Below are 142,812 nucleotides of genomic sequence, written 5' to 3' on the forward strand. Positions count from 1 at the left end.
GACCCAGCCAAGATGGCAGAGGCCTGTGGAACAGGCCCCGGACAGTCTTTGGGAGGGTGCTTCTCTCAAGGGCATTTATTAGGCAAAGTCTCCAGGATCATCTGCTCCAAGATCCTAAAACCACCTTCTGCTTTTCACTCCGTGCCCCAGCTGAGGATCCTTCTCCAGATTGGATTTGCTCTGTTAGCCTCTCCCTCTGCCACTCCCAGGATTTGCAGGCTCTGGTGGCTGAGCAGTTCTTTCTTAAATTATAGTCACTCACGCACTAAGGCCCTTTGCGCATTTGGCCTCTATCCTGAGAGATGTGGAAGCTGGAGCTGGCCCTGGGAGTGGTCTGAAGAGGTGTGCCGAGAGGATAGATCCTGGGCATTGCTGCTTCTGTATGTAAAGAGCTGAGATGCATGGAGAGCTCCCAAGGGTGCTGGGGAAAGGGGTGCTGTCCCGCCTCCAGGGTATTCCCAGGTCTGGAGGAAAGATCCAGGCATTCCCTATCCAGGCTGGGCCCCCAGATGCCCACCAGGCCTGGGGCACCAGAAGGGACCATTGCTATGGTGGGGAGTTCTGCTGAGACTGAGCTGCTGGCCATATCAGGTGACCACATTGGCAAGGATGCTGTCAGCCCCCATGGCCGCTCTTGTGAACTGGAAAAAAGCACCCTCTCTGGGCAGGACATGGCCCTACCGTGCATGGATTTCAGTCCCTCACCACTTCCGCAGGCTGCCATTGCACGGGGCAGACCTGACTTGCCGTCATCAAGGTCTGCCAAGCAGAAATTGGAGAGGCAGCAACTCTGACTGACACAGTGGAGAATCATGGGAGCTTGCTGGCACAGTGGGTGAGGGAGGCTTTGGTGCCTCTGAGCTGAGGGGGGATGCCAGGGCGGAAAGGGCATGGGTGCCTTCAACAAGTACTAATTGAGAACACCTACTCATTGCCTGGCACTGTTCTGGATGTTGGGACCACAGTGATCCTCAAGATAGACAAGGTCTCTATGGTCCTGGAGCTTACGTTTTGCAGGGGAGAGACAGTCATGAGTAACCTAAAAAAAAAAATCAGGGGGCATGCAGAGAGAGCTTACATGATGCAGAGGGATAGTGAATGAAGGGCCATGATAGACTGGGGACGGGTGGATGAGTCTGGTAGGCCCCACTGAGCCTCCAGCTGAGACCCGAGCGAGAAGGAATCAGCAGAGTGAAGGTCAAAGGGAAAAGCATGGCAAATAGGGGGAACAGCTGGGCCAAGGCCCCCCGGAGGGAAGGAATTTGGCCTGTTCAGAAAGTGCAAGGAGGCTGGGAAGACGGGAGCGTGGTGAGCGCCGAGGAGGAGAAGCATTTAGCGGACAGAGGCCAGATCTGGGGACTCTGCCAACCACGGTGAGGAGTTTGGATTTTATCCTCAGTACAGTGAGAAGCCAGGGGAGGAGTCTAAACAGAGGACACTCAAGAAGAGTGATTCTTAATGGCAGTGACCACCCCACCCCAGGATATGTGACAATTCTGACCAGGGGTAGAGGTGGGTGCTACTGGAACCCAAGTGGGGAGAGGCCAGGGATGCTGCTAAACGTCTTCCTGTCGGCGGGACAGCCCCACAACAAAGAATTATCTGGTCCAAAATGTCTGTGGTGGGTGGGATTGTGAAACCCTAGTTTTAGTGTTGGTGCTCCCCAGGACTGCTGTTCTTTTTGAACAACCCAGGGTCACACTGTACTCACATCTAGCTCTTTCTATATATACTCTGGGTTCAAATTCTGTTTCCAGCACTTGCCCAAAATGTCAGTGGTGCAGAGGTTAAGAAACTCTGCTGCAGAGGAAGAAGAGGAAGAATGGAAGCATGGAGACTGCCTAGACCTGCACTGGCCAATGCGGTGGTCCCTGGCCTCGGGGGACTTCTGGACTTTCAAATGTGACTAGTTCCCGTTGAGATGTGCTGTGAGCCTAAACTGCACACCGCATTCCAGACTCGGGGTAATACAAACGACGTAAAATATGCATATTTTATATTGACTGCATGTTAAGTTTGTTAATAGTTGTGATATGTTGGGTGAGATACAATGTTTCATTAAAATGAACTGCACTTGCTTCTTTTCATTTTTTTTTAAAATATGTGGCTACTAGGAAAATTTAAGTCACACAGAAGATCTTCATTTGTAGCTCACGTTATGTTTCTATTGGGTGGGGCTGAGGTGGGCAGCGATAATGTTGATCAGATGGCTTCCTATGTGCCAAGTACTGTTCTTCTTCTACACACATCCCTTGACTTAATTTCCACAGCTTCATGAGGGAGATATTGTTCTCTCCCCTTTAATGTGAGGAAGCTGTGGCCCAGAGAGGTTAAGTCACTTGCCCAAGGCCACACAGGGAGTAAGGGTAGAGCTGGCTCTGGAACCTGGGGGCTTGACCAGGCCCCATGAAGATGATGGCTGGGTTATTGTGGGAAAGATGGAGTTGGACAGAAGTGGGATGATTCCGGACCCCCACGGGCTCCACAGGACTCACTGGTGGGTGGGCTCGGGGAAGTGGTAAGGGAAGGAATCAGGAATGCTCACCAGGCTTTGCTTTGGACAGCAGGTGGGGGGGGGGGGTGATGCCATTCATGGAGATGAGGAAGCCAGAGGAGGAAGCCCAAGTATACCATGCTGGTCCTGCCAAGTTCAAGATGATGGTGGACATCCAACTAGAGGCGTCAAGAAGGTAGTGGGGTTTGCAGGGAGGCCTTTGGGGGTGGAGATAGACACTTGGGGGCCAGTAGCAGGTCGAATTTAAGGACAGAGGGGTGATTTTACCATCCAGAGAGAATACAGATGTGGAAGAGAAGGTTGCTCAGGATGGAGTCCTGGAGCACACCGACATTTAGAGGGGGAGCCACGGAGAAGGAAGCTGAATGAGTGGCTGAGAGAGAGGCCAGTGGTGCAAGGGAGCGAAAGGAAAACAAGGCAGGAGAAAATGTCTTAGGAAGGTGGGTGGGGTCAGGTTTCGGGCTCATTGGACAGCCTGTGAGCCTCTGGCTGGTTGGAGCAAGGTAGCAGAACTCACCGGCCCAAGGAAGGACGACGTCGGGGCTGGAGCCCTGCAGGCTGCCCAGGTGCATGCTGAGTTCCTAGAACTAAGCATCTCTGGTTCCCGAAAGATGGGGGAAGGGCTTTGTCAAGAGGCCCCAGCTAAGGTGAAAGGAAGGCCCAGGGATGTGGGTGGCTTATTTCATTTGATAGTCAGGAAGTCCTTCCTCATGTCTGACCGTAATCCTGAGTGCCTCAGAGTGAGCCTACATCCTTCTTACGGCTAAAGACAAAAAATGCTACTCCCTACCCACCCCTCCCCCAAACCCATCAGCCCCATCTTCCCCAGGCTATTCCTTCTTCCTCCGCCTAGAGGAGAAGTTTCTCCTCCTTGCAACAGCCTCCAAACTCAGCTCAGGGCTTGGGCGGTTTGGAGTTCAGGACACACTGCGGAACTCTGATCTGAGCTTCTTGGGTCCTGCCTCACTCTAGCAGCTTCCAGCTGGCCCCCATCCCTAACTTCCACCGTTTCTCTCAGCTGATTAGAAAGATCTCTGTCTCCAGGAATCTGTTCTCAAGAGCATTTGTTTTTGGTTTGGCAACCTGCTCTCTGCAGCCTGGCTCCTGACTACAGCCCCACCTGGCTTCTGTTCTCAGTCTGTTCACTCTTGGCCGTCCGGGGCGGCCCCGGCCCTCGCCCAGGCCTGGCCTTGGCTCTCCTACCGCTTCCTCAGAGCTGTCATCCCGGAGCACCAGCCCCTGCAAGCCCCCATCGCTAATCTCTCCATCAGCAGCTTCTTTTCAACCGCACTGCCCACAGAACCAAGTGCTTTGTCGATGAAAAAGCCCTTTGGGGGCAAACACAGGAAATTAAAGCCTCAGAGCACAGTAGGAAAATCCATTGTTTTTCATGGAGTTCGGCAATCTGATTGTGTTAGCTTCTCCTGAGTGGCTGGGATATTGTGGGGTTGCTCACACTCACAGGGGCTGGCCAGGGGAGCCGGGGGCGGGGGGTGTTCGATGTTAACCAGGAGGGTCTCTGTCTGAGATTCCGCCGACCACAGTTCATACCACTGGGGCTGCGAGGTTGGCCGCTCGGTCACTGGGGTGTCCTTGGCAGGAGGGAGGCTTCAGGGCCTTGTCAGAAGCTAACACTTAGAGTGGATTTGTCGACGGCCAGCTGAGAAGCTCACGTCCTGCCAGAGGAGAAGTTGGCAAGACCAGCTGAGCTTTGTGACCCTGCGTGTAATGCGGGAAGAGAACAGACTAATTCAGGGACGGGGGGACCATGGTCTACTCTCCATGGCTGCACGGCTCAGTCTCAAAATGAGGGGGGTTCGACTGATGGTGTTTAAACTCCCTTCTGGGTATAATTTGTGCCACAAACGTTAGTAGAGCTCTATCCATGTGCCAGAAATTTTCCAAAGCCTCAACTGTTAGTGCCCAGAGCCCCAAATACACCAGGCAGCTATGCCCCCTTACCTCCCTTGCCCACCAATGAGACCAGGCTCTGCCTGCAGCCCCGCAAGCAAGCTCACTGGTTGGGATCTTTGGAAGCCATCTTGCCACCGAGGGCCTCTGGAATGCTGCACTATGGTGGGCCACTTCTCCTCTGAGAACCCGAGAATTCCATCAAGGGCACTTCAACACCGTGGTTGGGTTCTGCACCCTTGGGCCACTGAGAAGGCAGGCTAGGTGCTGGGGGAAGAAAGGCAGGGAGTGTCCTGGAGGGAGGTGGCAGGGTGCAGGAAGACATGGCCTCAGTCTGGGGCCCTACTTTATCATTTGAGGGAGCAGAAAGAGAAGGAATGCAGGGAGAGGTTGGGCAGAGCAGGGCTTTGGGGTGGGATACATGGAGGATTCCTTCAAGTACTCGGGTCCTGCCAACATGTCCCAATGGGGGGACTGTGGCCTGAGGTTGCAGCCAGCCCTGGGAAAAACCCTCCAACTCAGGGCTCTGGGAGGTGGCCACATGCCTGGCATTGGGAGAGCAACTCCCACATGGCAGACTGGGCCATGCTGGCTCCGGGCAGCAAGCACAGTCCCAGATGGGGGCAGGAGGATCTACTGGCCTCAGGGTAGGGGCTCAGCATCAGATTATCCAAGTCTGTCATGTCTTCTAGTCCCAGCCAGGGGCTCTAGGATTCCATACATTATCTATCCACCCATCCAAGAAATATTTTCTGGTAGGCCTTCCTTTGCCCCCCTTCCCCACCCACCCCATTGCCACTGACCTCTTGCCCCTGGGGCTCTTCCCCCACCCACAGGCTGTGGATATTATTCCCTGGCCCTGTGTCCGACCTTCCACATCTGCTCAGACAGAGAAACTGACTTCCTACTTTGTAGATGGTCACGATGGGTGCTGGTTCTCGAAGCCCTTTCCCCTGCCAGCCCGTAACACAGACAGAGACCTCACCCTTACAAAGCATTGGCAGTCCACACCCTCTACACTTGCAACACACTGAAGCTTTACTGGATTAAACTTGAAGGAAGAAAGGAAGCAGAACGCACTGAATACATCCTCCAGGTCAGGCATTTTCCGTATTAGCTCACAGCCATCTGAATTTGGTAAAATCCTGTTAACAGCAAACGTAGCTAATATTTATTATTAACTACTGCTATGTTCTAGGTTTTATGCTAAGTAATGCAGACACAGGCTCAGAAAGGATAAGTGCTTCACCACTCACCCAGGGTCACATAATCAGAGTGTGGCAGTGTGGACATTCAAGCCGGATCTGGCTGACCCTTGCACCTTCCACTTTGACCACCCAGAACAGACATTGGTCCTGTGCTGTGCGGACCCAGTGGAGGGAAGAAAATGATTGTTCTTAAGGAAATGTTGGGACTAGGGCCCGCCTCTGGGGAGCCTTCCTGTACCCTCCCATTCCCACTGACCTCTGCCCTCATAAACTGTGAGCTCCTCCTGACCCAAAAGCTATGGGCTTTCCACCTTCTGGGCTTTCACTTATGTCAGGCATGTTCTTCTGTAAGGGAGTTATGGGTCTCTTTTCTCTCTGCCTCCCTCCCTGGCTCTTCCTTGCACCTGACCCGAACAAGAGAAACTGGGCAGATAAAAGGTGCTTCGTAAATTCTTACGGTTTCATTAAAGACCGCCTACGTACTCACCAAAATCTTGGTGCGTTGGTAGCGTTGAATACAGGATAGCTGTCCTGTTCTACACATGAGCAATTTGAGGCCCAGAGAAACAAAATGGTTAGAAAGAGAGGAAGCGGCCGCTGTCCCGAGGGTTCCCTGTGTGTGCACACATGATCCCAGTGCAGGCTGGCTGGCACTTGCCGAGAGGCCCCTGGCTGCAGTGACGGCGGCTGGAGTTGTCCTGGGCAAGGGGGCTCCTTCCTCAGTAGTAGGCTCTGGCCAGCGCAGCTTCCTAAGTGACTAACGAGTGACATGCGGGGAGCCCCAGGAAGAAGGGAGGGAGGGAGGGAGAGAAGGGGGGCAAGGACCAGTTTTGTTGCTCCAAAGCCCTGGCACTCCTGAGAGGACCATCATGGTGCTTCCTATTTGACGCTCCTTACTGTGTTCCATGTGAGGGCTGTGGTGCGGGGAGCTGGGTGGCTGCACCGGGTCATCAGCTCTCTCCTCTCTCCACCAGCCCAGGAGGCATGGGAGGGCCTGCAGGTTGATTCTCCCTTCCCATCTGCACCCCTTCCTGAGGGATTCCATCCGTTCCTGTGGTTTCAGTTAGGGTCACGCAGTGCTTCCTCCACCACCACCCCCACACCGCGAGGATTACTGGGGGAGCTTTTAACCAATGCGGGTGTCGGCCCTGTCCCAGACCTACTAAATCAGAATGTCGGGGATGGGCCAGGCTATCCAAATTGGTTGCCCCCTCTTGTGCAGTCAGGATTGGGAACCACCGAGTCCCCCTCTGGTCACACTTTCTTCCAGCTAGCACCTGTCCTCAAAGCTCCCCACCTGCTCCCTTCACGTCTCTTCTTGTCTCCTCTTAGGATGCCTCCCACTCAGCTTGCCCGAGTTGAGTCGAGTTCGTCATCTGTACACCCCATCTCGCTCCACCGTGAAGCCTGTTTCTCTCTCGGGGCTCCCTGTCTTGGGGAGCTTGACCAGCTCCATCCAGCAGCACAAGTCAGAGACTTGAGGGCAGCCCTGTCTCCCTTGTCCATCCGTGTGCTTAGTGTCTAATTGCCACTCCGTGGAGATCTGCTTCAGCACCTAGGACAGAGAGACCCAAAATAGTATCCAGACAGAATAGAAGTTTCCCTCTTTCTCACATAAAAGCTTGGGTGCCCAGTTCAGGCTGGTGTGGCAGCTCCATAACCACTGGGGGCCTGGGCTCCTCCTCGATTGGGTGTATTTGCTCTCCTTTGTAAGCAGCCTTCTTTTGCTCGTCCAACATGGTGCTCTCGTTCTGACCATCTACTCCCCCTTTCAGCCGGTGAGAAAGGGCAAAGGGGAAGGGGAGGTCATGCCTCTCCCATGGGGGCACAAACTGGATGTTGTTCACATCCCTTCTGCTCACATCCCATTGAGCAGGATTTAGGCACAGGCTCACACTCGGCTGCAAGAGAATAGGGGAAATGTTGTCCTACTGAGTACGTCTCCTCAGATGGTCTCCAGTCCCCCCACTTCTCTCTACCTCTCCCACCATTCCCTTAGTCCAAACCATAATCTCCTCCCTCGTCTACTGTGACAGCCTCCTCATTGGTCTCCCCACACCCTCCAGCCTGGTTTTTCCTTTGCATCCTAGATGATATCATTTCAATGCAAAGAAGACCTGATCATCTGTTCAGCAACTTCCCACTGTTCTTCGGATAAAGCCCTACAGACTTTATTGGCCCTTGATCAACCCCCAAGACCCTCACGATGTGATCTGCCTTCTGGCCTCAAATCAAGCCTCTCTCCTGTGCTGTCCATCCTCTAGCCACACTGGCCTGAGTCCCGTGGGTTGAGCATAGGCAGCTCCATCTCTAATCACAGCCTTTGCACTTACTGCTTTCACTGCTGCAGCATTCTCCCCTTCACACCCCTTCCAACCCCCTCCTGCTCCCCTGTACTTGTCCCTCAGATCTAAGATAAACTGACAGTTGCCCTGGAAAACTCCCCTCACCCTTTGAATGAGATTAGGCCACCTGGTCCCCAGGCTTATGGTACCCTATTCTTTTAGTTCAGCATCACAGGTTGTATTATAATATTTGTGTGATCATTGCTTAGGTTGTGTGTACCATCTCACTGTAGGCTCCAGGAGGGCAGGACTATTGCATCCCCGGGACCTGGCATGGTGCCTGGCCCAGAGGACATCCCTTACTAACTGGTGATTGCCCCGGTGAACCCTGAGGATTTTAGAAGTATGAAGAGTGATTCCCAGGTTTTTGGCTCATCAAGGAGATGAATGTGGTGCCATCTGTGGAGGTAGGGCACCAGGAGGGGGTGCAGACTGGGGCAGGATCTTGCATTTAGTGTTGGAAATACTGCACTGAGATGTCAAGTAGGCTGTTGGACATATGGATATGGCCCCTGGGGAGATGAATTACTTGAGTCAATTGACATGGGATTCTCCACCTGACCAAGGTTATCATAAGTCAAGCCCACCAGAAAGGCAGCCATTTGGGATGAAGGGTGGGAGGGCATCCTGGCAATGTGTTCAACGTTAGAGAGGAAGAAACGGGAGGGAAGGACCAGGAGAACTCCCTACTGAGTTGTGTTGTCGGAATGGCTTGCTCAGAGCCCTCTAGCCTGGCAGGGAGGCTGAGGTTCTGAGTAGCACGCACCGTGAGCCCGGGAAGGCTGGAACCCGCACCTGCCCGCCTGGTGGCAGCGCACACCTCCCACCACACTCCGCACCCACAAGCAGTCTAGCTCAGCAAACACAGATGGAGCATCTATGGACTGCCAGGCCCCTGGGGATCAGCAGTGGAAGGGGCAGGGAAGTAGAAGTAGTACTAGCTACTGCTTGCAGAGGACTCACTCACACCAGACACCATCCTAGGCGCCAGCCCTTTAAGCACATTTAACCTCTGTGACATCCTTATGGCATAATAACATGCCATTCATTATTCTTCACATTTGGCATCTGGGAAAACTGAGGCAACCCAAAATTAGAAATAAGACCACAGCGACTGAGTGGCAAAAAGAAGAAAGACCCCTTTGCTTAAGCAAGCTTAGAGGTGTAGGACGATCTCCTTGTAATAGTGGCGATCGATCGCTCCTGTCACTCCCATTGAATAGAGGGGTTCACAGAGGGGTTTCTGGTGACTATGATGCTTCTTATCAGCATGCATTCACCCCCCACATATATCCTCAGTGGTTTTCGTTCAGACTTCCTGCCTTCTCTCATAAAGCCTGGAGGTGGGTGGTGGGCTGATGTTGGCAAAACAGTTTTGAGTCCATTCCCCTTGCGAGCCCTGCATAGACAATCTCCCCAAATGGTTCTCAAGGGGGTAGAGAGTGGGCAGCTGGAAATGCATAGGAATTTTTTTTAAGATCTTATTTATTTGTGTGTGTGCGAGAGAGAGAGAGAGAGAGAGAGAGAGAGAGAGAGAGAGAGAGAGCATGAGAAGAAAGGAAAGGCAGAGGGAGAAGGAGAAGGAGAAGCAGGTTCCCCATCGAGCAGGGAGCCCGATGTGGGACTTGATCCCAGGACCCTGGGATCATGACCTGAGCTGAAGGCAAACACTTAACCGACTGAGCCACCCAGGTGCTCCCTGCATAGGAATGTTTTTAAAGTCACAGTGACTGGGCAATACCACTAGCATTTAGAACTGGACTGAGGATGCCAAAGGATTTGCACTGGCAATGAAGTATCTTAACCAAAGGCCCCCGAGACTACCCTCCTTGAGAAATGAATGCGGGGTTAGGTGGCAGAAGCATTGGTGAGAAGCAGTGCTGTGACCCAGATTAGCAGGCAGGCCTCTCCCCACCAGACAACAGTGCCCTGCGCCGCACTTTCCCACTGGTCACCAAAGACCATTAAGGAAAAACAATGACCTCTTGCAAGACGCTAAAACCAGCCATGCTGAGGCCAAGACAGGAGGTGTCGGAAAGGAGGAGAGAGTGTAGTTGAGGAAGGGAAGCTGGGAGACCCATATGGGTAGGTGGCCACTGCCGGGCTTACAGACATTCGCTTAGATTGCCATCGTCAAGGTCAGCATCCCCATGGCCACTTCACCTCCACCACCAGCAGGACCACCCCCTTGGTTACTCCCGCCAACCCTCTCGCCACAGTCAGCATCTCCATCTCCACCCTCTTGGTCAGGTTAAACCCTGGTCTGTCAACCTTCCAGATTCTCTTTCTTATGTTGGAAAGAGCCCGGGGTGGAGCAGAGCTACGTCCGGACGGAAGACCCTTCCACACAGCGAGGGTGAGAGTCAGCTTGCTCTGGACCTTGAGCAGGAGTTCAGCTTTGTAGTTGTGTTTCTAAAAGCCAACGTATCTTAGGGGGCTTGATTTTACTGTTTTAAAGAATTGTACTCATCTTCTGGGTTCTTTGAGGTGAAGCCTATTTTCAGAGATCTGTGTGCTTATGAAGGAGGAATCCATAGCTGGAATCAGGGATTGGTCTTGGATTAGGGCAAGGGGTTACAAATCAGTCTGTGGCCAGGGCAGGGGCTTCCTCTGAGACTGGGATTAGAGACTAATTTGAGACAAGGTTAAGGTTCAGTGTCCAGATGGGTCAAAGTGCTGGCTGGAGCTGAACCAGTTCCCAGGGTAGAAGTAGTATTAGGTGTCAAAGTACCACCGTTTTATTCTGGGTCAATCCGTTTCCTTGAGGGATTCCTCCACCCTCTAGTCCCCTTGCCAACATCTCCCTTTTAGCTCTTATTCCCCTGGGGTTTAAGATGCAGCCACACTCCTGCTCTGGGGTATGGACTTCAGGATAAGATGGAGACCATTCTGAATCCAAAGCCCTCTGCAGCCTGAGCCTGTAATTGGAGGAGAGGGCAGAGCCAGGCCTGGTGCCTAGCCAGCCCTGGCAGCTGGATGGCCAGTTGTAATGGGATTAGGGCTGGCCGTGCCCGCCCCCCTGTACTGTGCCCCAAACCTCTCCCTCCCACCCTCCCCCTGCATCCTGATTAGGATGCAGCCCTCGGCTCTACCTACCCTGTCAGCCTCATTGTCTCAGCCAGGGCCAGTGCCTAGCAACCCTCACAGGGGAGCCCTTTCCCACCACCGTCCTGGCCCCCAGCCCTGCCCCTCTGCTCTGAGCACCGGCACCACTTGTGTTTTCATTGCTGCAAAGAAGCCAGCAAAGCAGAGCCAGCGGGTCTCACCAGATTCTCCCAATGACCCGATTCCAAGAGTCTCTTCTGAAAGTCTGAGCCTCCTTTCCAAGATTCCTAGGTCCTATCTGCAATTCTCAGATGACATTCACAGATTCCAGAGCTCCGTTCTGGAATTCTCCAAATCCTAGAGTCCATTCTAGGAATCCACGAATTCTAGAATTCCAGAATTTTATGACATGGGTCTCAGACCATTCAATTGTATTCTAGAATTTGGCTTTTGTATTACGGAGGGGTCTGCAGCCCCAGACTGGACTCATAAGCCAAGGTGACAGAGGTTAGAAGATGATGAGGGCCTGGGAACCGCATTTTTTATTCTTTTTAAGTAGGAACTTGCAAGAGCACAGAGAACAATGAAACTGCCCCCTGGGAAGTTGGCGGGGGCGGGGGGGGGGAGGCGGGGGGGATGGGGGACTCACTGGGGGATTCGACACTGTCCAAGCCCTCTAGGTGCTGAAACAGAGCAATGAGCAAAGGGAGACCCTGCCCTTGAGCAGCTTTCACTCTCTTAGGGGAGACAAGTATTGAACAAATGGACAAATGATATGCACCATGTCAGTTAGCGCTAAGTGTTACAAGGGAAGAGAGCAAACAAGGGAATAATTAATACTTTATTGTACCTACCCTGTGCTAGACACTGTTCTAATGTTTTACATAGCTTATTTAAATTTTATAATACTGTGAAAAAGTAGATGCTATTGTTTAGTCCCACTTTAGAGATGAGAGAATCGAGGCACAGAAGGTTACATAGTTTGTCCAAGTGGCAGAGCCGGGATTTGAACCCAGCAGTCTGGCTCCAAAATCTGTTTATCCACTGTGTGGTAATGCAGGGTGAGAGAGTGGAGGGTGATGGAGAGAGGGTGCTGTGACACTGGGAGGGCGGGGACATTTGACCAGAAACTTACCAGAAGGTGAGGTGCCTGTCTGGGGAGTAAGCCGGGTCTCTTCTTGCAACATGGAGGACCTGTGTTCTCTGTGCTCCGGGGCTCGAAAAAGGCTTCTCATGGGGATCTGGTGGGAGGGGCCAGGCTCAGATAGGTGCTTGTCTTTGCGGCCAGAAAAGGCCCCTTTGCTCACCTTGGTCAGATGCCCTTGTGTCCTTTCTTCCCTAGTCATGCAGCTGAGTCCCTTCCTTTCCAGAGAAGTGTCCTCAGAACACAAAAGAAAGAACTAAAAGAGACAATCCCCTCATGACAGGGCTAATCAGCTTGGCGAATTATGAGTAATTAGAAACCTTTCCCCACCACCTTGTCTGGCCCTGGGTGGCCCAGAGTGAAACCGAGTGACACCGTGAGGACTAACCACCCCCCACCCCAAGAAGGAAGGGGAGAAGGGGGAGTGGTGGTGAGAAGCAGGGAGTGGGGGAAGGTGGCCAAGCATCCTTGACCTTTCCCGAACACCCGGCCTCCTGATGCTGTTCTCAGTCTGTCCTGCCTTCAGACGCAGGCAAGGCGGCGTAGAAAGGAGGGGCGGGCGGACAGTGGGATCAAGCCAAGTGAGCTTGAGTTCTGGTTTTATGATTGTGCTAAGAGCATCTTTGGACAAGTTACTTTGCTTCCCTGAGGCTCGTGCTTCTCATCCGTAATCCTGGGGTAATCTTAATCCCTAATCATACAGCTTTAGGATGATTCAAAGAGCTAAGGAAATAAGTGACATGATGCCTGGCATATAGGAGATGCTCAGCAAGTGGTAGTGCTCATGATTGGTTCACCTTCATCATCTGTCATCCTGGATGACTTGGAAGAGTTCTTTGTTTTCTCTGGGCCTTGGCTTCCACACCTGTACAATGGAGTTAGGAGTTGATGACTTGCTTATCCAACTAAAAAAATATTTCCTGAGCACTGACTTCATGCCAGGCGCTGGAGATGGAACAGGACTGACACAGTCCCCGAGCTCAGGGAGCTTTGGCCAACGGCTTGTCCCTACCCCATTCCTCACACTCCAGGCTCTAGGTGATGGGGATTGTGGTAGACAGAGTTGTGAGGTCCCCCAAGATCACTGCTCCCAGTGTACAAGCCCGTACAAGCCCATACAAGCCCCTCCTCTCGAATGTGAGCAGGACCTATAGATAGAGTGGAATTTTACTTCTCTGGTTAGGCTAGTTATTTGGCAAAGGGGAAGGGATTTTGCTGATGTTGTTAAAGTTCCTAATAAGTTGTCTTTGCCAAAAGAGAGATTACCATGAGGCGGCCTGAGCTAATCAGGTGAGACTTTTCCAAGAGGGTCTAGAAGTCGGAGAGGCAGAGTCTCTCTCCCATTAGCCTGGAAGAAGCAAACTGCCATGTTGTAGAGAGGGCTACATGGCAGGGATGGTGGGAACCTTCTAGAAGCTGAGGGCCCTAGCCCCACAACCATGAGGAATAGACTGCCTACAACCTTGGGAGAAGACCCCCAGCCTCAGACGAGACCCAGGCCTGGCTGACACTTTGACTGTAGTCTTGCGGTACCCTAAGCAGGAGATCCTGCCTGCACTCTTGCCCCCCGAGGAAACTGAGATAATGAATGTGATTAGTTTGAAACCCCTAAGTTTATGGTAACTTGTTACACAGCAATAGAAGCCTGATATACAAACCCTGCACTTGAACGTACGCGAAGCCTCGGGTCAACCCCATCCTGCCGGCTGCCACCAGCTTTCCTGCCCCTGCTCAGGGCCTAGGGCCCCCAGTGCCCCAGTGCGGTCCTTGCAGACAATGCTTCCCTCTGCTATGGCAAAGGGTTGTTTCATCAGCTGCCAACCTGCTTCCAAAGTTGGTCGTCAAAGAACGTTCTATTTGCCCTACTTTTAATATAATTATCAGCATCGCTCGCATGGCATCAAGTCAGGGCTCAGCCTGTCACAGGCCCCTATTATCCTGAGCTGCTTTTCTGGGAACGGCTGTATACAAGCCTCATGCTTGCTGCTGCCTCCCACACGAATTATCTGTAATTTCCACACCTCCGTGCTTGCCGAGGCCCCATGTTAAAGCCAGGACTTGTGGCGGGCTGGGTGCACTGTTATTTTCAAGGCAGCCAAGCCAGGCTCCGAGGAAACTGGAGCAAGAACAAGTGGGACCTGGCTTGGACTGTGGGAGCTACAACGGGGCGGGGAGAGCAGGCAGAGGGGAGCGGGTGTCTGTCCCAATAGGAGCCGGAGCCAGACTGAGGGCAGTGACCGAGGCCCTAGCAATCAGAGGGCAGGCCATGCACCATATGGCTCTTGAACACACACAATATGGTGCATTTGTAGGATACCCAGGAGGGGTCCTTTCTGCAGCAGAAGAGCACTACACACCAACTCCAGAGTGTGCTAGAGAGGGAGGAGGGGATGGGGGTATGGATAAGAAAAAGAAGCCCTGAGGATAGAGAGGAGTTGGAGGTGAGGTTAGTGCGTTCTCCTTCAACCTGGTCCCCCACTGCAGGGTATTCACCTGAGTTCCCGGGGAGAGGGGGCTCCAGAAAGTGAGTGAGAGAGCGAAGAAGGTAGGCCTGCCCCGAGAGGCCCACTGCCTGCATGCACTTCTGCAGGAGAGAAAGCATGTCTCTCTATCTTGCTAGAGAAGATGTACTTTGATACCACATATCTGTGGCTAGTGCCCTGGTGTGTGCGTGTGCGCATGCTTGGACCCTATGTGAATGCCCCTCTGGGCAGAGAGATTGGATGGAAATGCACATGTGTACGTGTGCAAAGTACACTTACGTATCACAAGGATGTGTATTCAGGAGTCTGCATATCTGAGCATGAGGCTGCATTTGAGTATTTGTGCACACGGGGGAAGGAGACTGTATCACTTTTACTCTGAGCTTTAAGGGATTACTTCTTTGGCCACCCGCCTTCCAACACATGCATGTTTTCCAGCTCCCTTTCTAAGAGTTATCATGGTTCAGGGGAAGAGAGCCTGGGACTGAAAGTCCAGAGACCTTGTATGTGGCCCAACTCTGCCACCAGCTAGCTTTGTCACTTTGAGCCAGTCGTTTCTGCTCCCTGAAACTCATTTGCTCTGTCTGTGAAATGGGGTGCTAACTGGTCACATCTGCACATAGAATTCAGGACTCCACATCCCTGGTCTCCTGGTCCCCCCACCCCAACTCCAGACAGTCCTCCCCTTGCTCATCCTTATCCACTGCCATGCGCTGTGGGGGGCAGGACAGAGAGGACTTGGGACTCCTCAGCTCTGAAGACGAGTCTCCTTTCCTCCTGTGCTCCAGGCTTGTGGTGAGACAGGATTTCCACAGCTCCTGCTGTGGAAGGAGTTTCAAACTAGGGTTTGAAACTAGTTTGAAAACCATGGATCTAAGCAGCCTTACGATCATTGCCTTGGTTTTTCAGAGCATCTCTAGGATCCTGAGGACCCGAGTCCACAGGGTAACTGAAAGGGTGCCTGATGGCATTGGTTCATTGAATGAGGATGCTGGCCTCAGATGGGAGGGCAGAGGATCAGAGCATACCTGACCTGCGGGGTCTGCTCGGGGAATGGCTACTGTCTCAGGGGAGCCCAGGCCCTCACACCTGCAGCATCCCCAGAGCCTGTGTATCTGTGAGAGAGGGGACCTTTATGGGGCAATGGGCATGGCTTCCACCCCTGCGTGGGGCTGAACATGCCAGAGCCTCCCTGCTCCTCTGCCCTACTGTGCTTCCAGGCCTTCCAGTGGGCATTCCTGGGGCCCCTGGGGCTGTCGAGGTCCCGCACAGACGCAGAAGGTGTTAAAAGGCCTTCGGAATCAAGCTTTCCCCTGAAGCTGTATAATCCAGGCTTCTGGCTCCCCATGGCCTGAGTGAGGACTGACCCAGGATCAGTATTTTCTACTCCACAGAAAGAAACACATACTCCAAAGCCTGGCATTCAAGGCCCATTCCATTCCCCAGATATGAGTTAAATGGGTTAATGCACGTAAGGCAGTTGCTTCCCATCCTTCTCATGTCTTGGAGCACAGAGAAAACAAAAATATTTATATAGCTCCTGGCTGCCTAGCAGGCTGAGGGACAGCATCGCAGTACACGTATGACCAGAGCCGGACATACGAGCATGCCACCTGGGGACGATCACATGTAAAGCATTTAGCAGAGGGCCTGTGACGGTGGTTCTGAACCTTAGCTGCACGTTAGGGTGAGCTTTAAAGAAAATACTTTTGCCCGGGCCTTACCACAGACCAGCCATCTAGTGATTTTGGGTGGTGAGGCTGGGGCATGGGTATATTTTTAAAGTTCCCCAGTGACTCTGGAGCACCAGGAGAGTTGAGAACCACTGGCCCTAGGCAAGGTGAACATTCGGCACATGTCAGCCACCTGTAGTGAAAATGCTTCCTTGTCCTCCAATGTGCTGCCCTCCTTGGCTGAGCAGCAGAAAGGCTGGGCTGGGCTGGGCTGGGGGGCCAGGAGTCATGGAGGGCACTGCTGTTCAGGAGAGATGGATGCTGGGTAGGGCAGCCTGGCATCCATCTCCCTCAGTCCTGTCTCAGAAAATTGAATTAAAAGCCGTATTTTTCAGCCGCTGCCCGCCTGGCTGGCTGGCATGTGGACGGGAGCTGAGGCAGTGAGCACCTCAGGGTAGGGAAAAGGCTGTTGAGAAGGCCTCTAGCCTCCCTCCCTAAAAGAGTGAAGGCAACTCAAGGGGTCCTTTGGGAGGAGAACATTCCCACGGGTGGGCTCTCAGCCTCCAATCTTCCCAAAGCCAGGCATATAGGGTGAGAATGGGCTGACTGGCTCGGAAGAAGGGGGAGACTCTGGCTCTGTCCTTGGGGAGGTGCCATCTGGGGAAACAGAATTGGTGTAGCTGCTGCTCAAGGAGAACCACGTTTGTTTGGAGAGACCAGAGCCTCTGCCTGGAAGAGCAGAGAAGAGTCCAGGATGTGAGACCCCAGCCTGGGCCTCCAGCATGATGGAGGCAGCCCACCAGGTAGAACACCACTAAGTTGAACACCGGGACCCAGGCTCTGGTCCCCAATCTCATGAGAGAGTTGCCTGTGTGTCCTCAGCCCGGTCCTCTCGTCCCTCTGGTTGCAGGCACTTCATTCACAGGGAAGGGGACTGGACAGCCCTCCTGGATCCGAGCTCTGATGGTCCCCTCCATGCCTCAGCCAGGCTGGTGCTCCCTAGGTAGGGCTGGGATTAGAGTCCACCTACAAGGCTGGCTGGCCCATACAGCACTTTGGAGAGAATTGGAGAGGTGCCCCCTCTAGGACCAATTAAAAGTGCTCACTGCCCACACCAAGGCATACATGTGGGGACACAGAACAGACAGAAGGGGATACAGAACCCTGAGTGGGACCTGGAGCACTAGGTATAAAAAAGGGAATAAACCTGGAACAGAATGTAGACGCTCAGAGCCAAAGGGACCTCTTCCGGGGCCTTGGCCATTGACATTTCCAGGTTGAGCTGGTCTGCCGTAGGTGACTCTTGATTTCCACCCTTCCTCGTGCTCCCAGGCCCCTAGCATCCTGAACATCCTGCTTCCCTCCTGACTCTGAGACAGCCTTTCCTTCCCTCTCCTGGCATTTCACAGTTTATGGAGCACCTTCATACACAGCATCTCATTTGATCTTCACAGCAGAGGAAGGGAGCAGGCTCCCAGGGGTTAAGGCAATGAGCTAGGCACAGGAGTAGCCAGGTCCAGGGGGAGGTCCTGTCTGTCCGTCTGTCTAACTCTAGCACAGCACCTGGCCCTCTTCTCTCCAGAGAGTTCCCACTCTTTATTGACACAGAGAAGGACTGGCATTCTCTTCCTCCGGGAAGTTTTCCTGGACTGAAAGGAATGAGATTCATGCAGACCAACAGTGTGGAGTACCAGCAGGGGCCAATGTTCGCTGTGCAGTGAAGAGACACCACCAAGTCGCTGTGTGGGCCTAGGAGTTCCTTGCCTCTTTCTGGGGCCTCAGATACCTCTTCTAAGTCTCCGTTATGGATTCCTTTTCTCAGTTGGACTGGAATCCTCAAGGAAAGACTCATCTCTTCCTCCTGCCCCCTCCTTCTGAGGCTTCCTTAGTAAGGCGGCCACCCCCAAGGCTTGGCCCACGGGAGGCTGGACAGTAACTTACTGGGATGGGGAGGACAGCCTGGCTGCGGGACTGTGGTTGGGGTATGGAGGAAGCTCTTGGGATGCTCAAGCCTGGGGTGTGACCAGAAGCGGAGAGCAGTGGCAGATAGCAGCGGGGGCTGTAGGTAGGCAGGGGTTAAGTACTTTGCCTGGGAGTGGGTAACGATTCTCAGTTAGGCTTTGGCTCCACTACTGACAGGCCACAGGACCTTGACCAGTTCAGTTCCCCTCATTAAGCCTCATTTATCCAGCTGTACTAGAAAGAGGCTGAGTAGGACTACAGTAACAGTAACAATTGTAATTTATTCATTAATGAGTAAATAAAATCAGTGAAAACCTAGTATGGGGTATATGTACCATTCTTACTTAATGCTGCTGTCAAGATGGGGGGCCGGGTAGGTATTCCCCTGTACAGGTGAAGAAGCTGAGGCTCAGAGAGGTCAGGTCGCCAGCCCAAGCTCGCCGAACCAGCCCTGGGGACTGGAGCACAAGCCGACTCCTGGGCTTTTAAGTTGTTGTAAGCCCCCTGCCCCTTTCTAGCCATAGAGATGTTCTCTAGGGGGTCACATTTCAGGACATCCAGGCAGGCCAAAGCTAGCTGCCCTTCCCAGACCCCGGCTGTGGGGGCAAAGAGTAACCCAAGCAGAGTCTGGGACTTGCGCGGTAAGGAAGGCTTCCCGGAGGAGGAAACACAGGCTCAGACAGATGGACAGACAGGGACTCGTGAGGACGCGGAAGGGAGAAGGAAGAGGGCTTTCTCACTCTAGGTATCCTGGGGAGGGTGGAAAGGAGGGCAGTGAGTCCCAGAGAAGACCGGACTCTGAGCTGCGGAAGCCCAGCGACAGTGGGGGTCTTCGCCTCCGCACCGCCGGCCCAGGGTTCTCCACCGCAGCTCCTGCTGGTGTCTGCCGAGAGGCCGGGCGAAGGCGCCGGGCGGGGTCCTGCTCCCCGGCACAACCCCGGCCTAACCCCTCCCCCGGGCGCCCATTGGTCTACACCCGCCCCCAACCCTGCCAAGTGCGCGGCAGAGGCGGTGGTCGGTCGCCTCCCTCCGGCCCCCGGCCGGGCTTCGCGGCGGAGGCGGTGCCTCTCCCGCAGGGCAGAGCCGACTGGGCGGCGCGCGGCGCGGGGCGGGCGAGGCCAGGCGGGGGGCGCCGCGCTCGGGCCCCGGGCGGGGACTGACGGCGGCGGCGGCGGTGGCGGTGGCGGCTCTAGGCGAGCGCGGTCCCCGCGTGCGCACACGCACACGCCGCCGCGCAGGGACCGCGGACACCGGCCGCCGGCGGACACACGGACGCGGAGACCCGGGCTCGGCGCGTGCTTCTCGGCGCACCCGCTCCCCATCCCCAGGCGGCGCCGGGCGCGGACTCCCGGCTGTGCGCCCTCCCCCCGCGGAGTCTGCCCCGGGCCGCCCCGCAGCCCACAGTCCCGCGGCGAGGCCCGGCTGTGAGCAGGTAAGGGCCGCCCAGCCGCCCCTGCCCTTCCACGGCCCGCCCGCCCCCTCCCGATCCAGAACCCTCGCCCCCCCGCTCCCCCCTTTCCCGGGGGACAGCGGACCCCTTCCTCCAGCTCGGTGATCTCCGCAAGCCGCGTCCTCCACCGACTGATAGCGGGGCCGGGGCCAGCGCGGGCCAACCTGCCGAATCCGAAATGAAGCCCCCTCCCGGTGCTGCTCCCTTCCTGCGCGACAGTCTGACAACGCCCCCCCTTCCCCCCACCCCCCAGTATCTGGGATAGTACTTGGGGCAGCCGATCCCTGCAGCTCCCAGGGGCTTCCTCTCGCCCCTCCCCGTGCCAGAGCGAGGACCAGGGGCAGGAAAGGCACTGCGGCCAGAGGGACCCAGAGGGACCTGTCTCCTTACTCCCAAGGCAGAGGGACGCGCCTACGCGGATCGGGAAGGCAACGCTGGAGGGTCTCTGGGTGCTGGCTACCGCGGTCCTCACGGGGTTTGAGGGGTGGGCAAGTGATGTGCTGGGTGGGTGGGTGGGGGGGGGGTAGGGGCCAGCCTAGAATGTCCACCTATAGTGCCACATTCGGGGTTATTCAAAAGAGCATCGTCTCTCGGTTTCCCGCGGCGCAGAGGGGATGGGGTCTTGATGCCTGGGCTTAGGTGGTCTCTCAGGGAACGCCCTAAGGGGGCCTATGGGAGAAAAGCTCCGGCTTCCCTGGGCCCAAGTGGGCCAGCCCGAGACCCCTGCCGGCCGCCTTAAAGGCACAGGCTCCTGCTGCAGCAGCGGGAGGCGGGGGCCACATCCTGGGCGGGACGTTGGCGCTTTGAGCGGGTCAGAAGGGGCCCGGGCTCCAGTGGATGAAGCTAGCTGCTCAGGAGGGAGGCCGGCCAGAAGCTGATTGCATTTCACACGGAGCTGGGGAGTGGAACCTCACTACTGGAAGGAGTTCAGGCCCCCTTAGGAAGCTGCCTGGGGGGAGGGGTGGTGGTGGACCCCTGTGACTTTTCCAGACCATTTCTATGCTTTTAGTGCAGTCTCCCTGACTTTACCCCCCGCGTTACAGTGTCCCACAAGCATCCCCCCTCCCCCTTAAAAAAAGAAAAGACACAGCATTTAGCTTTTCTGGTGAACAGCCCTGTGTGTGTGTGAGGGGGGGTGGTTGGGGGATGGGATAGGGCTACACAGGGTCTCTGGAGGGCCACTTGCCTTGGGATTGCTGCTGGGCAGAGAGAGACAAGCATCAGGTCAGGCTAGAGGCTTTTGAGTGTATGTGAACTAATGAAGGGGATGAAAACCTATTTATGAGCCTGGGGGATGGGCAGCAGCAGCACCCAGATTTTCTCAGGAGGCTCCAATCTCAGTTTGGTGCTGGCTGCAGGTGGGGTTGGCAGAGCCCCCAGTGCCCAGCTGACTCTGGGGCTCCTGCTCCCTGCTGACCTTGGGGAGGGCAAGCAGAGGTACCAATCTGGATGCAAACCAAAATTGGAAGATACAGATTAGAGACATTGGGGTGGGCCCGTGGCCAAATCTTCCAGCCAATCCATCAACAGGTGTGTGAGGTGACCAGGGAGGTAGACCTGGTCCCTTCCTCTATGGATGATTAATTGGTGGGTCTGTACCTGGGCAGGCTCCCTCTGGTCTGTTTGCCCCTATGTGCTGTGAGGACAGGTCTCTGTGGGGAGCCTCTCGAGGGACCCTTCCTTGCATTCTGAGGACTAATCAGGCTAGAGCTTCCATTAAAGTCCCCTTCTGTGTAAAGTTCGGTCTGTCGGGTGGTTGATTGGAGAAACACTTTGGGACCCCCCCTTTTTTTTTCATGAGGCCACCCCTCCCTGTCATGCCCGTACTTTGGGACACTCCCTCAATTCATGTTGACTAAACAAACACATAAAATGGGTATTTAGAGATCAGTATGTGCAGCTGAGAGGCTAGGAAGAACAGGAGCTCAGGCCACAGGGTGGCTTTCTTCCTGGGGATGTGGCCTCAGATTGAGGGTCCCAGGCCTCTGGCGTCGCAGGGACGAAGTCTTCCGTGACCGAGGGCTGGCACCGATTAAGTGGGGGACACTTTTTGCGGTCTTCCAGAGGACAGAAACAAGGTGTGCCAAGCGCAGAGCAAGAGCTCCGCTCAGTGCCATGAAGGCCTCGCTTACCTGAGAGCCGCCCAGTGTGGAGCCCACCCCTGGGGTGACAGTGGGTTTCCTGTCTTAGGAGGTATGTGAGCAGAGGTCTGATACCCCAAACAGGGCTGCCTGGGGGCTTTCTACACTGGTAGGGCCTGAAACCTTGGCTGCCCCTGGACAGAGGAATCTGAGTCCAGAGACTGAACGTGCTGGGCCTAGTGGTCCAGCTGCCTGGCAACATAAAGGCTTGGAAACTCCTCAGCGGCGACATTTGTACTGAGCCCTGGATGCTGTCAGCGGCACATGGTGACAGCCACCCCCACAGTGACACACAAAGAGGGAGTGACACACTGCCGGGAAGGCATGTAGGTGTCCAGTGACACCTGCCAGAGAGCTGGGGTGGGACGTGCAACAGCAGAAAGACGTATGGACGTTGGGACACACTGTCTCATCCAGATCTGGGCGTACCTGGGGACTCAGACACTTGCCCTAGGAAGATCACTAAAGTCTTCCGTAATGAAAGTCCAGATGCACGCGGCATCGGACGGAGAAAGCGTATGTGTGGCATGAGATTCGATGGAGGGCTGACACACTTTTTCTGTAAAGGGCTAGATAGTAAATACTTTGGCTTTGCTGGCCATTCACCCTGTGGTACCTACTTGGTTCTGCTGTCGTAGTGGGAAAGCAACCATAGGTGATACATAAGTAAATGAGCGTGTCTGGGTTCTGATAAACTCTGCTTAGGGACGCTGACGTTTGAATTTCATAACAATTTTTATGTGTCATGAAATATGAGTCTTTAATTTTTTCTGATCCTTTAAAAATGTAAAAACCTTTCTTAGCTCCCTGGCTGTCCAAAAGTAAGTGACAGGCTGGGTCTGACCTGCTGGAAGTGCTTGCCAACCTCTGGGCTGGAGGAACGTTAGAGAAAAGTAGTTTAAAAGGTTAAAGGAGGGAGGGCTTGGTCCTTGGGAGCCCGAGCTGCCCTAGGGGCTCTTGGATGCTTCCCTCCACTCTGCCTGGAGCTCGGGGTACCCATCTGCTTAATGGGTCAGTGCCAGGAGAGCCTCCCTGCCTGGTCTCAGCACCCCACCCCAGACAGACCTTTGCTGTGTCCGTGTGATAAATCTACTCTAAGGACACCTGGAGACAGCATTCATGGACATGAAATGACATTGTATCACTTCAGCTCACCAAATAGGTCCCGAGTTCCCCTTTCCCATTCACCCTCTGTGTCCAGGTCCATGCCCACTTCCACCAGGAGGGAGATGCAGGGACACCTGAACATGCGCCATGTTTCCAACAAGATTTGAAACTCAGTGAGCAGGACGGGACCTGAAACAGCCCAGGCAGGAGGGAGGGTCTCCTTAGCTAGGGGTGGTGGTTCTCAGACAAGGGTGAGATCGGTGGAGGCAGATGCAGCCAGGGTGGGCTTTCTAGAGATGGTGGCGGGAGGTGGCTTTGACCTTGAGAAATACCTGGATGCTCTCATCCCAGTGCTATGCATTGCCTTCGCTGTCCTCAACCTTCCGCCCTGACAAGTAGGCACTGCAGAGGCTTGGCTGAGAAAAAACAAAACAAAACAAAACAAAACAAAAAAAACCGTAGCTCCTTTGTAGGCTCCCGCACATTTCCCAGCTTCTGATTTAAGGCTGTGTAGTGAACCAGGTCTTGCCTTTGGTTTCTTCCCTTCCCTCCTGTTCCCTTCTGACATTTCCTTCCTGCCATTTTCCCCAAGGTGGGCCAGGGAGACTTTCCTCTCCCATTTTCCCTGTGTCTCTGGATTCTGTTCCCTGCTTTCCGTTCCAGCTGCCCTTCCCCGCCCAGGCCACACGCACCTCTACCCTGAATCCAGAAAATGGCCTCAGTGTAGGTTTTTCGCCTTCTGCTGGGCTTGCCAGCCTTCTGAGGAGTATTGCCTCAGTGGAAAGCTTATCACTTCACTCCCCAGCTTAGGGCTCTTCAGTGCTCCTGTTCTACCCCGGGACCAAGGCTGCAGTGTCCCTGGCACCTGCCAACTGGCACCAACCTCCCATCCTCTCGTCCACCCCTACCTCCTGACATCTTGCTGAGCCCCTCAGCACCCCCAAGTCACCTTCCCAAGCCCATCCACCAGGCACTCGGCTGAGATCTCTGGGCGCCCACTGTATGTTGGGGGCCCATGCGAATCAGAGCTGGCCCTCCCTTTTAGGGGCTCACATCCACTCAGGAGGGACTGCTGGTTGACAAGGGTCAGCAGATAGAGAGGCACTCTCAGTCCCTCCCTGCCTGTGAGGTGCTCAGGAGACTGTCAACAAACAAGAGTCTCCTCCTGGCTTCCGGGCCCTCCTTTCCACCCTCTCCCTCCGTGCCTCCCACCACCTTCCACCAGGCCTCTCCCTGCTATATGGACTCTTTCCCCTCTTCTGTTATCTTCTGCTAAATCCTTCCCTTCTTCTTCCCTCTCCCTCTGGATGGGTGGAGGGGGGTGGGTCTCTCTGTGGCATTGAACTCCCAGCAACCCTTCCAGGACAGCAGAGGGGCCTGGACTAGTCAGCTGGAAAGGCTTTGCAGCATGACCTTGGGAAAGTCTCCTGGTTTCTCGGGGCCTCAGACCCTCACAAGAGTGATGGGGTAACACTGCCAACATGCACACGTGCGTTCCAGCCCAGCCCTTCCCTGCCCTGAGCCCCAGTTTCCCACATGTCCCAGTGGAGGGTGCGGGTGGAATCATGAGGGACCCTTCCAGGGACCTGGGTTCTGTTATCTATTGTGCACAGGACCCCAGTAGCCAGGCTTTGGAAGGGGAAGGTTTGAACACCTGGAGGAGCATCGGCATTAATGATTGATCCTGCGATTGACAGGATGCCCTTTACCCAGCATTGGGCTCTGTCCTTTATCAGCTCTGACTCTGTCGAGGAGGAACGAGGTTCTAGAGGTTTCCCTGTTCCTTCCCAGAAGCAAGTGTAGTTCCCTACTTTTGAGGGGTGAACTTGGCGGGGGTGGGGTGGGTAACATTTTATCTTTCAGTCTTCCCTCCCTGCTTTCCTGCCCTGGGAGGGAGAGGAGGAAGTGTGGGACAGGTCCTGCTCAGGTACATTAAAAGGAGTATGTGGTGAGCAAGGGAGGCCAGTGAGCCACTTCTCATGGGTCATCTGTCCCGTGTCAGGCTTGGCGCTGCCTGGTGACAGGGAGGGATGCTGAGCAGCCAGAAGAGTTCATGGGGCCCCGGCCCCATAAGGGCAGAAGAAGGACCTAGATCTATGTGGCCCAAGGGAGAGGGAGGGTGGAATGCTGCCCTCCCACTCTGGGGGTGTCCAGAAGGCAAAGATTGGCCCAGAAGGACATGGAGCATGAAGGAAAGACATCAGAGCTTTCCTATGAGGGCCTTGGACCAGCCGCTGGAGGAGGGTGAGCACCCTGTCCCAGGAGCTGGGCCATCCTCAGCTGGGGTGCAGCAGAAAGGGTCCTCCTGCAGGGTGCAGGGCAGAGGGGAGTGGCTGGAGGGTGTCGGAGCCCCCTCCCACTCCGAGGGGAAAGTGGGAGCCCCATGAGTCACCACTATAGCTCTGGTGTGCTGACTGATGATGCTGTCTTCCTGTGTGCTGGGCGCAGAGGCTCCCCGGACAACACGGCTGCTCTCATCTCTTCCCGCTGCCATCAGTCACTGGGCTGGTGGGGCCTGAAGAGGGCCCCTGAGTGTGGACAGGGGAGCAGACTCCCCTCTAGACCATGTATCTGTCACACATCCATTCCTGCCAGGTAGGGCTCCAGTACTTTCTGCTGTGGGACCTTGGGAAGTATCTCCTCTTCTCTGGGCTCAGTTTCCCCACAGGGGAACTCAACAGTGATAGTGGAAGGTGGCCTTTAAAGTTCGTCTCAGGTGTGAAATGGTGTGTCTATAATGAACTCTTCCAAAGGAAGGTATTACAGATGTAGAAATATGGGCAGGGCGTAGCAGAAGTTCTGACCAATCCCCAAAGGTGTGAGAAGGATCACTAATAACATACAATGAGTTCTGAGTTGAGCTTCCTTTTACCAGAGACAGAGAATGACAGGAGCGTAAGGATGGAGTGTACAAGCTTTGGAGCTAGCCTGCTTGGGTTCCCTTCCCAGCTCTACCACCTATTTGCTGTGTGACCTTGGAGAAGTTACTTAAATCTCTCTGTGCCTTAGTCACCTTAGCTATAGAATGAGGATAATGCTAGTAACTACTTCAAGGTTTGGGGCAGGCGAAAGGAGTTAATGCAAACTGATGGCTTGGAAGGGTGCCTGGCACATACTGAGTATTTAATAAATGTTAGTCATTAGCAAATAAAGGTGCAGCGGTCCTGCCACTCCCATTTTGAAAGTGACACAGGGCTATGGGGACAGAGGTGACAGCAAAAGGTGCAGAAACCTGAACACAATAGTAAGAAATTAGTAACGGTTAATGCCCTACTGGGAACCAGGCTATTCTGTATACTCTGTAGTTTACTTACATGAATTTGTTGGTGTCTCACAGTAGTATCTATGAGATAGGCATTACTATTATTTCCATTTTACAGACAGTCAAATTGAGGCACAGGAAAAACTGGCGTGCCTGAAGTCCTAAGGCTTAAAACGCTGGCAAAATTGTCCCCACGTCCACCACCATAAATGCCAGGGAGTAGAGTTTAATTGTTCTCAGATCAGTTGCAAAAGCCAATTGCCCCAGCAGAGCCTGGACCCAAGAGAGCGAGCCTAGGAATACTGGTCACCAGGTCGTCCTGAGCCAGCTGCATGGCTGGGCCGAAAGAGCCCGGTGTTCATCCTCAGGGAGGGGAGAGTCCAACCCCAGACTGCAGTGGCCGGGCCTAGCCTTGTCCTGGGAGAGGGTCACTGGCAGGCTGGGGGAGTGCAGAGGGGGGAGGCAGCCAGGACGAGGGGGAGGAGGAGCAACTGACAGGGCTGCAGGTGACAGGCCCCGGGGACGCATTCAGGGGCACCATGCCTGTGGCCCACAAGAGGAGCAGGTTTGGGGCAGGTGGCCTCCAGCTGTAAACTCTGAGCGCTGTCCAACAAGGATGGGGCAGGGAGACGTCAGAGCGTGGACGGCGGGGCGGGCAGAAGTGCCAGAAGGGGCTGAGGAGACTGTCGTCTCGGAGAAGCTGGAGAAGGTAATCCCTGAGGTCCCCAGCCAGCGTGGGGGCGTGGGAAGATATAGGTCCGGGAGCTCCCACGCTCTCTCTCGCGGGTGAGTCTAGTGGGCAGGGGAGTAGTGGGGAGAGTGAACAAGAGACAATAGTGGGCTAAGGGAGTAGATCTTAAGAGTTCTCATCGTGAGAAAAATGTAACCGTGTGGTGACGACATTGACTTGGCTTACTGTGGTGACAATATATACAAATATCAAATCGTTACATCGTGTACCTGGAACTAATATAACCTTATATGTCAATTATATCTCAATTAAAAAAAAAGAGAGGGCAACAGTGGGAATGGGGAACCCGGGTCTAGTTCCAGATAAGGCCCTGTGTTGAGCATACCCCAGCCCCTCCACCCTGCGTCACTGGGCTGCTTCCCATCCTTGCCGAAGCAGCCTAGTGACAAAGCAGAGCTGGGGGATGGTTGGGCTGGGGCCTCCGCTTGGGCTTGTTTTGAATCAGTGCAGCTGTGGCCGAGGAACGGGGCCTGCCGAGAGCGGGCAGGAGCATCCTGCGAGCCCGGCGTCCCCGTGTGAGTGCGTGAGCGTGTGCGTGCTCGCGTGGGCATGTGTGCATGTTTGTGTGTGCGCCTGTGCCTGAATCCAGATAGAGCTGATTGCCTCTGTGTATCTGAATGCCTTTGCAGAATCGGGGTGTGTGTCACTACACAGATCGAGGATCTGATAAACAGGAGTCTCTGCGCTGCCGTCTGATTGCATCTGTACGTATCTTTATTGTGTTCTGCATGTGCTTCTGCGTTTCTGTGAAAGCGAGTGTGCGAGAGTGTGTGTGGAGTTGTCTGCCAGCCCTTGAAGGAATCTCCCCCTCTGCGTATTCCATGCATGGCTGTGTACTGATGCCTCAAGTGGGTGCCCTGGGGATAAATGTCTCTCTTTGTCTCTGTGGGGTTGACGTGTGTTTATGCTCTTCTCTGTGGACCTGTTTCTGTGTATTTGTGTGTGTGTGTGTGTGTGTGTGTGTGTGTGTGTGAGAGAGAGAGAGAGAGAGAGAGAGAGGGAGGGAGGGAGGGAGAGAGAGAGAGAGAGAGAGGGAGGAGATAATCAGAGATCAGCCAGCTCTCAAACACAGATTCATTCTCTGCCTGCTTGCTGCCCCCCACTTGCCCTTAGAGCAACCAGAGTCGTGGAAGCTGCTTGCTCTTCCGGACCAGCTCTCTGAGTTCTAATAAAGGTCAAAACAGGGACTTTAAAATCCTACTCTCCATGAGAGTTACCTGGAGAGCCAAAACCTGCATCGATGTCCGGGCCCCCACCCCAGAGAGACTGACTCAGTTGGGCAGGGGTGTTTTTAAATGCTCCTCACTCCTCGGTGGTCCTGATGGGTGGTCCGGGCTGAGTGTGGGCTAAGAGGTCAGAGCACGTCTTCAGACTGGGGTTGGGGCTCAGGGAGGGGGCAGCCAGTCTCCATTTGCGGGATCCCCGTCCTGAAGGAGGCAGGAGAGCTGTTGCCATCTCAGGATATTGCTGAGAGCAGGAAGCCCTGATTTCACATCTGAGTGCTCTTGCCAGATGTCCTTCTCGAGGAACTTTGCTCTGTGCCCCAGGGCAGAGGTCTCCCCCAAGGAACAGAAACAGCCGCTCGCCCCTGTTTCTGGTGGCACCTTGCTGGGAGTACGAGGGAGGTGGCCCCTGAGGAAGGAACGCTGTGTCCGCTTGGTGACACGGGCTGTGCACCCATTTCCCTTCTATGGCTCTTGTCTGGGCCCTGCTGGCCAGGAGGGAGCTGAGATGAGGAGTCACCTTCCTCCTGGCTAAGACAGCTGAGATCCACAGAAGCCAAGGGTCTAGATGGTGGCTGGGTGTGGGGCCAGAGCCCAGGTGCAGGCTGTAGGCTGGGGCTGCTGACACCCACCCCCTCCAGATGGGCTGATGGAGGTGCCAGGGCCACCTGGCATGGTCCTGGGTGGGGGCCCACCTGACTTCACATCTCACTGGCCTTTGGCCTGACATTGTCCTAGGTGTGGAAGAGTCAGCTGCAGATCGCAGACGTTTGCTGCCTTGTGGTGGCTTCTCTAAGCCCTTCCCTGGCCGAGAGAGACAGCCTGTGTGCTGAGCCAGTCGGGTCAGAGTGTCAGCTCCTGCCTCAGCACACAGGGCTTTAGGCTCCTCAGGGAGAGCGGAGGTGACCGAGCCCACTGGGGACCAGCACTGCCGGGTCATGCCAGAAGCAGCCCATGCCCAGTAGAGGTGTGTCGGGGGGGGGGGGGCGCTGGGAGTGAATATAGAAACCCAGGCCTGAAAGTCCAGCATAGCTGGTGCCTTGAGGTGCCCAGGGATGCTGGGGCCGGCGCTCCCCCCAGCCTGCCCAGTCCTTCCTGACCTGCAAGGGAGAGCCTACATCAGCATCCTCAGGGCCCCCTGGGCTTCTCAGAGCATTTCTTGGGGACACCCGAGGCCTCCCTCAACATCTCTGAGTGGGCCCTGAGTGGGTAGAGCAACAGGTGGGTAAGACAGGGCTCCCTTTTGTTGAGCTATCCTAGGCTCGTTTTCTTTCTCCTTTTTGGGTACTTGCTGGTCCCCAGAGTGAGCTTGGAGAAGCTAGGAGAGAGGGAGAGCACATGGGTTGGCAGCAAGCCAGGGGCACAAAGGGAACCAGGGTCATGGCAGCTCTGCCTGGTAACGGGCGTTATGCGGAGACTAATGACTGGGATGCAGCCCCCCCATGGGTCTCTGAACCAGGCACCTATGGTGGGGGCCCTGACACCGGCCGACTGAATCGTTTTAATAATAATTTAATAGGAATACAAAGAATAATTTTTAAATTACTGTGTAGTATTCCCTTGCATGGCTGCCGAGGCCTATTAACGGGGCCTGGTTGATGGATGCTGTGTTGCTTCATTTTCTGCTGTGGATGCTATTTTAGGTGATGCTGCAGTAACTATCGTTGCACATGCTTTTTTTTTTTCGGGCGAGTGCAAATATTTCTCAATAAAAACCCAGATGTGGAATTGCTGGGTTGAAGGGCATGCGTGCTAATGATCAATTTTAGAAGCAGACCAAGCTCTCCCTCCTGGGAATGTGGCAGAGCTCCCACATTCTCCCCGCTGGACTCCCGGTCCCCTGTCCAGTCCCCACCAGCAGCCCCAGTCCTCGGGGACCTCCCCCCTTGGAGAATGCTCTTCAGCAGTCGCCCTCTGGCATGTCACGATGGTAGAGGCTTTCTCCTGGAGGCCTAGTGGGCTGAGGCAGGGGGAAAGGAGGTTACATCTATTAGCAGGTCGGCTCGGCAGCTGGAACGAAGCGATGCTCTGTGGTGAGCACATGAGTTGAAGTGCAGTTCTTTCTCACGTAGCAGTCTGGAGCTAGGGAGGCCTTCCGGGCTGGTGGGGTGCTCGCGGCGATCCGGTTCCTTTCGGTGCATGGCTCCCCATGCCCCAGGGGTTGGCTCTGGCGTTTGGGCAGGGCGAAAGAGCAGAAGCCAAGAGCAGGTACTGCCTCATGGACAAGGGGTCCAGAGGTGGCACCTGTCACTCCCACCCGTATTCCATAGGTGGGACCTTCATCACAGGACCACATCTGTGAGCAGGAAGGACTAAGGAATGTCTTCTTTAGGTTGGCACACACGTGCCAGCTAAAACTCTGTCACAGTGGAGGGAGAGATGGGGAGACAGTTGTCTGCTCCCGAGGGGAAAGCCATGCAGACCCTTCTGGTGGCCTGAGCCCATGTGCTCTGCACTGTATCCCCAGTGCCTAGCACTGCGTAGGTGCTCAGCAGATGTTTGTTTGGAAGAAGAACAAAGGCAGGGAGGGGCTTACCCTTGGAGGCTGAGAGCCTTGCTGCAGGTAAGGGGGTGTCAGGAGGAAAGGTTCTCCCTGCCAGGGGACCCACGGCACTCATGTCTTCCTTTCTCTCTAGCCCGTAGACACCGTGGGGCTGACCAGCGGCTGCTCTGAGTGGGAGGCTGGCAGTGCTGGCCTGAGTCTCCTTCCGGATTGAGAAGCGTCATGGCCAACATCTTGCAGGCCTCCCTGGCTGCTTTCCTCCTGCTGCCTATGGTAAGGGCCCAGGACCCTCCCCTCCGTGACCCACTGGAGCCCCAGGCTCACCAGAGCCCACACCGCAGAAAACCTGTGTCTTTTTTCTGTCCTCAGCCAAGCTCAGTTCTGCTAGCTGCTATTTCTGCCTGAACCCCTACTGGGTCATTCAGTGCCTTTGGGTGAATTACAAAGGGTGCCCCTTCCTCAAAACCCTGTACTGATTTGATTAGAAATTTTGACACAATTTACAAATCTATTATGATGGTGCATGTGTAGCAATCTTTAGAGTTGTGCAGTGTACAACCTGTTCAACTATATGCAGGGGCCCTAGTCACAGCTGCAGAAAGCTTTTTGACCCCAGGCCCTAGCCATAAGTCTCTGCCAGGTTAGAGCTCAGAAGCCTGCTCTTTACTTATGCCTTAAGGGAAGGGTAGGGGAGGAGTGCTCCTCGGCATTGACTTCTGCCCCTCAACTTGAGAATTTAGGCCAGCAGTCGATGCAGCTGTCGTCAGAGACCTGGATGCCAGTCCTGTCTCTGTTCTGCCTTACTGTGTGACCACAGAGAACCTCGCCCCTCTCCCTGGAAGCCTGCACAGCTGTGAATAGTCAGAACTCAACCGGATCCCTCAGCACCGTCCTTGGCGGCTCAGATGTCTGAGCCTGCCTCCGCACTTGCAGACATCCCCTTGAGGAGCCATCCCTGCCCCAGAGTTTTACCTTAAAGTGACAGCATAAGAACACAGCTGTCATGGACTTTGAAGTTACTTGGTCCTATGCTTAAATCCAGTGCCTGCCACTAACTAGCTGTGTGACCTTGGGCAGGAACATTTATTTTTTCTGAGTCTTGGTTTCTGCTTTTGTAAAATGGGGGCAGGAGTGAATGAGAGCAGCTTGTGGGTCCCACTGAATGCAACCAGTGCTCCTTTGCCCACAAGCCCCTGGGGGTGCACCTCCTCCTGAGCCCCCAGAGGAGAGAGAAGCTGAGCCCCCTCAGCCTCGTATTTCTCCCACCCTCTGCTTGCTTCCCTGAAGTACAGTAATAGCCTCGTGGTCTCTGGAGCCAGACTGCCTAGGTTCGGATCCTGGCTGTACGGCCTACTAAGCTATGTGACTTTGAGAAAGTCACTTGATGTCTCTGTGCTTAGGTTCACATCTGCCGAATGGAGAATGATGAAAATAGTACCTCCTTTGTAGTGCTCTTGAGCGATGTGTGTATAAGACAGAATAATGCACGCACACAGTACAGTGCTGTGTATGTGTTTGCTAATATTATCACAACACATGGAAACTGAGACCCAAGGAGGAGTGGAATCCACTGAAGGCCACATGCTGAACTGGTGAAGGAGAAGAGCCCTCATGGTATCTGTGGCCCCTGCTGGCCCCGAAATCTCTCTGGGACTGTGCTCTTCCTGCTTCTGCCCCCCATCCTCCACACTGCCCTGGGGCTTAGGTAGCAGGGCTTGTAGGGGAGCCTCCTGCTCTCGCCTCCCATCCATCCTCTGTGTCCCTCGCAGGCCACCGCCATGCATTCTGACTGCATCTTCAAGAAGGAGCAAGTCATGTGCCTGGAGAAGATCCAGAGGGCGAGTGACCTGATGGGCTTGAACGACTCCTCCCCAGGTGAGTAGGGTGGTGAGGAGGTCACGGTGTCCCCAGCACAGCCAGGCCAGCCTTTAGAAACTGGTGTCCCAGCCTCTGGCCATTTTGTAGAGGGTGGTGGAAGGTACAGTTCCCTGGGTCCTTCTGAAAACCCTCCGGGGTGATGGAGTCCTGGATCTGCTCTGGGCAGTGACCCTGGCGTTGCCCTCCTCGGGGACAGCCTGCCCTGGATGCCTCATTCTGGAAGAGGCTGTTCTGGGTGGCTGGATGTGGCTGCGTCTGATCCCATGGGGGCTGAGATCGGGCTTGGTGTCTGGGCTGTGGAGCGGCCGTTAGAAAGCTTATTAGCAAGCAGCCTGAGCCTGGTGGCAGCAGGGACACAGCTGTTGCCAGTGGCCGAGCTGGAGAGCACCTGGTCAACCCAGGGCAGGCAGTGCGGGGTCATTTCCCTTTCTGTGCTCACTCCACCAGAAACCAGAGAACAAGCCTGCAGCACGAACCCCACTCCTAAGCCTGCTGGGTGCAAAATGTTTCTCTTGGGGCTGCTGTTAGCATTGGGGGGGTGGGGGGGTACTGCTTCCTGGTGCTGGATGGGGCCATGCACTGCAAGACACTTAGCAATCATAGCTCTCCCCGTTAGATGCCCAGAACACCCCAATCCCAGTGACAACCCCAAGTCCTTTGCACCTTGTCCAAGTGTCCCTCATGGCGGGGCCCCTGGCTGAGAACCACAGGTCTGTGTAAGGCCGTTCCTGCTGACTGACTCCCCACTGTGCAGATGGGACGCTGAGGCCCACGGGGCAGAAGAGGGGGTGTGTGGGAGCTTGGGGATTTGGGGCTGGGGGCATCCCTGGAGGCCTTGCCAACCTCACCCGTTCCTAAGTTGCTAGAGGGTGGGGCTCTCTGCCCCGACTAGAGGGCTCTACTTTTCCCTCTGGATCCTCCCCATTTCTGAGGAGCTCTTCTGAGCACCATCTGTTTAAATACTTGATTAATCGGCAGCCCAGTTAAATGTAATGGTCCCTGCGGGCTGAGCTCCCTGTACAGTCAGTGAACATTAACTGGTAATGAAGCTGCTCCTGGCCATGCTGGCCTTTCCCTCCGGGCCGAGCTCTGGCTCAGCCCTAATCAAGGCCGAAAGTGGATTCTAGGCCCCACCACCCAGGGAAGCTAAGCAGGGGGCCCAGATGGGCATAGTTGCAGGAGACCAAAAGAATATCTGGTCCAAGCCTCTAGTCGAAGGGGTGGGAAGAGGGGAGCCCTGGGGCCAGTGACTCGTTAGACCACACCCCACAGGGGTGGGAGTGGGCGGCAGGCTGAGGTGTCCTGCCTCCCAGCTTAGGGCCGTGGCTCCTGCATCGCAGGTCTCAGATACACTGGGGGTTGAGTAATGAGAAGCATCCAGAAGGGAAGAGTAGAGGTGGGGTGGGAACCAGGCCTGGGGAGCTGTGTACAGATTAATTGCACAGCGGTTTGGGGAGCCCTGGGTTGGGAGAGGACGTGAGGGCCTGGCCACAGGGGTGTCCTCGCAGAAAAGCATGAGTGAGACAGATATAAGGGTGGACACCCTCCCAGGAAGGGGCAGGCCAGGGCTGGGTGTGTGTGGGGGTGTCTCACCCCCAAGTGATGCTCGGGAGAGGAAGAAAGGAGTTCTCTGTGGGGAAGGTGGGCAAGGATTCACGGAAAAGGTGATATTTAAACCAGATCTTTGGTTCTCAAACCTGGCTGCACATCAGAATCACCAGGAGCTTTTAGAAAAATGTACCCAAGCTACAATCCAAACCCATTAAATCAGCACTGCGGTCCATCAGGATGTTTAAAGGCTCCCCAGGAGATTCCAATGAGAAGCTAGGCTGAAACCCCTGAGCGAGGCTTAGGGACAAGCAGGCACTTGGTGGCAGGTGAGAACTGAGGGCTGGATGAGTGGGGAGAACATTCTAGGCTGAGGGAACCCCAGCAGGAAGAGGTGGGGGAGGGGAATGGGTACCTCCCTGTATGTGGAACCCTGAATTAGGGTGGGTGCAAGTGGGCTATAGAGAGGGTCTGGCTGAGGGTCCCAGGGGCCCTGTGAGTCATGGCTGACCACAGGTCACCCTCAAACCTCGACGTGGGTGAGGGACCCCAGGCCTGTGGAACAAGTTCACTCATCCACTGACCTACTCATTCATTCACTCACTCGTTCATTCACTCATTCATTCACTTACTCGTTCATTTCACTCACTCGTTCATTCACTCATTCACTCACTCCCTCATTCATTCACGCACTCATTCGTTCATTCACTCACGCATTCATTTACTCACTCATTCACTCATTCATTCAGGTGTTTAAATGAGAGCTGTTACGGTCCCGCCCACCGTACTCACCGTGCCCTTCCTCCCTCTATTGGGTCATCCCCCACCTGGAGCTCTGTCTCCCTTGCCCAAAAGGTCCTTGGAGCATCCTTGTCATTGCAGTTGAGCCAGGCCTCTTGGCTCCGTATTAAACCTGCTTGTGAAATCCAGGCAGCTGTTGATCTCCTTGCACTGTGCAACGCCTTAGAACCCCCAGGAGCACTTAAAGGTGCCGATGGCCAGGCCCTTCCCAGACCAACGTCATCAGCATTTGGTGGTGGAGTTTGTTGAAGGCACGTGTTAAAAGCCTTCAGATGATTCTAAACATATCCAAGTTTGAGAGCCATTGTTGTGGCCAGAGGACAGCATCCACTGGATGCTCATGCCATCTTGGACCAGAGAGCAGCCCCCAGGGTGCAGGTAAGCCAGGCTGGGAGCTCATTCCTAGCCAAGAGTCAAATGTGAACGCCAAGGAGAATTGGCAGTTAGCATGGTGTTGCCAGGCTGTGCTGGGGTGACCTGAGAGGCCAGCCCTCCCCCTGTATCCCTTCCTTGCCCCTCCCCTGCCCCTTCTGTCCCTAAGCACATGCACCATGCACAGAACTCTGGCCAGAGGCTGGCTGATGTCCCTGAAGTGCACCTGAAAGTGGAAAAAGAAAATCTCTCCGCTTGTTCTAGTAACTGAGTTACGAACTCACCATCATGGTTTGCTGTAATTGAAAAATGTATTCCTATGTATTTTGTATATTTCCCCATACTCTTTTAAATTGAATACAGTGAGTGCATTGGAATGAGGACACTGATCTGCTGGAGGTGAGGTGTGTCCATGCCACAGTGTGTGTGGCTGGGGTGGGGGGAGTGCTCCCAGGAAGTCACCTGCTTCCTCTTAAACCCTGTCCCTGGGACACCCCAAAGAGAACATGGGATGGTAATGCACAGAGTGGCCTTTGGGGTGGAAGCCAAGGGACAGAGAGATGCGGGGGTGGGGGGTGGGGTGGGACCAGAGCTCCGCAGTCAGCTGAAGAGGGTAGAAAAGCCAGGTGAGGCTGGCAGAATGAAAGCAAGCTTGCTGACTGCGTGGCTTAGTTCATCCTTGGTGTGTTTTAGATGTTTATTGGAACCATTATTGAGGCGATCCGTGTAGTGGTTTTGTATCTCATCTCAAACTCCTGAATCCTAAATGGGACTCAAGACAACACCGAGTCCAGCTCTGTCATGTGACCCAGAGAGAGGTTGAGACTAGAGGTGGCAGTCACTGGCTCAGTCACACGGAGCGCTGGAGCCAGCTCTGGGACAGGACCCAGGTCTGCCATCCCAGCCGGGGGGGTGCCCTTTGTGTGGCGGCGCTCTTGTGCCCAGAGAGAAGGAGAAAGGAGTCCTGTGCGTGGGAACAGGGTCTCCACTCTTAAGAGTCGCCGGTCCCACACAGGTCACAGGCATGGGCTGCCTTGTTCTCTCTGCTCAGCCCGAGTGGCCAGCCTGCGTGGGGTGGGCCCGGCCAGCGACTCTTCTTTGCAGGACCGTGGGCTTCCGTCAGCCTGGAGGCTTTCCCTGCATTTAAGCGGAGCTGCTTGGGTGTGGTCCTACTAGGGGTGCCCCTACTCCGGAGAAGATGAGAGAGGCCTGCGGTGGCTTTGGCGGGGGCAGGAGGGAGGAGATTTGGAGGGAAGATGAGGAAGCCTGCTTATTGCTATTCTGCCCCAGCCTCTGAGCCCTGTCCGGGGTGCAGAGTGCTTCACCCCAGCCCCCACCTCCACTCTCACCACGAGAGGAGAGGCCTGGAGGAGGGGGCCACCTCAGGGCTGGGCCCAGGCTCCCCAGCCCTGGAGCAAGATCGGCTTCTTGACCGCACCTGCCAGCCACTCTGCCATGGAACAGGCACTCAGCATGGGAAGGGGTGGGGTCCGCGGGCTCCCTCACTTCTGACAAAGGGTTCCATTTCTGTCCAAACTGGTTTTCCTTTAGTCCCGTAGTTCTCAGACTCAAGCCTGTATCAGAACTTCCTGGAAGGCTGTTAAAACACAGAATTCTTGGACCCAGCCCCAGAGTTTCTGACTCAGTGGGTCTGAGTGGGGTGCATCTCAGGGGTACAGATGAACATCTGCATCTCTGGCAAGTTCCCTGTGGTATTCCTGGGCTGGGGACCCCACTCTGAGGACCACTGACTTCCAGAGGCGAGGACTGCATCTTCATTCCTGCCCCACCGCCCCCCCTCCCCACCGCCAGCACTGAGCTCACAGCTGGTCCCCATTTTATGGATCGGAAATATTGGCTGGAAAGTAAATTTCAGTAAATAGAATCATATTTTTTTACCCTTGAATTGTGATGCTAAAATGAGGGGCTTGTTCTAACAATACCCGAGCATCCTCAAAGGGAGGACTGCGTCTTTGAGTCCCTTTGGTGTCCCTGGTCTCATGGGTCTTGAACACTGTGTGGAACTGGACAAAATCATCACCATGACAACCTGCGATTAGCTCCTTATTTTGTTCCAGTCGAGTCTAATGGTCCTTGTGTTCTCTCTCTGTTCAGTGTGCCCAAGTGGTCTTTTCCCCTCCTGCTGTCGCAAGGCACTGCGTCTCCTTGGCTGCTTTGTGTCTAGTGTCTTAGTGTGAGCAGCACCCTCCCCCGCCCCCCAGAGTGTGCACAGCACTCTCCCCTGAGCAAGATCCCTGCTGCGCCTGGGTTCCTTGGCCCAGGTTCCGTAGAGGCTTTCAGGCTTGCGGGGGGCGGGGAACAGACTGAGCCAGGAGGGCACAGGTGGACTTCGTGTAGAATTGGGGAACCAGAGGAGAGGTGAATAGGGGGACTTGGGGGTGTAAAAGCAGAGAGCTCTCCCAGGGGAGAGGAGCCATTCTGATTTTCAACCTCTTTTGCGGGGAAGGAGAGGAGGGGAACAGGGACTGATGCACTTGACCATGTCCTCCTGGAAGCAGGCTTTCCCGGCTGCTGTGTCGCTGAACTGTCCTGGTTTTCCCTGGGTTTCTGGCCGCCCCTCCTCAGTCTTCTTTGCTAGCCCCTCTTCCGAATGCTGCATTCCTTCTTCTGTTGCGACCAAGCCTTATATTCTTCTCTTCTCTAGTGCACACCCTCTCACTAGATCCATCGTCCCGGTCCGCGATGGGTCCTACCTAGCATCCCTGTGCCGACCACCCCTGGCTCTCTTCCCCCCCGTTCTGACTCCCTGTCTGCACTCCGGACTTGTATCTAACCGCCTGTTGGAAATCCACCTCCACTTGGCTCCTGGCACCATCTCAGACTGAACACACTCCAGACGAAGCCCTTGAGCTCCAGCCTGCCTCATGCCCTCCACCATTTGCTTCTCATCCGGTTTCTCTCCACTGTGGGGAAAGGCTGACCCCTGCAGCCACACAGACACTCAAGCCAGAAGCCCAGGTGCCACCTTTGGTACCTCTCTCCCTTTCACCGCATCAGTCAGGGTAGCCTAGATGTTGCTGCAGTAACCAAAAAATAAAAAAATAATAAAAAATAATACAAATAAAGACCTTAGAATTTTAGGGACACAGCACAGCAGCCTTTATTGCTTGCACACACGGGTAACAGGCTGGTGTGGTTGGCAGAGGTGGGAGGTGGAGCTTGACTCTGCACCGTCATTCAGAGCCGCGGGCTCCTACCGTCTTAGAACACTGCCACCCTCAACCGGTGGCCCCCCAAGGATGCTGCAGAGAGGGGAGAGGGAGAGAACGGGCATGGAGCCTGTGAGAGGCGCCTCTGAGAGCAGTCCATCACCTCCACTTACTTACCATTGGTGAGAACTCAGTCACGGGATACGGGTGAGCACCAACGGTCGCTGGCAGGCTGGCTGGCCGCAGCTGGTCTGTCACCGGGCCCTCCACTTCTGCCTCCAGGCTCCCCTACACACAGCATGCCTTTCTGTCTTGGCTGTCCTGGCTCCAAATCAAGCCCCTCTGCCCTCCCCTGGACTTCTGCCATATCCTAACGGATACGTCTCCGTGTTTGATTTGCTGCTCTTGAAATGTATTACCTTCCCACACAGCTGAATCAGATCATGGGACGCCTTGTCTTAAAACGCATCTGTGGGAGGCAAAACAGTGGTGTCCACATCCTAATCCCCAAAGCCTGAGAATGTGTTACCTTACATGGCAAAAGGTACTTGGTGGGTGTAATTAGGTTAAGGATCTGGATTATTCAGGTGGATCCAGTATAATCGCAAGGGTCCTTTTAAAGGAAGGAAGGTGGCAGGAGGGTCAGAGAAGGGGAGACTTGAGGATGCTTATGCTATAGGCTTTGAAGACGGTGAAAGGGGCCCCTGGGCAAGGAATGTCTTGAATCTGGAAGAGATAAGGAAATGGATTCACGCTAGAGCCTTCAGAAGAAATGCAGCCCTGTAAACATCTTGATTTTAGCCCAGGGAGGTCAGTTTTGGACTTTCGGACCTCCAGAACTGCAAGATAAGAAATTGTGGCGTTTAAGCCCCTGAGTCGGCCTTGTTGCAGTAGCGCTAGGAAGGTGATTCATCATCTAAGGGCTTCTCTTAGCATTTGGCCTGAAGTGCAAGATCTTTCACTTGGACCACCAGACTGTAAGCTCTATGTAGGCGGAGACCCGGGCTGTTTTATTCACTCCTGTATTGCTCTGCATTGTCAGACTCATAACTGACACAGAATAAGAGGGAGGGGAAGGGAGAGTGAGAAGAAAAATAGGGTGAAAGGAGGGGGGGGGAGGAGAAGGAGAAAAGGCGTCTTGAAATCCTTCAGTCCCAACAGCACTAAGCTTTGTTGGGACTAGAGTCTGGAACAGATGGGGATAGAGAAGCTGGATGTATTCTGTGGGGGTGGAAGGAAAATGAGTTGCTGTCCTCAGTTCGAGAAACCCCAGGCTCTTTCCCGTCCTCCTCATCTCCCCGGAAGGGGTTTCTGGGGGGATTCAGAGCAGGCTGCAAGAAGGAGGGGAGATGAGATAGAGCCCCCACCACCTCTGAGAGGTGGGAACTGTGGAAGCGTGCGTGGGGCAATCTGCGAAGCCCTGAGGTGGCGACCTGAGTCTCCTGTGACCCCAGTGATGCGGGCCAGAGGGGTGGTCAGAGGGCTTTGCGCTCCCGATGGGGTCAGGGACATTGTCCCCTAAAGGAAAACTGTTTTTCTGCTCACAGCATTTCTGACATTGAATGTGTGGGTTTTCCAGGTTTCTGTGGACATCGACTGGTGTCCCTACAATTTAATTCACTTCTGACACTAACTACCTGGAGTTAGCACAGACCCTACTGGCTAAGAGCTTGAAGACTGTCTCCTCCCCCACTTCAGACGCCAAATGTAAATCATGGGTCCCCATGTCATCCACATTTCTGTCTGAATTGACTACAAATTGGGGGTTCCCATGACCTACCTCCTCCTCAGTTTCAATAATTTGCGGTAATGGCTCACAGAACTCAGGGAAACACGTTTACTATAAAGGATATACAAGAACAGCCAGATGAAGGGGTTCATAGAGTGAGGTCCAGAAGGATCCCAAGTGCAGGAGCTTCTGTCCCTGTGCAGTTTGGGATGCACCAACCCATTAGCTCTTTGAACCCCATCGTTTAGGGTTTTTATGGAAGTTCTGTTATGTAGGTATGATTGACTAAACCCTAAGCCATTGGTGATTAGCCCAATTTCTAGCTCCTCCCCCCTCTCCTGAGGGTGGTGGGTGAGGCTGAAAATTCCCCCGGCAACCGACCACCATGACCCCAGAGTCACCTCATTAGCATAAATTCAGGTGTGGTTGAAAGAGGCTTATGAATAACTAAAGACACTCCCCTCACCCTTATCAGGAAATTCCACCGGTTTAGGAGCTTTGCCTGGAAGCTGGGACTAAGACCAAATACATAATTCTTATTATGTCATGGTATTGCAGTTCCCTAAACCCAGGCACTGGGATTGGGCCCTCGAGTTATGGATTTCAGTTCTAGTCTTTCTACCTGCCCTGGTGCTGTAGGAATTGCCCCTAGGAACCTTAGTCCCTGGAGGGGAACCAGGCTGGGAACCTAAGGAGGGCACCAGGAGGGCTCTGATAGTGTGGCAGGCCATGGGGTAGGGTGGGGCACCTTGGCAGGTACCCCTTGGGAGATGTTTGTCTTGGCAGTGGGGCCAGAGAGGGCAGCCCCGGACTCCCCAGCCACCCTTCTGGGCACGAGCAGGTCGTGAGTGAATCTCTGTTCCAAATTTGAGCTCTGGTCACCCAGAGTTGGGCATATGCTCAGAGACACCCCGCCCTTGCAGTGCACACAGGGAAAATGAGTCAGAGTCATGAAGTGAGCCCTTGGCAGAAGTCAACCCAAATTCAAGTCTTTAGGCTGCCTTGCAGGTGCTGAAGGGACATGCAGGTGCCCTTCTGCTTCCTCTGCCCTCACAGGCAAACTTCCCAAATTTGTTTCCTGCCCCACTGTGGCCCCGGGCCTGATGGGTGTTGGAGGTGGGGCAGGTGTTGAGTAAGTAGTTGTTAAGAGCATGGATTCCCCACCATGCCTCTATGCCTCTGCCCTCCAACCTGGGAGCCCCCACCTCCCCTCATGGCATCTCTGCCTGGGGCCTGCATCTTTCCTTGCACCTCAACCCTCGGGACCATGCTCCCTCTATCTGAAGTGCCCTGAGACCTCAGGAACGTCAGCTGGCTGCAGCAGCTGGTTGTGCCAGGGCCTAATGTTCCATATTACAGGAGCATCTGTTGGCTGGGGCTTCTAGGACATAGGCCAGACACAGCCCTGCTCCATGACCGTTCCATGGTCTATGTGGACCACGGCAGCCGAAGATGTGCCACTGGGTCTCTTTCAAGGACATGATGTCATAACCAGCCATGTGCCGGCTGGTTTCCTGCTGCGAAGGGTGGGCAGGAATCAGCAATAACTGGCTACTGCTGTGAGACCTGGGACCCTGCTCCCCTCACGTGGCCCCGGTGTCCTTGGCTTCTTGGTTTGTTATCCTCTGAGTTTTCTATGGTGCTTCCAGCTCCCAAACTTGGTCATCCCAGGAGCCAGGAGAACATAGGTCAATGGGACTGGGTGTGAATTCCAAAATAGCCAGGTCTGAATTCTGAGAGACCAGGTTTTCTGCATTTGGAAGCTTGGGGTGCCTTCTTGTCCAAAGGCTACCTGAAGTCCATCATGGACCCCAACAGAGAGGCTGGGAGCCCATGAGGCCTGCCCTAGGCCCCCTCGCCCTGCCTAGCACCTGCCCAGGCATCCTCTGTGACCGATTGGTGGCACGCCACTGGAATTTCTCCTCACCTTGCAGGGCTCTGCTTCATCTCCTTGTCTGGGCCTCTCTCAGGGGAATGATTCTCAGGGACACCTAATTGAAATAATGAAATTAATGCCAATAACAGCAGTGAACATGCATCGAGTGAGCCTGGAGTTCCAAGAGCTTTACATGTATGAATTCATTAATCCTCATGACAGCTCTGGGAGGTGGGACACTCTCTCAGGCACCCGCTGACTGTCCTTTACCTGGTAAAGAAGCCTCTCCAAAGCCCATATTTATAGACCCCTCAGCAGGATGTGTGTGTCCCTTCCTGAAACTGTACTCTGCCGTCAGACCCTCCACGTGGCCGCCTCCCTCCTCCACCTTTGCCCCCCCCCCTTAGGAATTATATCACTGCATGCACTTCCTCTGCCCACCTGGTAGATGTGGGGTTCCCTGGGGCTCCCTTCTCCATGCCCTTCTCACTTCATGCCCTTTCCCAGGGCCTCACCCCCTCCCCATGTGCCAGAGAGGGAGACAAGGGCTGGGCCTTGGGAGCCATGTTGAGGACTTGAGGTGGTAGGTTTTCTGAAAGGTGTGCACTGCTAGGGGTGGGCTGGATGTCCCGACCAGATCTTCCTTTTGAAAAGATCACTGTCACAGCCTTGCGGGGTCGAGTGAGGAGACCATGGTGCTAGTAAAAGGTAGCTTACCCCTTAACTTGGTGGGGGTGTGGGGATGGAGAATAAGGCATGGATTTCACAAATACCTGGCGGTCAGACCGGTGGGACATGGTGGCCAGTTGGATATGGGAAAAGGAGGAGGAGACATAGCAAGGGCGGTCTGTTACCGAAACCCGACTTTGGCTGCCCTTTGTTCGAAAAGCCAATACTCAAGAGATGAGTTTTGATTGGAAAGGAATATGAGCTTTATTCAGGACGCCGGCCACTTGGGAAGAAGGCAGTCTTGTCCAAAGGCCAACTCTGAGGTTTGTGCCGGCCCAGAGATTTTTTTAAAGGGTTTAGGGCAGTTAATCAGTTAAGGGAGTGCAGTGGTCTGTAACATTTCTTGATTGCGTGCGCACTACTGACGCCAGCTACAGATGTTATCGGGGTGCTCAGAGGTCATACAGGAGGGTCTGGTGACTGCTGCAGAAGGACTGAAAGAATGCGCCATCTATAGGTATACAAAGAAAGGTTTAGTTTATCACGTGGGTTAAGGGTGCTTGCTAAAGCCTGAAGACTGCTAGGTTTGCCAGAGGGGCCGAAGTGGCTTCAAGTCTGTCTAGCTGGGGCTGAGACAGGAAATGGGGCTCTAGTGGGAGATGCTGAGTTGAGTCTTGGACAGGCTGGGTTTGGATTACCTCGGGCCTTTCATGGTGGGGATACGCAGCCACAGGAGGCTGTTTTCAGGGAGTGCAGGTGTCAGGATCGGGGGTTGTCTGTGTGTAGCTCTGTCCCTAAGTCCACGAGCCAGTGATCTTGTCCAAGGTGGGAGGGGTGAGGCGCCGGGGCAGGGCAGCCGCCAGTGTCTGTGGTCAGGCCCCGTTAGGGAAGGTGGAGAGGTGGCCAGCTGGTGGCCAGAGGCATTTCAGCGGAGAGAAGAGGAGGGATAGAGCCAGAGAAAGGGGTGGAGCACGAAGGGAGGTGAGGAAGTGGCCATAGGGGGTGCAGAGAGAGCACTCAGGCGAGGCTGGCCGAGGCTGGAAGGAGAGGGAAAGATTGCATGGTAGGCAGAGGGGCAGGAGGGTCTGCTGAGCCCCCAAATTAATACCTGGTCGTCAAGCTTGTCATCCTTGTCTTGCTCCCAGCAGCGCATGTCCAGCGAGGCACCAAGTCTTGATGATTCCTAAACACCCCTCGGTCTGTCCCTGCTCCCCCTCCAGCCCTCTGCCTCCCCCAGGCTGGGCCTGCACCACCACGGCACTGGCCTCTTCTGTCTCCGGGCTCTGCATCCCTTCACAGTCCTGGGCCTTGGCCACGCAGGCCTCTGCCGGGACGGCTTTCCCCTCCTCCCTGTCGGGCTGGTTGCTGCTCCCCCTCCAAGCCTCAGAGCCTCACCATCTGGAAGGCAGGTGCGGGCCGGGAGCAGCACCCTTAGGCCAGCCAGCTCCTGGCCCTCCCCTAGGGGCAGGGAGGGCCCACCGAGGAGGCCGAGCTGAAGCTGGACCCCATAGTGATGGCGGAGGCTGGGAGGACTAGGGGGAGCCGGTGTGGGGTGATGGTGGGGTGCTCCAAAGACCCCCAGCATCTCATGCTTAGTGATCCCGCCTTGGCCTGGTATTGGCCTGCTTCTCCCTTCCCCACAATCCTCCCAGCACCGTGGGGCTGTGGGAGATGTAAGGTCAGGTGAGAGCTCCCTCTCCACCCCAGGAGCTCCTGAAATGTTCAGCTCCTCCTTGACGGGTCTTTCAGGGATGAGGCTGAGCCCTGCGTCACACAGTGAGCCTCACCTTCTCTCCCTGAAACCGTTCCCTCCCCCTGCAAGGGTCTGGCTCACCAGGGTGTGTGTGCGCCCGCCCGCATGTGTGTGGTGTGTGCAGTGTCCGTGCATGCATGGGGCAGGGCCCCCTCTCACCAGGGTTCTCTTCTGCACAGGCTGCCCTGGGATGTGGGACAACCTCACGTGTTGGAAGCCTGCCCGCGTGGGTGAGATGGTCCTGGTCAGCTGCCCTGAACTCTTCCGAATCTTCAACCCAGACCAAGGTGAGTTTCCCCCTGGGGCTTTCCTAGGCCATGATTGGTCTAATCTGCTCCCCACACTTGGGCCCCAGGCCTTCCTGGGATGCAAGTACCAAGGACCTGGGGCCCCCTACAGGCCAATATTCCCTGTTCCAGAGCTCCCATGCTAGTGGGAGCATGAAACTACAGACCCTGGTCCGCACAGGGACATGGAAGCACCTGCAGACATGGCTCCTAGGGTGATATCGAGATGCACCCTTGGGTGTGAGGCCAGGCTGTGCTCTTGGATGTGGGCTCTGTCACTTACCCAATTTGGACCTTGAGTGAGGCAATTCACCCCTCTGTCCCCTGCCCCCCATTCCCTGATCTGTCAAATGGCAATGTGGCATAGTGACTGGAGAATCGTGTGGAGGAATGCACATGGTAGCCCAGGTCTTGGCATATTTTAATGGTCAGTAGTGTTAGTTGGTGTTACTATCAGTATCACACATACAGGGATGCTCAGAGGCCCAGAGAGATACCCAAAGATGGACACACAATGAGACGCCTTCAGGCAGCTGGGCATAAGACACTCACCCATGTACACACCCGCGTACCCACTTAGATACTAGGTATGGTATCACAAAGAGCTCAGCTTGGGACATGTCTGTGTTTGAGATCTCGGGGGGGGTGGGCACTGATGTGCTGTGGAGATATTCAGGGGCCCCAGACCCATTTGAGAGTCCTAGGGGTGGGCAGTGTCTGAGCTGTGTGACTCAGGATATTGGGACAGGGGGCAGAAGTGAGGGGGGCAGTGCTCTGAGAAAAGGCACAAGGCCTTAATGACCACATCTCCAAGGGGAAGGGTCTGACAAAGAGGGGTTCGTGCAGATCTCTTCTTTGGGTGTGAGCTGGCCTCTCTAGGCCAGTTCCCACCTTTCAGCTGGGACCTTGTAGACTCCTAAGAAGGGCTGCTCTCCAGCCAGTCTGCCCTAACTCTGGGAAGGGCCTAGAGCTGGACCCTGGTCTTCCACCCCACTCCTTGTGGCTGTGGAAGGAACAGGACACCAAGTTAGGCGGGGCTGGGCTTCAGGCAGGTGATGTGCTGAGAACTGCCCCACTGACTGCTGAGCCCTGGGTTGGGGCCTTGTTTAGGGGAGGATGGACGGCAGGGACTCTGGAGGGGATTGGGGGCATCTGAGTCACTTGGGTGCTCATGCACAGGACCTTGTGGCCTGGTCCTCAGCTTCCTCCTTCACCTACCTAAGGCTTAGGCCGGTGTCCTTCTAGACCTGGAGAGCGTTCGAGCTCCACTCCACTACGGAGTCCTGCCTCCCTCCAGCCTCTGACCTGTCTAGGAGAGGCAGAAGGCATATTCTCTTTCACTTCTGGAACTCCAGCAACCGGGACGCTGCCTGGAGGGGCAGGTGCTTGTGGGAGGTGGCAGAGGGGAGAGTGGCAGTATGTTGGGGTGCAGGGACCCATCCGAAGACCAGGGGAAGCAAGGTTTGGATAAGATGCCTCCCTTCCCCTCTTCCCACTTCCCCTTCTGGATGTTTAGCCACACCTCCTACCTCCAGACCTGCCAGCCCAGAAGGAAGATGGCTTTAGGCTCTTCCATCCTGACAGCTGGGGGGCTGGGTGTGGCCCCAGAGCCAGACAGGAAGTGAATTTGGAATCAGAGACAAACTCGGGGTACAGTGTGCATGGGGGCCCTTGGTGCGGTGGCAGCTGGTGACTCAGCCACATCCTGCAGCATTTCTATGGAAACCGCCTTCCTCACTTCCTCCGTTCATGTAGCCCTCTCATTCATCATTTACCTGAGGCTTCTTGAACATCTGCTTTGGGTCAGGTACCATGGCGAGACTGCTTCTTTTCAACAACAAAAAGGCAAAATGAATCAGCGGTGAACTAAGATTTTAAGGAAAATTTTCCTTCACACTCTGTCCCTGCCTTTGGCAACGGCACCATGAATGTGTTATTTACACCTGATCCTTAATGGCTCATTAAGGCAGGGCCCTTTAGCGTCTCTGTTGGCAAAGCTGGGTTAGTGAGACTTGCCTTACATGCTGAGAAAGTTGAGAATGGCATTTCTCATTCTATTTCATGGCTTCCGGGGCCGAATCTCTTTGCTGTAGTAGCTGTTGCTTTGCAGGCTGCTGAAGACACAGGGGCACCGAGCTCCCCTCCTCCTCTCGAATGCCTCTACTCATCTCTCCATAGCTGGGTCGCATTCTGGAGGGAGAGGTAGAAGTCTCCCGTGTCTGGCCCACCCCCAGCCCACAGTCCTCATGCTCCTGGGTCCCTGGCAAAGTCTGGGCATGGGGAGTGGGGGAGAGAGGAATTCAGCAGGACCCAATGAGAGCAGACCCAACTCTAGCTCCCTCGTTCACCTCTGGGTTCTCTCTCTTTCTCTGTTTCAGTGTGGAAGCTAGAAACCATTGGTAAGAGGAACCTTGGAGAGGACAGGCTGCTGATCATCTGTCCATCTGTCCATCCAGCGGGAACCCAGTTCTGACTGCTGGGAATGGGTGGGGGTGGCATGAGATGCTCCTCAGGGACCAGATTCCCCGCCTCTACCGCCTGCCCTTAGCCATCTGGGGAGGTGGGGGACACAGGCAGATGGAAGACACAGCGCTTGGCCTCGGGGTGCTCATGGGCTGATTTGGGAGGCCGAGACACACTTGTGGACGGGATAGAAAATGAGCATTGTACAGGCCGGAATGTGTGTGTGAGCCCATGTAGATACTGACATCCTCAGTGGCCTTGACACTGGAATGGAGGGCAAGCTTGAGAGACCTAACTATGCAGCATGCAGGCAGGGTAATGAAAAGGTCAGGAGAGGCATCTTGGAGGGGGTGGCATGTCAGCTATGTGTTGGAAACGGGGTTTTGAGAAGTGGAAAGGAAACGAGGGTTCATTGCTAGCAGGGGGTTCGTCATAAGAAAAGGATGGAGGTGGTATAAAGAGTCAGGAGAGAGAGAGAAAAAATGTCCATGGATGAAGTCCTAGGCTCCCTTGGATGAGATAGTTGGGGGCTGAGATGGAGGCTTGTAGACCCAAGAAGAAACCCAAGTCCAGGACCTGTGTTGCTGTTCCTGCCTTTTTCTGGAAAAGGCCCCGTCATCCTTTTCCATTGCTCTCCCAGTCCGGAGGCCCTCCCACCTTCCTGATGATATCCCATCTCCACTTCCTGTGGCCCGGTGGGGAGAACTGAGTCATGGGCCATCATCAGCATCACAGAAGTACAGAGCAAATGGGACTGATGCCAGAAGGCACGGTGTGTGTGTGTGTGTGTGTGTGTGTGTGTGTGTGTCTGTGTGCGCGTGTCAGAAAGGTGTGTGGCTACTGTGTGTGCTGCAGCCTTTTGGCTGAGACCCTGCCTCTGTCCTTCAGACCAGGGATGGCCTTGACCTTCCAGGGTAGAGGGTACACCACGCACAGCCCTGGCACGCTGATGGCTATGTGTGCTGACTCATGCCCACTTCTGTGCTTTGCAGGGGAGTTCGATTTCCCTGACAGTAACTCCTTGGATCTCTCAGGTGAGGGGATAAACTGGGGCCCACCATGGGCTGGCTGGAGGGAGGGTATGTGCTGACACGGAGCTTGGCGGCCCGGTTCTGGGGCAAGCAGGGCCTTTCTGTGGCTGTGTGATCTCTGGAAAAGCTGTGGATTTTGTCCACAGAAACTTGCACTCATGTGCTCAGACAGAACGTTGTGCATACAATTTCTGGGAGCACAGATCTCCCGAAGCCACACTGTGGACTCCAGGTACAAATCCCCTAGATTCGATGACTCCTGATAGTTTGGAACTCCCAGGTGCAACGGTGGTTCTCCGACTTTCAGTGTGACCTCAGTCACCTAGGGGGCTCATTAAAACTCAGATTCCCTGCCCCCAGAGTCGCTGATAGAGCGGGCCTGGGGTGGGGCCTGAGAATGTGCATATCTAGCCAGTCTTCCCAGTGATGCTGATGGTCTAGTCTGGGTAGGGTGCCCACTTTGAGAACCAGTGCCCTAAAATCCTGTGCTCCTACGAATTTGCTGGGGCAAAATAGTCTAGTGAAGAGGGCGCAGTCACTGCAAGGTTTTGACAATCTAGAGAATAGTCCATCTTCTTTAGATTTCCATCAGAACAATAGAGTGGCAAATTTGTGGAATAGTTCTGAACAAAAAGGTTTATATGCCTCTGTGCCCACACTGTCTTATAAAAAGAAACAGAGAAAGGAGGAAAATAAAAGAAAGGAAATGGCTTCTACCTCTGGGACACTTTTAAATAATTGTTTTTCAAAACAGCTTCCCTTTCCTCTTCCCACCACCCTGCCGTGGGCAAAGCGGAGAGGAGAGGAGGCCCAGGAATGGGAAGGGACTTGGCCAAGGCTATAACTCCCCCGGGACGTGCAGACTTTCAGAGGGACTTGGAAGGAGGTTGCTAGTAACAGACTGACGTGGATTTGCTGGAAGAAGGAGGAATTTGGCATCAAAATGGGGGACAGAATTGACTCCTCCTCTCCCTGGGCCTGTCAGGCGTCCTCCTTGTCCTATGTCACAGGACTCCAAATTCGAGAAGCGGTAGAGACCAGTAGTCTCCCCACTTTGGGCAGAGCTGTCTTCTGTGGCAGGGTCACCCACCCTCTGCTTCTTCCCAGAGTCCCAGGAAGTGTGTTTCTGACTCTCTTGGCAAGGAAAGACTTGGCCTCAGCTCTTCCAACCCAGCTGGCGAGGACGTGGGGTTGGAAAAGTAGAGGGGGTCTCTTGTCTTGGCCTCTGCCCTTGCCTCCTTCCTGACCTCCCCAGAGGTGGCCTTGGCCACAGCAGGGGGAGCTTTCCAGCAACATGGGTGCTGGAGCTCCTTTTCTGTGGAAGTGTCTTGTTTTACACAAGTTCCTGGCCCCTGAATCCTGTGAAAGAAAGAACCATTGCCACGTGCCCTAAGATGCCAGGTAAACTCCCAGGAAGCCAGTCTGGGAACAGGGGTCGGTCTGGGGCCACAGTCCAGGGCTGGAGGCAGAGGGGGCTGCTTGCCTTCTCCCCTCCACGGGATGGCCGTTGTTCACCCTTACAGACAATCAGGAGAGGGGAAGATAAAACGAGCAATCATTAAAGGCGAAAAGGCCCCAGGCGGGGCCAAAACCAATCTAGATTCCACCCTACAGACTGTAAATGACTCCTTCCCCTTTGGTGTCCTACAAAATGGCCTTTACAGTCTATCAAAAGGAAATTAAAGTACGTTAGTGACAGGAAACAGACCTCTAAACCTGGGAAGACAAAAGTTTCTTTTTTTTTTTTTTTTTAAACCTAAATACATATCTTAATAAGATCTGGCGCTAGGTTAATGGAGGTCTGGTCCTTGTTAATCAAGCAAGCCATGCATGTATCCCCTTGGTGCGGGATCTTGCAGCTGTTGCAAGGCTCAGAGCTCCTGATGTTTGAAGGGCACTCCAGCTCCAGAGTCGCCTGAGCTGACTCCTGGACCAGAATCCGGGGGTTGGAGTGCGCTGGCGGCTGGAGTCTGCAACGGTGATCGCACATCATTCATGCCTGTTCACCGACGTTTGACAAGTGCTGACCCAGGGCCTAGGGAAGAGGCTCCGGCCTTTGGTCAGTGAGCGTTTGCCAGTTCCAGAAGAGAGGGAGGCCCGGTCCCCTCAGCCCTTGTTAAGAGATCGGCTGTGCCTTGTCCTCCCCAGTGTCCTTCATGTAAAGGCTGAGCTTGAGGCCACCAGCAATTGCTATGTTCCCGCGGACGGTGGAAAATTTCATGAACCTTCAATCACCATCTTCCCAGATGCGCATATGGGTTTCTAGAAATTCTCACTTAAGAAGTAATTTTCAAGTAAGAATTGCAGGGTTTTCTTAAATCATTCCCATGCCCCACTGAGTTTTTGTTCTACTGCAGACATGAGGGTGGTGAGCCGGAACTGCACTGAGGATGGATGGTCAGAGCCGTTCCCTCATTACGTAGACGCGTGTGGGTTTGATGACTATGATGAATACGAGCCCGGGGACCAGGTGAGTGGCTGTCCCCACGGGGAAGTGGCAGGGGTGGGGCTGAGGAGGCTGGTGACCGGGTGTCCCCACCAAGGCCTTGGCTCCTGTTGGGCCTACGTGTCCCTAGGCAGCACGTGAGCCCCTGCTGTGTACCCAAGCCAGACGCACGGAGGGCAAGGCCTTCATTCACTCATTCTGGGCCAAGGAGCATCTGCTTTGCTTCCTGAGTTCCCCCAGCCCCCACTACACGGCCCCTACCTCCCTGGCTACTCTTCCAGGACACACGTCCTTCCTGTGACTGAAGGGTTGAGGCAGGGCCCAGCAGGGGGCCTCCTGGGAGCTTCTCCAGGCTAAGGTGATGCCTGTTCTGATTGGTCAGTGCTCTGGCATTCAGCAAGCATTTACTGAGCATAGGCAGAGTACAGACACTGTGGAGGGGAGCAGAAGCTCATGGGGGATGGGGTGGGGGGCAGGGTAGAAGAGGCACTCGCGGGGGGGGGGAGAGGAGGAGATGAGATCAGCAAGAGGAGAAGAGAGGAGGGAGGAGCTGGGTGGTGGACCGCTGGGGTGGGCAGGCCCTGGCCCGAGGGCGCTGGGGGCTGGGGCAAGCCCCATGTGGAGCCCTGGACGTTTTGTGCTTTGCTCCAGGATTATTACTACCTGTCAGTCAAGGCCCTGTACACAGTTGGCTACAGCACATCCCTTGTCACCCTCACCACTGCCATGGTCATCCTGTGTCGTTTCCGGTAAGGACCCCCGACACATACCAGCAGCGTTCAAGCCAGTGCAGCACCCCCTAGCTCGGAGCCCTTACTCTGTCCTGCCCACTCCTACCTTCTCCCCTGGATGTCAGCCCTGGAGGCCCCTTAGAAGGCAGTTCCCCCACCCCTCTGATAACAGATGGGAAACTCGATCTGAGAGAGGGCAGCTGACATGCCCAGGGCCATGGGCGGACCCTGGGCAGGAGACCTCCATGCCTCACGTTTATCCTCCTGGTCTAGATGGACAGAGGCCACAGGAGGGGGAGGTCTGGTCTCTCAGAGTCGTGGAGCCAGGCAACAAAGGCCTGGCAGTGAGTGAGGATTTAGAGGGGTGGGAAGGAGGTGGGAAGGTGGGGAGCCCCTGAGACAGAGCCGCGGAGTTGGCCCGGAGCAGATCTCGGAGCGGAGGAGGGGCTGCTGTGGGGTTGTTGCTTCAAGGCCTCTCCCTCCCCCGGCCTGCTGGTGTAGGAAGCTACATTGCACCCGCAATTTCATCCACATGAACCTGTTCGTGTCATTCATGCTGAGGGCCATCTCCGTCTTCATCAAGGACTGGATCCTCTACGCCGAGCAGGACAACAACCACTGCTTCATCTCCACGGTGAGTGCGCTGACCCCTGGTGGGAAGGCCCTTCCGGGGCTCCCTTCCCTGTGATTTCCCCCCCCTCCCCCCGCCATCCAGGTGTTCTCGCGCGGGCGAAGGCATTGTCCCCAGTGAATGCAGAAATCCGGGAATGACCATGAGTTGCTAGTAACCCGCGAGACCCCTGCTCCGTGTCCTTTTTTGTCCCTCAGTCTGTGTATGTACTTGGCCGAGCAGATGTGGAGGGTCGGGTGGAAACGCCAAGTCTCGCTTGCCCAAGAAGGGAACTAGGCTCAGAGAGAGGGTTTTCCGGGCCCCTGGTCATTTAACTAACCGGTGGCAGAGCCGAGGGGCTGCTTGGCTTGGGTCTCTCCAGACCATCTCCCCAGTTCTCATAACTTTGGAGGTGAGCAGAGGAGATAGGTTTTGATGGAATAAGATGGAAAGAACAGCCCAGAGCACAGGGTCTTGACCCAAGGGGGCACATGTGGAGGGGGCAGGGGGATCTGTCTGAGATTTCTGGGGACCGGGAGTCTCCCCCTTGATGTCTAAAATCTTTATTTGACTCAGGAGCCTCCTGCGGGCTCCTCTGTACTCCCCTTACCTGGAGGGGCTGGAGAAGGAGCCTAGGGAGGGGAGCGGGCCCCGTGCTCACCCTACCCCCATCCTTTTCTGACACATGTAGAGTTGCCTCCATGGGCAGCTTCGACTCAGAATCACAGGATGCTGCCATTTTTAACTCTTCGAATCCAGGAATGTGGAGTCTTTTAGATCCATGGGATGTTTGAGCCCAAGCATGCCAGAGCTGAAGGGCCCTCTGGTTTCTCCCTGCTCCTGCTGGGCAGGACTTTCAGGGCTGGGGGTGGGGGGGCAGCAGAGGGGGCTTCCGGCCTCCCTCACCCTCCCCACCCTCTCCGCAGGTGGAATGCAAGGCCATAATGGTTTTCTTCCACTACTGTGTCGTGTCAAACTACTTCTGGCTGTTCATCGAGGGTCTGTACCTCTTCACCCTGCTAGTGGAGACCTTCTTTCCTGAGAGGAGATACTTCTACTGGTACACCATTATAGGCTGGGGTAGGTCACTGGCTGTGGCCCGGACAGACTCAGGCCTCAAGGCCAGGTACATCCTCGGTGCTGCTGTCAGGGAGTGTTAGGTCAAAGGAGGGAGGCGCTGTCTTTTCCCGTAGCAGATGCCACACCTCTGGTTCTTGGACCCTTTCTTGCTCTTCCTGCCCATAGAAAGCCCACCGTCTGGAGGATGTGACATGCTCGGGAATCCTGAGAAGTAAGATAGCCAAAGGCCTGGGGACCCCCAGGAGGCACAGGTGTGAGGGACAGTTAGGGTCCCCAAGACTCCAGGTCTGAAAGGGAGACCTGCCCCATGGGCCAGAACCCCCTGTTTGACTGGGGGACAGTGGCTCCCAGGGGCCCCAAATCTGAGGGGACCCCAGGGCCTGTTGGTTTTCCTGTTATCACCAGGCTCCTTTTTTTGTTCTCCCAGGGACCCCAACTGTGTGTGTGTCTGTGTGGGCTATGCTGAGGCTCTACTTCGATGACACAGGGTGAGTACGTGCCCAAGAGCCAGGGCCAGAGCCCCGAGTAGGTTCTTACAGGTGGGTCTCAGTGGCTGCCCAGCCTGCACCCCCATCCCCAGCCCCTGCCTGCACCCTGATCGCACCACGGGTGGACCCACCCAGCCACATCTCAGCCAGAACCTAGTGAGAATGTGCAAGGTTTTCAGAGTCCCTCTGTATTTCTGGGCCCAGCTCTGAGTGTCTGTTTTCCTTTTAGGGAGGGGAAGAAGGGTGTCGAGGGTGAGGTCACACCCTCACAATCCTGAAGGAGGAACATGGCCCTTGCCCAGGAGCCCATTGGTGATTCTAACTATGGGGCTTCACTCCCTGCCTTGACAGGGAGCAGAGGGAAGGACCAAGGCACCAGAAGAACCAGAACTGGGCTTGGGTCTGCAGCATGCCTGGAAACTCTCCAGCCAGCCCCTGGTCAGAGAGCTGCAGGGGCAAAGCGCCACAGTGGGGCCGGGGGCATTGGCTTGCAGGCTCCCAGACCTGAGCTTAATCTCTCTTCTTTCTCTCCGTCTGTCTGTCTTTCAGCTGCTGGGATATGAATGACAACACAGCTCTGTGGTGGGTGATCAAAGGCCCTGTGGTTGGCTCCATAATGGTGAGTATCCTTGGGACAGGGATGAGGAAGAGACGGGGGCCTGGGCAGAAAGCAGGAGAAGGAGACAAATACAGAGGTTACTGCACAAGCCAGCCTTCTCCTTTTTCCTGGCTACATTATATATGGCAACATGGATACGCTAGTTAAATGTGTTGGACATTTATATTTTCTCATTTTTCCTCATAATGAAAAATGCTACTAGGAGCAATTCTGTGCACTGTTTTGAGCATGAGCATTCCTTTCGACTAAATCTCTAGAAATGGAATTGATGGGTTGGAAAGCGTACCTCTTATCATTGTCTGTGCTTGTAACATCAATCATTTAAATTTTTGCTCAGGCTCCTGGGGGATAATGGTAGCTCATTGTTTTAATGTGAATTTCTCCATATTGCTAGCACAGTGAGGTACTTTTTCCCAAACATTTATTGACAATTTGTTTTTATTCTGATTATTACCTGTTTATTTCTCTTGCTCATTTCTCTTTTGCTTGCTTTGCTCAATTGTCTTTCTAATTGTTTGAAAGATAGTAACGCTTTATCTGTTAAGCATGTTACAAGTATATTTCCAAGTCTGCATAATTTTATACAAACTGTCAGGCTTTGTCTTTGTAAATTCTGAAACTTATTTCTCATTATGGAAGGCTTTTCCAATCCTAAGACATAAAAGTATTCTTAGTTGTTTTATAACATGTTTATGGATTGTATTATTATAGATATGTCCTGAATCTAGCTAAATTTTTATTGCTTTGTCTGATCTGAAATGTTATCTAATCATCTTTAGTTTCTTTTTCTCCCAGTAGATAGATATTCCACCCTTTCAATTATTTTTATTAAATAGACCCTTGTTTCTCAATTATGTTGAAATGTCACTTTATCATGAACATTCAGTATAGTCTACTTGTATTCTATGCTATGTTACTAACTTGTTTGGCTGTTTCCACGGTGAATGCCCCCCTAGTGCTAGTTATTATAACCTGGTAGCGGGTTTTGATATCTGGTATGTTAATATCCGCTTCTTTATTCTTCGTTCCTTCAAAATTTTCTTGTTCAGTCACTCTTTCAGATGAGCTGTCAAATATCCTTGTCAAGTTACAAAAAGAATGTGGTTGAGATTTTTAGAGAAATTGCATTAAATTTATAAATTAATTCAGAGAAGTGATTTTCTTAAAATATGGTGTCTTCCTCTCCAAGAACATGGCCTGATTCTCCATTTATTTAGTCTTTCCCATAGAGTCATTTTGTACAGCTTTTCCATTGTCTTATTCAATTTACCTTTAAAGTGTTTTCCAGTTTGGGTGTGTGCTGTGTCTGGAACTCATTCTATCATTGTATGTGTTAGTGGGTTATGGCTGGTGCATAGGGAAGCTGTTTGTTTTTGTGCATTTTTTCTTTTCTTGGTTACTTTTCTAAACTCTTAGTCGTTCCTGTCCCTTTTCGGTTGGTTCTGATGGGTTTTCTAGGAGGAAAATGATGTAATCTGTATATGAAAATAGTTTTACTCTTTCCAGTATTTATACCATTTATTCCTTGGTTTTATTTTATTTTATTTTTTTATAAAGATTTTATTTCTTTATTTGTCAGAGAGAGAGAGAGTGCGCCCAAGAAGGGGGAGTGGCAGGCAGAGGGAGAAGCAGGCTTCCCGCAAAGCAAGAAGCCCGATGTGGGACTTGATCCCAGAACTCTGGAATCATGACCGAAGCCGAAGCCAGATGCTTAACCGACTGAGCCACCCAGGCATCCCTATTCCTTGGTTTAGGGGTCATGAGGATGGTGTTTGCTATATAGATTTGAGCAGTCATTCTTCATTGAATTAGGAAAGTTTCTAATCCTGGCTCATTTTAGTGTGTATTTTAAAAATCAGGAAATCAAATGTGTTTTGGAAACATTTATTGGAGTGGTCCCTTCCCTTAGTGATGGACTTTTACAATTTCCAATTTTTCTTCTTCTGAACAATGCTACGATGGGTATATTCATGCATATCTGAGTATGTGTGAATATGTCTTTAGAATAACTATCTAGGAGTGGAATTTCTGGGACAAGGGTATGTACATTTAATATTTTCATAGATATCAAATGAGCAGAATACAAGAGTACTCATTTCTCATGTCTTTGTTGATGTTTTGATTATTGAACTATTCACCGATCTTATGGGGGTAAAGGTAGCTTACTGTTTTAATATGTTAATGTAAGAAATATTAGTAGACTTGGGTTTTTTTGGTTTTGTTTTTGAGTTTGTTTTTTTTTTTGCATTTCTGATATAAGCCTTTATGACCATGATCTCTTTGTTCTTTTAATGCACTACTAAATTCTATTTGTTAATATTTGGTTTATAGTTTTTGCATTGCTCTTTGTAAGTTCTCTAGTTGTGTGTGTGTGTGTGTGTGTGTGTGTGTGTGTATGTATTTGTATGTTTTCTTTGTTGTAGCAGAGTTTTGTTAGCTTGATAAGCAATTTGTGAGGTTGTCTTTTTATTTGCTTTTAAACAATGAAGTAGTCTGTAAATGACATCTTCCCTAAAGGTGTTGTGAAACTGGTCTGTAAAGTAATCTGGGCCCAATGCCTTTTAATGCACGCATCTTTGATTGCTTTTTAAATTTCTCCTAAGGTCATTTCTCTACTCAGATTTTCTACATCTTCTTGATTTGATTTTGTTTCTTTCAATTTTCCCATTTTGTTTTTCTCTTATGATTTAAAATATTCTGTACATCTGTTGTCCTCATTCTCATCCTTAAATTTATTTAATGGTATTTTCTCCTTTTGGATTTGACTAACCTATGCAGTGAGCAGCAGGTACTGTGCTGAATTCCCGGGACTGTTCAGGCCCTGGGCTGGTCGTGGGGAAGAAGACTTAGAGAACTGCCTTTGTGGAGCACGTGGAAACAAACCAACAATGCCAGACCCCAAAATAAAGTTTTTATCGATCAACTCCACTTTTCTCCCTATTTTTTATAATGAATTTTTATCTTTATTAATTTCCTTCTTGTGAAAGTAAAATGTGTGGCACTTTCCCCCTAGCTTTTGATTTGAATGCTTAGTTGTTTTATCTTCAGTATTTATTATTTTTTCATAAGTTAGTATCAAGCCCTACATTTTTTTTCTCCAGCTGTAGCTGCTTTGGCTACATTCGGAGGCTGTTGCCTTGTGGTCCTCTCCTTGTGCCTTGTTTCTATTTATTTGCTCCCCGTCCTCCCCCCCTTCTCACTGTTTAGAGAGATTTTCATCCCTGATCTTTTCTGAAGGTAAATGCTGTTCCTGCCATTCCCAGGCAGTCCTTTAATTCATAATGCTTATGGTTGTCCATTCTTGTTCCCCATGTTCCATTACCCTGAACTTGGAGTTTCTCCAGAGGACAGTTTCCACCTCTGCAGGAACCTCTTCTCTGTTTGGTATTGTTTTCCGTGACCCTGATCCTATTTGCTCTTTCTCTTCTAGAAATTGCCTACTCTTCTGGCTCACTCATGATAATCTTTCCTATTCCTCAGTACTTCTACGAAATTCTTTTTCTTCTATCTTTTCTGTCATTTTAGCAATAGTAAGTGGTGAGGTAAATGAGTGTTCTCATGCCACCATCTTGGATTATAAGTCTAGAAGGGATTTTGACTGGATTGTGGAGGGTCCTGTTGGGGCAATAACAGTCCAGGCAAAGGCAGGGGTGTGGAAAGTCTTTGCCCGGAATCATTTCCATCTACTTTTTCTTTGCTCTTCAGGTTAACTTTGTGCTCTTCATTGGCATCATCATCATCCTTGTGCAGAAACTTCAGTCTCCAGACATGGGAGGCAATGAATCCAGCATCTACTTGTAAGTACCATTATGTGAACACCATCATCCCTTCCAACAGCTGTGTGGGCCCTGCACTCAGGTCACAGGAGAAGGCCTAGGTTTTGCTGGCAGGGTAGACTAGCAGGGGCATTTCTTTCTGATTTCTTTCGGATTAAAGTGCCTTTAAAATGTAGTTGCCTGCCTATCCTTTAGCCAACCCAGTTGCTAATCTGCATGGTGATTACGTGGGAGGGAAGAGAGAGAGGATGAGACGGTCAGATCCTGTGTCCCACTAGGAATCAAGATGGAAAATACCAGAATCTGGTATTATCCTTAGGGTAATTAGGGTCTTAGCTGTTTAGTAGTTGGATTTCCTTTGGGGATTTGGGGACTATGGGAAGTTCATGAATGCCACTGGATGCACTGTTGCATGATGTCCCCACCACCAGTCCAGCATGTACAAGTCGCTCAACCCCCACTAGCAAGCCGGGTGGACATTTTTGCTGGTCTGGGTATTAGAAGGGGGGAGTCCTTTCTCTTCTCCACCTTCTTTCAGGGCAGCTCTATCTCTGGGTCTGGTCTTCCTCCTGCAACTCCCTCCTCCCTGAGCAGAGGGACAGTTGATATGTGTGAGATTGATGGGGTTTGCGGGCAACCCTTAACATTGAGTGTAGCATTTTCTCCATTTCCATGACCATTTGGCTTGTTTTCTACAAGTATTTTTGTAGTCACATCCCTGACAGCATGTCCCACTTGCTCTGTCAGCCTTCCCCCAGCCCTCCACCTGTTCTGAACCAGACTAAGTACCTTCTGTTTCACACATCTTGCCTGATGATCAGGAGAATGACCAGCTGGGTGTATGGGGTATGGGTACACTTCTGATGCCGGGGAGCAAGGTTGATCCCCTGTGGTTGGCTGGAAGGGCCAGATGGGCACAGAACATCGGAGCGCAGTCTAGGGTTCTTTCCGTGGGCAAGGTAGAAACCGTATGGTTTTCTACCTTGTTGCCTCCTCAGTTTTTTAAGAAGGGGGCGGATTAGAAGGGGCCGAGGTCTTCTCGTGGCATTGGTGGGGGATTGGTCCTGCCTTCATTGGTGACCCCATCCCAGGGGCTCAGAGCCTTGGTGGCTGCCAATGGATAAGTGGAACAGCAGAGAGACCCCAGCTGACCATTGTCCTGGACAGAAGGGGATGCAGGATCCACAGACCAGTCCCAGGTCCTTCCTCTCCTTGGGGCTTCCCCAGGGAGGCAGAGCTTGCCCTTGGTCTGTAGGTACAACTTGGGCACCTCCCCTTGTGGAAGTCCTTCCTGTGGGAGTGGGGGATCTGCCCAGGGCCTGGGTTGGTCAGCCTTGTTTTCCCTGCATTTAGGATGATTACATTACATTGGAAAAGACCCTCCACCTTTTTTTTTTTTTTGCTATCCATTTACTGTCTTTTTTCTTCCACGTTTTTGCAAGTTTTTACCAACCCATGCTTATATGTATGTGTTATGTCGTCAAAAATTGTTCATGCATATAAGTCATAAAGTCTCTGAGACCTGGCACTGGGGGGTCCGTGGGGCTGGCTCCCTGCAACTAACTGCCCTCGAAGGATCATCCTTGCCTTAGTCCCCAGAACCACAAAACAGGGCCCTTGTGCTCCCTTCACGTCCCCGTCTGGCGTCAGCCCTCCTGCCCTGGTGTCTGCTCCCACGCGGTTATTTCAGACATCTGAGGCTAGCAGTAGCCAAGCCGGCCTCTTCTCTCCTTTGAGCTCTAGCCTTGGTTCCCGCCACTCTCTGCTTCCTGGTAGGAAGTGTTTCTTCTTCTTCGGTTCCTGGGATCTCTTCTCTGGCAGGCTCTCCCCGCTTCCTCTCCCCCCGCCTGTGCAGGGATGCACACAGGGGCCCAGCTGCATCCTAAATAAGGACACTCCACGGCCCCTGACACACACTTCAGCTCAGGCAGCAAGAAGCCCCAGGGGCTGGTGGAGAGAAGGGTGGGGCTGGGAGCTTGCAAGTTACCACAGACCTGGAGCTGTAGGGTCTTCCAGGCTTCCTGATGCATAGACAAACGTTTGTCAAATGGTTTATACGTTTAAGTGCCAGTGTTTAAAGAACCAGCTAGTTGGTTTGCTTCCGTTGCTCGTCTGAAGCCCCAGAGATGGAAAGCTCAGATGTGGTCTCCAAGCCAGGGGGGAGGGCTCACGCGGGATAAGGGACCAACTTGATCCTATGAAATTTAGCAACATATGTGAGCATTTGCAGGGTCAGGGAGACCCAGTGAGGGATAATCAAAGTGACGATGCTGCTGGGGATTGCAGAGCTCCTAGCAGCACTTGCCGCTCAGTCCATGCACATTTAATGCTCAGAAACACCCGGTGAATCTGGTGGGCTGAGTCACCAACTGTTCAGGATAATCCCCATTTTACAGCTGAGAGAACTAGTTGTCAGTGAAGTGAAATGAATCCAGTAGGAACAGGCGAAGTCATAGCTCTGGTATAGCAGGGCCCTTGGCTCTAAGCTTGACTGCACCGTCTTTCCTGTCGTCCAGGAAGTTACAGATGAGAGATGGTGCTAAATAAGTGTATAAACAAGGCTTCCTGGAAGAAGAAGCCCCAGTGGGATCCAGCCTTGTAGAGAACTGCCCCACCCGGAGTGCGCTGGGCCCGGGAGGTGTCTGCTGTCGGAGAGGGGAGACTATGGGGGGGATGGGAAGGGGCAGGACCTGGTGGAAGAGGAGGTTTCAGGGCAGTGCCCGAGTCCCCTTGGGCCACCAGAGGTATGCGCGGGGCTGAGAAGCCCCTTCAGATCTGCCCACAACAGCTTTCTGGTTTTTCCCTCTGTTTCCAGAACAAATATAAGCCTGGGAGTCCCCAAGAAAGCCCGAGAGGACCCCTTGCCGGTGCCCTCAGACCAGCATTCACTCCCTTTCCTGTAGGTTGGTTCTAGCTGCTCAGATGATAAGGGTTTGAGACATGGCTTCTGTTGGGGGCTTGGACCCCCGCAGGGGGCGGCGGCGCTGAGCCACCCATGCCCTCACCTGATGCTCCTGACAGAACGAGGGGCTGGCCTCAGGCCTTGGGCAGTGGCCAGGCATGGAGCGTGGGCCTGGGTCAGGGCTTGGCCTGTGCTCTGGCTCCCTTTGGTCTGGGGTGGGGGCTAGGGCTCAGCCTGAGGCTGGGGTCAGGGTTAGTCGGCCCTTTCCGGCCCTTAGCTCTGTGAGAAGCCAGCTGGCTCAGAAAGGGGAGAGTGAGCTTCCCGGGCGGGCACCGAGTGTGCTGAGACCGCCTGCCTCCAGGAGCTGGCTGTCCTCCCAGCGGTCTCCCCGATGCAGGATGGGCGTGGGAAGCCACCTCTTGGCTCTGAGGTGGGGGAGGGAAACCCCACACGTATTTCCCTTGGGGACCTCACAGAGCAGATCTGCATGGCCTCTTGGGGTAAAGGAAGGAGAAGGGAAGAGACACTGTGATGTTGATAGTCAGCAGGGCTGTTTCATACCCGGTGTCTGAAGGACGGCACCGACTCTAAAGACAGGCTCTGTCATGGCAAGAAATGCAGCCAGGAAGCTGTCAGTCCAGGAACTCAGCCCACAGCCTAAGGCCTCCAGTTCACGTGGGGCTCCATTTTCCACTTCCAAAGCACCCCTCCCCTGTCTAGGAGCACCCCATCCTCACAACTCCTGTTAAGGATCAGCAGCGGGGAATGGTTACTCCTGTTTTGCAGATGGAGAAACTGAGGCCCAGAGATGGAAAGTGGTACCACCTGAGACCACCCAGCAAGTCAGAGTCTAGACAAAGCCTTGAGCTCAGGCGCCCTGACTGCCTGGCCCCGCCAGGCTGGGGAGGGGGCACAGAGCGTGAGCTTGTCCTCAGTGGTGGGGGAGGAGGTAGCAGTGGGCAGGGAAGCTCCAAGATCTACTGAGCTGAGCTTCTGGTTTGGAGTACCAGTGTGGTGTGCAGTGCTTCCCTGGGCACTGGGCCAGGGTTCCGGGGGTATACACCATCTTAGTACCACGAGGGACCCCATGGGGAAGGTTCAGTTCAGACTGAGATGTTCTGCAGGCCTGCCAAGTGACCCAGTGCTGCACTGATCACTAGGAGCAGGGCGGAATAGACAGGGGTGCTGCCCTCCAAGAGCTCCCCCACAGGGGTCTCTGTCTAGCATTCTGTCGGGTATTCCCTGGGGCTACGTACAGCCAGCCCGGGTAGCTCTGCACACGAAAAGCACCAGAGCATCCATGGAGGTTAGCCTGTGACCAAAGCGGGGATCGAAGAAACCATGTGCTTCCTCCCTGGGTTATAGACGGGAGTGCTGAGACCCAGAAGTGGCTTTGACCTTCCTGCAGATACACAGCAAAGCCTTGGCAGAACCAGGCCTGTGAGCCAAGGCTCCCTGGTTTCCAGATGGAGGCACGGGCCCTGTACCTGCTGTGGGGATCTCCAGCCTTCCGATCCATTCCCACCCAGCATCTTTGCCTGTTTCTTATCTTCCCTTGGGTCCAAATCAGAACTGAGCTCACCAGCCAGTCTAGGGTTATGTCTTCCTCTTGATTAAATTCCTTTCCCCTTTTGCACCAGTCGTAGTAACATTTTAGAGGTTACAACATCTCTGCCTTTGTCACACCTGTCTCTGGCTTTTCTGCCACCCTTTTGTATTCTTTTCAGTGGGTCCTTTTGCACAGAGCCATTGAAGTTTTGGGAGAAGTGGAGTGTTTGGGAGGAAGGGCACTTACCTTTGTCCCTAGATCCTTCTCCTGAGAGCCCTCCCAGGCATCAGCCCCCCTCCCCTACTTTGTCCTGCCCCTCCCATCAGAGACCCACATCTTTACCGGGGGTCTGATCTCCCAGCTCACTTGCCACTAAGTGGCCTTTGGCATACTCTGAAGAAATCAGAGGAGTCTGTGTTTACTGTGGCCAGGGCCCAGGAAGGGCAGGGACAACCCTTTGGGAGCTCAAGGAGGAGCCGTCTCAGAGGAGAGCAGCTGAAGCTTTAGAATTCAGGGTGAGGGCTTAAGCCTGGCACGTAGGGGGCTGCACCTGAGGTTCGGGCTCTCAGGCTCCTGGGCGCCAACCAGGCCACGGTTGAGGAATCAGGCCACTGGCTATAGGAGAAAGTAGCCAACCTTTCGATCTGGGCCAGGCAGGGATAAATCTGGAGACAAGAATGGCTCCCATTCCTGAATGTCCAATTAAGTTCTTTTAAGTTGTGAGAAAAACACTTACACGTGTCCATCCATTTCTTCGTATGTATATGAAACAGACCTCTGACATTCACTGAGGACACATGAAGAAACTTCTCAAATACATGACTTCCTCACAACAGTGCTTCTCAAGCTTTGAGTTGTCTGTGGATCACCTCAGGACCTTGTGGAAAGGTGGATACTGAGTCTGCAGGCCTGGGGTGGCACCTAAGATTCTGCATCTCTAAGAAGCTCGCAGGTGGTGCTAATGCCGCTGGTCTGGGCGGGAGAGCATCATGCCATCCCCTCACATCCCACATCTGTAAGGTGGGCCAGTAGTGCCCACCCCACCGTGCGGTGTGAACCAAGGGGTGCCAGTTTTTAAACGAAAACCATGCACTTGACAGAGGCAAGGGTCCTGGGGGGACCTCGGCTTGCCTCATCTTTTAAGTGTGTGACTGATTCTTGCCTCAGCAAAATGACATGTCTGCACATGTCAAGGCCCTTCAGACTTACTCTCAAAGAGCCGGAATCACAAATTACGAATCGGTGAAATGCCCAAGGTCTGGTCTCTTTGTGTGTCTCTGTTCCCATGTGCGTTAGATCCCCTCAGCTCAGGTCACCTGCAGGTGCTAGGGGCTCCATGCCACATGGTGCCCGAGGAGGGTTTGTGGAGGCCGCCACTCTTCTGCCGTCTGATGAGGTGACACAGCCTTCGATCCCGGAAGAACATGCTTATGAGAGAAGGAAAAGAAGTTTCTGCAGCTTGTCCCCACCCAAGCATAAGCAGGACCCGTGAAGAGCTAGAACAGATGGAAATTCACCCTGACTTCTCTGAGGAAGTAGAAGCTCTGTGCCTCACCCAGTGGAATATAGAGCAAGCCTTTCACCCGGGGCTCCCCTGTGGACGCCTCCTTTAAGATGATTTGTTTCTGCAGGCAGTGGGCCAGTGCCCAAAACGTGCCCCTGTCAGCCTTCAGCCCCTGCCTGTTGGACTTTGATCAGGAAGTCTAGCCCAGCACCGTGCCGTAGAACTTTCAGCAGGGATCGACATGCCCTAGACCATGCTGTCCAATGTGGGAGCCACTAACTACGTGTGGCTGTTGAGCCCTTGCGATGTGGCTAGGGTTACTGAGGAAAGTGGATTTCTAATTTAATTTAATTTTAATTCAAATAGCTGCAGATGGGTCATGGCTGTCCTATTGGATAGCGCAGATTTAGGTTAATTAGCCATCTCTTCCATCCATCCCACCTCTGTTGCCCCGGTTTGCCCACGCTGAGCTGCCTGGGAACTCAGAGAGGAGGAAGTCCAGGCGGAAGAGCGAGTGATATAGAGGAGAAAGACCAGTGAACACCCAAGGCCAGAACTGGCCTGATTCAGGCTGGGTCAGCCCAGGCATGTGTTTCCAGCTGCCCATCTTGCCGAGGGACCTCCGGCAAGGCCGTGCTCTGAGCCTGGCGCTGACTCAGTGGACAGCTTCCAGGCCCCTGCTTGAGACCCAGGCCTGCCCCCACCTTCAGAACACACGTGCCCTCCAGCTCCCCTTACCTGCTGTGGACCCAGTGCGAGTGCTTGCTGTGTGCGTATGTCTCCATGCACACACCCGTCCACGTCTGGGCATGCGTTTCTAGGTCCAGAGCTGACCATGTCTTGGCCCCTGGCTTCCTCATTCTCTTCCGTGTCACCGCGCCCGCCCTGTCTCCGCACCTGGGCTCCTCTGCCCTCCCCTGAGCCGCGCGTCGCTCTAGGTCCACCTCAGTTCCTTCATTGCCCGATGCCCCCAGCTGACAGAAGTGCTGATCTTGTCACACCCAGCAGCTGCGTGCAGAAATGCTACTGCAAGCCACAGCGGGCTCAGCAGCACTCCTGCAAGATGTCAGAACTGTCCACCATAACTCTGTAAGTGTGCGTGGCGTGGCTGTGGCCGGGAGTCCTGGAGGGGAGGGGGCCGCATGCTGCCGCCACCGGGAGCTTGCACCTGCCGGCTAGCTGGATGAGGGCACAGAGCGAGCTTTCTGCGCTGTTGCATGTTGGTGTCTGTGTGTCTTGTGAGTTCTCTGCAACCTCAAGCCATCGGGGCGGGGTGGTGGGGAGGTTGTAGGGACGGAGCTGTGGGCCCGGTGGGAGCAGCGGGGCTTGCCTGGCGCGGAGGCCAGGAGGCCTCCTTGCTGCTGCCACGATATGTGGTTTTCCCTGAATCCCCCACTTCTCTGGGCTTCAGTCTTGGCAACCACCACATTCTTTCTAAGAGCCTTAGAGCTTGAGTTCCTGTAGACTGATCCCCTGCGTGGGACAGGACCCTCACCCCAAGGAACGTCCCTCACACTTCGTGTGCCAAGTGGCTTAATCCCCACAGTGACCCTGTGAGGTGGGTCCTTGCAATAACCTCATTGTACAGATGAGAGAACTGGACACAGAGAGGGGAAGTACTCACTCAAGGTCACATCCCTGGCCGGGTAAGGATCTGAACCCAGGGAGTCCTCAGCACTAAGGCCCCAGGGCATCTCAAACTGAAGACCAGTCTTTGCTTGGAAATTCCTTGAAGTGGGGGAAGCCCACCATAATTTGGGCAGCTCTGACCATCAGAAGCTCTGCCTTGTGTTTTTTAGGGCTCTTCTGCCCATCGATGCCTCCCTGGGGCAGAAGGACAGAGGCCGAGGCCTGTGTCACCGTCTCCGTGGCTTAATCAGATTGTAGGGTAATTCTGTGACTGTCTTCAAAGGGGTCCCTAGGCTCACACCACGTGTCCCCATTCCAAGGCCTCCGGTCAGCTCTGAAGTGTAGAGGTCCCAGAACTTCGGACCCTCTTGTCTGCCCCTCCCCACTTCCCTATCTACCAAAGGGGTGACTGGGATGCCCTGGGTCCCTGGCAGAAGTTCCCGACTATTCCAGCGCTGCTGCAGAGCCACCAGGGAGGGAAAGTGTGGCCCTTGCTGCCATTTGCCACCTGGCCAGGGACTGGAAGGGCCTGAGCTCATGTCTGGAAGGTCCCTGCTTCTCACACACTGAACCCATCCATCCACTCTCCCCTGAAAGCTAGAGAGGTTTGGCCTTTTGGTTTCCAAGAACTGTCAAACTGCAGGGACGAATCCCTGCAAACAGGTCCGTGGAGGGAGGGAGGGAGGGAGGGAGGGAGGGAGGAGGGCAGGGACCACAGGCACATCCCAGGGCCACCTTTCCTCCCGAGCCCCTTCACTTAAAGTTTTTTTTTTTTTTTTTAAGATTTTATTTATTTATTTGACAGAGAGAGACACAGCAAGAGAAGGAACACAAGCAGGGGGAGTGGGAGAGGGAGAAGCAGGCTTCCCGCGGAGCAGGGAGCCCAATGCGGGGCTCGATCCCAGGACCCTGGGATCATGACCTGAGCCGAAGGCAGACGCTCAACGACTGAGCCACCCAGGCGCCCCTTCACTTAAACTTTGCTTGTAAGGTAGCCGCTTCGGGCAGGGTCATAGAGGGGCCCGCAGGTACCCACGTGCCTGCGTTTCCAAGCCACCTGCCACTTCTTTCTGGGCTTTCGTTCTTCAGCCATCACCCCCTGCTGCCTCTGCTGCCGGCCGCGGGGCACACGGAGGTGAGCAGGGCCCGAGCCCCGGGTCACAGTCAGGTTTCAGAACGCTGGGGCTTTCCCATGGCCTGTGTGTTCGTTTGTCCCTTCCTGGGCAGGCGCCTTCTGAGTGTGAGCCCCCAGCCGGGCACGAGCTGGGCGGGGGAGGTAATTGGTAAAGGCAGCACCATGCCCACCTTCAAGGAGCCACAGTCTGAGAGTGGACAGACCACTTGAGGACCACACCTGGGCTCAGAGTGGGACCTGCTCGCATCCGGTTGGCACCAGCTCTGGTCCAGGGCACCCGGCCCTGCAGAACTGGCTGCCTGTGGGCAGGGGTGGAAGGGGCGGGCGCCGGCCCGCGTGGGGCTCCTTGCTTCCAGGGCTGAGCCTTGGTCCACCTGAAGGTTTTCTTAGGCCTCTCCTCCCCCTTCCTCTGTGTCTTCTCTGCTTCTCTTTCTTCCTTCCCCCTCACTCTTTCCTTCTCTCTCAGTCGAAACTGGGAAGCCAAGGCCCTCACGCAGACCCCATGGATTCACCTTCTCCTGAAATCTGGAGGCCCCGCATTCCACAGAACATTGACTCCCAGAAAGGCTGGGATGGGGAAGAGGGCAGGGTACATGTGTAACTGTCCCAAATCAAAGGACCATCCCCCCACCCCCCACTGCCCACCCCCATGGACAGGAACTGAGAGGGAGGGGAGCCGGACCTCCCACTTACCACCCCCACTCCGATGGCCCAGGGGGCACACCACACCTGTAAGGGCAGGGCTGGCTCTTCCAGAGATCCAGAGGGAGCCGGTACCCTGTGGTGGGCAAAGATGGGGTCCCACTCTTGGAGACCCTCTGGGAACACCCCTTCTAACAGAATAGGACCCACAAGTACATGCAATGTGGACCCTTTGGACTCCATACCATGGCTTCTGTGTCCCCGCCCCTCAGAGCAGAGCCCCACCTCACTGGGCCTAGTAGCCAATGGCAAGCAGAGGAATCCCAGAAGAGCAGCCTTCTGGACACAAGGAGGTCCCTTTGGCTCTATCTCTCCCTTCCCCCTCAAGTTCCAAGTGGACAGCCTCCTTTCCCTTGACTGTTTCCCAGGTGGTAGGTTCCTCTGGCTTAGTTGGTGCTTGTTTATTCCCAGAGTCGGTAAATCCTTCCTTGGATCCCTCCTGAGTCTCTCCTTCTCTGGTCCACCCCCTGTGCCCCCCACCCCCTCCCTCATCAGTACTCCCCCATCACTCTCCATGAGTGTCCCTGACAACCCGACTCAGAAAAAGCCACTGCCTCTGTGGCCCCCCAGGGGCAGCTCTTTTCAGGTACGTGGAACTTCCATCCAGAGCAGGAGACGATGTGCTTTGCTTGAGGGTCCATCATGTCACAAACCTTCTGAATTCCATATTGGTCCCAATTTCACTTTTCCCAAGGGTTTTGCACCTCCCACAAGGGGTGTCTGTAAACCACACACTCACATGTGCATTTTTAGTGGTTCTGCAGGATACTGACATGGCCGAGAGGGAGGGGATGTGGGCCCAGAACCTCCCAGGGAGTTCTGGAAGCCCTGCTGTGTTGGCCACCATCTCTCCCAGGCCCCATGCACTGGGAGAGAATCCTGAGTCTGTGGACAGGAGCCCTGGCTCTGGGCAAGAACGAGGAGCTGGGACTAGCATCTCTGCCTTCCAGGGCTCCAGTATCAAGACCTGGCAGCCCCAAGAGCACTGTCTTACTCTCTCCTGACAGACGGCTAGCCCGGTCCACCCTGCTGCTCATCCCGCTATTTGGAATCCACTACACGGTATTTGCCTTCTCCCCGGAGAATGTCAGCAAGAGGGAGAGACTTGTGTTTGAGCTGGGGCTGGGCTCCTTCCAGGTAGGTGTAGTGGGTATGACGGGGGCGGGGGGGAGCTCATGGGGAGCCAGGGCTGTGGCCCTTAACCAGCCAGTGGTTCTAAGTTCTTTAACCTAGGTTCAACCTTGCGTTTCCATCTCTGAAATAGCACTAGAAAGAAGGGAGCTGGGAGAGCCCCTTCTGCTGTCTACCCTGTGGGCTCCTATGAGAACACACACTGATATCTTCCTGTGGCTACATCTGGGTGTTTTGAGCAAGGCCTCCCTTGGGCTGCCCATCCCTCACCTTCAGCCTGGGGTGTGAGCAGAGTGCTCTCCAGTCCACATCCTGACTCCCAGCCTGTAGACCATGCCTCTTATGAGCACTGGAGCTCTGTCTTACCCATGTTGGGGTCCCCAGCACAAGACCTGGCCATAGAGAGCTGAAGATGTGGATGAGCAAACAGAAATATAAATGATCCAGGGAATAGCGTGTTGGGGCGACCATGAATCCATGCCTGAAGGCATAAGTACATGGGGTTGTGAACGTGTGAGTGAAGGAGTGAGCGAGTTGGTGTGAGGATGCCTAGTGAGTTAATGAACAGATGGCTGCACAAGTGGGTCAGTGAAGGCAGCAGTGACAACCTTGCGTGTCCCCAGATAGAGCACCTTGCCCTAACCCAGCTCTTTGATCCAGCTTCTTGATGGTCAGAAGCTTATTCAGTATATCTGACTTAATCCCTCCCTCCCCCAATTTTAATTCAAGGCCATTTTACTTGTTAGGATTCTTAGCCTGGTGAGGCTGGGAGTAGTGTGGACGCAGCCCCAGCCTGGGAGTCAGAGCCCAGGATTCCTATCTTAGCACAGGAATTCTAAATACAAAGAGTACATGTAAAGACCATATGCAGGGTAGCTAGCTGCCTACTCTGTGTCAAGCAATTACTCATGGTGTTTTTTGTATGCTGTGTATAAGAGTATCTGGCCAAGGAAGGGTGGGCTGGGGAGGGAGTGGGGATAAAGAGACAGGTCTGTTCTATCCTGGAGTGGTGCTGCCCTCAGGGTCCTGCAAGCTGGTTAAGGAGCCCAGAGAACATCCTGGGGACATCCAGGAAAGGCTTCTTGCAGAAAGTTGGATAGAGCTGGCCCTTGGGGATGGGAAGGATCTGACCTAGGGAATGTGAGATCCAAAGCCGGGGTGTAGCCAGTTGGCCTCCTGGGTGTGGCCATCTTGGTGCAGCAGAAATTTCCCATCTTACCACAGATTCCTGGGCAGGGGGCCCCCCATCCAGGTCATTGTATGTTTCTGCTTCCTGGTGTCATTCCCCATTTCCTCTGCTTCCTATGCTCCCTGTGCGCAAGGTCCCTTGCTAGCATGCTCAGGTTATTTTTGCTCTCTCTCCCTAGGGCTTTGTGGTGGCTGTTCTCTACTGTTTTCTGAATGGGGAGGTAAGATTCTGGCCCTCTGGCTTCATAGCAATGGAGGTGGGAATTGCTAGGGAGCAGAGAGGGGCATAGCCTGCTGCCCACCAGAGCTGATTCTCCTGACCAGGGCAATGCCAGGCTCCTGGGGGAGGGCAGCAGTGCTAGGGTCTCCTGTCAGCCTCCACCCTGTGCCAGAATCTCTCCCACATTGCCTGCTGTGCAAGGCATCAACTGGACCTGTAAAGGTGTCTCCTGCCTGGCAGGGCTTGCACTGTAAGACACACCTTAGTAAAGAGAAATGGAAAGAGGAAGGCCGAGGCACAGAAAATAGTACCTATAGTTTATGAGGCTGTGCCAGGCAGGGTGCTGAGTGGGGAGCTGCCCAAAGTTCAGCACTGACCCCAGCAGGCCCACCTGCCCGCCCAAACCCATCCCCTGTAGAGTGGGGATTCTGGGGACTTGGGAGAGACCCCGGGAGAGGCCTGAAACCTTCTCGCAGTTTCCATTTCCAGAGCTACGGTCTTAGGGCCTCCTGCTCCAGTCTGTTCGGGTGATGCTTTTGAATAGAGTCCAGAACAGAGGTGCTGGGACAGGAGTGGGGGCTGAATGAGGGAGACGGGTGTGGAGAGTGGGTAGGAGTCTTTGCACCTGTGCTTGGGTTGTGGCTGTGTGACCTCAGCAGGCGCTTCCCCTTTGTGCATCTGAGAAACAAGAAGTCTGGGTTCAGAGATTGCCAAGACAGCCTCCAGAAAGGTCAGATAAGGAGAGGCGATGGAGCCCGGCAGGGAGCGGCTGGGGGAGGCAGGGAGTGGGAGCATGTGGAGCTTGCCAGGAGACCTGTGGGGGAGGTGGCAGCTGGAACTGGAGGGCTGGGTGCTAGGACCACTCACTTGCAGTCGTGCAGTCCATGCTCCACGCAGAGGTGCTGGACTGTGGAGGGGGGGGTGTGGAGGCTGAAGCTGGCCATGCCCTGTGCATGCCATGCTAAGAGCAACGTGGGGGTGTGTTCACCCAGAGAGCACGTTAGTTAGCCATCCTCGAGCCTGACTGCATGTTGGAATCCCCGGGGAAGCTTTACAACATATGGATGCCTCACCCCAGAGATTTTGATGTCATTGTTCTGGGATATGGTCGGGGCATCTGGATTTGTAAAGCTCTCCAGGTAATTCTGATGCGCAGCCCACTGTTAATGGTCTGAGAAGGAAGGGGTGCTCCTTCCCTGATCTTTCTGCCCCAAGCACCTGCTTTTTAAGATTCCCTGAAAGATCCTGTGAGCTAGTCACTTCCCGAGGAGCGCCAAGGCCCGTGGAGTGAACAAGAAGCCATTCGAAGGCCTTGCTCAGGCAGTGACTTGGGAAAAGGGGCTAAGGTCAGCTCCTCAGAGGCATTCCTTTCCCATTGGTGGCCTGGAGGGCTGCGAGCTGCCATTTGGGTCGGTGGGTATTGCAGGAGGTGGCGGTGGCAGCCTGGGAGGGGCCCCGGCAGAGCAGTCAGGTAGATGAGGCTGGAGACGCTGTCTGCCCGGAAGTGACCACTGTCTGCCCGGAAGTGACCGCTGTCTGGAAGTGACTGCTGTCTGTCCGGAAGTGACTGTCCACGTTGCTCCCTGCAGGTGCAGGCGGAGATCAAGCGCAAGTGGCGGAGCTGGAAGGTGAACCGCTACTTCACCATGGACTTCAAGCACCGGCACCCGTCCCTGGCCAGCAGCGGGGTGAATGGGGGCACCCAGCTCTCCATCCTGAGCAAGAGCAGCTCCCAGATCCGCATGTCCGGCCTCCCGGCTGACAACCTGGCCACCTGAGCCCAGCCTCCCCTCCTTCTCTCCTCTATACACAGGCTGGGGCTGCGGGCAGGCGCTGGCCCACGCATGTTGAGCTTCTTTTCTCACTTCGGGCAGGCCCTGGGCTGGAGGCCGGGCTCCCCGAGGTGGGAGAAGGATGCAGGGCGCACTCGGGTATTGCCCTTCCCCGTTTGGCGCTAGCCCCATCCACCATGGGCCCCTGGGCCCTGATCCCAGACCTGTAAATACTCCACAAATTTTGGAAAGTTGTCTCATCCCTACCCCTTGACCCCACTGTCCCTGCTCATCTCAAGCAAGTCCCCAGCTTCACCCTACCCTGTTTTCCACCAGCCTTAGCGATCTCCTTGACCCTGTGAGTGAGGCCTTGCGAGCTGAGGCTGACGACCTTGCTTCGGGGGCGTTGGGGTGGGGCCTGCCCGACAGCCCCCACAGTGTCTGACTTTCAGTGTGGACTCCGAGTCTGCTTGCCACCTGAAGCCCTTCTCAGCCCTGGCCCAGTCCCTGAGGCGTGCCAGAGGTCCGGCTTGGGTACCCAGAGCATCCTTTAGTGGAGGTGAGACCTGAGCTGAGACTCCCTCATCCTCCACACCCAGCATCTTGGTGTCCAGGTGCCCAGGTGCCCAGCTCCTGGGTATCAGGGCGGTGGACAGCTCCAGGACTCTTCCAATCAGAGACTTCATTTTGGGTGTGGGGCTAAGGGTCCCAGAATATTCTGGTGCTCTTCATTTGGTGGAAGAAAAATTGCCAAGATCCAGCAATGTGGATGTGATTGGAAAGGAGATGGAAAGAGTCTGGAGGCCCGTGGAAGAAGACCTTCACTGGCTCCATTATTTTACTCCCGACTCGAGGTGGGCGGGGGTTCCTCTGGTAGCCTCCCTTCTACCCCTCCCATCCCCAGGCATCAGCTGCGGGAGTGAGAGACTCATGCCTCAGAGAGACTGCTCCTCACCCATACCTACCATAAGGAGCCCTCCCCCTCCTAAGGAGGAGCCCTAAGCCCTCCCCCTCCTCATTTCTCCTTAAGTCAAAGCCATGAATAGGATGAACCAGCCGCCTTCCTGTGATGTCAGTGAATCCTGAAGCACCTTACCTCCATGTGCCCGAGTCAGGGCCCCCAGGACCCTCAACCCTCATGGACGAGGAGCCCCAGCCACCAGCTCCTTGGGCTTGGGCTCAGCTACTGAACTGTCTCTGAGACCTTTGCCAAGACTTCCCTCCGTGTGTTCTTGACGTTGAATCTCCACAGACGCTGGAGTGGCCTAGGGCGTTGGGAGGGGAGCCACGCGCACCATGCCTGTTAGAAGAAGCTGCAGATGCAAGGCGTGGCAGCCCCCAGCTCCCCATTCTAGTGCTCCATTGCAAGTTGCTTGGCCACAGCCCCAAGAGTTCAAAACGGGGCAGAACTAAGTTGGGGGGAGGGTGGAAGAAAGTGCTAGAGTGCCATGGCCCGTGTGGGGGGCCCATTTCATTCCATGTCAACTTTCGGTGTTGTTCCTGTCCAAGTGTGTTTGCAGACCTGTTTCCTGATCGTGTTCTGGAATGCTTGGGGAACTTGGGTGGAGAGGGAATGCTGCTTAGCTTGGTTTTATAAAGAGGAAGGGGCCTGGGGGCCTGGCGGGTCCAGGTTTGGAGAGATCCTCGAGATGACTGGCGAAGGACTTAGTTGCATGGTTTAGAGATGAGCCCTGTGTCCTTGGCCAGTGAAGCACGGTGGACCCTGGGTCTTTGGCAGACCTAGAATCTGCCCCATTTGGGCTCCTACTGCTGAGACTGTGGACACAGAGCTTCCTGTTCGGGGGTCTCAGTTGCTCCATTTGTGAGATGCAGTGGCTTCTAAAGCTTTTCCAAGCTCTGCACTTCAGTAATTCTCCCGTTCAAAACTAAGCAGATAAAAGGGCATGCATCATTGTTAAGCGTATCACCTAAAGGTTTTGAAGTGTACATGTTTGTGTATATGTGGAGGGAGGGGAGAATGCCGTTTATTTGCCCTTTCTTAGAAAGGAAACATCTGTCTCTTCCATTGGGACACCACAGGGGAAGCTGGTGGGCTGGAGAGAGGGGTCATGCCAGGGACAATTGGACAGGGGCCTCGGGTGTGATGTGCAGATCCAGCTGTGTCCCTAGCCCGGGCAGGGTGCCAAGGCTACCTGGACAGTAGCCACCTCCAGATCCTAGGAGCGGTGCCCTGAGTGGACCTCATTTCTTCGTCCCCATCCCCACCAGCAGCTCTGCTTCACTGTGGAAAAAGAGACTTTGATTTTATACATACATCATCGCAAAACAGCAAAAACATCATCAGCCCAGAATCCCATGTTCTGTGCTGCCACCTGAGCCCTGGTTTGGATCCTTGTAGAGGTTCCAGGTTCCTGTTGGTTGGTTGGTTGGTTTTTCTATCTGAACGAATTATTGACCGTCGTGTGAACAGATGTACCCCATGTATTTTGAATGTTCCAGAAGGTTAGGCAGCTGGCCTGCAGGGTCATAGGCAATGGGGGGATAGCATAAGGTCTGGACAAAACCTTTCCCTCACTGAGTCTTTGTTCTCAAATCTGTAAAATGGGCAGTAGGACTAGGTGGTTTGTTTAGCCCACTGCGTCCCTGGAATTCTCTGTCTAAACGCCAGCCATCTACTTACTTGGGAATGGGCGCCAGGCAAAGACTGTTATTTGTCTGCCTGGGAAAAGGTAAGAAATGCTGGTGAGCAGGGAGGGGTTTGAGGGCTTTGGGAACGGTCAGGCTGGAGAGGAGTGGAGTTATCCTACTCCATGACTCTGGAAGATCATTACCAGGAGGGTTTATTTTTTTTTTCTTCCTTGTTTTATGCAATCCTAAAGGGCAACAGTCACCCAGGGGAGGCTGAGTTCTTCTTGGGATGAAGAGATTTTTCAACCTCTTTTATGAATGTTCCGCCAGGGGACAGAGCGTGTTAGGAGAGTCTCCAACACTGGGGGAAATGGGATTCCAAATTAGGGATGCTGAGGCTGTCAAGGAACCCTTGAGAGGAGAGAGTGTGTGATTCAGGGGTGGTGGTGGGGGGTTCAGTAACTTCTTGGTGGTCCCCAGCACTGGGGGCTTCTTAACTGCCTACCATACCTAAGGCCAGGCCACATTTTCTGTCTCAGTGGGTGGCTCTGTGACCCTCCTCAACCTATCCAGTGGTCTGCAGTGATTCCTCTTCTTACCCCCACCCCTCCCCAAACCAGTTTCTTTGGGGAACAGGGCCAGGGAGCTAGAGCTGGGCCCAGGGCTTGGAATACACATCATCACCCACCAAGTGTGCTGACTCACCTCTTCCATCTGACCCTTTCCCTTCCTGGAAGGAAAGCTAGAGAGAGGCTTTCTTTGTGATTCTGTGAGTACCCTTGACCCCCTCAAGGCCACTCCAAAGTGAAAGCAGTGAGTGCTTTGTCATCATCAATTCCTCCTTGCGCCCAGTGACCCTGGATGCCTGTCAGAAGAGCTCTGAGCAGGGAGTGGGGAACCTGGGCTTCTCCCAGCTTTGCCAGTGGCCTGCTGTTTGGCCTTGACCCCTTCCCCATATAGCTTTAGGGAGACTCACGAAGCACTAGAGCTGGGAATAACAACAGCTCTGCAGGTCAAACCTCCCCATTGGGCTGATGAGAAATCACTTACCGGCAGGTTTAGCATGGTGCCTGGACTGTGCTGGGATCCAGTATGCTTTACGAGCCCGACTGAGGCAATGGGCCCACCAGCATTTGTCCAGCCCTGTGCGTGAGCCGGAATAAAGCATCCATACAGAAAACATTCAGTCTTGCGCAAGAAAGGGGCTCTGGCTACAGAAGTTCTTAGGACTCCAAATTGCAGGAAGAGCAATGGAGTGGATGTGGCATGGGGTGAACCGTGTTCTAGCCTGGGGTTTTCTGCCTGCTCTGTGCTCCAAGACTCAGTCTCTCTGAGCCTCTGCTTCCTAATCTGAGAAATGGGAGGACATGATTTGCAATCTGCTCCCCAGCCCAGGATGAGGTTGAAGTGAGACATCCTTGTGTATAAAAGGGCTTTGGGAACTACACAGGTGTGGGCTGGTTACTAGGGTGAAGACCCCTGAAAGGGACCCCGTGCTGTTTGTCAACTGCTTTGAGCCATCCTGGGTTAACTTTTGCCCCATTTGTAAAACTACCAGCACTGGGGGCAGGGGGGAGGCCAGTGGGCTGTGATGGACACAGGAGGCCAGGCTTACCTCTGTCAACTGATTCAGTTTGCTCTTGGGGTTAGGAGGGGGAGAATTTCATGTGGGTGGTGATTTCTCTGTCACCTCCATGGGAATCCTTCAAGGATCTGGGACATTCCTCAAGTGGGCTATGTCCTCCTTTCTTCTTTCCCTAAATGTGAGGTCCTGGGATGTGTCTGTGCTTGGCCATTTTTGTCTTGTCTTATGTCCGTGTTCTGTGGTTTGCCCATTGTGAGGGCTAAAGTGGGCCAGTGCCCAGCATCCCAGAGGGGGCTCCAGGCTCACTTACAGAACCAGGCCCCCCTGTGTTTCATCTCCCACAATAAAGATAAACCCCGAAGACCTCACTGCTCCCGCTGCCGCCGTTAATGCTGTGCTCACAACCTTGCCCGGGATTTGAAGGATATCAACGTGCTGTAGATGACTCAATAAATGTCTTATCATTTTTCCTGGTGGCCGTAACTTGGCAGAAGTGGTGGGCAGGGAGGAGTGGAGGTGAAAGGGGAGGAAATCTGACCACCCCAAGTAATCCAATCCACACAGTCCTGTGGCCTTCTGGATTCCAAGGGGAAGTGTGAGAACAAGCATGAATGAGCTTAGAACTACGGGCTTGGAAGAGCAAAGCTGTGGCCTCAAAAGGACCTGCAAGGATCAGGCAAACTGAGTGGAATCAAGGCCTGTTGGATGTTTTGAGTGCCTAGAAATGGAAGTAATTCACCGCCGCCCCCCCCCCGCCCCGGTTTTTGATGCCCTGTGGCCTTATGTTGTTTTATGAGCATGGCTACCAGATACCTCAGAGCTTGCCTATATGAGCATTTCATTCCAGGTAAGCACAGGTGCAACATTGGCTGCCAGAGTCCCACCCCCTCATCTGGATATTCCGAGCCATCAGCCCATGCCAGACCAGTTAACCAATTCCAGGTAACCTCCATTTCCTCGAATGTCTACTGATTGTCATAACCTCCAGTGCCCATTTTTATATGAGTCAGAATTTACAGTTGCTAGCCACAGAAGATAATTTTGGCTGACAAATCAGAAAAGGGGCTTAGGGGAAAGATATTGGGCATCTCCTAGAGCTCTCTCGAGGCTGCAGAAACTAGCAAAACTGTCTCAAGCCTGAGCAAGCCACAGACCTGGTGACAAAGCTGCTGTCTGCTGCTGCCACCAGGCCAGTGAGGTCTCCTCTGTGCCAGGCACCCACCCTCATAGTTACCGGTTTTGAGAGCAGATGGCTTGGCTGCCATCTGAACCAGCAGATCAGATTCCACATGTAGCCTCTTTCCTCAAGGCTCTCACTTCTGAGTCAAAGCCTCACACGAGTCCATTGGGTTGGCTGTGTTCTGGTTGCAAAGGAGGCTGGAAATTTGACGTTTCTGGATTCTACCTTGGGGAAGTCAGGCTCCTAAATCTGGAAATTTTCTAAACTTAACAGTGGTATTTAAAAGCCTTAAAATAAAAATGCCCATTACAGCAGGCCTGAGGTCTACGGCTGTTGCAGAGCCAGCACCCTCCAGTGATCAGGTGGGCCACGATGAAGAAGTCAAGCCAATGAAAAGATAAATCCCAACCAGATAACATGTGAGCCCTACAACTAGAGAGGCCACTTGCCAAATGCACCAAGTGTCTAGTGGGGCTGTTCCCCAGCTGTTTCTGCTTCCTTGAGATTACCCCTGCTCTTTTCTCTCCAGGGCCACCTCTTCTTTGAACCCTAAAGGATATTACCAGGCTATATCATATGACCCACTTAGCAGATATCTTGAGCTGCTTCCAAAATGGAACCCATCCTCAATGGGTGAAAATCAATTTCTTTGCGTGTCAGACTGCTGACCACTCAGGCAGAAGATTTCTCTAGTATCTAGAAAAATATCTTCATTGGTTTGACCATGCTAAATTGAGGTTCTATAGATTTCATTCTTAGAGGGAGGTCATATTCAAGAAGCAAAGATAAGGAGCCAAAAGTAAGCTGAAAGCCTTGAATTCTATATTAGACTTGAATTTCTTGGCAACTGTAAAAACATCAAACTACTCAGTCTATGAACACTTATGAAATCCTGTCCTGTCTCTTCTGCCAAATCTGTCAACTATTCCAGCCCTCTTTCCTCCCAAGCCTCTTAAAAGAATGCCTTCAACCCTGGTTATGCCTGATGATGCTCTCTGCTACTCGTAGTGTGAGCAATTCCTCTCGGGTACCCAGTGGTTCTCAAGCGTTAGCATGCATCAGAATCACCTGAGGGGCTGTTAAAACACCGATTGCTGGACCCAAATTTCTGATCCAGGAGGGCTGAGGTAGGACCTGCCTGATAATTTGCATTTCTAAAAAGTTCCCAGGTGCTGCCACTGTAGCTGCTTTGGTCTGGAGACAGTACTTTTAAGAACCACTGTTCTGGACAGGCTACCAAGGACACTGGCTGGACATCACAGTCCCTTTTTGTGAACCTTGGACCTGGACAATGATTAGCCTCCTAAGAGGGGGAGGACAAGCACAGACATCAGCCCCATAAAATTTAATCGACTTCTCTTCCCAAGCCACTGTAATAAACATGCATCAGTTCTGGCCCACCCAGCCGTACTCTGGTCCTTTGTTGAGCATTTCTCATGTTTCCCATGGAAACTGGTTGGCTTCTAAGATTCCACTGCCTTCCAGATCACAATTCCCACAGCAGCATCCAAATGCTTAGGGGGCCCAGCCTCAGCAGGTGAAGTTGGATGAAATCCATTCAAGAAGGCTAGATACTGACCTTCTCTCCCTGTCCAAATAACCCCAGCCTTCAAAGAAACCGAGTGCCCATTCCAAAGCAGAAGCAAAGGTAAACTGAAAAAATATTCTGATAGCCATATATACTCATGGATGCCAGAAGACCCGTACAAAACCATAATTTACATCTATTCTGACTCATATAGACTTTCACATGGGGATTTGGGAGTGAGGTCCCACCAGCTCAATGGAAAGCGTCTTTGTTCTGGCCCTCTGGGCTTTCAGGGCACCCCTCTCAGTGATTCTCTCTTGTTCCCCTTTCCAGACATCCCCTACCCCCAGTTTATTCTATTCTCTTTACTTGCTTTCCTTCACCCTGAGTCCCTTCTCTTTGCCCTTGATCTAGAGACAGGCATGGCTTGGTGCTCAATGTTTTCCTTCAGATGATACCCTTTTGGTGTCCTTGTCCTTTGTCCCTGACACTTGAGAGTCATCTGTGGTTTTCTCCTTTTTAGACACTCTGTCCATGGGCAAAAGCACTCATTCATATTCATTAACCATGACATCAGTTGATAATCCCAACTCTTCATCTCCAGGTACAATCTATTGGCGTGGGGGTGGGGGTGGGGTGGTGGTTGTGCAGTAAGTACCATGGAGAGAGCTGAGTGAACTTTAAGTCCAGCACCACAGACAGTTCCAAGATACTAGACCTACTTGAGAGTCAAATCTTTGTGTGGCCAATTTATCCGACCTGAACAAAGGCAGATCTAGGATTTATAGGGTCTGAAACACATACAATTTTGGGGAGGGGGCCCCCTTTAATAAAAAAGTAAAGATTTAAATTAAAACAGGTGTAAAAATGACTTTTTTTAGAATGAGAAAAGAACTATCACAAGTATTTCAAAATCCAAAAAAATTATATAATATTTGTATTAATTACTCTATGACACTTTTGTCTGTTTTTGTGGGTTATTTGCTCTTTGATTCTGTCTTTATTGGATAATAATTTTTCTATCATTTTCTGTATAGATAATTGAAATATAATTCAGTCACATGATTCATCAAATTATGTGTTTTATTATTGATAATTTGGACTCGGTACCAATGAGAACAGAATCCCCCATTTAAAATTTTACATATCTGATGATAGGATGATTATATTCACAGACTAGTGCCTGGCTCCATATGTGTCAAATTTTGTTTCTCCACAACTAATCACAATGCCAGACACTTTCATATTATGAGGTGATCTCAAGTCCTCTGTTTTTGGATGTAATGATGAATGAAATATAAGAGCATTCTTATATGACTTAGTAATAATCCAACTATATAATGAAGCAACAGTATGCTATTTAATTATCACCCAAACTGAATGTATCTCTAACTTAACTTCTCTTTAGCTGGATCCCCAAAATCCTCGTGGTCAGTTCAACACTACCCACCATGTGAGATGGTATCAGGTTCTCAGTCTCTTGTAACATATAGTATCTTGACTGTTAGAGGCACCTGGTAATAGCTGGAGGAGGGGTTTGGTAAGCAAACTTTTCCAAGAGTATTTCTCTTGAGCCTGAGTATTAATGAACAAATGGCTATGAAGAGAGAGGGGAAAAAATGCCATTAGAAGCAGAGAAGTAGTATTAGCGAAGGCTTCTTCACTTTCTCCTGAAAAGCTTCCCATGATCCCAAATCTGGTTAAATGCCTCTCTGATGTTTTCTCATAGAATTTTGTACTGAAGTCACACTGAGTTTGAGCACTTGTGCAAGAAATATTAATGGCGTGTCTATTAAGTTCTATGTGCTTTAGATGCCTGGGATAAAACCATGAATGAAGGATAAGATTTTTTTCTTGCAGGGAATACATTCTAATCAGGAAAGCAAAAAGTATATAGGCAAACAAATAATAAGATGATTTCAGGTAGTGCTATATATAAAACAAAACAGAGTAATGGGATAGAGAAGATTTTAATAGGGTGCTCCAGACAGGTCTCTCAAGAAGGTGACACTTGAGTTGAGACCTAAAAGACAAAGATATGGTCATTCAAAGATCAAAAGAGTAATGATCTGAAAAGTTCAAAGATCCTGGGGTAGGCACAGACTTAGTGGTGTTTCTAGAAACAGAAAAAAGACCAGTGTGGCTAGAACGTCTGGTCAAAAAGGCTGGTAAGCAAACTTCAATTTCAAATACATAGAAATTCTGGATGAACTGTGAGATATATATTTAGAAATCTAGCAGAACTAATGCAAGAAAAGGAAATCTCCAGGTGATGGAAATAAGGGGAGATTTAAAGGATAAAGTGATGAGTGCAGCAAGTCAGGGGGAGGGTCATGATGTTTGAGAAGCAGGCAGTGACCAGGTCAAGTAGCATCTTATAGGCCATGATAAAAAAAATCTGGAATATTTCTCAAGTGCAATGGAAAGCCCTGGGAGAGTTTTAAGCTGGAGAGTTAGGCTGTGCAGTTCAAATCACTCTGGCCGCTTTGTAGAGAACGGGCTGTGGGCTGATCCGGAGGCTGCTGCCATTGTCCAGATGAGAAGGATGATCTTTTAGCTTGGAGTGGAGCTGTAGCAGTGGACATGGTAAGAAACGACTGGATTGGGAGCATCTGGAGCTCAAACCAGCAGGAATTGCTTTTGGGTTGGGCATGATAAGGGAAAGACGATGATCAGGTTCTTGGCTTAAGCAATGGCTGGGATGGGGGTGCCATTCATGGCGATGAGGACAGGTGGGCAGACTAGGAAGGAGACTCGAAGAGTTCTGTTACTGTAATGTCACTGACTATCAGTCAGGAGTCAGGAAAGAGAAGCTATTGTGGGTATTCTAAGTATGAGGAGTTTTAATAGGGAGCATTAAAGGCTCACAGAACCGTTGGAAAGGCTGAAGGAGTGTGACCCAGGCTGCACTGAGTCCCCCAGCAACACCAGGATCCAAGACTGGGCCATGGCCCACAAAGCAGGCAACACAGAAGCACAGAGAGTGCAGAAGGTAGGTGTCCTGGGCTCTGCTTCTCAAACATCATGACCCTCCCCCTGACTTGCTGCACTCATCACTTTATCTTTTAAGTCTCTCCTTGTTTCCAACACCTGGAGAGTTCCTTTTCTTGCATCAGTTCTGCTAGATTTCTAAATTATATATATATATATACATATATATATATATATATATATACACACATATATATATATCTCACAATTCATCCAGATTTTCTATGTATTTGAAATTGAAGTTTGCTCACTAGCCTTTTTGACCAGACATTCTAGCCACACTGGTCTTTTTTTCTGTTTCTAGAAACACCACTAAGTCTGTGCCTACCTTATTTGCAGAGGGCCTGGTGGGTGGCCCTGCCTCCTCATTCATCTGCATCTCGAGCAGAGAAATACTTAAAACAGGTCACGACCCAACCTGTCATTTAACCGGAATGAGCAGGTAAGGCAGCAAGCAGCAAATATAAAAAGCCCAGGCACTGAGAACGAATTCCTCTTCCAGCCAAAAATGGCCGGAGGAAAATCAGTGCGTGGGTCTGCACTGCCCCCTGCTGGTCACTTGGTTCTCAACAAGGCAGAGGTACTCCCTTCTGAAAATTGCAGGAGCCCTGCCCCGCGCTGGTATCTCAGCCAACCAGGCTGGTTTCCACACAATGACTCATAAATGAGATAATGAGGGGCAAGAGCAAGTTAAAATCTTTACTATAATTAACATCTGGGGGGAAAAACTTATATCTGAAATCGCCCGTGGAGAGAATGTGGCCCAGAGAGGATTTGGCAGTGGGTTTTACCCTTTGCATTTTCGGTTGTGAAGCATTAGCTTACTTTTTTTTTTTTTTTCTTGATCATACAGAAAGTTTATTTCTGAAGACCACATAAATATAAGAAACATATGTTTGGTGTCATTTAGGAAGTGAATACGGGCTTAAGGATTTTCATACTCAGTCGTAAACATGAATACACTCATTTACTCATTCATTCGTTCCTCAGATTTCCACTGAGGTGTTTGCTATGTCCTCCCTCAAGGACACGAAGGTGAAAGAGATAAGGACTCTGATCGCAAGGAGCTTGCTGTTTGTGAGGAAGTTAATGAATCTGCTGAAGGAAGGCACACGGGGGGCTGTGCCCTGGTAGGTGCTATTCTGCCCACCCAGGTCCAGCTGCTGCAGGTGTGGGCTGCTAATGGCGCCCACCTGCCCCCTTCCCCAGATGATCCCTGAGGGATGCCTGAGGGGTAGCACCACCCTCCCTCCACACTTCCCTCTGGCGTGGCCTGTGGCAGCGACCGACTGATGGAGGGGTGTGATAGCCGGGCCCCTTGCCTCTGGGTGGGACAAGCTGTGTGGTGCGGTGTACACATTAGAGCTCCCTGCAGGGGCAGGAGGGGGCTGATTCATCTGAAAAGACATCTCTGCCCAGCCCCTCCCTCTGCCCCTCCTGGCTTTCCTCATTCCCCTACAGTTTCTCCAGAGGGTACCCCCTCGATAAGTTACTTGCTCCAGGTTCTCCAGGCTCTGCTTCTATAGAATCCAAACAAAAACATGTGCCATAGAAGAGGTTCAGGAAAGATGATGTCTATTCTCAGGGTCAGGAAAATGTGCTTGGAAGGTTCGGTTAGATTTGAGCACGTTAGAGATGACCGTTCATTCCACAAACACATACTGACCGAGTGCCTTCTCTGAACTGGGCACTCTTCCAGGCATTGGGCACACAGCGGCAAATACGGCAAAGTCTTGTGATCACTAGCTCGTACACTCCAGTGGGAGGGAAAGAGACGAGAAGACAAATGATGGACAATTAGATAAGTTCAGGTAGGTTCACGCTAGCTAGTTAAAGTCACCAAGTTTCTTTCCTACAATTTTCCAAAAACTTATCCATGGGGACAGATGTTCTAATTCTTTACATCCTATTTTTTTTTTTTTTTTTTTAATAATGGTTCCCGTCTCAGTCAGTGTCAACTCCCGCTGTGGTTGGTTATTTGAAACCGTGGCATTGACCACCAAGCATTTTCAAACACTTCCAAACAAACGCTGTATTTGGGATCTTGGAATATTCTCTAGACTTTCCACATTTAAGGCACTGAAGTATTTCATTTAGTCTCTGGATTCAGAGCCCAGAGTCCCTCTAGAGGACCAGGGATGGTGTGAACCAGTAGGAGGCAAGTCTCTGCCATTGCTGGTAGTGATCACCACTGGTGGTCACCTGACAAATGGCACCAAGGCTAGTGGGCCCCTCTGGGAGCCCAGGCTCTACTCATCCTGCATGGCTATCAGCTCATTCTTCATGCCAATGCCCTGGGGCTGCACTGTCCTTTGATCTAATAAGCCTTCCCAAGACCTGTAGCCTTAGGAGCTAAAACCTCCTATTGGCCTGGAAACTCTCCCAGGCAGGAGTGTGCTTTTAATCATCTTTCTGTGCCTGATGGGCACAAAACAAATTCTACTGCACAGGAGTTAACCAGGGACATTTGTGGAGATAAGTGACTTCCAGGACACTTTTTAATCCCTACTTGCTTGCCTTACTCATGACCCCCAAAGGCCAGGCTACAGTCCTCTCTCCATTTGACAAGCCCCATGCACTTTCCAGCACAGTGCCCTTGCTCAGCCTCTTCTCTTGTTCAGTGGCTGCCTGGGGAATTTAAAGAAACCTCTGGCCTGCACTGGAATCTCGAAGTGCAAGTGACTTAGGGCAAATGGCTTCTACAGAGAAATCTCACATAGCGCGTCCCACTCCTGCCTGTACAGAGTAGGGCTCGACATATTTCTTTCTGCAGCTCCCATCTTCCACCCAGTCTGCTTTTGAAATATTCTCTTCAGTTCCCAATAATCAAAAGGCACCCGCCTTTCAAATCTCACCTCTTCCACAAAGTTCTCATGACTGCTGGGATGGCAGACTGACCTTAGAGCCGTTTTGTGTTTTTTTTTTTTTTCTTTTATAATTTGCATGGGACAGGATCTTCCTAATGCAGCAGTTACTAATCCTATGAAATCTAACATTCTTTTCTCATCACACTTTGGGTGGCTATTAGGGCTTTCCTAAATATTTTGATCCTTCTCTTTATGGGGAAGAAATTGGATGGCTTTCACCCCAGTCCTTGAAGTCAGGCATGGCCACGTGACACACACTAGCCAAGGACCCGTGAACACAAGTGAGCCAGGCCCCTTTGCTACTGAAGATTTCAAGAGCCATGTGAGATTTGTCATGTTCTTTTTTTTTTTAAGATTTTATTTATTTATTTGAGAGAGAGAGAATGAGAGATAGAGAGCACGAGAGGGAAGAGGGTCAGAGGGAGAAGCAGACTCCCCGCCGAGCAGGGAGCCCGATGTGGGACTCGATCCCGGGACTCCAGGATCACGATCTGAGCCGAAGGCAGTCGCTTAACCAACTGAGCCACCCAGGCGCCCATGAGATTTGTCATGTTCTTATTCCCTCTGTTGGAGCAAAGATCAATGTGGACGTGCCATTTGTGCCGGAAATAAACCTTAGTTGTTTTAAATCACAGAGATTAACACAGCGTTGTTGATTTCTGCAGCATAATGAGCGCATTATGATTGATGCGTGCATTTTACTTTCCTAAAATGAAATTCATAGTATGTATGTGTCTATATGTATATGCATATATATTTACTTAAATTTTTAAGAAGCAATATAATGGTCTAACTGCTTTATAAGGAGAAAGAAAGGGGCGTTATAGTGTAATGATGTATATTCAATAAGTAACTGCCCTCAGCTGACAACCCTAGCAGACATACAGAAATAGATTCTTGTCCCTGTGCATCTTATCACCACAAATACAGCCGTTGCAAGATTATTTAAGATTAGGAACACATCTCAGTAGGGTTTGTTTTGTTTTGTTTTGTTCTGTTTTAGAGAGAGAGATTGTGTGCTTGACATGCACAAGCAGGGGAAGCGGCAGAGGGAGAGAAATCCTCAAGTGGATTCCCAGCAGAGCATGGAGCCTGACTCGGGGCTCCATCCCAGGACCCTGAGATCATGACCTGAGCTGAAATCAAGGGTCAGATGCTTAACTGACTGAGCCACCCAGGCGCCCCAATCTCAGTAGAGTTTTTGACAAGGGTTTAATCCTCCCTTGATTAACAAAGCAGTTACTTTCCTGGGAAATGCAACGTATTTTAAAACTATGTCCCTAATACTTTTCATTTAAGTATAAACACGAGTTGTGTTCTCAGTCCAGGTTTAAATGTCAACCTCTTTTGGCCCAGGTTTTAAGTAAAGCCCTGCATGTTTTGCCTACACAAAGGTCTGTTAGGGTGTTGGAGAACAGTGCAGGGTGCGGGGCAGTGGTTCAGTGTATGGACCTGCCCTGTATATCGCAGGATGTCCACTGTTCTTGGCCCCTGCCCGATAGATGCCGATTGCACTCCAGCTCTCATTGTTGTGATGATCAAAAATGCCCCCTGAAACTTCCAAAGTAGACTTTGAGAGTGGGTTTATTTCCTTCCTTGAAAACTCTCCAGTCTTTCTGAAGAAGGATGCTGCTCCACACTTCTTCAGGTTACCTAATACCATCCAACACTGAGAAATATCAAGAGTAGCTTCCTGGCTCTGTTGAGTTGATTTTCTAAAGCTGATTCTGTTAAGCTGCGTTTTTCTTATTAGCACATGCTGAAGGATTGTTCTAGGGCCAGCTCCTCCGGGGCCCTGTCTCTGATGGTGGCACTAGGACCTGGACGCAGGGCAACACATTGCTGCCCAGAGGGCTGAGTACGACATACCTTCCTGGGCAGCACCATCAAGTGCCAGGGATGTTTCTGGAACATCTGGAACTTTTCCTCATTTGGTTGTTAGAGTTGATCATGTAAGTCCTTTCCCCACCTCCCAGGAAGCTCTTTGGGGTTTTCACCTCATTCCAGTGCCTTCACAGTGTTGAATGGCCCAGACCAGGTTCAGGAGATAGTGGTACTTGGGCAGGCTGGCTCAGCTGAAAATAGCTGTCCAGATCCACTGCAGGCAGCACATGTTCTCAGCTCTTCTGGAAAGGATGGTGTTCCCAGATTCTTGTGGTTCTCTCCCTGACCTCCTCTCCCGACCCGCCATTTACCATTCCCAGCTGCCCTCAGCTTCACTCTGGGATTTCCCTCATGCCTTGCCTTCCATAGCTACTTTGGAGAGCAAGCTCTGGGAGGATGCTCCTCCGCCAGGTGCTGCTGTGCGTCAGCAGCTTACTTCCTGTGGGCATCGTTTTGGGAACCAGGAGATGGTCTTGGGGATTAGTAATCCCTGACCCACATTTACCAGTTTTTGGGATTCGATAAAAGGCTGATGGACAATCTGATTCTTGGAAATGCTGTGCTCTGCTCTCCAATGCCATCAGTCATGCACGGTGGCCCCGGACTCAGCCTCCTGCCCTTACGGTTCCTGTCTCCTAGCACAGGTCTATCTTAGGTCTCAGCTTGGTGGCTCTATCTTAGGTCTCAGCTCGGTGGCTATTTTCCTGACCTCTGCCACTGAAGCTTAGGAAATATGTTTGTGTTTTGTGGGGGAGGGTAGAACCCATGTGCTCCAGCCTCCAGACCCCATTTCCAGCTGGTGCTCCCGGATGGCAACAGGCATTATCTCAGACAGACAGCAGGGGGCAGGAGGGGACCAAGAATCTCATGTCCCCCATTTCTTTGATTCTTTCATGGCCTGAATCTTATGTCCTGCCATGTTTTGACTTTCTGCCTCTGTTCAAATAGGATTTAGGATACGCGCGGCAGACATTTAGCTTTTGTGGTCCTGCAGGATGTTTGATTCTCTGATTCTTGACTTCCTAGACCTTCTTAATAAGGTTGAATCCTGTTTCCATCCTCATTTCAGAGAGGCCAGCTTGGACCATACCATATAGCTTTCAAGAAGAAACTTACCAGATAAAAAGAAACAGGAGAGGCTAAACTATAGTATCTATGGCTATACATTGGTGTAATAAAACTTTAAAGAAGTCAGGGAAACGACTACTATAGAAGTCAGGGTAGTCATTAATTTGGGGGCAGGGACAAGACTGTGATTGGAATGCCACATGGGGGGCTTCTGAAGCAGCTAAGGAAAGCTCTGGGTGCTGGCAATGTGGGTTTTTACTTTATAATTTATACATTTTTGTATCATTTCTATATCCCTATTTATCTTACAATAAAAAAGTTAGAATAAACAATTCCATCAAGAGGCAGAGATTGTCAGATTGGATTAAAAAACATGATCTAGCTCTATTCTGCCTCCAGGAGACACGCTAGATTCTAGGCAGCAACTAGATGGGAAGGAAAAGGATGAGCAAAGGGACATCATGTGAACAGCTACCACAGCAAAGCTGGCGCGGCTATACTGATATCAGGCCACATACACATAAAGATTTTATCATGATAAAGCGTCCATCAATCAGGAAGATACGCATCTAATAGTAGAGCGCTGAAGTGCAGGAAGTAATACTGACCGAAATGCAGAGAGAGAGAGTTCAATAGCAATAGTTGGAGATGTCAATACCCCTACTTTCAATAATGGACAGATCAACTAGACAGAAGATCAATAAGGAAATGGAAGCCTCGAACAACGGATAAACCAAACTAGACCAAACATGTATAGAACCCTCCACCCCACAGGAGAATATGCATTCTTGTCAAGTGCACAGGACGGACCATCTGCTTGGCCATAAAATAAGCCTCAATACATGTAAAATGATAGAAATAGTACAGTGTGCTCTCCAGCCATGGTGGAATGAAATCAGGAATCAATAGCAGGAAAACAACTGGGAAACTCACAGATTTGTAGAAAGTTGACAGAATACTCCCAAATAACCTATAGGTCAAAGAAGAAATCAAAAAAGTCAGAAACTACTTCGAGATGAATGAACACGAAGATACAACATACCAAAAACTTATATTATGCAGCTAAAGCAAGGCTTAGAGGAGAATTTATAACTATAAATTTCTATACTGAGAAAGAATAAAGATTAAAAAAGCCATATACGTGATTGTTTCTAGCAGCATTATTTACAACAGCCAAAGACGGAAACCACCCAAATGTCCATCAACTGATGAACAGGTAAACAAAATGTGGTAGAGCCATACAATGGGATCTTATTTGGCCCTATAAAGGAATGAAGTACTGATACATGCTACAACGTGGATGGACCTTGAAAACATCACGCTAACTGAAAGAAGCCAATCACAAAAGGCCCCAGATTACCTGGCTCCATTCATATGAAATATCCAGAACAGGGAAATCTATGGAGACATAAAGGAGATTATGCTTACTTAGGGCTGGGGAAGGATCGTGAACACAGAGGGATGTAACTAGCTTTGAATACATTTGATCAGACATATTTGGGAGGATCTGTAAGTTCAGGCTTAACTACTATTACTAATAATAAATGTAAATAGTAGAAGTTTAGTTTTTCTTAACTTTATCCAACTTAAGCTGTACTTGTTTTATGTAAATAAGTACTATCATAGAGTTTATCTTTTATACTTAATCTGTCTTCAGCATTTTTTTTTATATTTCACTTTAGCTTTTGTGATTAGCTATTTTAAAAGGCTGTGTACAATTTTAAGGTGCAAATATGCTGAAGGCTAGGTCATAATTCTCCCTACCCTTTGTTAAGAAATCGTCAAACTGTTTTCCAAGGGCTCTGTGCCATTTTGCATAGCCAGCAGTAACAGATGAGAGTTCCAATTGCTCTGTATCCTCACCAGGACCTGATATTGATGGTTTTTTTTTTTTTTTAAAGCCTTTCTAATAGGCTGGTAGTGCTATCCCTTGCAGTTTTAATCTGTATTCTTCTAATGAATTATGCTGATGAATGTTTTTTCATGTGTTTATTTGCCACTCATGTCATTCCTTTGGTTAAATGTCTGCTTATATAACCCATTTTTCAAAAACAATTGGGTTATTTGTTTCCTTCTTATTGGGTTCTGAGAGGTTTTGAAAAAAATCTTCATACAAATTCTTCACCATTTATGTGTTTTACAAATATTTTCTCCTAGTCTGAGGCTTGTTTTCATTTTCTTAGCATCATTAGAAGAACAGACTTTTAAAAATTTTATAAAGTCCAATTTATCATTTTTTTCAATTTAAAAAAATTTATTTTGCTACTTTTGTTTTCAGAGATCTTTTTATGCAATAGGAAACAGAAAGATTTTGAAGCATTTTGAACAGGGGAGCAACATCTAGAAAAAGACATTAAAAAGCACTTGGTCTGATTATAGACAACAATATAAATTGGAGTAGAAATAAATTTAGAGTAAGAAAAATCAGCTGTTACAACACATTAGGTGTGAAATAAATGAGGACTTAGGCAAGTGTGGTAACAACAGGAATCGCAGTTTATTAAAATTTCATCTCTGCTTAAATAGAATGTACTAATGATGGAACAGAGTTGGTTTCAGTCAGGATTAGATAGTCCAGAAGGAAATCAAGGGTCCTCTGACTGGCAACGTGAGAAGGACCAACGTCCTTAATTCCATCTGGCTTATCCCTCAAATGTACTCCCTGCACCTCTCTCTTTTTTTTTTTTTTGTATGATGTTTCCTATACAGGAAAAAAATATATTTTCTATATGCAATTTAGCTATAATGTTTATATCAGTTATCTATTGCGGTATCACAAACCACCCCAAAACTTAGATTTTATTTAGCTCATGATTCTGAAGACCAGCAATTTGGGCTGGGATCAGCTGGGTGGTTCTTGCGGTTTCTGCTGGGTCCTCTCATGCGTCTGTGGATGGCTTTGCTCATTTGGTTGGGCTCTTTTCCTTGTCTCGGTGCCTTGTTACAATGGCGTCTCTGCTCCGTATGTTCTTGCATGTTCCACCAGGCAGGTTTGGGGTGGTTTGCTTGGGGTTGTTGGCAGCTGGCAGGGTTCCAAGAGACTGCGCTGAAGTATGCAAGGCCTCTTGAGTTCCAGGCTCAGAATTGGTAAGTGTTTTCTACTACATTTTATTAGGAAAAAAAAAAAAAAACCCAAAAAACAAGTCAAATCCAGGCCAGATTAAAGAAGTAAATGCAGGGAGGGGAGTAATTGTGGCTATTTTTTGCAAGCTATTTCAGGGTCTATCTTATGACCTGATCTAAGGTCATTTTGTGAAATTTTTTTGGAAAGAAAAGCGTTTTTAGAGACCCTTTTTCCGAGAGCTGATGGTGAAGGGATTATTTCTAAGACAAACTTTCACTGGATTCATTATTGCAAAATCTGGGGCCTTTAAAAATGAGCCAGAATTACAATCTAAAGTGGAAATCCCAATTCTTGTTATTTGCCTCCCATAAGGATAAGAAACAGCCACATTATTAAGTGCTGTACTTTGCTACAAATATTAACTAACAACAATTGACCCTCTCTGGGATTTTCCATTTAGTTATTTACTGGAAGCTGTTCCTGTAATTTTCAATAGTGCTGTTATCTATGAGATCGTCTTTCTTTTAACTGTGCTGGGTTTTCAGATGAATTAATACAGCTTAATATCTCTTCCTGTTGCTTCTCTAATTAAAAGCTTGTTGGATTTCCAAATAAGAAATACTGTATCCAGGCACTAGTAATAAAGACCGCTAATAATTAGGAGGAAAACGTCAGCAAGGGATGACATCAACCAGACGTGAGGATCTTCTGGTCAGGCAAAGAAAAGGGGCCAGGGATCTGGAGAGGACTGTAGGGGAATGAGGTGGCTCTGAGAAGCCAGCCTCCCAGGAGAGGAGCTGCTGTGGATGGAGGCCCGCCAACGGGCAGCCTGAATGGTGCCCTGTTCCAAGCTGGATGTATGATTCCTGGGTCCCAGAAGAACAGCTTGTATGTGCCTTTTCAATCATCACCACTCTCCTTCCCTTGCTTTCCGAACTCCCTCTCTCCTCCCCTCTCCCTGTGCCGGCTCTGGTCCTCACAGCAGATCATAGTGCCACTCGTTATAAGTGTCAGCCACTAGATGGCGCCAGCTGTTCGGATTACAGTGCTTTCTTTAGGAGCTCCACAGGTCCTAGCTGAGGAGGCAAGGTCTGAAGGTGGCTTCTCTGCTCCGCCACTGTCCTGCTCAGTCTCGCACTTCTCTCTCCGTCTTCTCCCCTTCTCCCCACCCCATTTAAAAAAATTCTTTCTTCCGGCAGCAGCTTTTGCACGCGTGATGTCGAAGCAGAGGGAACAAGTGTGTGTGCGCGCGCGTGCGTGCGTGTTTGGTGTGAAATGGCGGTGAGTGGGGCGGCGGGAGAGGGAGTTTGCGGGCACCACCAGAACTTTGGATGGCCTCCCTGAAGGCACAGCTTTAACTCCGGGCAAGAAAGAAGGTACGGCAACTGCTTCCTCTTCTCCTCTCTCGAGCGTCCCCCCTGGGCTGCCCCACAGGCTCCTCAGCCTACCATTTCAAAGTCTGAACCCATTCCTTCCCTCCCTCCTGTGGCACCCCAATCTACTCTTCTTTTTGTAGCCACTCCTCCTTCATTATAGCCGTGTAACCCAGTCATTTCCCCGAAAAGCCGTCCAGTGTCCTATCTAACCTTCCCCCTCCCATCCAACCTGCTACCTGTTAATGCGGCCACACTTCACGGCCACCTGTGCAGTCCTTCCGTTCTCGCCCCTGTGCGCACCGAACACCGCTGCTGTTTGCTTGATCACCTGTGTGTTGGAATACAGCAGTGGTGTTGACACTGGGGACACAGCAGTGACATTTAACCAGAAATCTTAAGGGTGAGTTGAAGTTAGCCAGGTAAATGGGGGTAAAAGCATTCTCCATAGAGCAGTGGGTTCCTAACCAGGGGGCCCTAGATTTTGCCCCACAGGGGACTTTTGGCAATGTCTGTAGACATTTTTGATTGTTACAAATGCCAGGTGGTACTGGCATCCAGTGAGTAGAGCCCCAGGAATGCTGCTAAACATCTGACAACACACAGGACCACCTCCACAACAAGGAATTATTCAGCCCCCAGAATGTCAGTAGTGCTGGGTTGAGAAACTCTGGGACAGAAGCAGCAGCACAGGGGTGACGGAACATGGCTTTGTTTTGAGGAACTAGATGAGTTTTGTTATGGTGGGAAGGCGTGGTGGGCGGATGCGGCTAGTGACCCAAGTGTGCGGAGTTGCACTCAGAGGAGTGTAGACTCTGTCCTCAGGCCAACAGAGAGTACCTATAGCCACTGGAACCACACACTTTATTCTAAGGGTCATTGAGAGCCACTGGAGCCTTGGAAATAGTGAATGAAAAGGCACAGTTTCAGTCACTGGTGTCAACCAGGCATCCTTGTCCAGACATCTGTAGAATAAATACTGGTATGCCATGATCCTTCTGAAGTAAACTGGAAGTAATCATACTCATTTATTTCACTAAACAAACAGATTAATTGAATTCACATATTAAAACACTGTTCTAAGTTTCATAAAGATTTTTACCTTTTATCCTCCCAACACCTTATACAGTAGGGACCTTTTAAATTTTGTTTTTAAATCCTTGCTTTTTTTCAGATGGGAACACAGAAGCCGTGATAGGATAAATCACCTCCCAAATATCACATAGCAGGTTGGTAGTTAGGTTCATGATTTTCACCCAGAGCTGCAAGACACAGCTCAGATTCTTAACCATAAGCTATATTGTCATTATATGATTTAGCCATATTTCCAAAGAGTAATGGGGAGTCAGTAATCATCCACCTTTTGTATATTTCCAGTAGCCTTGAAAACAGAACATGGGTTTCATGTCCTTTCTTAGATAACTTTGCATATGTGTATTTATTTTTAAATGCTACAATCCAATAATATTTTAAAAGAATTTGAAGGGTTTTAAGAGGGGAGGGGGTGGGGGATGGGTTAGCCCAGTGATGGGTATTAAGGAGGGCACGTATTGCATGGAGCACTGGGTGTTATACGCAAACAATGAATCATGGAACACTACATTAAAAATTTAATTGATTAAAAAAATTCTGAAAAAAATTCATGGTCACAAAAAATAAATGATGAAAACAAATGAATTAAACATTGTTTCAAAAGTTAGGAAACAATAAAACCCAAGAAAAGCAGAAAAAAAGAGTTAAAAGCAGAAATCAATAAATTGGAAAACAAAAATCTTTGGAAACCCTAACTAAACCCATGGGTTTGTTATTTGAAAAATTAGAGAAATAGATAAACTGTTACATAATCTATTTTTTAAAAAAGGAAAACGTAAAATCACATGTTAGAAAAGATAAGGTAAAACTAATTGCAAAACCAGGGGGAATTAAAAGAATCAGAAAAACACGATTTTTGCTCAATATTATGGAACTACATTTGAGCAGTTATATGAAATTGGTTGATATTCCAGGAAAATACGAAGGAACAAAACCAATCCTAGAAGGAGTTAAAAAATATATAGCCCAAGTACAATAGAAGAAATAGAGAAATTTCCCAAAGAGGTACTGTCAGTTCCCACAAAAGGCTGCAGACCCAGATGAGTTCATGGAAATAGTTGACCGTATCTTTGATGAACTTGCAACTCCAATGTTGTTTAAACTTCTAGAGCATAGAATAGGAAATGAGAAAGTCTTCCACATTTATTTTCTGATGTGAAAAGTTTTAATATCAAGTCTGTCACAGATAAAAGTGAAAATTATATACCAATCTTTTTTTTGAATATTGGGGTACAAAGTAGTAAACAGAATTCAGTAACAGATTAATGCAAATAATATTTGACAACTAATACATATTTAGTCTAAAAATGTTAGGATTTTTTACAGTTAGGAACTGTGATGATTAATTTAATGTGTCAACATGGCTGGACCACAGTGCCCAGACCACTGGTCATAAGGTATGTATATGTTAAGCTTTAGGAGATGCTGCCAAATGCTTTTCCAGAGATCCTTATTGTATAACTTTATGCTTCCCCCAGCACTATATGAAATTTAAAATTGCTTTGTTTCCTCACCAACAGGGGGTACTATCAATCTCTTAAATTTTAGTTATTCTTGTGGATATGTAAGCGTATATTTCATTATGGTTTTAATATTTACTTCTCTGTTAAATAATGACATTGAGCATCTTATAGGTTTACTAAGACGTTACTGGATGTTCTCTTTTGTCAAGTGCCTCCTCAAATCTCTTGTCTATTTTTCTATTGAGTTGGCAGTCTTTTTTGTATTGATTTGGAAGTGTTTTAAAAATATTTTCTGTATACACATCTCTTGAGAGTTATGTAGATATTTGATAATATCTTCTTCCACTATGTGACTTCCAAATTCATTCTCGTGATGTAATCTTTTCATGAACAGAAGTCTTTAATGTCAATGTAGCCCAACTTACCAGTCTTTTCTCTTATGGTTAGTTCTATTGAGGTTCTAGTTAAGAAATCATAGTCTATCTCAAGTTCATAAATATGTTTCCTTATGTTATCTTTTTGATGTTCTTTTAAAAATCATTTACATTTAAGTTTTTTATTTGTCTCAAGTTTATGCTTGTGTATAATGTGAAGTCAAGGGCTACATTCTTTTTTTTCCCATATGGCTATTCAGTTGACCTGGCACCATTTTTGACAAGACCATCCTTTCCCCGATGTTCCATGGTACCACCATATTCATTCCCTATGGCTACCGTAACAAATTCCCACAAACTTGGTGAGTTCGGGCACCAAGAGAGAAATTTATTCTCTCACAGTTCTGGAGGCCAGAAATTCAAAATCAGTATCACTGGGCTGAGATCTAGGTGTTGGCAGGGCGGCACTCCCTCTAGAAGCTCTAAGGGAGAATGCATGCCTTGCTCCAGTATTCCTGTTTGTGGACATATCCCTGCAGTCTTTGCCTGCATCTTCACATGACCTTGTGTGTGTGTGTGTGTGTGTGTGTGTGTGTGTATGTAGTTGCCCTTTGCCTGTCTCTTATAAGGACACTGTGATGGCTTTTAGGGCCCATTTGGATGATCCAGGATCATCTCCTCATTTCAGTGTTCTTAATCACATCTGCAAAAACTTTACCATGAAAAGTAACGTTCACAGATTCTTAGGGATTAAGACTTGATATTTTGGGGGGAGGGGGGCATTTTTCAGCCTACTGCAGTCACCAACCATCATAAAGCAAGTGTTCATATTTATGTGTCTGGACATTGTGTTTCATTCCATTTGTCTCTCTTTGTGCTGTTATTACATTATTGTGATTTTACTTTGTAGTGATTTTATTATGTATCTTGATATCTGGTAGTGTCTTTTAATAATTCTTTTTATTTTTCCAGGATTGTCTTGGCTTCTTTTCCCCCTTTTACTTTTCTTTATAAATTCCTGAATCAGCTTGTCAAAAACCGGGGCTAGGATTTTTTTGACTGAAATTCCTATCAAGCCACCCAGTCAATGAACATGCTAATGTTCATCCATTTGTTTTTTAGAAAATATTTTTCAGTAATGTTTTATAGTTTTCTGTGAAGAGATAACATCTTCTAAAAAATTATTTCTGTGATTAACTTTTTGATATTTTTGAAAATGACATTATATTTAAAAATTTTATTTTCCATCTTTTGCTTGCCTAAAGAAATACAGTTAATTTTTGCATAAAATAACCTTGTTAAATTTATTTATAAAGCATTATACATTATCTGTATTTTAAAAAATTTTCTGCACACAATCATGTTGTCTGCAAATCCTGACTTATTAAAATGCAACATAAATTAGTACTTTTACCACTCTTCTGTTAATGCAAAAACCCTAGAATTACATATTTTAATTTTACATACCTATCAATCTCTATAAACAATTACTATTTTTGTACAATCAATATTTAGATTCAATCTCATATGGACCTTTTTTTTTGTTCTTTATCTTTTTCTGCATTACCATGATGAATCTGGGATTATTTTCCTTATGTCTTTGGCATTCTTTTTTTTTTTTTTTAAAGATTTTATTTATTTATTTGAGAGAGAGAGAATGAGAGATAGAGAGCACGAGAGGGAAGAGGGTCAGAGGGAGAAGCAGACTCCCCGCTGAGCAGGGAGCCTGATGCAGGACTCGATCCTGGGACTCCAGGATCATGACCTGAGCTGAAGGCAGTCGCTTAACCAACTGAGCCACCCAGGCACCCATGTCTTTGGCATTCTGTTTAGTGTAGATCCACTGATGAATTTTCTGTTTTCCATTGTCTGAACTGTCTTATTTTTTTAAGGATGTTTTTTCTGGGGAAGAATTTAAGTTCAGCAGTTACTTTCTTTCAGTACTTGAAGATGTCATTCCATTGTCTTCTGTATTCCATTATGGAAATTAAGAAGTACGCTGTCATTCTTATTTTGTTTCTTTGAAGGAAATGTCTTCTTTTTCGTCTAGTTACTTTTAACACATTTTTTTTTTGTTTATATTTTTTTTTCAGCAGTTTTACTGTGATAAATCTAGGTGTGTTTTTTCTTTGTATTTTCCTGCTTGGGGTTCATAATATTTCTCAAGCCTGTGACTTGATGTCTTTCATCTGTTGTAGAGAATTTCTATCTGCTATTACCTTACATATTGCTTCAGTCCCATTTGTTCTCTATGTCCCCTCCAGGACTGCAATCCTACATGTTTTTGCCATGCCTTACATGTCTCTTACTCCATCCTTCCTTCTTTTTCAGGTTTCACTTTTGATATTTCCTTCTTATCTACTGCCGGTTAACTAATTTTTCTCTCCCTCCCCATCTCTATCTCCATTTATTTTAGATATAGATCTAGAGCTCTCTCTCTATATATGTACCTAATATATATGCATATATTGCTGTTAGACACATCAGTTGAGTTTTTAATTTCAGTTTTGCATTTTAAGTTCTATTTTTCTCTTGTGCAGTTTATATTCTCTAATGAAATCTACCATCTTGTCATCTAATTTCTTGAACAACAATAATCACTTATTTTAAAGACCATATCGATAAAACCAATAGTGAATCACCTGTGGCTCTGGGGCTGTTATCTGTTTCTTTCTTTCCTTCCCTTTTAAAAATTTTAAAAGATTTTATTTATTTATTTTTGCGAGAGAGAGAGAGAGCACATGAGCGGGGGGAGGGGCAGAGGGAGCAGACTCCCCACCAAGGGGGGAGCCTGATATGGGACTCGATCCCAGGACCCTGGGATCATGACCTGAGCCAAAGGCAGACGCTTAACAACTGAGCCACCCAGGTGCCCTGTTTCTTTCTTTCTTTCTCATGATAGAAACCATCTGGTTTTATTTCCTGACATATCAATTATTTTTTATCATAATTTAAATTCCTTTATTGAACACAAAACACTTTGGAGATGCCCTGGATGGTGTTATCTAGGCCTAGAGAGGGTTTTTTTCACCTCTGGTAGGAAATTAGGGTAGGATATCATCATTTTAATCCAATCAGATATTGAGTTAATTTGAAGCTGGGCTTCAGTCTTTGTGATGTTTTATTTCTGGTTCACCCCCATTCCTGCCATGTAGGTCGTTTAGGTCTCTCAAAGAAAATCATCGGGTGTTTACTAGGGCTCTTCCTCCAATTATTTCCCTTAAGACTTGTAAGAAGGCAGGAAATCCATGCTCAGCTTCTCTGTCTCTTCATAACCACTTGTGAATCATCAAATTCCTTGATCAAAAAAGTAGTTTGAAATTAATGCCTAGCTCACCTCTTTGTAAATTCTTTCTCTCCAGGATCTTGTTTCTTCAAGTCCTCACTGCCTTTGTAGTTCTCCAGTGTCTTCGAATACATATTTTTAAAAACATATTCCTGAGCACTTCTGGGTGATTTTAGTGGGACAGTTGGTCTGAAACCAGCTACTCTGTCATTACCGGAAGCATTCATCTCTGATTACTTATCTTTAAAGTATGTACAATTTTCCCAGAGGAGCTTTTATAAGAGGTAGAAGAATGGTAAGGGTTCTGTGTGAAGCTAGATGAAATTTTTCTTGTGATGCAGGGTTTGGTATATAAGTGCATTTAACTTTTATTTCCTTTCTGTGAACTGGATAAACATGTATGGGATTTTTCTTTTTCCTCACTACAAAGAAAATGTTTATGGTTTCTATGTTTACGTTTCTCATTCTTCTTTTTACTTTACAAAGACTTCCAGGGAATTGAAGGAAAAATTCTAACTTTATAATGCTGTCTTCAAATTGGAAGTCTGATCTCATTTTCATTTTAAAATGTATCACTCTGGCTATTGTCTGGAACATTATTTCAAATAGTAAAAGATTGGCATGAACCTAAATGTACATGAATACAAGATGGTTAAATAAATTATGATAAATTCATATAATGAAATATAACCATTAAAAATAATTAGGTAGCTTTCTATGTAATGATATGGAACTATTCCAAGAGGTGTTGAGTGAGAAAAGCAAGATGTGGAAAAATGTGTGTGCTGTTACTGCTACTCTCGTGGAAAAAATGTTTATGCGTTTTTTTATAAGTGAATAAATTGTCTTTGGAATAATATACAAAAACTAGTAAAATTTACTACTTTCTAGAAAAAGTTACTCCTAGGGAATGGAATGAGGTTACTGGGAGACAGGTCTCAGATGGACATTAGCTTTTCAATGCATATCCTTCTATCGTTTGAATATTGTACTGTGGGCATGTGTTACCTATTCAGTAATGGAAATAAAATATTTTTTAGAAGAAAACATTCACTTTACTATACTCTAATGAAATAATCTTCATTTGTGGGCATTATTATACTACCTATTACCTTCCATTATTTTTCTATTAATATACATATTTTATATAATTATAATCAGATAATTTTGTTATTTTTAAATATAAATTTTCATATTTTTATAATGTTCACAATTATTTTCAAATTTAGCATGATATTTTGTTTAGTTCATGTACCATAATTTACTAATCCTTTCCCCAGTGTTGGTCATTTATATATTTACATGTTTCCTTATTATGTATAACATGGGGATGAGTATCTTTGTGAATGTGTATTCATTTGGATTCTATAATTAGCTCTAAAACTTTACAGTTATTTGATAAGGCTGAACGAAAATAAAATAAGCACTCTATGGAGGAGAAAGAAGGTTAGGAATGATTATAGATGATACTTTGAGTTACCCATGGTAAGCATGGCAATTTTCATTTATTCTAACATTTGTCTATATGGACAAAACAAACAGAGTTGTTGCTCTTTAAATATACATACAGTGGAATTGAACTCTTAGGAAACAATGCACTTAAAGAATCATTAATTATTACCTAATTACTTGCACCACTGTGGCATGGACAGAAAAGTGCTCTGCAATGATGAAGTTGTCAATTATAGTTGATAATTAAGGGGCCAGGTGCATGTTTAACTTAACAAGATAAATATCTGCCCAGATGTTGTTTGTCTACTGCTTCATTACCAGGTAGGTTAGAAGATTTTCATAAACTAGAAAGACTATTAAATGCATAACCTTGCTACATCAAGAAATCTTTAACGAATCTGTTACTCTAACCAATATTCACTTAAGAAGCCTGTTCATCAGATTTCCTGGAGAACTGGAGAAGGAAGTATGTGTATATAATACCATATTTGCAGATTCTCAGTGAAATGGCTATTTGAATATAAAATAGAGCAAAAATACAGCAGTACTGGAAACTGGAGAAGATGCCTTTCCATGCCGGAAAAACCCAAAGGAATTTACGCAAGATTTAAATACTAGATTGAAAGAAGACAACAAAGAGTCAGTTCATGTGTGGACCCTTCCGAGCAACCTAAGAGCCTAGGATGGAAGAGGTGCAGATTCTGGCAGATATACAGTAAGAGAAAGTACTGGCTATCAGAAAAATGGAGGTCAGACCATGTCACTCCTTATATTTATCTGCTTGGACTGTCATAACAGAATACCAGATGGATGGCTCAAACAATAGGACCTTATTTTCTCAGAGATCTGGAGGCTGGAAGTTCAAGATTAAGGTACTGACAGGACTGGTTTCTCCAGAGACCTCTCTCATAGGCTTGCACATGGCTGCCTCGTGCTAGGTCCTCACATGGCCTTTTCTCTGTCCATGAGAATCTCTGGTGTCTCTTCCTCTTCTTGTAAGGACACAGTCAGATTCTCGTAGAGCAACCTGGGTGAACAATATACAGGAACTCTTTTCCTATTTTTTTTTTTTTTTGCAGCTGTTCTGTAACTGTAAAATGATTTCAAAATAAAAAGTTAAAATTTCTATGTCTTGTTTTTTTTTTTTTTTTTTTTTTTTTAAAGGTAAGCTCTACACAGGGCTTGAACTTACAACCTGAGATCAAGAGTTGCATGTTCTACCGACTGAGCTAGCCAGGGGCAGGGCCCTATGTCCTCTATTCTTGAGGTCAGTTTGGCCAGATATAAAATCTTTGGCTTGGATTTTATTTTCTTAAGTGTGTAAACTGTTACTCTATTATTTTCTGGCATGTCACATTACTGACAAAAATACATGACAATTTGATTTTCTTTCCTCCATCAGGGTCTTTTTATTTGAATATCCAAAAGATGTTTTCTTTTATTTTTGTTAAAAGTTTGATAGAACTACTAGAGTATGTCTTGGTTTGGCCATTCTGGGCAAATTTTTCCAACATTTGGTATGTCCTTTCAATATGGAATTTTACATTTCTCAATTTAATTTAATTAATTTTAATTTAATGTTTCAGTAAAGTTTTCCCCAACTTTTTGTTTAAAAAAAATTTTAGTGTCCAGAAAAATTGAAAGAATATCAGTGCAAACATCCATATATACTTCATCTATATTTACCAATTGTCAAGATTTTACTTTTGCTCTGTATCTGTCTATAAGTGTATGTGCATTCTTTATTTATTTATATTTGCCAAACTTTCGAGAGTATAAAATGCACAAAAACTGTTTGGGAGCTAGTACGTATTTAATAATTGGCCCTTGTGTAAAAACAAATATGAATAAGATCTGTATGAAGAAATCTAAACAAGTTGGGCCAGCAGTTCTTAATAGTCAGTGGTTATTATTCTGGGGTCATGAAATGACCACATTTAATATTTTTTTCATAATACCATTCTCTCTTACTCAGTCCACCTAAACTTAAGTAAAGATTGGGCAAATTTTCAATTTACTTGACTTATTAAGTAATAATAATCCAGAAAGCAGTAATAGCTACCATTTATTAAGCATTTACTCTTTAAGTGACATTAGATTAGGAGATTTCACAGACTGAAAGATCATTTATTTATTACAAGATGTTTGCAAGGCAAGTAGAATTCTCCCTGTTTTTACTGTGAAACACATAGAAGCAGATAGTTAAGGAAACTACAGTTGACCACATCTTAATAAGTGATAGAAAGAGGATAGTAAGCCCGATCTGTCTGAACCCAAGCCCTGATCTTTCCACTAGAGAACACAGAATATTTGGAAAAGTCAAATGCATGGCCTGGACAAAATGTCTAAAGGTCTGAATGACTCACATGGGCCAATCTGTACTGGTTGAGATGAAGGGCTATTTTCTGAAGTTCATTCCTCTTTCTGAGGCACAGGCATCCCCTATGCCCAGTTCTATGGGTATCAGAAAAGAGAACATTTCTTATCCAAGGTGGTTCCTGTGTGAAAGGTCTCCATGCAGCTTGACTTCCCATAGAATTCATGTTTTGACCCTTCAGAAGTAGGCCTGGGATTTCCCTTCTCGGTATGTGACATTGGCAAGCTCTCTGTGTGGCGGGCACCCAGGCCAGGGTTCCAGCACCCACTGTGCTCCACTTCAAGTAATGGTCCTGATTGGGTGGGAGCTTGAATCCATAGTGTGACCTCCATGAGAAAGAATATGGCTTTGGATATTTCTAATTCTGTCCTTGTTTTTGGGATCAGCAGTTCACCTACATATTTCCTTATTTTTTAAAAATCAACTTTATTGAGGATTAATTTGCCTATATGTATTTTGGCTTTCTCCCCTTTCTTTTCTGATTGTTACCATAATACATATTCATTACAAAATCAAATAATACAGAAATATATGACAGAATGTGAAAGTTTCTTTCATTTAAAAAAAATCACCATTTGTTGGGTACTTGTGATGTCCCATATTCCCTCTCTCTCTCTCTCTATATATATATATATATATACACACCCTCACTCATTTCTTTTTTTTTCTTTATTAACATATAATGTATTATTGGTTTCAGAGGTACAGTCTGTGATTCATTAGTCTTATATAATACACAGTGATCATTATATCACATGTCCTCCCCAACGTCCATCACCCAGTTACCCCATCCCTCCACCCCCCTCCCTTTCAGCAACCCTCAGTTTGTGTCCTATGATTAAGAGGCTCTTATGTTTTGTCTCCCTCTCTGGTTTCATCTTGTTTTATTTTCCCTTCCCCTATGATCCTCTGCCTTGTTTCTTAAATTCCACATATCAGTGAGATCATATGATAATTGCCCTTCTCTGTGATTGACTTATTTCACTTAGCATAATGCCCTCTAGTTCTATCCACATTGTTGCAAATGGCAAGATTTCTTTCTTTCTTTTTGATGGCTGCATAATATTCCATCTTCTTTATCCATCATCTGTTGATGGACATCTGGGCTCTTTCCATAGTTTGCCTATTGTGAACATTGCTGCTATAAACATTGCTATAAACTTTGGATCACTACATTTGTATCTTTGGGGTAAATACCCAGTAGTGCAATTGCTGGGTCATAGGGTAGCTCTATTTTCAACTTTTTGAGGAACCTCCATACTGTTTTCCAGAGTGGCTGCACCAGCTTGCATTCCCACCAACAGTGTAGGAGGGTTCCCCTTTCTCCGCATCCTTGCCGATACCTGTCATTTCCTGACTTGTTAATTTTAGCCATTCTGACTGGTGTGAGGTGGTATTTAGTTGTGGTTTTGATTTGTATTTCCCTGATGCTGAGTGATGTTGAACATTTTTTCATGTATCTGTTGGCCATTTGGATGTCTTCTTTAGAGAAATGTCTGTTCATGTCTTCTGCCCATTTCTTGATTGGATTATTCTTTGGGTGTTGAGTTTGATAAGTTCTTTATAGATTTTGGATACTAGCCCTTTATCTGATATGTCATTTGCAAATATCTTCTCCCATTCTGTCAGCTGTCTTTTGGTTTTGTGGACTGTTTCTTTTGCTGTGCAAAAGCTTTTTATCTTGATGAAGTCCCAATAGTTCATTTTTGCCCTGGCTTCTCTTGCCTTTGGCGATGTTTCTAGGAAGAAGTTGCTGCGGCTGAGGTCGAAGAGGTTGCTGCTTGTGTTCTCCTCTAGGATTTTGATGGATTCCTGTCTCACATTTAGGTTTTTCATCCATTTTGAGTCTATTTTTGTGTAGGGTATAAGGAAATGGTCCAGTTTCATTCTTCTGCATGTGGCTGTCCAATTTTCCCAACACCATTTGTTGAAGAGACTGTCCTTTTTCCATTGGACATTCTTCCCCGCTTTGTCGAAGATTAGTTGACCATAGAGTTGAGGGTCCATTTCTAGGCTCTCGATTCTGGTCCATTGATCTATGTGTCTGTTTTTGTGCCAGTACCATACTGTCTTGATGATGACAGCTTTGTAGTGGAGCTTGAAGTCCGGAAGTGTGATGCCACCAGTTTTGGTTTTCCTTTTCAACATCCTTTGGCTATTTCGGGTCTTTTCTGGTTCCATATAAATTTTAGGATTATTTGCTCCAGCTCTGTGAAAAAAGTTGATGGTATTTTGATAGGGATTGCATTGAATGTGTAAATTGCTCTAGGTAGTGTAGACATTTTAACAATATTTGTTCTTCCAATCCATGACCATGGAATGTTTTTCCATTTTTTTGTGTCTTCCTCAATTTCTTTCATGAGAGTTCTGTAGTTTTCTGAGTACAGATCCTTTGCGTCTTTGGTTAGGTTTATTCCTAGGTATCTTACAGTTTTGGGTGCAATTGTAAATGGGATTGCCTCCTTAATTTCTTTTTCTTCTGTCTCGTTGTTAGTGTATAGAAATGCAACTGATTTCTGTGCATTGATTTTTATAACCTGCCACTTTGCTAAATTCCTGTACGAGTTCTAGCAATTTTGGGGTGGAGTTTTTTGGGTTTTCCACATACAGTGTCATGTCATTTGCAAAGAGTTCTTTGCTGAGTCGGATGCCTTTTAGTTCTTTTTGTTGTCTGATTGCTGAGGCTAGGACTTGTAGTACTATGTTGAATAGCAGTGGTGATAGTGGACATCTCTGCTGTGTTCCTGACCTTAGGGAAAAGTTCTCAGTTTTTCCCCATTGAAAATGATATTCGCTGTGGGCTTTTCATAGATGGCTTTTATGACATTGAGGTATGGTCCCTCTATCCCTACACTGTGAAGAGTTTTAATCAAGAATGGATGCTGTACTTTGTCAAATGCTTTTTCTGCCTCTATTGAGAGGATCATATGGTTCTTGTCCTTTCTTTTATTTATGTAGTGTGTCACATTGATTTGCAGATGTTGAGCCACCCTTGGGGCCCAGGATTAAATCCCACCTGGTCATGGTGAATAATCCTTTTAATGTACTGTTGGATCCTATTGGCTAGCATTGTGGTGATAATTTTTACATTCATGTTCATCAGGGATATTGGTCTGTAATTCTCCTTTTTGGTGGGGTCTTTGTCTGGTTTTGGGATCAAGGTAATGCTGGCCTCATAAAACAAGTTTGGAAGTTTTCCTTCTATTTCTATTTTTTGAAATAGCTTCAGAAGAATAGGTATTAATTCTTGTTTAAATGTTTGGTAGAATTCCCCTGGGAAGCCATCCAGCCCCGGTCTCTTGTTTGTTGGGAGATTTTTGATTACTGCTTCAATTTCCTTGCTGGTTATGGGTCTATTCAGGTTTTCTGTTTCGTCCTATTTCAGTTTTGGTAGTTTATACATCCCTAGGAATGCATCCACTTCTCCCAGATTGCCTAATTTGTTGGCATATAGTTGCTCATAATAAATCCTTATAATTGTTTGTATTTCATCAGTGTTGGTTGTGATCTCTTCTCTTCCATTTATTATTGTATTTATTTGGGTCCTTTCTCTTTTCTTTTTGATAAGTCTGGCCAGGGGTTTATCAATCTTATTAATTCTTTTAAAGAACCAGTTCCTAGTTTCGTTGATCTGTTCTACTGTTCTTTTGGTTTCTATTTCATTGATTTCTACTCTGATCTTTATTATTTCTCTTCTCCTACTGGGTTTAGACTTTATTTCCTGTCCTTTCTCCAGCTCCTTTAGGTGTATGATTATGTTATGTGTTTGAGAACTTTCTTGTTTCTTGAGAAATACCCTCAGTCATTTCTTGCAACAACTCTATGAACAGGCATTATTATTCCTATTTTGCAGAGAATGAAAGTGAGACACAGATTAAATCATCTTTCCAGAAGGTCTACCAGGTAACAAAAACCATCCTCTTAATCATTGCACTGAACTGCATTGATTCTTGCTTGGCTGACTTGCAAGCTTTCTCACTTTGGTTCTGTTACGGTCTTTCTGCCACATGATCCTTATCAGAATATTTTCTCCTCTGTCTTTGACTTCAATTTTATCTTTTTCTGATGGCTTGTACTGTGGGGAACTCACTAGCTAGTAAGCTTTTTAAGAGCAAGAAGTAGTTATGTTTACTTACACAGGTGCAGTGCCTATAGCATATGCAGTTGCTAAGCAGTAAATCTTCGTAGAAACAATAAGTGAATGAACAGTTTTAACAAACAGGCCCTTTTATGCATAATCTCCCTTGGTCCTATGAAAGTAAAATAAACTCCGTTTTAAAGGGACAATGTATACTGTTCACTGCTCAATTCAAGTTGTGAATTTCATACTATCAATTGTTTATGCAAAGATTTTATAAGAATAATAACATGAAGAGTTTAGGATTTTTTTATGTGCTGTCTAGAGAAGCCAAATATTCTTTTTTATATACTAATGTTGATTGTCTTCCATCATCCTCTGTTTTTACTATTTCATGTGGGCACTTTTCTCTCATGCCCAGGTTAAAGCTCTCTTGCCCCAGACTTCTCCTCAGTTTGCATTTGATACCCTCTGCCTCATGCCATTCATCATTGTGCCATTGGAAGATGTACCTTAAAAATCTGGTCTAGTTGGCCATTTCCGCCAGCCTCCTTTCTCTTCTAGAGCCAAACTTTCTAGGGAAGAAGAGTTCAAACACCACCTGAACTCTCTTCTATGGAGGTAGCCTGGCTTCACACCCTGTATTTCTCCCGGCTTTGTATTTGTTTTCTGTGAACTCATGTAAATGGGAACAGGCCGTGGGTTTGAAGGACTTTAGTAGCTTTTCCTTCAGAGGTGGCTGTGCACATGCTATTAGAGGACATTTGCATCTCTTTAGGGTCTTCATATGGGTGACTTCTTCTGTGCCCACCCCTGGGAGGGTTACGGTGGCCATGCCCCATGCTCCTCTCTGACTCAGCCATGATCACTGAGGAGGCCTGACTTCAAACCTGCCACTGGTTTGCAGTTTGACCTTTTAGAAGTTGGTAGACCTTTCTCAACCTCCTGGGAATTAGAACTTACTTCAGAAAGAGAATAGTGAGTTGACAGTTGTGGAATACATGTCTTAAAAAAAAATCAGCAGCTAAAATAGTTATTTATGCCAGCGTTTCTCCACCCATTTTATTGATGAAAGAGCCTCTAAAATCATTACCTGTCAATCTGATCCTTCAGATAAAAGACTCTTCCTTTGAAAACAATCATCACATGAAAATCTGAGAGCCAGTATCAATATTTATTAGGGACACACACCCCTCCTGTCCTGTCGTTTCATGGATTTATAGTACAACCAGTTATCCTGGGCTCCCTGAGCTCATTCAAGGGTTGTGCTAAAATTAAACCTGTCGGCTGTTCCTTGGGAGGATCACAAAGTTTCAGACATTTGTGTAGCTGACTTGCTTGCAGAAGTATGAAAGTAGTTGTTTTGAATCTCTACTTAGCAAAATATTTCTTCTTTTATTTCCCCTGCCCCTGAGTTGCTGGCACTTGGTATCTGAAGGCCAAGTGCCTCTGGGAGTGGCTCACATGTTCTTCTGCAACTACATAGGTCAAAAGGGAGGCAAAGATGTATGGTGGCCCCTGAGTGGAAAGAAGAAACAGACTAACAGTCACTGGATGCTGTGCCAGAAGGAATAAGAAACTTAAAACTGAGAGGAAGAGAAAAAAACTTTTTAAGAATTAGTTTTGGAGAAAGATTAGGTCAATCAGGAATGTTAAAAAAGCTCAGTATGCAAAGTAAGCAGTGGCAAATGGTCCACATGAGCTGAAATAAGTGCCACAACAGATTTAGGAAGGACCCGCATGCCTCCTTCCTAGAGGGAAATATAACCCTCCATCAATGGTCAAGTGCTTTGAGCTGTGTATTAGATACATTTTTAATGACAAGTGTTTCTATCTGAGAACATATGTCTTTCTTTTTTTTCTTTAAAATTTTTTATTGTTATGTTAATCACCATACATTACATCATTAGTTTTTGATGTAGTGTGTACCATGATTTATTGTTTGCGCATAACACCCAGTGCTCCACGCAGAATGTGCCCTCTTTAATACCCATCACCAGGCTAGCCCATCCCCCCACCCCCCTCCCCTCTAGAACCCTCAGTTTGTTTTTCAGAGTCTATTATCTCTCATAGTTCGTCTCCCCCTCCAATTTACTCCCCTTCATTCTTCCCCTCCTGCTATCTTCTTCTTTTTTTTCTTAACATATATTGCATTTTTCAGAGGTACAGATCTGTGATTCAACAGTCTTGCACAATTCACGGGGCTCACCATAGCACATACCCTCCCCAGTGTCTATCACCCAGCCACCCCATCCCTCCCACCCCCCCACCACTCCAGCAACCCTCAGTTTGTTTCCTGAGATTAAGAATTGCTCATATCAGTGAGGTCATATGATACATGTCTTTCAATGATTGACTTATTTCACTCAGCATAACACCCTCCAGTTCCATCCACGTCGTTGCAAATGGCAAGATCTCATTCCTTTTGATGGCTGCATAATATTCCGTTGTGTATATATACCACTTCTTCTTTATCCATTCATCTGTCGATGGACATCTTGGCTCTTTCCAGAGTTTGGCTATTGTGGACATTGCTGCTATAAACATTGGGGTGCACGTACCCCTTCGGATCCCTACATTTGTATCTCTGTGGTAAATACCCAGTAGTGCAATTGCTGGATCATATAGTAGCTCTATTTTCAACTTTTTGAGAAACCTCCCTACTGTTTTCCAGAGTGGCTGCACCAGTTTGCATTCCCACCAACAGTGTAGGAGGGTTGCCCTTTCTCCGCATCCCCGCCAACATCTGTCGTTTCCTGACTTGTTAATTTTAGCCATCCTGACTGGTGTGAGGTGGTATCTCATTGAGGTTTTGATTTGGATTTCCCTGATGCCGAGCGACGTTGAGCACTTTTTCATGTGTCTGTTGGCCATTTGGATGTCTTCTTTGGAAAAAGGTCTGTTCATGTCGTCTGCCCATTTCTTGATTGGATTATTTGTTCTTTGGGTGTTCAGTTTGATAAGTTCTTTATAGATTTTGGATACTAGCCCTTTATCTGATATGTCATTTGCAAATATTTTCTCCCATTCTGTCGGTTGTCTTTTGGTTTTATGGACTGTTTCTTTTGCTGTGCAAAAGCTTTTTATCTTGATGAAGTCCCAATAGTTCATTTTTGCCCTTGCTTCCCTTGCCTTTGGCGATGTTTCTAGGAAGAAGTTGCTGTGGCTGAGGTCCAGGAAGAAGTTGCTGTGGCTGAGGTCGAAGAGGTTGCTACCTGTGTTCTCCTTTAGGTTGTTGATGGACTCCTGTCTCACGTTTAGGTCTTTCAACCGTTTGGAGTCTATTTTTGTGTGTGGTGTAAGGAAATGGTCCAGTTTCATTCTTCTGCATGTGGCTGTCCAATTTTCCCAACACCATTTGTTGAAGAGATGTCTTTTTTCCATTGGACATTCTTTCCTGCTTTGTCAAAGATGAGTTGACCATAGAGTTGAGGGTCCATTTCTGGGTTGTCTATTCTGTTCCATTTATCTATGTGTCTGTTTTTGTGCCAGTACCATACTGTCTTGATGATGACAGCTTTGTAATAGAGCTGGAAGTCCGGAATTGTGATGCCACCAGCTTTGCTTTTCTTTTTCAACATTCCTCTGGCTATTCGGGGTCTTTTCTGGTACCATACAAATATTAGGATTATTTGTTCCATTTCTTTGAAAAAAGTGGATGGTATTTTGATGGGGATTGCATTGAATGTGTAGATTGCTCTAGGTAGCATTGACATCTTCACAATGTTTTTCTTCCAATCCATGAGCATGGAACGTTTTTCCATTTCTTTGTGTCTTCTTCAATTTCTTTCATAAGTATTTTATAGTTTTCTGAGTACAGATCCTTTGCCTCTTTGGTTAGATTTATTCCTAGGTATCTTATGGTTTTGGGTGCAGTTGTAAATGGGATCGACTCCTTAATTTGTCTCTCTTCTGTCTTGTTGTTGGTGTATAGGAATGCCACTGATTTCTGTGCATTGATTGTATATCCTGCCCCTTGACTGAATTCCTGTATGAGTTCTAGCAGTTTTGGGGTAGAGTCTTTTGGGTTTTCCACATACAGTATTATCATATCATCTGCAAAGAGTGAGAGTTTGACTTCCTCTTTGCTGATTTGGATGCCTTTGATTTCTTTTTGTTGTCTGATTGCTGTGGCTAGGACTTCTAATACTATGTTGAATAGCAGTGGTGAGAGTGGACATCCCTGCCGCGTTCCTGACCTTAGGGGGAAAGCTCTCAGCTTTTCCCCATTGAGAATGATATTCGCTGTAGGTTTTTCCTAGATGGCTTTTATGATATTGAGGTATGTACCCTTTATCCCTATCCTCTGAAGAGTTTTGATCAAGAAAGGATGCTGTACTTTGTCAAATGCTTTTTCTGCACCTATTGAGAGGATCATATGATTCTTGTTCTTTCTTTTGTTAATGTATTGTATCACGTTGATTGATTTGCGGATGTTGATCCACCCTTGGGGCCCAGGATTAAATCCCACTTGGTCATGGTGAATAATCCTTTTAATGTACTGTTGGATCCTATTGGCTAGTATTTTGGTGAGAATTTTTACATCCATGTTCATCAAGGATATTGGTCTGTAATTCTCCTTTTTGATGGGGTCTTTGTCTGGTTTTGGGATCAAGGCAATGGTGGCCTCATAAAATGAGTTTGGAAGTTTTCCTTCCATTTCTATTTTTTGGAACAGTTTCAGGAGAATAGGTGTTAATTCCTCTTTAAATATTTGGTAGAAATCCCCTGGGAAGCCATCTGGCCCTGGGCTTTTGTTTGTTGGGAGATTTTGGATGACTGCTTCAATTTCCTTAGTGGTTATAGGTCTGTTCAGATTTTCTATTTCTTCCTGGTTCAATTTTGGTAGTTGATACATCTCTAGGCATGCATCCATTTCTTCCAGGTTATCCAATTTGCTGGCATAGAGTTGCTCATAATATGTTCTTAGAATTGTTTGTATTTCTTTGGTGTTGGTGGTGATCTCTCCTCTTTCATTCATGATTTTGTTGATTTGGGTCATCTCTCTTTTCTTTTTGATAAGTCTGGCCAGGGGTTTATCAATCTTGTTAATTCTTTCAAAGAACCAGCTCCTAGTTTCTTTGATCTGTTCTACTGTTCTTTTGGTTTCTATTTCATTGATTTCTGCTCTGACCTTCATGATTTCTCTTCTCCTGCTGGGTTTAGGCTTTATTTGCTGTTTTTTCTCCAGCTCCTTTAGGTATAGGGTTAGGTTGTGTATTTGAGACCTTTCTTATTTCTTGAGAAAGGCTTGTATTGCTATATACTTTCCTCTTAGGACTGCCTTTGCTGAATCCCAAAGATTTTGAACAGTTGTGTTTTCATTTTCATTGGTTTCCATGAATTTTTTAAATTCTTCTTTAATTTCCTGGTTGACCCATTCATTCTTTAGTAGGATGCTCTTTAGCCTCCATGTATTTGAGCTCTTTCCGACTTTCCTCTTGTGATTGAGTTCTAGTTTCAAAGCACTGTGGTCTGAAAATATGCAGGGAAAGATCCCAATCTTTTGGTACTGGTTGAGACCTGATTTGTGACCTAGGATGTGATCTATTCTGGAGAGTGTTCCATGGGCACTAGAGAAGAATGTGTATTCCGTTGCTTTGGGATGGAATGTTCTGAATATGTCTGTGGAGTCCATTTGGTTCAGTGTGTCATTTAAAGTCCGTATTTCCTTGTTGATCTTTTGCTTAGATGATCTGTCCATTTCAGTCGGGGGGAGTGTTAAAGTCCCCCACTATTATTGTATTGTTGTCAATGTGTTTCTTTGCTCTTGTTATTAATTGCCTTATATAATTGGCTGCTTCCATGTTTGGGGCATAGATATTTACAATTGTTAGATCTTCTTGTTGGATAGACTCTTTAAGTAGGATATAGTGTCCTTCCTCATCTCTTATTACAGTCTTTATTTTAAAATCTAATTTGTCTGATATTAGGATTGCCACCCCAGCTTTCTTTTGGTGTCCATTAGCATGGTAAATGGTTTTCCACCCCCTCACTTTCAATCTGGGGGTGTCTTTGGGTCTAAAATGAGTCTCTTGCAGACAGCATATTGATGGGTCTTGTTTTTTAATCCAATCTGATAGCCTGTGTCTTTTGATTGGGGCATTTAGCCCATTTACATTCAGGGTAACTATTGAAAGATATGAATTTAGTGCCATTGTATTGCCTGTAAGGTGACTGTTACTGTATATTGTCTCTGTTCCTTTCTGGTCTATGTTGCCTTTAGGCTCTCTCTTTCCTTAGAGGTTCCCTTTCAATATTTCTTGTAGGACTGGTTTCATGTTTGCCAATTCCTTTAGTTTTTGTTTGTCCTGGAAGCTTTTGATCTCTCCTTCAATTTTCAATGACAGCCCAGCTGGATATAGTATTCTTGCCTGCGTATTTTTCTCGTTTAGTGTTCTGAAGATATCATGCCAGTCATTTCTGGCTTGCTAGGTCTCTGTGGATAGGTCTGTTGCCAATCTAATGTTTCTACCATTGTAGGTTACATATCTCTTCTCCCGAACTGCTTTCAGGATTTTCTCTTTGTCTCTGAGACTCGTAAGTTTTACTATTAGATGTTGGGGTGTTGACTTATTTTTATTGATTTTGAGAGGGGTTCTCTGTGCCTCCTCGATTTTGATGCCTGTTTCCTTCCCCACATTAGGGAAGTTCTCTGCTATAATTTGCTCCAATATACCTTCTGCCCCTCTCTCTCTTTCTTCTTCTTCTGGAATCCCAATTATTCTAATGTGGTTTCGTCTTATCATATCGCTTATCTCTTGAATTCTGCCCTTGTGATCCAGTAGCTGTTTATCTCTCTTTTTCTCAGCTTCTTTATTTTCCATCATTTGGTCTTCTATATTGCTAATTCTCTCTTCTGCCTCTTTTATTCTAGCAGTTAGTGCCCCCATTTTTGATTGCACCTCGTTAATAGCCTTTTTGATTTCGACTTGGTTAGATTTTAGTTCTTTTATTTCTCCAGGAAGCGTTTCTCTAATAACTTCCCTACCTTTTTGAAACCCAGCTAGTATCTTTAAAATCATGATTTTGATGTCTAGGTCCGACATCATACTAACATCCCGACTGAGTAGGTCCCTGGCAGATGGTACTACCTCTTGCTCTTTTTGCTGAGGTGATTTTTTTCACCTTGTCATTTTGTCCAGAGGAGAATAGATGAATGAGAACAAAATGCTAACAGGTTAACAACATCCCCAGCAAATATACTCTAAAAAAATCAGAAAATACCTGAAAACAGGGGAAAAGAAAGGGAAAGAAAGAAAAAAGAGAAAAAAAAAGAAAAAGAAAAAGATAAAAACAAAGAAAAACAGAACAAAACAAAAAAAAAAACAGAATATGATCAAATATGATCAGGCTATTGCATAGATCAGAGCCATACACTAGAATTTGGGTGTATTTTGGTCTGTTAGAAGAAAGTGCCTCCTAAAATTTTAAAGAAAGAAAGACTTATATATGTACAAAATAAGGGTTAATACAATGAAGGGATGGAATATGACTGTAAAGGTGAAAATTATAAAAGATTTTATAAAAGGAATTGATAAGAAGTTGTTTGAAAAAAGAAAGAAGAAGATTTTAAAAAAAAGGAGATAATGTGATCAGGCAGGAGTTTAGAACAAAGCCATACACTAGTGATTTAGGGTATATTTTGATCTGTTAGAAGAAACTGTATCTCAAAATTTTAAAGAGAGAACAACTTATATATATATATGCCAAAAATAAGGGTAACTACTATGAAGAGATAGAATATGACTCTAAAAATGAAAAATAAAAATATTTTTTTAAAAAAGGGATTGATAAGATGTTGGTTGAAAAAGGGAAAAAGAAAAATTAAAAAAAAAACCAGTTAAAAAAATTAACTTTGAAAGACTAATGAATCATGGTAAAAAAGCCATGAATTCTATGTGCGGTGTTCCCCTAGCGCTGGAGTTCTGCCATTCTCATTGATCGGTAAACTTGGTCTTGGCTTGCTGGCTGTTCGTGCTGATCTTCTGGGGGAGGGGCCTGTTGCCGTGGTTCCCAAATGTCTTTGCTGGAGGCGGAATTGCCCCGCCCTTGTCAGTCCAGGCTAAGCAATCTGCTCGGGTTTGCTCTCAGGAGCTTTTGTTCCCCGCAAGCTCTCGGTACAGCTTTGGAGGATGAGAGTGAAAATGGTGGCCTCCCAATCTCCGCCAGGAGGAGCTGAGAACTCGGGGCCCCGCTCCTCAGTGCGCCCTCAGAGAAAAGCAGTCAGTCACTCCCGTCTCCCTGGTCTCTGGCCGCACTCCGTGCTCACCCAGCCTGTGACCGAGCATTTCTATCTCTGGCACCCGACCCCGTGTGTAGTCTTCAAACCCAGCGGATCCCTGCGGTGTGCTCCCACGCCGCTCCTCCTGGGGGAGGAAGGGGATTCTCCCCGGATCTGCCGCTTGTTGGGTCCCTGCTGGAGGAGCAGTGGCCTGTGCCGTGGATCACAGTTTATGGCCACCCCGAGTTGAGAGCCCGCGCGGCGGCTCTGTCTCTGCAGCCGGCTTCCCCGCTCCAATACCTGGGAGCTCTGCTGCACTCAGGCACCCCCGGTCTTTCTGTGACCCCGAGGGTCCCGAGACCACACTGTCCCGCGAGGGTTCCACCCCCCCGCTTAGCCACTGGAGCGACGTCCCTCCGCGGAGCCGACTTCTAAAAGGTCCAATTTTGTGCTCCGCGGCTCTATCACTTGCCAGAAGCGGCCGACGGAGGCCCCCTCCCCCGCCATCTATCCTCCCGAATATCGCCTCGGATTCACTTCTCCGCACGTCCTACCTTCCAGAAAGTGGTCGCTTTTCCATTCAGAGAGTTGTTGCTATTCTTTTCTTCGATCTCTTGTTGAGTTCGTAGGTGTTCAGAATGGTTTGGTCCCTATCCAGCTGAATTCCTGAGACCAGACGGAATCCAGGTCTCCTACTCCTCCGCCATCTTGCTCCGCCCCCTGTGTATTAGATACAGTTCACCTTTTTCATCTCTAAGAGTTTCCTAGGAAAAGAATCAAAGGTGTTGTTTGTTGAATGAGTTAATGAGGGAATGAATGAATGAAGGGAATGGAACAAGGGTGAGGATATTCCCTCTCTGACCTGGTCAGACTGCATCTGGAACATTGTGCTCACACCGAAGGACCATTGAGTTGGTGATGCTGTGGGAACCATGTAAAATGAGGAATTTCAAAGAAACTGGTGAAAGTTAGCTCTCAGGAGGGGACATTTAACGCTGTGGATGTACCCTGTTGCTGCTTCCAAATATTTAAAATCTCAATGAATTAAATTAAACCCTGAGCGGCAGCTGGGGGCCAGGCACTGGGCCTGGAACCTGGGATGTGGAGAAGATGAATATGAATATGTCCTGCCTTCTGGACACTTCTCATGCGGGAAGGAAAAGGAGACTGATTCTGGCAGCTTTAAGACAAGATTTCAGTTTCATAAAAGGGAAAGGATCTTTAGACCTGTCCCAAGTGAGAAGGGGCTGCTTAGGAGACAGCAAGACTTCCTGTTGTGGTGGTTCACAGTAATGTAGATGACGAGGAATTATAGATGTCCTCTGCATTCCTGTAGGGGCGGGATGACCAACTACGACAGGGCTATTCTTGGACAGGATTCTCCATTCCCTTCCACCTCTCATGAATCCTGTGTGTTTTTGAATCATAAGATTGGGGAGAGGAAAGAGGCTAAAGTAGTCCAGTAATAATGGGAGCATAGTTTGAGTTCATTAAGGCATAAGTAATAATAGCTAACTTTTATTGAGAGTTTGCCAAGTCCTTGGCAGTGTGGGCAGCACCTCTCCGATGAGGCAGTACTATTTTATCTTCTTTTCCCAGCTGGGAAAACAGCTGAAGCAACTTGCCCAAAGAGCCACAGCAGGTCACCCAGCATGTGGACGGAGGGGCATGCTCCTCCAGACTGTGGTGCCTTGCTTACTCACACCTTGCGTCATTTCTTGACTCAAGCCTGCACTTGAGTCAGGAATGATACCTTCAGGGATTCTGGAGAGTGCGTTTAATTTTGCTACAACTTGTAGAAGCTCATGTGAAGGTACACCAAGTGTATGAGACTGTGGGAATGTGAGAAAATTACTTACAGCAGGGGTTCTTACCTGACATTGTGTGTGTGTGCGCGTGCACATACGTCACTCTATGAAGAAATCTGTAGCTTTAATTACGTTCTTAAAGGGATGACCCAAAACTTCACAAAAGTCTAAGAAATACTGATTTAAGGCCTGCTACAGCTTCTGTGGAGAAAAGAGAGAGCCTGTCCAGATACAGACTTTTATTCACAAAAAGAATCAGTGAGCTTAAAAAAGAAAAACAAAACAAAACAAACCCCCAGCAATTGCAGTTATTAAACCAATTCATTCTGATTGTAAGAATCATCTAGATTTAACCTTTTGGGATTCACTTTACTAGGTCTTTCAGACTCTGTGAGGAGGCATTTAATGGATGCTGCTTTTTCCCTAAAGGAAGTTGGGAGTACAGGAAGAACACAGGAACTAACTGGGCTGGGGAAATGACGACTGCTCACTGGCTTTACTTCAGCACCCCTCCCCTAGGGTTTTGCAATATTCAACAGTAGAGTCCCTGAATGATCATTTTGTTTCCACAAAACTTCATTTCTCCCACCTTCGATCCTTGCCTGACACCATCAAGCATCGCACAGCAGTGAAAACAAAGGCAACAAAATGGAAACCAGATAGATCAAAAGCAGTCAGATTTCCAAGTAGAAAATTCATCTCTGTTTCTGAGCATCCAAAGATGCTCTCAACATTCTTGCTGAATGCTTTCGATGCCAGAATAAAATTCTCCTTGCATAATAACTGCGTGCTCATTCATGCTGTGAAGCTTGTTCCTTGACAGAAAACTTCTGCAAAACTATTGGGAGAAGAGAGGGTTTGGTTTTATTAACTAATCTTATATTAAGCATTTAATGATTCTATTCCCATATTTCTATTGACACTACATAAAATATCAATATCACTTGTCTTTGTGTTAACAGTCCCTTCTCTTGCAGGAAATGACCCAGGAAAATGCAATAAAGTCAAATACTTTTCAATGAATGAAAAAGATCACTTCTGTTTTGACTTAACTTCTTTTCTTGCTTAATTCTCACACCTGCTTTGGAAGGTTGGCCCCTTTGCCTAAGTCCATCCCACTCTACATTAACTTGCTGACATCTCTCTTACTATGTACCCTGCTTTGGGTTTCCCAGTATAGTTTTTGCAGATTAAGTTTTCTGAGTTGTTATCAGCGATGGTTCTGGATTTGTTAGCCATGAGGCTGCAGATCAGTATTTATTGGTTCCGTTGATTACATCAAGGTGCTAATAAGGTGGAATAATATAATTGATATATGAACAGTTGTCACAGTTTATAAACTGCTTTCATATGCAGATCTCTTCTAATTTTAATAAAACCTGTTTTCTTGGGGGAAAAAATCTTATTTTCCTAGCAAAATATTACATTAGGTGATTGTCTCTGGAGAACCCTGCCTGATACCTTATGTCTGTGTCCATGTCCATGTCTGTGTCTCTATGATCTCTCTGTCTCTGGTTTTGAGATCATATCTCCTTTGCTACTAGAACAGTAAAGTAGCTGAGACTTCTTTTTCACTGAGAAGAGAGTCAGCCCACACATGTGCTGGAGCTGGGGAGAATTCCAAGTCTTGATCCGGCTCTATTTTCTATGAGCCAGAGGGTCAGCTTATCTCCTCTTGACTCTTCTTTTAGGTTGTGTCAGTTTTACAGATGAGTGGCCATATTCATTAAATGTGGGCTTAACTAGTTTGATGGGAATGTTGCGGGGGGGGGAAGGGAGTAGCCTATGGTTTGCTCTGTGGGCCAACAATGCTAATAATAATGGAAAGCACATAGCCACTGCTCTTAACAGTATTGGCAATTACTTTTCTTTACAAATCTGATTTATTTTTAATAGACTTTATTTTTTAGAACAGTTTTAAATTTATGAAAAAGTTGCCAATATAGTTCAAAGTTCCCAAACACCCCACACTTCGTTTCCCCTATTACTAACATCTTACTTCAGTATGTTTTATTTGTTATAACTCATGAACCAATAATGGTACGTTATTATTAACTGAAGTCCCTAGTTTATTCAGATTTCCTTCACTTTTACCTAATGTCCTTTTTCCATTCCAGCTTCCCACCCAGGGTACCGTATTACGTTTAGTTATCACGTCTCCTTAGGCTTCTTTTTTCTGTGACCGTTTCTCAGACTTTCCTTGTTTTTGATGACTTGGCAGTTTTGAAGAGTAGTTGCCAGGTGTTTTGCAGATGTCCACTATTGGAATTTATCTGATGTTTTTCTCATGATTAGATGGGAGTTATGGGGATTTGGGAGGAAGATCATGGAGGTCAAGTGCCATCTTCATTACATCATTTCAAAGGTACATACTATCAACACGATTTCTGACTGTTGATGTTGACCTTGATCACCTGGATGACGTGGCATCTGTCAGATTTCACTACTGGAAAGTTATTTTCCCCCAAACTCACTATGTGCAGCCTACACCTAAGAACTAGGGAGTTATTCCCCCCGCCCATCAGGGCAGAGTCTCTACATAAACTATTTGAATTCTTCTGTATGGGAAATTTGTCTCTTTCCCCTCAGAAATCACTTCTTGAAGGTTATTAAACACAACGGTATCAAAGTTTTAAAAGGAAGATGCTATCATTTCTCTACTGCATTACTAATCTGTCCATCCAAGGTATGTATTTTGAATCACTCCACAAAGCCAGAATTCAGTTATGGCTACAGAGGTGCCAGGCATTGTGGAGAAAGTTCAAGGAAGCAGTATGTACAGTTCCTAGTCCATGGAGAAATGTTAGAGGCATAGCTGGGGAAATTCCTAGGTGAGATCTGAGATCCCCAGGGCAGCTCCACGCCAGGCAGGTGGAGGACTCCACAGATAGCCATACATGCTGTAATAAGGACTGATAATGCAAGTGCGGCACAGAGTGTGCCCTGGGGGCCTGGAGTGAGCAGGAAAGCCTTCACCTGGGGACATCTCAGGAGGTCCTAAGTGGTCAACGGTGGAAGGACACATCAGGAACGGGTGGTTGACCAGAGGTGCTTTTAGAAAGCTCGGGTTGATCCTGAAGAGGAGGAGGACGGGAGGGAGCCGATGGCGTGGGGCTGGTGAGGCCCGGAGGGAAAGCGTTGGTGACAGTTGCCCAACCTCCTGCTCTGCCCTTTGTCTCAGCTTTGTTTTCTCTGCCGCAGGGATGTGAAGTAAGGACCACAGGGGAACAGAACTGACTTAATCACTCGCCTCAGTTCGTGTCGATGAATGTCATTGGTCCAAGTTAGCCGTCTCTTTTGCTTGGTTTTATTTTGATTTTTTCTACCCATTCCTCGTTCTCCCCGGTCCCATTCCCCTTGCCCCGTATGCGCCCACTCCGCTATGTTCAAGCCGAGTCCTTTCCGTCTACTTCCCTGATACTCCTAGGTTTTTAGTACTTACTGCAGTGTTGTTTTGAGTTGGTCATTTTTTTTAAATTTTTTTATTTACAATGTTTTTGAGTCTAGCTGACCCAGTGTTGTAGTTTCAGGGTATAACACAGTGATTCAGCTTCTCTGTATGCTGTGCTGCGCTCCCGCCTGTCACCGTACAATGCTCTTACAATATCACCGACCCTGTTCCCTGTGCTGTGCCTTTTATGCCTGTGACTTATTCATTCCATAACTGGAAGCCTGAACTTCCTACTCCCCTTCACCCTTTTAGCCTATCCATTTAAAAATTTCTATGGTAGGGGCGCCTGGGTGGCTCAGTTGGTTAAGCGACTGCCTTCGGCTCAGGTCATGATCCTGGAGTCCCGGGATCGAGTCCCACATCGGGCTCTCTGCTCAGCAGGGAGCCTGCTTCTCCCTCTGACCCTCCTTCCTCTTGTGCTCTCTGTCTCTCATTCTCTCTCTCTCAAATAAATAAATAAAATCTTTAAAAAAAAATAAAAATTTCTATGGTAGTAATATCATGCTATACATATTACTATTTTTTTTTTTTACTTTTTAAAACCTTTTTCTCACTTTATTTTCACTCAATGTTAATTTTTAAATCTATCCACAAATTCTCCTTACCCTGCCTTTTGTTCTATTCGGGCCTCCAGTGGGTTGGAGGAGGCCCGCCCACACTGGGAAGGGCGATCTACTTTATTCAGTCTACAGATTCAAATATTAAACTCATCCAGAAATACCCTCACAGACATACCCAGAATAATTTTTTTTAACCAAATATCTAGGCCTCCCATGGCCCAGGCAAGTTGACACATAAAATTAACAATCATAAAGAGGGAATGGGGGTAGGGGATGGATAATGCATTCAGTTCCTTTCTAGAAAGGCTGTTGAATGTCTAATAGTTAGGACATTGGGCCTATAAGAAATATAATTAAACATTGTACACAGGGCAGCTGTAAATAATATTTAAATTTAAATAAATGTTACTGATTTTCAAATTTTAGAACCAATTTATGGACAAAGAATGGATGATGTTTGCAGTTGCAGAAATTAATGTAAGTGGTATTGAAAATAGCAACAGTCAAGTGCAAGTTAGAGGGTAGAAGGTGGAAGGGTTTTCAAGTGTTAGGAGGAATGGGAAGTGTGCCAGTATCCTTTTTGTATTTAGAAGAGAATTAAGATACTGGGCTCACGCTGATAGAACAAAAAATAGAGTCATGATGCGGTATGGAAGCCTGGTCATTCTCTCTCCCTTTCTTAAGGACTTAATGAAATGGTAATATAAGAATACTCCCCTAATAGTGAAGAGAAAAGAGAGAGATTAGCAGCCAACAGTGGTCTTAGTAAATTTGTGGATAATGAAGATGCGGAAGCCCTTTGATGGTTAAACAGAGCAGGAGAGCTATAGCTAAGAATATCCAAAGGGGGCCCACAACACCAGAGAGCATCAGTCTGCAGGCCAGAGACCTGGAGGCCCTCCAGGATCAGATGGTGAGGAACTAGTACAAGAGTTGATGTGAACGAGAAGGAAAGCTGAGAATGGTGCTGGGGAGAGGGGGCATTTAACGGAAAAGTCTGTCTGATACGTTCTCCGTGGAGGCACTGTTGGCATTTTGTGTCGATCAGATTTTATTAAATGGGACGGTCCTGTGTATGGTGGGTGATTTGGCGTCCCTGGCCCCTCCGAGTAAATGCTAGCGCTAATGATCCCCCAGTTGGTATAACAACTAGAAGTGCCCCCAGTTGTTTCTAAATAAAAGGGGGGTACTGCCTCCATTTAAGAAGCACTGGAAGGAATGCCTGTACTGGGTCCATGCCTCCTTTTCCTTTCTGCACAGAAGACAAGCAGTCTAGGTTTTTCCTTCCCTCCATCCCTACACATCAGATGTCTCTCTCAAGAAATTGGGTAAAAGTCTCTGAGAATTAAGGTTGCAATGTGGATGTCAGTGCCAGCTTGTTACCTTCTTGTGATAATAGAATTCTGCCAGCAGCAAGCCCCACTCTATGTATAACACTAGTCAGATTTTTCTATTCTTGGAAAAGACCTAGTGATGGGGGGATGCATAGGGAGATGTCCATATATAGCAGCAAAAAAAAAAAAAAAAATGCATCACCCAGTTGTACCAACAGCTATCACTGGATATAAAGAAAACCAGTAAGCATGAAAGTAAATACCATGATAGATCAAGTAGGATAATCTCCTAGAAGAAAATGGTTAAAGCAGAGAACATAAGAAATTAAAAGCAATCCTCACCTTAGCATTCTCGGAGAGGTTCAAGAAGGTTCTGTATCTATAAAATAAGTACCATATGCTATAAGAAAAGGAACAATCATTGAATAAGAAGGACCTCTTGGAAATTAAGCATTTATTTCCCAAAACTAAAATTTCAAAAGAAAAATTGAAAGGTAAAGTTGGAGAAATTTCCCCCAACATGAAAATAAAAAACAAAAAGAGAGAAAACTTTAGATAAATGAAGCCACTCATCCTGAGAAGTACGATATTTGATGAATACAACTTCCATTGAATGCTTCTGTAAATAGAGGTTTTATACATATTGATGGAAATAAATGAAGACAAATCCATTCATGTGGAAAGAAATTCTTCATGTGTTTGTTTTGAATTTGAATGGATTCTTCTTTCATTGCCTAGAATTTGGGGATTAGGATCTCAGATTTTTTTCTTTCCCTTTGGTCTTTTGAGTGCTCCTGAAGCTCTACAGCCAAAGTACCTCTGGGGTCTAGACAGGGAGTTCTTCCAGTAAGGAGACCCCAGGCACACCACGCCTGCTTTGTGGAGCCTCCGTGGGCTGCTAATGGGAACTGGAGCCCACCTCGACCCTCTTGCTCCAGCGGGAGCCACTCAGACACTTCCTTCCCAGAAAATGGTCCAGCAACTTCCCTTGGAGAGTCAGCTGGATTCTTCCTCTCAGACAGATCTCCGCTTAAGTATCATCTCCTAAAAGAAGCCTTCCCTGATCATCTGAGCAAGAGCGGGCCTCTCCTGCACCATCATTCTCTGCCCACGTACCCAGCTTTACATTTCTGCATCTAAAAACTGCCTGGCTTGATGGTTTCTGTTTTGGGTCTTTCCCACAGGAATGCATGTTCCAGGGGGCCCAGACTTTGTCTCTTACTCAGGGTATTCCTGGCACTCGGCATACTGTATGTGGTTAATAGATGCTATTATTTGGCATTCTTTAATTCAGGGACACCATAAGGGAACTTCCATTGTATTTTTATATTACAGGAGCCTCTCTTTCTGTTTTCCACTTCTGTGGTTAGCTCCTCTCCTGCTGGAGTCACCGTGGGAAACAGGAGGCAGCGAAAGTGCTGACAAGAGGGCAGGGATGCCCCAGCTGTGACTGTGGGATTAATTCAGCCCCAAATGCTATCCTGATGGCAAGTTCGACCCTCAGGCCTCCAACAGGTTCAAACCACGTGGCTGTATAAAGTGCCAGAGTTCAAGCTCTTGGGAGTGGAAGTCTTTGAAGCTAAGAGAAAAATTTATAAAATTTGGATCATATGCTATTGTTCAGCTTCAGTTAAAAATGAGTTAGCAAAACAAAGTTTAAAGTTCCCAATTGAGCATTTAAAATAAAAATAGAATTTTGCAGGGAGCATAACACCTTTCGTTTCAAGAAGGGATAAGCAAGCAATGAGCCTTTTCTGAAAAATGACATGACAGAAAAATCCAAGGTCATTGTCCAAGGTGACCGGGAATTTGTACAGGAAACTAGAAAATCCTAGCTATCAATAACCTCCTTGCTCTTGCAGTACTGAGAGATGGTCAGCAAAGCCGGTGCTTGGCTACAAATACTCCCTAAGTTCTAATGTGTCTAAGGGCTGAGTGGAAGGGGCTTTTTAAATAGTGGCTACTTTAGCTCTGTATCTTGCAAGTTGATTTCCTCGTACTTTTGTAGGTTCAAGGGAGGCTTTTTTTTTTTTTTTTACCATCTTGCTCATTCCATCACTGACCCATCAATGAGCGATGATACGAGTCAGCACTAACAAAACAAATCTTGTGAGTGACCTATATCGGATATCTGGGAGGGACAACAATCAGTTATAAATCACCTGATATGGAAGGTTCTGAAGCCACAGCAAGAGGCTGAAGACTCTTCCTTCTGTTATCAAACTCGCTGCACCTTTGCACATGCTGTTCCCACCCCTGGGAATGGCACTGCTCCCACCCTGGTGAGCCGATCTCATGTGGAGTCCACTCAGACGTCGCTTCCATTGTGCGGCCTTCCTGACCACTGCTCCCTGCCGATGGAGTTAGTCGCTTTCTCCGCTAAGTTCCCACAGCGCGTTCTTTCATGCCTCTACTGTTGACGTGCCGCATACCGTAAATAAGTGTTTATCTGTGTGTACCCTTCACTGGATCATCAGGTCATCAGGGGCAGGGAGCCAAGTCCTCTTAGTTCCTCGTCTCTAGTGTTTTTAGCAAGTGGCTGACCCAGAAAGTGGACACAGGAGTGGGGTCAGTCATCTGTAATGCATATTGATCAACCACCACTCCAGTTTTAGGACCAGATTCTCCCATGGCACGATGTGCCAACAACCTTGGTCTGATGTTGCCCCTCCGCACATGGATGGGGTCATGGCCGCAGGAGTCCCCCCTCTGCAGATCTCTGGAGTAAGATTGCCCGGAGCAGCCAAGGTGGCGGGGGCCACACTGCCTCCTACTGGTCCGATTGATCATCGCCACTGTGGTGGCTTCCTTCCCATTTTGGCAACTTCCCAGCAGACCCCAAAGTCTTACTCTTCAGTCTGCTCCAGATGCAGAATCATGGTTTGACAGGAAACTTGGATCCATTTCTTGGTGTACTCTGCCTGTCTTTGATGACACACGCATTCTGCTGAGATCCACCATCAGCAGCATGGAGCTGCTCATCCTGCTCCTTTAAATTAATTTTCCCTGCTGTTTTGAGTCTCTGACTTCTCAAAAGAGTGACCAGATGTCTTTGAGTGCCTCTGGCAGGCTTGGCACCAGAAGACACTGCCATTTCTCCCAGTGTACCTCCGTCAGGATGCCAGGCCACGATGCTGGAGCAGCTCTCCTGCCTGCCTGAGTACAGGGACTTTTCCAACACTGTCTGAGTTCTTAGATGTCTGCCTGGGGCCTAGTAAATCTGCACTTGTTAATTTATCAAAAAGCCTTTAAAGTAAACGAACAAAACCTGGCTAAGATTGTCTTGTCATGGAGTGGAGTTATAATGAGGTCAAGTTCATTCTTTCAGAATTCCAGAGCATGTGCTCATCAAATCAGTGTAGAATATATCCATGGGGGGCTGGTGTTGTGCTCGGAATCAAGGGCTAAGGCACCATACCTAGAGGAATGCCAATTAATCATGTTCATTCCTGGTAAAATTGTAAAGTCCAATCATTTACCAACCAAGTCAGCAGACTGGAAACCTTGACTGCTAAGCTGGCTTTTAGTTTTTGGTTTCTTAATCTGAAAAATGTGAGAGATTAGTAGCTCACCGGAGAAATTATTAAGAACGTTTTTATTGCCCCAGGGGTGCTGTGTTTTAGAAACCTGACCACTAGGCCTGCCTCTGCCAACATCTAGCTGTGTGACTTCTGACCAGTCACCTCTCTCTTCTGGGCTTCACACTCATTTCAGAGGAGCTGAGAATTCCTTCCATCTCCATAAATCAAGCATGGAGAGATTACTGGAGCATCAGAGATTCAATTTTCTGCCTGCACAGGAAGGTTCTCCCTATCCCTTGGGGCCTTTTTAATTTCTTCCTCAACAAGCTCCAGGTGGTCTGGCTGTTTTGTCCAGATCTGTCCAGAAGGCCCTGTGCCCCAGAGAGCTCCATTTTCACAGCTAGAATCCAAGGGTGCCCCTGCCATTGTGAGACACAAAAGTCCAGCAAAGTCTGCTTTTTTTTCCTTGAAAAGATGTGTCTATTTTCAGTTTCATAGCTGAAATTAAATAGATAATGGTATATAAATCACGAGGCAAAGCATCATTTTGTAAAATGTTATCTGAATATACCTCACAGCAAAAAAAAAAAAAAAAAAAAAAAAAAAAAAAATGTGCACCCAAGCATAGCTGCATTGAATAGAACGGTGTATCTGCCCTTCCCCCCCTCCTGCACCAGCGGGGTTAAAAGAACTCTCTCTAGATACCCTTCCAAGTTCAGTGCTTTCTTTCTGGCCATTTAAATCCAGTCTGCTGTTGGGCCCTTCTGTGTTCTTCTTCTCTTCATTTCTGATATCAGTCTATTTTCCCTCTCATTCCTTCATGCAAGCCTCTCCAGCTCTCACTTGGACAATGGCAGTATCTTTTGGTTTCCCTACTAGCACTCTCCTTTCCAAGCCATCTTCTGTGCTCCTGCCAGATGCAGCCCTGAAGACTGGGTGGGGGCTCTGTAGTCAGACTCATTTGCATCTGGGCTCCTCAGTTTGCTGATTGCCCACTTGCATAGGTGACCTACCCCCCGTAAGGATCACTTCCTTCTTCTGGAAAATGGAACTAATTATTGATCTAACACTAAGGAGTGAGGAGAAACTATACATTTGGCACATTATAATTGTCAAAAAAAATGTTAGCTGCTCTTTTTATTCTTGGTATTCGTGACTCTTCATAATCAAAGCTTACCATTTCTGCCCACACTTACATGTTTCTGTCTTGCTTTATATAACCTGTGTGAGTCTACACTGCTCCCGTTTCTTGCAGAACACTTGGAAGTTCCCACCTTTACATCTAAACACGTGTAGGTTCTTTCACCCTGGTTCCTTATTTATCCATGGTGAGATCAGTCATTCATAACAAATATTATGGAAAATTTCATCTGTATCATTAAAAGAGAGAATAATGAAATGAACCCTCCTGTGCCCATCACCCAGCTTCAGCAATGAGCCAAACACACGGCCAATCTTGTTTCAGCTTCACCCCTGAATGGGCTATTTTAAAGCAGATGCCAGACATCATACCATTTCATCCATAAGTACTTCTGTGAGTATCTCTAAAAGATAAGTATTCTTTTGAAGTACAATACCATGTGCTGAAACCACATTGCTTTAGCCACAATACCATGATCAATCTAAAAAATGAACAGCTTTTCTTTACTATCAAGTGTCTAGTTAATGTTTAAACTTCCCCAATTGCCTCATAAATGTTTGTTAATTTGTTTTATAGTTGGTTATTCAGATCAGGATTCAAAGTCCACCCATTGAACTTTGTTGATATATCTTTTAAATGTCTTTTAATCTATTCCCTTTTCTTTTCATGTAACTTCTTTGTTAAAGAAATTGGATTATTTGTCCTGTAGAATTTACCACAGTCTGCTTTTTGCCAGTTGCATTCCTATAGCATAGTTCAACACATTCTTCTGTCTCCTATATTATCATTGGCAGTTGGGTCTACAGGCTTGATCAGATTCAGGTTTCAAAATTTGGGAAGAATATTTCACAGACCGTGTCAGCAACCATTTCGTAGCCACTGAGCCCTGGGCGCAGTTCTGGGTGTACAGGGGGTGAGGCATGTTTTCCATACATATCAGGCTGCAGACTCTTCCTCCAGGGTCCACCTCACGATATTTTCTTGTACATACATTTTTGCCAGGTGTTAGGTTTTTAGGTATGAATCTTCCTTTTCCCTTCTCTGTAGTGGTCTTTCACAGGGAACCCTCCATGTGGAAACCAACTTCATGAACATCTAATTCTCTACCACCCTGACCTGACCGTGCACAGTCAGGTTTCCTGAGTGTTTACCCTGTACCAGGCACTGTGCTATGTCCTTAGCATGAATAATCCCACACGATTTCACAAGAACCTTATGAAGAAGGTATTTCACTATTTGCATTCTTGAGATGAGGAAACCGAGGGCAAGAGTTTCAAAATTCCACCGCTAAGGAACTTCTAAGTGATGCCCCAAATAACTGGGTTGGTCTTCAGTGTTGAGTCCTTGCCTTTGGCAGTGATTCAGCCCTGTAGATAACCTGCTTCTTTTCCTCCTTTGAGAGAACCTTTGACTCCTCCTTGTGAAGTTGGGGTGCTGGTTACCCGTTAGCAGAATTTTGCTAATTATAGAGGAAGTCATTGAGAGTATAAACTCGGGTTTGAAATGTCTTGAGAGCTGCAGCTTAGAAGGGGCTGCAGGCTGTGGACTGGAATCCTAACTCTGCCACCTGGGAGCTGTGTGACATTGACCAAGTTACTAAACCTCTCTGTGCCTTAGTTGCCTCATAATAAAATGTGTATGCCAAATGCAAGTACTTGGAAAGGTGCCTAGCATAGAGCAAGCCCTCAGTGAATGTTACCTGCTACTGTTGCTATTGTAGCCATTACCCAAAGTGTTTGAATAACTACCAGAAAGAAACAAATACGAAGCTTAAAAACCTTATTTTGTATCCCATGTTGTGAAAAGGCCACCTCCCTTTTCCTTTAACTAGTTATTTCTTTTCTTTCCCATAGAAGAATAAGTACGGAGGTCTCCCCTCCCTCTTTACCCCCCACCACACACATTTTAATTAAGGTATCTTTTGAGAAGGAATACTTTAATCCAAAGTGATCACTCTGATACTCGAAGAGACACATTTGGAGGCTACTTGGCGAGAGGGAATTAAAGACGGAGAAGCTGAATAAATAGCAAGCAAAATGTTAATGTTTTGGCTTTGTGGTGTCTGCATCTGAGAGCACTCCGCGCAGATTTTTTGGCTGGCTCCAGCTGGAAGCTCCGGAGGCTCCTTTTGTGTGCGCGCAGCCCTGGCTGCGGAGCGCCGCGCGGCCCCTAGGGGTCAGTGTGGTGCAGGGATTGTCGGGATCCGCGCCGTTCTGGGTGCGCGTGGGGAGCTGACGCGCTGACCAGCGGCTTCTCGGAGCCCGCGGGCTGCAGGCAGGCGGGGGGAGGGGGTGGGTGGGTGCGCAGTGCGCTGGCCCCCGGCCACCCCCCGCCTCTTGTGCGCTGCCCCGCCGGCACCTGCCGCTCCCACCCTGGTTCTCCTCCCTCCGAACAGGATTGTTTAGCCAGAATCAGAAGAGGTAGAATTGTTCTTTAACTTCATAAACAACTGGGGTTAGCCTCACTTCTTAATGGTAAAAAGAAAATGAAAGAAAAAAGAGATGGATATAGATGGCTTAATAATTTCCTGATAAACTCTCATTTTTGCTGGTGCTACATTCAATGTATTGCATCCAGAGTTATAAAATGTTAGAAGTGTGAGATGGCCAGTACCCTTCCTGATAGCTGTTCATCTTACAAAGAAACAGGCCCAGGAAAGAAAAACAAACAAGCAGCCCGGATATTACACTGGAAGTCTGAGCTGAGAGTTATTTCTGTTAGCCATAACCTTATCCGTTATTAAAAAAAAATAATAATGATGAGTGAAGATCATGAACTGGTAATTAAATTAGTTGTAAGGTGGTTAGCTGGCAAAATGGCACCGTGGTTAAGCTGGTGGGCTTTAGAGAGACATTCTCTGCGTACAAATGGTGGGTGGGACAGGAAAGTGATGGTTGTCACTGTCTGTGAGTTCCTAGGGCCTTGACCTCTCTTTGCCTCAGTTCTACTCTATAAAATGAGCATGAATTGAGAAGGTTCATTAAAAAGAAATCCTACAGAATAATTGGGTAAATACTCAGTGGATGTTGGCTGACATCAATTATTACAATTAGAAGCACAACAAAGGAAATTTTGAAGTTGGAGGAGGGTGGGTACCCTGTATTTCATCTTGGGGAGCCCAATTTTAATCCTTCAGTTTGTCCTTCGCATGGTTCCCAGAGTGAAATTTAAACACGTTTTGTGAGTCCCTTCTCTTATCCCAATACAAAGAGCAGAAAGAACGAAGGTCCCTTGGGAATTTGGTGAAAGAGTCAGGGTTGGGGTGACAACTATTAGGGTGACAGGTCTTGGCAAGAATCTGTTCCAGGAGACATTTACAAGGATGAATTCCTGGCATTTAGTACCTTCCTCAAGTTCAAATTGCAAAAGAACAGGACCTTCTGGACAGGCAGGGATACTCACCACTATACTAACGAGGACAAACAGGACCTTCTGGAGACTTTGGATATTTTATTTCTTGCTCTGTGGTTCAGCTAGCTGTGAGTTGTTTCAAGCTCAGGTCATCCAATTGCAACTTCCTAGAGGACAGAAACTCCATCCTATCTTGGCTTCATGTGGAGGGGATGCTTACTCCTCTGGACTATCTTCAATACCATTCTTTCTCTGCAGATACCCCCTACAAGATAAGTGGTAAGAAGGGCAACCCAATACTAGACCACTGCCTTTAGGCTCTTCTGTCTTCTTTCCATTGATTTTGTTGCATTGGTGGTGTTTGAAGATCTTGCCATGAACACTCTCCTCCCATTAGTAGTTAGTCTGCTCTCTGAGAAGAGCTGACATCGAATTCCCCTTTCACCTGGCAACTCTGGAGATATTTGGATTTCAGGAAGCTTTGTTGAAGGCCATGTTAAAATCAAGATGAATTATACCCATGGCATTCCTGATAATCAAATGTAATAATGAAGCCCAGGAAATAAGGTCAGTGTATCACCGCTTGAGTTTCAGGGATTTGTTGCTTTCTCAGGCAAATTGTTACCCCTCTCAGTGGTACTGCCACTGAGATAAAATGGTACTATATTACTAGGTTGTTGTATGGAGAGCACAATACTCCATACAGACAGAGCATTTAGCATAATTTCTGGCATATAGTGTATGCTTTAAAATGCTAACTACTCTTTCTTGTTATTACTTTTATTTGGCCTGCTATGAACCCACTCAATTGGATTAGTATCCAATAAATTGTGCATTCATTCAATCAAGTCTGTTTTGATTTTTGAAATTAGTTTAACCAGTTTGGTGTTCTATAGCCAGAAACCGTGGTTGGCTCAATTTTTATCATATCAACCTTTTTTGTTTACTTGTTTGTTTTGTTTCTTTGCCTGGAAGAGACAAAGACCTGAGTGTGTTCCTTCTGAGCAGATGCATGTGTTTGTTTAAGCTGGTAGCACAGGGCTGGGAAGGGAACGAGGTAGTATGGCCAAGAGAGAACCTTGTAAATACAGGTCAGGCCAATGCAAAGAAAGTTTGGCTAAATCATTTGTGTCTCAGTGATTTGTGAAATGAAATGCACAGTTTTCTCCATCTCTCAGCAAGGTAGTTTAAGCATATGGGAAATGGTCTAGCATGTTTCATGCAGTTGTATAATTTAATAAAATCTAAAATCCAATACTGAATGAGGTGTGGTCACTTGTCTCTGTGTGGTTTGATTTGTGGAGTTTTAGTGTGTGAAGGTTTTTTGCTGCTTCAGTTGAATGCATGTCTCAGTAGCCTCGTCTGTCACAGGTGATAGTTCCAGGTAATTGTCAAGATCTACTGGTTGTAGAGCACCTGGGTGGCTCAGTTGTTAAGGGTTTGTCTGCTTTTGGCTCAGGTCATGATCCTGGAGTCCTGGGATGGAGCCCCGCATTGGGCTCCCTGGTCGGGCTCCCTGGTCTCCCTGCCTCTCCTTCTCCCTCTGCTGCTCCCCCTGCTTGTGCTTTCTCTCTCTGTCAAAAATAAATAAATAAATAAAATCTTAAAAAAAAAAAAAAGAAATCTACTGGTTGTGACCATGCCATTTGTCTTAGATTTTTCTAAATTGTCTCTATAGTCTTGATATTATTTAATCCTCAAAACATTCTTATGAGTTAGATATAATTATCCCAACTTCTTCAACAGGGTAAATAATTTGTTCAAAGTCACACAGCTAGTAAGGGACACAGCAAGTTCTGTTCCGCTCCAACAGTTATTAACCTTTAACCATTGTGCATTATCAGCCCCTCCATGATATGCTTCTGTCTTTTAGGAGATCTCAGTGGCCTCTTCAGCTTATTTGGTAAGCTCTGAGAATGCCTTATGGAAGAAGGAGTAGCGTATATGTTATTTTTTTAAAAAATGAAAGGGCCACATAACTTCTTGTTTTAATCTCTGGGAGAAGTAGAACCAAAGGAGAAGTTGGTTATAAATTATTCATAAACAGCCATTAATTACCTTCTTTGACTTTTGAAGTTTGATTGTTAGTTATTCAATTCAGAATTAATTAATAATTTAATTAATTCAACAAATATTAATGAAGCAAGTATCTTTTGTCTGGCACTGTCCGAAGTGCTGAGGAGTGGTACGGCTCCAAAGGCTTTCTACAGAGTTGGATAGTGGCGTAGACTCAGTACTCACTTTCCAGAAAACTTAGACTCTAAGCATCATTGCAACTTAAGTCCCTGGTGATTGCACTATTCTTTATCCTTCTAGTATAATTTATATGTAGCTACACTTACTCCTGAGCCCTGGCCTCTCCTCACCTCTTATAACCACTTAGTCAAACCCTACACATCCTTTGAGGGGCCAGGGCCCACCTTCCTCTTGACAACTTCCCTGACCACAAGGCTGAAGACTACAGGTTCTTCCTCCTCTAAACCTCGCATGTATGTAGTGTCTGTCACACTCTTTTGTCCCTTAGGAGCATGACTATTGGATTCTTATATTTCAAGGGTTCTTAACCTGAGGTGAGCCCACAATCACCCGGGAAATTTTATCAAAGTTCATGTGCCTGCCTTTCATCACACTGACTATTTTCCGATTCAATATTTCTGGTGCTGGAGCTTGATTATTTATCATTTGAAATAGCTACTTGAGCGATTCTGAAAGCTGGAGCGGGTTAAGAAACCATAGTCTGATATTGTCGTCAGGCAATATTACTGACTCCCTACATTTTATATTCAATTTTGCATGCCAAGTATATTATCCCCTCAGCTAGAGTTAAGCACCTGGAAACATTGTGATTATAATTCTTTGTATTTTCCTAATTCCTAGCATGATGCTGAAGAAATCCTCGATAGTTAATCACTGAATGAATCATCAATTAATGAGATTGATTCCATTTCCTCTTTCCTCACGACGTACTCAGAAAATTTCAGGAATGAATTATGCAGTCTGATACCTAAGTCTGATACATTAGGGGCAAACTCTCTGGCCCCAGCCTGTGGGGTAAATATGAGGATGGTTCACTTACATGCTGGTATGCTTCCTTCCAGACATGGTAGAATCATGCTTCCCCCCACCCCTGAAGTTACTTGTGTGGCCATGTGACTCTGTTCCAAGACTTGTGAGTGGAAGGGATGGTGTCTCTATGGGTACAGTTCCTCCTGGGTTCTGTTCTTTTGCCTGGGCAGCCAACAATGCTGCAGATATGGAGGCTCTAGCAAATTGGGTCCCACTGGGTCATCCATGAGAGCAGACCCTCCAGCTGACCCATGTGGGATATGAAGCATGAGTAAGAAATAACACCTTGTGGTGATTAAACCACACAAATTTGGGGGATTTTTGTTACTGTATTTTAATCTTTCCTGACTGACTCATCGTGGACCAAATCTATATTAAATTATTTGTCATATGCATTATATAAGACTTTCCAATTAAATAAAAAGTGTGAAGAGTTGAACTATTTCTGGGAAGGACAGTGGAAACAAAGCCAAAAACTAAAGCCTAGAATAGAAAGGTAATGGATTTGGGACTTTTGTTTATATGGACACTAAGATCATTTTTTTTCATATATGTGCTTATTAAAAAATGAACAGTTTTCTCACTGGGCTGGTAACAGAATGAAGGATTGTTTGGTAAGAGGGGGAGATGCCATCTTCAGTCCTCGAATGTAGAAGACTGGGAATTGGACAAAAGGCAATCATCCAATGAGAGTTTGTACCTTGGTTACATCCTTAATTAGTGATCTGGGATCAGTTCTGCTAAATGAGATGGCTGTGTGACAGGTGTGTCAATTTTCAGGGTTTTGATACTTACTAAAAAGTACCAGTAAGGCAGTTCTGCTTTCTATAACAACTAGTGAGTTGTAAAAGGCTGTATTTCTTTAAACTCTCCCCAGTCATGGGTACATTCTTTTTCTCAGTGTTCAGTAATTTGATAGGTAAAAAACTATACCTTCCTTACCTTGTGTTTCTTTGGTGGATAGTGAGGTCATCGTACATTATTGTTGAATCTTTATTTCTTCTTTTGTGATTGGGTCTTGACTAGGTGAAATCTTTATAGAGGTGATGTCTCTCCCCACGTAGAAACACGGCCCTCGGCCCCTCTGTTCAGCTCAGGGCCTCACTACTGTCCCCAGGTGCCCCTGCCAGCCTCTCAGTGTACAGGCTGACAGGAGGGCAGGGGATGCCAGTGGTGTAGCACCTCCTGGAATCCTCACCTCCCAGCCTTGATCCCTGAATGTCTGCTCATTGGACTCCCAAAGCTCCAGGATCTGATCCATTTTCTGGAATGGCAAGGAAGGTTAGAGAGGGTGTAAGAATAGGGTGGTTCAGAAACCCAGAGGCTTTCTCTTTCAAAAAGGCACCTCTCCCTGCTTCCTTTCCTTTTCCAACCTCTCCCTTCCCCTCCTTTTTCTACCCTTGTGCACTAGCAGGGCTGCAGCAGCAGGGGAGACTGACCCCTTGCTTCCTTGGGAGCTTGTAGAGACTTGTTCCATACCACACGCCCCTCTGCAGGGGTTGGCATCACTCACAAGCCCTCCTGACCTTGGGGAAGGCCATATTCCAAGGAAGCTGTGGGACCTCCTCCTCCCGACCTCTCCACCCCACCCCTCCTCAGGCTACCTCCATCTGATCTTCGGTCACACTGACATCTGTGTGATCTCTCATTGTACTCATCTTCCCTTCCTCACCGTGAGGGCCCATCACCTACACACCAGACGAAGATGCCCTGACTTGTCCTGTCATATAAGGTCCTTGATCATCTAACCCGCCAGTTGACCAGGACTTTTGGCCATACCTGGAAGGATAGACTGAGGCCAGATTCTAATGGACTTTGAATTCCAGGCCAAGGAGCTCAGATAGAATCCTTTAGACAATAGGAGAACAGTGCAAGTGGGTGCCTTATGATCAGAGGTGTGCTTTATGGGGAGACCAGGTGACCCACTGCCCCCCCTTTGGTTTATAACACCTGATGAGAAGCAAGTGGTCACCTTCCTGCTTTGGAGTCAAACTCTCTGCTGAAAGAGGCACACAGATCAGTTGGTCTTTCTCACAAGTGCTGGAGGGCTGGTGGTGGGTGGTATGCTGACATTACCTTTGTCTTGTTAATAAGCACAAGGACAGTGGCCCAAGTGGTAAGAGCAGTGATTGGGCTTTCATAGCTCCAGAGGAACAAGAAACAGCCGGAACTTGCTGCCAAACCAGGAGAGAGGGCTTAGAGTAGTAGGCATTTGGTGACTCCCTAGAGATGGGGCTCAGGTTCAAAGGCAATGGGATTGCCTCCAAATCCATGATTGTTTTCTGTCTTTCCTGTGTATTCGTGAGGGTTCTGGTGAGAAAGCACGTCCAAATTGGGTACTTCGAATATATGACCATGTACAAAGATGGAGCAGGGTAAAGGAAAATTCAAGAAGTGCTTGCAGCACTCAGGGAGAGTTAGGACTCTCAACCCTAGTCCACAAGGGGTAAGAGGAGGGAGCAGTTACCAGAACCAGGAGCCAGAGAAGTTGTATGGAACAAGATCCTTTACAGGAACTAGGACTTGGAGTTGAGGGACAGGGCCCCTGGTGACCCCGCTGCGATGAGGGATTTGGGGAAATATAAGTACCATGACTTCATTCTTCTTTCTCTGAGCTCCTTCTGATGCTCTCCAGTGGCCAAACCTAGCTGGAAACCAGAGGACAAGGGAGGCTGTTGAGTAGTCTGTACAGCAAATCTCTTAAGGCAGAGCAAAGGGCAGGAGGTTAGAGGCAATGTCTGAAGGGCCAAGTGGAAGATATCCAGCATATGCTGACCCCACTATAGAGTAAGAAAAACTTTTCCTCTGTCCTGTTAGCTTCAGAATGTGGGGATTTACAAATTAAACTGACAAAGGACAGATTAGTAGGAGAAAAGACAGATTTAATCACATACTTAAGGTAAGTCACACAAAACTGTGGCAGTTAGAATTTGGGACTTATATACCACTTTAATAGGGGAAGGGAAAGGGAGAAGGGCACTTATGGGAAAACAAATGACTTTTGGAAGGTAAATGGGCCCTTGGGAGGAAAGACGGAAGACATGACAGTCTTAGGACAATGTCCCCTCTCCAGTGATAAGAGTCAATCTTCTCTGGTTGCAAAAAATTCCCGACTAGAGGATTTATGACATTTGAGTTCTTTTGACTTCTTTTGAGGGACTCTGCTTTTTAGCAGATAAGGGACTTGAGGAACTCAAACACCTTCTTCTTAAAATAATTTTTATGATGCAGTGGCATATTCTAGACTCCTCTACCACCAAAGGTAGCAGGGTCTGTGAGGGACTGTAAGGAGACCAAAGTTTCCTATTTTCCTTTGCACAGAGAAATGACCAGGTGCCCCTGTTTCAAGGGTGTGCTGTCCTCACTAGTCTTAGGCTATTCTGCATTATGGCTGAAGGGCACCACATGCCATTTCTACATAGTCCATGGAATGTGGCACATGGCCTTCCACGTGCTAGGAAGTCAATGTCCTATTTATCTGTGAATCTCAGGAAATTTTACAGCTTCTAGGCCAGGTTCTGCCTGGAGTAGAGAATTCCAGACCTCATTTTCCTCAGGGTTTGGGGAAAATGCAGAGCCCTTCTGCATACTCAGGAGAAAATTCTAGGTACACTTACAAAAGTTTTCGGAATTCAAGAAGAAAGTGAACTTCCCAAGTGCATGTGCATGTGTGTGGGTATGTGTGTGTTCTCCAGATGGGAGGAAGAGTAAAACAGTTAACGTGATAGAATTTCCATTGTTAGATGCCTCTTATTTGTCTATGAAATACACATGAAGGAGCTATACTGAGCCATGAAGAGTGAAAACACTTGAGTGCTTTTCCATGTGTGAAAACGTTACCCTTTGAAAAATCCAAGGCCCCTCCCTGGGCCACACATGTCGAATCCGGAGCTCAGCTGTTCAGGAGCTCCTCACCTGCTCCAACAGCAAAAACAAAAGTGGTCCGGCACAGACATTGTTTAAAATGGGTGCGTTAAAAATACCATCTTGACTTCACAGATTTCTGGAACTGTGAGGAGGCATCCTCATTTATGTACTCTGATGAAGGTAAGTCTGGGCAAAATGCACAAGCCAGTTAAAAGTGGTTCTCTAATTGGGTTATGCAACAGCAGCTTTAGAATCTCAATGCTTTAAATTTCAAAGAACCAGCAACTTCTCTGAGCCCAAAAGTGCAGCCAGGAACAAGGCTTCAGGGCATCGAAAGGGGAAGGGGCTGGCAGCTCCATCAAGGTGTGATTTTGGTAGTGGCTTCCTCTGTAAGATGTCGTAGCAGGGCTGCTGTGAGGAAGCAGAGAGATCCATTTATGGGTAGGGCTTTCCAAATGCTGAGCGGAAAAAAAGCTACCAGCACGTTGAAGGGAGGGATGCAAAGACTCCGAAGAAGACCTCAGTCTGGGGGTCTGTTCCCAGTTAAAGAAGTTAGTGACAGTCTTGGTTCAGGTTTATTTTAGAAACCAGGTGGGCTCTGCTCTAAAGCTGAACATGGCTCTTGCATAGTCAACCCCCAAAGACCTAAGTCAGCTTCAAGAGCTTAGTTTTCCTTTTCAGAATGTATTCATTTTGTGCCCCCAGGCAGACATTCTACCAGAGACCCTTTTACCTCCTGCTAACTGCAATCTTAGCAACCTACCAGTCCACCAGCCATCTTCCCACTTGTCTGGCACAAGGTTGGCCTGGCCAGATTCCATTCCAATGGCACAAGGCGAATAAGCTTGTCTAGGACTCAGACCTTCCGAAATAGAAGACCATGGCTGTAAACACAGTGGTACATCTGGCTCCAAACCAACACTCTGTTGCCTCCATTGTTTATTTCTCTTACTACTAGCTACTTTAGTCTCCGAACTGGCCTCCAAGGACAGTTAGAGCTGTCAATGTTTCTGAAGTTCCTGCCTTCAGAAGTAGTGGAGCTTGGTGCTGAGGCAAGAGGGAAGAGGAAAGGTATGAGAAAGATAGCCAACATGGTGACCCCATAGGAAGATAACCTCTTGTGTTTACTTCTGAAAAGTGGAACAGTTGACAAACCACCCAGAAGTCAGGGAAAAGGATTGTAAAAACAGAAGAAAGAGGAAAAATACTCAACATGTGTTGATTATGAATTTTAATTACTGAGTTATCTGTTCAGTCAAACAGACTGGGAAAGAAATGTGGGCAGGAAGAGCTCTATGAATGTTATAGATGATACAATTCTGTTTTTAGGAAATGCGCAATTAGACTGTGTCTATACAATCCAAAGTAAAAGCAGATGTATCCGTCATCAGACTATTTTGATTAATGGGGAAATTTGGAGCTTAAATTATCTGGTTCCGCCAGCTATGTTGATCGAATGAACTGGATCATTGCCAGCTCTCCATTTCCCTCAGTGGGGTGTAGACACAACTTTTTGGGTGAGGCAGTTTCAGAGATAGGACTCATTGCATGAAGCAGCAGAATCTAAGTGGGGAGGAAAAGGTGCCACAAAGCAAGTGATAATGATATTCTTACATTTGGATAACCGACCTGAGAGGTCATAGACTTAGTTTACTTCCAAATCACACAATCAACTCAGCAGGCCTCGTAATCTCTGGTGTGGAAACATGATCTTCATAATCTTCCTGAGAGATGGTTCTCCAATTCGGAATAAGGTCCTCATGTTATTGGTCTGTGATGAGAGGACTGAGTGACTGCACAGAAATACAGGAGGAGATAAAAGGCCCTTTGATATGCAGGGTAGAACTCTCTCATGACAGCTCACTCCAGATAGGGGACTAGGGCCATAAAGATGGACCACTTCTGCCATCTTGTTGACGGGACAAAAGTTCTCTCTTGATATGACAGACCGCATCATCTGCCTTCCAAAGTTCCCATGGAGCCACTCTGGTTTTTTTCCCTTCTCTAGTACGTATTTGTTTGTTTGTTTATATCGGTTGGTCACCATAGACTATGAAGTTGGTGTATTCTCTTGCACACCAGGGCTGTTTTTAGGGCACACATCTTAAATGGCACCACTCTCTGAGTAAAGAGGTTGATTTGAGTTATGGGGGATGCTGTTGAACCAAAAAATATCTTTTGAAATAAGGCCCTATTGGAACGTAGGTGCTTTAACATTAACTGACGCATTGAATGGACTGAGATGTCTATTATTGCAAAACAAGAGAGGCAAGTTAAAAACAAAAAGGGATAGCCACAGTGGAAGTCATTAGTGATCATGGCTGATGAGAAGTGGCTATGACAACCCAAATGTCCATTATGTATGAAAGGATGAACAAATTACAGTCAAGGCATACTATGGAATATCACTTTGACATAAAAAAATAATGAAGTGCTGATACTTGCTACAACAGAGATGAACTTCAAAAACATGCTAAGTGAAAGAAGCCAGACCCAAAATGTTACATAGTGTATGATTCCATTTATATGAAATATCCACAATAGGTAAGTCCATAGAGACAGGTCACATATTGGTGGTGCCAGGGAGTAGGGGGAGGGGAAATGGGGAACTGACTACTTAATGAGTATGAGAAACGTTCTGGAACTAGATAGAGGTGGTGGTTGCACAACATTATGAATGTACTAAATGCTACTGAATTGTACACTTTAAAATGGTTAATTTTATGTTATGTAAATTTCACCTAAAAAAGTGGCTAGAAAGCAAACATATTTGAATCACGCTATTCCCACTCATTCCCTTTTCCTGATGAAGCGATACAGAGAGCTTAGGACCATTTTGGAGATGCTTCTTACAGCCAAACTAGGTCAGTGCTTTAAAGAACCTGAGAGACCATCTCCTCCCACCCTTCATTTTGTGGATGAGAAGTGATGTGGTAGTTTCACTGGAAGTTGGGAAGAGGGCCAGGTTGGTATCCAAGCTGCTTGATTCTTATGTCTGTGTCTAATATAGGAACTCACACTGTGTCCTAAGAGTAGGTGATATAATAGTCTGAGATACCCACTCAAAGTGGTACAGAAAGTTTTGATAGCTTCTCTTCTGCTATGATTTGGACCAATGTATTAATAGGAATAGTAATAGCAATAATAATAATAATAAACCAATAATAACATAAGTTTTGAACTCTTATTAGATTCCAGATACTGGCTGAAAGAAACGCTTTCTATTCACTATCTCATTTAATTTGCCCCCAAGCCCTATGAAGTCAATGAGGAAACTGAGCTCCAGGAAGGGTAAATAAATTTCCTCCAGATATTAGTGTGGAGTTGGGGTTGGAACTATCTCTAGGGCCTAGAGTGCTCATAAGCAATACACTAGTGGTTTCTAAACTTTGCCTTGCACAAACTAATAAAATTCCCAGAAACCAATAGAGGGTAGTCATATTTTATTTTGCCAAGTATAAACATTGAGCAACAAATAATAAAGGAAACAAACTCTAGTATTTCCTACCATCATTATATAATCAAATAAAAAAGTTTTCATCTTAAAAAGTAGAAGGGCTTAATCACAGAATAAAGAATGTCTTATAAAGTGGATCTGTTTAGTTTTATGATAAGTTCTTTAGCACAGTATGAGGAGCAAGTACTGTGGGAATCTGAGCCACCTGTCTGTGCTCTTCAACTGTTCTTTTCAGACTTGCTTGGGCCTAGTCTTATGCAAACCATTTCCACTTGACAATGGGATGCTGCTGTGTACGTCCATTTTTTTCTGATTTGGTCAATCAAATAATACCCAGTGAATGACAGGTAACCACTTGATGTCCCATGGTCAGGTGTTTGGTCTCTACTAGGCTCAGTAGCAAGTCTGAATCTGCCTTTCTTCTTCTTTTTTTTTAATCTTATTATGCTATGTTAGTCACCATACAATACATCATTAGTTTTTGATGTGGTGATCCACGATCCATTGTTTTCGTATAACACCCAGTGCTCCATGAAGTACGTGCCCTCCCTAATACCCATCATTGGGCTAACCAATCCCCCCTCCCCCCTCCCCTCTAAAACCCTGTTTGTTTCTCAGAGTCCATAGACTCTCATGGTTCATCTCTCCCTCTGATTTCCCTCCCTTCATTTTTCCCTTCCTTCTCCTAATGTCCTCCATGCTCTTCCTTATGTTCCACAAATAAGTGAAACCCTATGATAATTAACTTTCTCTGCTTGACTTATTTCACTTAGCATAATCTCCTCCAGTCCCATCCATGTTGATGTAAAAGTTGGGTATTCATCCTTTCTGATGGCTGAGTAATATTCCATTGTATATATGGACCACATCTTCTTTATCCATTCATCTGTTGAAGGGCATCTCGGCTCTTTCCACAGTTTGGCTATTGCAGATATTGTTGCTATGAACATTGGCGTGCATATGGCCCTTCTTTTCACTACATCTGTGTCTTTAGGGGTAAATACCCAGTAGTGCAATTGCTGGGTCATAGGGTAGCTCTATTTTTAAATTTTTGAGGAATCTCCACACTGTTTCCCAAAGTGGCTATACCAACTTGCATTCCCACCAACAGTGTAAGAAGGTTCCCCTTTCTCCACACCTCTCCAACATTTGTTGTTTCTTTCCCTGTCCATTTTTGCCATTCTAACTGGTTTAAGGTGGTATCTCAATGTGGTTTTAATTTGAATTTCCCTGATGGCTAATGATGGTGAACATTTTTTCATGTGTCTATTAGCCATTTGTATGTCTTCTTCAGAGAAGTGTCTTTTCATATCTTCTGCCCACTTTTTGACTTGATTATTTGTTTTTTGGGTGTTGAGTTTGAGAAGTTCTTTATAGATCTTGGATACCAGCCCTTTATCTGTAGTGTCATTTGCAAATATCTTCTCCCATTCTGTGGGTTGCCTCTTTGTTTTGTTGACTGTTTCCTTTGCTGTGCAGAAGCTTTTTATCTTGATCAAGTCCCAAAAGTTCATTTTTGCTTTTGTTTCACTAGCTTTTGGAGATGTATCTTGAAAGAAGTTGCTGTGGGCTATGTCAAAGAGGTTACTGCCTATGGTCTCCTCTAGGATTTTGATGGATTCCTGTCTCACATTGAGGTCTTTCATCCATTTTGAGCTTATCTTTGTGTATAGTGTTAAAAAATGGTCGAGTTTCATTCTTCTGCATGTGGCTGTCCAATTTTCCCAGCACCATTTATTGAAGAGACTGTCTTTTTTCCATTGCATATTTTTTCCTGCTTTGTTGAAGATTATTTGACCATAGAGTTGAGGGTCCATATCTGGGTTCTCTATTCTGTTCCATTGGTCTATATGTCTGTTTTTGTGCCAGTACCCTGCTGTCTTGGTGATCACAGCTTTGTAATATAGCTTGAAAGTGGGCAACGTGATGCCCCCCCCAGCTTTGTTTTTCTTTCTCAACATTTCCTTGGCGATTTGGGGTCTTTTCTGATTCCATACAAATTTTAGGATTGTTTGTTCCAGCACTTTGAAAAATGTCATAGGAATTTTGATCAGGATGGCTTTGAAGGTATAGATTGCTCTGGGTAGCATAGACATTTTAACAATGTTTATTCTTCCAGTCCATGAGCATGGAATATTTTTCCATCTTTCTTTGTCTTCTTCAATTTCTTTCATGAGTGTTCTGTAGTTCCTAGAGTATAGATCCTTTACCTCTTTGGTTAGGTTTATTCCGAGGTATCTTCTGTTTTTTTGGTGCTATTGTAAATGGAATCGTTTCTCTAATTTCTCTTTCTACAGTTGCGTTGTTAGTATATAAGAAAACAACTGATTTCTGCGCATTGATTTTGTATCCTGCCACATTACTGAATTGCTGTATGAGTTCTAATAATTTGGGGGTGGAGTCTTTTGGGTTTTCCACATAAAGTATCATGTCATCTGCGAAAAGAGAGAGTTTGACTTCTTCTTTGCCAATTTGAATACCTTTTATTTCTTTTTGTTGTCTGATTGCTGTTGCTAGGACTTCTAGTACTATGTTGAACAATAGTGGCGAGAGTGGGCATCCTTGAGGTGTTCCTGATCTTAAGGGAAAGGCTCTCAGCTTTTCCCCATTGAGGATGATATTCGCTGTGGGTTTTTCATAGATGGATTTTATGAACTTGAGGAATGTTCCCTCTATCCCTATACTTTGAAGAGTTTTAATCAGGAAAGGATGTTGTATGTTGTCAAATGCTTTTACTGCATCAATTGAGAGGACCATATGGTTCTTCTCCCTCCTCTTATTAATGTGTTCTATCACACTGATTGATTTGCGAATGTTGAAACACCCTTGCATCCCGGGGATAAGTCCCACTTGGTCATGGTGGATGATTCTTTTAATGTATTGTTGGATCCTATTAGCTAGGATTTTGTTGAGGATTTTGGAATCCATATTCATCAGGGATATTGGTCTGAAATTCTCCTTTTTCAGGGGGTCTTTGGCTGGTTTGGGGATTAGGGTAA

The 142,812-nt window shown here is 48.2% G+C and overlaps 1 protein-coding gene across 8 annotated transcripts; it reads left to right on the forward strand.

The window, feature by feature from the left end:
• Positions 1–19,438: 19,438 nt before the first annotated feature.
• ADCYAP1R1 (ADCYAP receptor type I) lies at positions 19,439–76,423 on the forward strand. 8 transcript variants are annotated; one of them, XM_027574429.1, is made up of 18 exons: positions 19,439–19,718; positions 27,627–27,701; positions 30,857–30,996; positions 32,493–32,598; positions 44,699–44,806; positions 47,185–47,205; positions 48,262–48,303; positions 50,658–50,770; positions 51,398–51,495; positions 51,979–52,111; positions 53,014–53,167; positions 53,595–53,655; positions 54,205–54,274; positions 57,980–58,071; positions 65,011–65,094; positions 68,479–68,608; positions 69,970–70,011; positions 71,600–71,788. In XM_027574429.1, exons 3-18 carry the CDS (start codon positions 30,946–30,948, stop codon positions 71,786–71,788), a joined length of 1,494 nt encoding a protein of 497 aa, XP_027430230.1. In that variant the 5' UTR covers positions 19,439–19,718; positions 27,627–27,701; positions 30,857–30,945. The 8 variants fall into 8 exon arrangements, with proteins under 8 accessions (XP_027430230.1, XP_027430232.1, XP_027430233.1 ...); XM_027574430.2 differs by lacking the exon at positions 19,439–19,718 and adding an exon at positions 27,493–27,512; XM_027574431.1 differs by lacking the exon at positions 27,627–27,701 and having other exon boundaries at positions 71,600–76,423.
• The last annotated feature ends 66,389 nt before the right edge of the window (positions 76,424–142,812 follow it).

The sequence above is a fragment of the Zalophus californianus genome, chromosome 12 (genome assembly GCF_009762305.2).
Source record: "Zalophus californianus isolate mZalCal1 chromosome 12, mZalCal1.pri.v2, whole genome shotgun sequence".
NCBI classification, from domain to species: domain Eukaryota; kingdom Metazoa; phylum Chordata; class Mammalia; order Carnivora; family Otariidae; genus Zalophus; species Zalophus californianus.

Excerpts from the sequence above, each read along its gene's own strand:
- ADCYAP1R1 (XM_027574431.1), top strand. The coding sequence starts at position 30,946 with ATGGCCAACATCTTGCAGGCCTCCCTGGCTGCTTTCCTCCTGCTGCCT. Across the intron at positions 30,997-32,492 it reads CTTTCCTCCTGCTGCCTATG|GCCACCGCCATGCATTCTGA; the intron begins GTAAGGGCCCAG and ends TGTCCCTCGCAG. Across the intron at positions 70,012-71,599 it reads ACTGTTTTCTGAATGGGGAG|GTGCAGGCGGAGATCAAGCG; the intron begins GTAAGATTCTGG and ends TGCTCCCTGCAG.